This window comes from Dicentrarchus labrax, unplaced genomic scaffold (genome assembly GCF_905237075.1).
Source record: "Dicentrarchus labrax unplaced genomic scaffold, dlabrax2021, whole genome shotgun sequence".
Classification (NCBI taxonomy): Eukaryota; Metazoa; Chordata; class Actinopteri; family Moronidae; genus Dicentrarchus; species Dicentrarchus labrax.
Genome location: NW_026136713.1, coordinates 708,590 through 852,768, shown reverse-complemented (window position 1 = coordinate 852,768; position 144,179 = coordinate 708,590). Strand labels below are relative to the sequence as shown.

General features: G+C 39.7%; 1 protein-coding gene across 1 annotated transcript; it reads left to right on the top strand.

Moving 5' to 3' along the window:
* Positions 1–35,945: 35,945 nt before the first annotated feature.
* gfra3 (GDNF family receptor alpha 3) lies at positions 35,946–101,635 on the top strand. The gene is made up of 8 exons (XM_051421253.1): positions 35,946–36,874; positions 61,920–62,216; positions 70,442–70,513; positions 72,539–72,893; positions 74,699–74,808; positions 77,764–77,898; positions 79,432–79,568; positions 90,777–101,635. The coding sequence occupies exons 1-8, from the start codon at positions 36,835–36,837 to the stop codon at positions 90,987–90,989; spliced, it is 1,359 nt and encodes a 452-aa protein (XP_051277213.1). The 5' UTR covers positions 35,946–36,834; the 3' UTR covers positions 90,990–101,635.
* Positions 101,636–144,179: the final 42,544 nt, after the last annotated feature.

Here is a 144,179-nt window from a genome sequence, read left to right as displayed (position 1 = left end):
GGTGCATAAACTGTTGAGAGGTGGCTAAACTGCATTTATTTGCATTTAGCCTCCACGACAGCCCTCCGCTGTGTGTCATCAGAGTGATCCTCCGTCCACGCTGGAGTAGAAAGAGGGCCAAACTTTACCCCACCCCTTTCTGCCTTTTATTATCGTCTTTGTGTGTGTGACCGCATAAACTGTGTGCATAGGGCTACCACATAGCCTCGACTAAGTGACATTATATGGAAATTAACAACAACAACAACAACAAACATTTTTTTTTCTCAAACGGCACTGCACCCCTGCCGATGACCCAATGCCCTTCCAGTAGATCTGCTCTGGCGCCGTCTCTGCTCTCGGTTCCTGCACCCCTGCATTAGCAATTCCTGATTCCCTCAGGAGGCAAATTCTAACAGGTAATCTGTTTCTCACAAAGCAATCAATAAGATAATACATTCATATGAACAAATCCATATTGACATGCTTAAGGAAGTTAAATAGAGAAGAAATAGAGAAATAGATGGGGAAGGAAATAAACAAATTAATTAATTAATTAAATAAATAATGATAATGACGTTGATGGCAGTAATGATGATGATGATGATGATGATGATGATTGTGATGGTAATGGTAATGGTGATTGTAATGGCGATTAAGACAATAATTATAATGATTGTGGTGCTTATTATTATTATTAATATTATTATGTAATGTGGTTCTGATCTGCTTACAAAGATTTGCGGATTGTGGAGATTTTCCATAGTTTTGGAAGATAGTAATCCAGATTGTCAGAAACTCAGAGTCGCTTTTGGCGTCTTTAGAAACACTATATGTGAAGTTATGTGCAACGTAGAGAGGAGCTCAATACCTTGGCTGTAATATCAGTACTTGCTGTCCTATGGTGGCTCTCTATAAGTATCTTAAGTCCTTCTCTGCCAAAGTTGCAACGTACATTCAGAATTCAGTCAGAACTAGATTGGTATATAGTCGCCCTGCCTGTAATTGGCAGAAATTTTACAGGTTATAAAACGCTAGTCTGCTATCTCTGCAGCAAACTGCAGAGATGTCTCGATGCTGAGACAAGACCTCGTTGAGGGCCTGAGTATTAACAGCCTGGGTCTCCTGCTTATTCGTTCCGCTAAGGCATTTAAAACATATTCTTATTATGAAAGTATAAGGATTAACTAGCTGGCATCTAAGCTAGCTGATAGTTGGTTGCTGTTAACAACTTGACACGGTTACTTTTTACATTTTCCAGTTTTAGAGTGATGTTTGAGTAGTGATATTTCTCTTTTAGTGGACAAAAACATTAACACAAATATTTTCTGTCAGTTAACTAAAGTTAGTATTAGTGGCTAATACCCCATTCTCTCTAGGAGATTTTCTCTAACTTCGCTATGCACATTCTCCCTCAAGGTCGTCCATATCACGCTTGCTGGTTTTGGCTAAATCTGTTCAAATCTTAAGATACTGCCTCTTAGACTAAGGCTGTTGCTCAGATATGATGTTCTAGTCTTTGCTATGTGATGATGGACAGGCATTTCTTTTTAAAATGACTATGAGGAATCTACATGTAGGACCTTGTCCTCGTCTTCCTCTACAAGAGACGCTTTATCCGTCTCTTAATTCAACAATCATCATATTATTTTGATTATGAGTTTTCAAGGCCTCCTCTTTCCCTTTGACCTTTTTGACCCAGGAGGGGAGGTGAGACTGTGGCGCCGACAGTCTCCTGCACAGAGAGCCTGGTTCTTTTCAGATTCTCAGATGGGATCTCTAGGTGTCAATTTGTTTTATCCTCTTTAACAGAACACTGACTTCTCCACAGATCAGAACGACACCCTACACCTAAAGTGGATCGTGTGTGATAATTAAGTGCCTTTTTGATTGTAAATCAGGGTTAGATATCCCTGAAATGTGTTTACATCTCTTTTAGTCTGACAGGTCCACCTCCAGAGAGAAACTCCTCTGGAATCCACATCTGGCATTCTGACACCCCTTCCTCTGAAGTGTAAATTACGATGTTTTCTAGATAGTGGACATTCCAATCTAGGAAGCAGTAACAACAGTTGCACGGATATAGATTTAGTTCTGTTGGAGTATTATGGTAAAATTTCATCTTCTCCTAATTAACAGATTGCCATCCAGCATGAGAAGGACGCAAATGTAATGTTTGTCTGATGTTTCTGTCTTCAGATTGGACTAAGTTACAAAATCATGTGTAAAATGTCTGAATGTTTGATGGAGCCACAGTGCCACCTTTTGGTAAGGTTCTGGTATAGTTGTAAGAGGACTTTCAAAACGAACTTTGTTTTATAATTGTGTATTATTCCAAATAGTAAATGCCTGATACATAATTTTTGTAACAAGGATTAAGCTAGCACTATACGAAATATGTACAATCCCTCAGTGCTGCTTTATATACATATTTGATGATTGATGATTTAATGATTTTAATCAGTTCTACAGTTCTACTAAGTCATGGTGGGTTCTGTGAACGGTGAATTATGATCTCGAAACTTTAAAACACGATAGGAATACATTATAAAGTTACCAATATCAAAATATCGCTAAAGGAAGTGACGCGTGCGGTCAGCTCCTCTCGTCCAGTTCCGCCTCCAGAATAAAAGATATAAGAGACAGACTCCGGTCACTCCCTCTCGCACTTACTCTTCTGATCCTGTATTCCTTCTAAGAGTGTTGGATCCACTCGTTATTTATTCTTGCTCTTACTTTTAATTACCGTACTTTATTTTACTTTGTTTGCGACACGTGTTGAATTTTTCTTCAAGTTATAAATTACTGTGCTGAAGTACTTTCCTAAGTACTTTTATTTTGAAAGCTCAAGACACAAACAAATTTCTTCTTTTATATTTTTGTAGTCTTATCGTCAAGTATTGTCGCCTGATTCACAGAAAGTGAATTTAATCTAACTCTTGGACTTAGTTATGACGGAGAATTCGCAGGGCCAGCGTTTCATCCTCCAGTTATTTTCAAACAAGAAGCTGAATGAGTTTACAATCAAAGCTGAAGACCAACCACTCTAAGACATTCATCATCAGCCAGAAGGATGTCACAGTAGTTGACTGCTCAAGAAGACGTATAAACGTTTCCAGCCGGACAAAGACATTATTCTCCAGCCACCTTGCCCCCAATGCTCACTAGCGCACACGCCGTGCTGGGCCTTTTGGAGAGATTGGTACCATTATCCACTGGTACCAGGGACGAGACGCAACTCCCTTCGGCCTGTTGGATCAGTGACGCAAAGCCGCAGTTGAGTTAAAAGCCAAGGACCTGGAATCCTTCCAAGTTCCATCTACAAACAAAGTAGGCTGACTCTCCGGTACACGGTCGGATTCACACACATGAAAAAGAGCTGGTGTCTGTCTGTAAGCTTTGATTCCCATCTTTTAAGTTTAAGAGAATTTTGGATTAGGGCCTCTCAGTTCTAAAATTTACTCTCGTAATATTTTAAACTTACTGCCGCATCGCAAAATCCACCATCGCTCCTGAATCACCTAATAGTAATAATTCATATATTGTCCACATATTCTGTTACTTGTTGTTGTTGGTTTGCCTTATCATTTCATGCTATTTACTCTGCATTAGTTTAGTTAATAAACATATATTACCGTATGTCCTTGTCGGTGCCGGTTTGATTTGATGCGGGGAAATCGATGAATCGTGTAAAAGAAATCACTACTTCAGAAATATGAGATTAAATATAGATTTTGAAATTTAATAAATTGATTTGAAATTGATTTGATTAGATCTGTGGAATAATTTCCTCCGGATTACTCCAGTAGCTAAACAACGGAGGTGGTGCCCCATTTACGAGTGTATTATTAATCTTCAGTGATTAATTACCTTTCTAATTACATAGTAGTGTAACCCCTACATGCAGATTCCCCTTAGTTTTGACTGATGCGGCGCCTCTGTTGGTTTTGGGGGTTCTCATAATGAGTGGTTTGCAGAGACAGGAATTCAGTCCCTTAAAAACAGTTCTAAATTCACTGCTCTTTATGAACCCAACCGCTTTTGGGGCAGCAGATGGTCCCATAAACATTATGGTGTTTTGTGAGCTGCCATAGTGGAAATAATTTACAGTTGTGCATTGATTGTTTTTACTTGATCCTAACATCTTCAAATGCAAAGTATCAAAGCTATGCTAGCAGTGATTCAGTTTCACATTCAATGTAAAGATCCAGCATCCCAGAGTCTTCTGGGAAATCCTTCCATTCAGCTGCTCCTCAATGGCTTTAAAAGGCGCATCCTCAAGGCAACAATAAGACTCCTCACACAATTCACTGGTGCATTAATTGTTTTCACTTATATTGCTGTAATGTTGAAGAAGTTCTGTTAATGGCTTTTACGGGTTTCTCAGGTGTGAATATGCATGCAGATCTCATCTTAATCCTCAGCATGATCTTCCCTTCTCTGTTTTAACTTTAGAAGATCACATCACATGTACTCAATATTCTTGAAGCACTCACAATCTGATAGATCTCACGAGGCACTCAAATTGTATTGCTAAGACTAACACTACATTTTGTCCTTTCTCTTCTATGATGAAATCCCTGGTTGCAACCCATGAAGAGATCCCAGATTTGCTTAAGATATGTGATCTCTGCTGAGCTGCTGCCTAACGCGAACACTATTCCTTCACTACCTAAGATTAGCGCAGCTACAACCGCAGCTGTCCATCTGCCCGCATCAACCAATCTACCAAGGTTATGTCAGGCTCCGAAAGAAGGAATTTTGTTTGTGCAAAAACTCATGAGCTTCTGCTCCCCTTAATGCATTTAAAATATTTGTATCTGCTGTCTAATCATATAATTGAATATCAAGTGGTTGCTGGGTTTAGAGTATCTATATCTTTCCTATATGGGAAATGTTCCCGTACAAGGTTGCTAAGTAGTATATTGCCTCATGGCTTGATGTGCTCATAGGAAATAACCACACGGCAAAACCCACACATAGCAGTTCACTAGTCTATTCCACTGGAGCCAAGGTGCTCCAGGGGAATGGCCACACGGCAGCTGGTGCCAAGGTCCACACATAGAAGATTTTCACTATAGCGTCAGGCTCCATTCCGTGCTGTTTTGGGGGTTACAGTATTTGTGCGTCACTCCCCAATATCTCTATGTTAACATATCTGTGGGGAGTGATGAGGTCGGAGCCTCGATGCCAAAATCTAAATATGCTATACTGCTTTAATAAACATTTCAAACGTGAGTTGGCTGACTGAAATGATGTTGATACATTATTCAAGGTTTTTATACTGAGGATAATATACAATTATGGTATTCTGTAAATTATAAGGTTTGGTAATTAGACTGAATAATTTAAGTGATATATGAGCACACATACCAATCATAAGTCAAAATACAGCTTGTTAATGCATTAATGAATAAGCTGCATAAGTAACTGGTCAAGATGGAGAGACATTTAAAAAAGTTTGAGAGCTTGATTTCAAACCTTACTATATCCTGAAAACTATACTGAAATCCACACACACATACAAGTGAAATGCTATTACATACACAACTGAACGACACACAAACAAATACGCTGACTTACACAGTTAAAATGTTCTTGTATAGTACTGTAAAGACCTTACACAAACAATTGAAAAGGTTTTTACAATACTATATAAGGACTGAATTGGGTATTTTCACATTGTTGTACTGGCACTATTACTTAAATAAAACCTCTGAATACTTGCAGTGAATGAAATGTGTGCTAAGCAGCATTCCCAAACTGCTGTTAATTAGGGTGGGCTTTTTTCTTTTTGGAAGGACAGAATGAAAAACAAGCTGCGAGAGACCTGAGCCATTGACTGTACTCACATCCAAGAGCTTACTGCCAGCCATCAGCCGTGTGTGTGTGAGGACGTAGCATTGGCATTGCTCTGAAGGTTTACTGATCAACTGACCCCCTGTCTCTCCCTTTGACTGCATCAGGGGGGTACAGCTCGCTGAAGCAGCGGGTTCAGAAATGAAAAACAACAAAAACACTGATGACTTTTATGGATTTTTTTTTAGATAATGCCTTTGCTGCAGGATGTGGTCCGCTTGGTTCATTGTGCCAAAAAAACAAAAGAGAGAGTTGGAAAGTTGCAGATGAGATGGAAGAGGAGGAGGAGGAGGAGGAGGAGGAGGAGGGGAGAGAGAAAGTGAGGGAGTTCATCCATAAGACAGGGGAGAGTATTTTAGAAAGGCGACGGAGAGGAACTTAGATGGAAAGATAGACGAGAAGAAGAAGGGAAGGGAGAGAGAGGAAGAGAGGGAGGTATGCGGGGGGAGGATATTGAGTTGGGAATACGGTGTTTCCTCCTGCCATGCCTGTCTTGTTGTTGTTGTGTTCCCAGCAGAGGAGTTTATCTGAAGTATCTGGGATCTAAGTGAATTACTGTAGCAGCAGATAAGCAGCCTGGGCCGCTTTCGGACAATCAGATCTGCATCAAGGTCTCGGGGCATTTTCATTGACCATCTGAGAGTCCCCATGGAGTTAATGTAGAGGTTGGATTTATGTATGTGTGTGTGTGTGTGTGTGTGTGTGTGTGTGTGTGTGTGTGTGTGTGTGTGTGTGGGGCATTTAATTCCTGCTCTTTTCAGGTCGTTGCTAAGTTACTCTGAAACAGGTTCACATGGAGACTTTTTTATTGGCGCGAGCGAGCACGCACACACAGGGGTCCATTGTGTGTCGGCCTTGTAATTTCCCACAAGAGCTGGGTGAGTGTTGGATGTGTTGATGAGTGGATGTGGCATCCTTGTGTGTACGGGCCGGTGAATGTGCGTCTTTGGATCGCACTGTTTATGCTGGCCTTGGTGCCTCACAAAGCGTTAAGGGGTGAAAGTTATAGCTGCTCTGCAAAGCGATACAAATGGGTCTGACTACGTATTGTGAAAGTAATGATCTCTTCAGTGTGGTGTTAGACGCTCACTGCTCAGAGATCACATGGCACAGCTGTTCTGTATTTGGTTTTATTTCACTCACACATTCAGTTACCCACACAGAGGCTATTGTTAGTGTTACAGCTCTTTGAAGGCATGTCAAAAAACAGAAATCACCTCTAATGCAGAGTTCCGGTTTTATTGCATTTGCCTTTATCTCAGTTTAGTGGCATAACAAAATTGAATGATCTGTGCTGCTAAAAGTAAAAAAAAAATGACTCAGCAGCTGCACCTCTTTCTGGACACTGTAATGTTTTTCTACCAAAATAAGAGTCCCCATGAAAACTGGTCGCAGTGTGTGCTGTGGATTATCCAGAGTAACAGCAGATTTCAATGCCGAAAGAAATGTCTTTTCTTTTTAAATGTAATTTTTTCAATGCTTCAGTCACTACAAATAAAATTCCACTTACCTCCAGGAGACATAAATAAGGTAGATCACAAAACATTTATATGTATTCTTAAAATATCTCTTGTATTAAGTGAGAAACATGAATTAATAAATTACCAGCAGATACAAATGTGATGCACATGGGGTACACAAACTACTATATACTGTCCATTCTATACATGTTATTGCCACTCCCTCCCGCACACCAGCCCCCAGATCATCTATATCCTGAACAGAGATAATAAAATAGTTGCGTTGACCTGTTTCTGGAAAATCTGTACATTTAAAGACTAGCTTTCCAGTAAAAGAAACACCTGGATATTCTATGTTAACGTGTTAATTGTATGTGCAATATACACTTTCTTCTTCTTCTTTTTTTAATGAACTAATAGGTGACAAAATTTCTGTAAAATACAATAAATTCTTCTTAATTTGAACTCATGAGGCCTAAATAATGTATGTGATGAATGAAAAATGGGTTAAATGTATCAATACAAGGTCTACCGATAAGTACCCTGGCAACCTAACGTAACATTACATTTTAGTTAAGTTAAAAATGATTTACCGTTGACTTTTGGTTTCACAGAATGCCATCCATCCACCCTACCACCTCCATATGCTTTCTTGCTATTTATGCTACGTCACCCAACCAGACAGGCACATCCAGAAATGACGCTAGAGGGGTACCTACGGCGTCCTAGAAGCAAGGGCAGCTGACCAAGCTGCTGTATTTGAGGAGTTGGGAATGAGGACGGGCTGTACAATGGTTGGTTTGCTTTTGCTTTCACAACACAACTGACTGAGACAGATCTTTTTTAGCATTCTAGGTGTGGTTGTTTATTCTGCAAGACTTTGATTTGACAGGCCGAAAACAACCAAACTAAACGGGCAAATATATCGGAGTTGGTTAGAGCCAACCCGGTACGGTTGGAAAAGTCAAATAATGACACATTCAAAGACACAGGAAGCTCGTCTCATTAGTCACAATCGTACCGCCTGTGATGTTTAAATCAGCTGACTGAAGTAATGCTGCTGAACTGTGATAGAAGATGAGTGACAGGGCGGCCATGTCTGCAGGTGTTACCTCCTCTGCCAAAGGTTGTGCCATCCTGCATTTCTCACTATCCTTCTCTCTTTCTTTGTGTGTGTGTGTCAAGTTTGAGCTAGCTCATCATCATCATCATCATCATCATCATCATCATCATCATCCTCATTACTATCAGCACTGCAGTATATTTTCCACTGGCAGGATGTGAAAAGTTTCATGAGCGTCTCGTGTCGTCTTCCTCAGAGTCAAATTAGTTTGTGAAAATCTGTCAGTCTGTCGCTAAGAAGTGTCAGCTGCTTAGCGACAGCAGATCCTGAGCCGCGGGGCCTTGTCTGACACACACACACCCTTGTGCAAACACACACAGGCCAAAACTGTCAGAAACACACACGATCTGCCATGTAGGCACTTAAGATTGTGTGTGTGCATGCTTATACTGTACGCTCACTCTGTCTCTCTCTCTCTCTCTCTCTCTCTCTCTGCACCCCGCCACCTCCACCCCCTCCTCACACACACAGCTGTGCTCTCCGCCTCCCTCGCCTAAACATCAGCAGGGGTGATCTGTCTTCCCCAGTCTCACCTGAGGGCGAGCTGCGAGCGCCCGCAATCTGTCGGCTGTCACTCTCCATCACTTTTCAATCCTCATTCCCCTCCGATACACACGAGCCAGAGCCCGGCTGCGACAACTCTTTAAAGACTTTGAAATCAACTTGAGTCATCTGACTGCAGTTCAACAGCTGCTCGGTAATGACGGGACCTTGATGTTGGGAGGCCCAGCCTTGTGTGCTCTCCATCTTTTTTACCCCCTTCTTAATTTTTGTTATCATCTCTTCCCTTTTTGTTTACGTAAAAACTTCCATGCTGTGAGAAATTGTGGGTGTCTGAATGTTTAACTGAGTTTACTGACAGCGAAATGGCAGTCAGAGCATCTTTAGCTCGTGTAACGCCACATAGTTCTGTGTGAAGCAAGCTATCATTTCCAGAAGGATTTGATTAAATTGTTCAGGGTTTTGATTGGATGATTCACAAGTGGGTGTGACTTAACAAAGATGGAGTCTCTGGAGACAGTATGGATCTGCACAGTAGAACAGTGGTTCCCAACCTGGGGGTCAGGACCCCCAATAGGGGGTCGCAAAGCCATCTTAATTTTAAGGGGTGTAAGAAACCTAAAACTCTTTAACAGGCTTCAGTTTCGACAAATTAATTGTTTTTCTTCTCCCTGACTGAATGGATTACGCCAGGCTGAATTGCTGGCTTTGAAATTGTTTGAATGATGTGAAAAATTTGAAGATCTGTTGAACAGCTTTCGCCAGGCTGGACTGTTGGCTCTAAAAGTTAGAAAATATTAATAATGTGTAAAAGGTGGAAGATTTGAAGGAGTGTTGAAGAGCTGTCACTATATTGAACTGCTGGCTTTAATTTGTTGGAAGTAACTGAAGGAGTATTGTAGTTGGAAAACTAATTAATATGAATGGGACTAAAAAGTTGAATGTATCTCAAAAGGTTTAATATGGCTTCCAACTGAATGATTAGATATAAGATATATAAGTGTAGAATAGAAATAGTTAGACAAGTGAGAAAGAATCAAATTGCTTTAAAAAAATTGAAAAGTTGAATAAATGTCCTAATGTGGTAAAGATCTTGAATATTGAAGCCTGATAAACTGTGTTAATTAGCTCATCTCAATCAGCTGTGTGTTGCCATGGTGATTGTACCTGCTCTGTGGGTCTCCTGGCTTCGAGGCTTCATTAGATAGAGATTTTAGCTGAGGTGCACCTCTCATGTTTATGCTTCTACGGCCCAGACTGTAACTCCTATCACCAAAATGGGGATATCATCAGCGCAGACGAGAGCCTGCTGACCACATGTAGTGAGATTTGTGTGGGTACGGTCAAAAATGTGACCACACTAGCTGTTGGAAGAAGTGACTGCTTCTGAAATTTCTTCTCCTATTCATAATGTAAGTAAATAAGGCAGTTGGTCGGCGCTCCTGTCGCTTGAAAGCTCATAAAGACAAAACCGTAAGTCAGTTTGCGTCCACAGTCATATGTCTGCAACAACTACAAATGTTCCAAGTCAACTCAAAGTTTAAGACAAAATTTGATTTGGATTTCAAATTGTCTGTCCACTCCAAGTGTGAACCTGTCATTGGTTTGTGGAGAACCGTTTTAAAGCCTTGAGTTCAGCGTTTTGGCCGCCGCCATGACAGTAAAAAGGAGCCAGTGTGAACCAGCAGAGGTGACGTACTGCGAGTTGATCTGCTCTCATTGGCTGCACAGTTTTTACTCATCCGTGGCAGGAAACAATGGCGGCTCGCCTGGTCACACACAATCTCGTACAGTACACTGATATGTTTCTGAAGCGATTTCAAGTGAGAAATAGTTAACCTAGTAAAAGAATCTGGATTCATATTTGATCAGCACTGCCTAGTTTGACAGTTTGATCTGAGTTTCGTGTGCCGTGCTGTATGGAATCGCAGAGAGAGATCTGTCAATCAAAAGCACAAAGGCACACACAGTTTATCGTCTATTTTAAATTAAATTAGACCATAATTTACTCAATGAACATCATAATGTATTAAAGAAAATGTTAAACTAACAACTGAAACCCTAAACTCATCAGGAAACGGTTTACAGAGCTCATATAAAAAGTGTCAAGTCAGCTCATTCTCCATTAGAGTGAATGGGATCACTGTTATTGCAGCCAACGGTGCTGCCACCTGCTGGAATTTACATAGAATGCACGTTTACTCTCAAATATTTTTTGTGGTTCCAAACAGATTTTTATTTCCTTTTTGGGCAAAATGGCTCTTTTGATAAAGAAAATGAAATTAAAATGTAGTACTCCTGGACTCAATTTGATAGGTAATGGATAACGTTTTTTACAAAACAAATCGCTCCAAACTCTCTCCTCTCCTGTTCCTGCCTGAACCCGCCGTGTCTAGTCCTGGTCAGAGCTGCTGTAAGTCTTGTGGCCTCCCATGGTGTCGGAGGCTGTTTCTGTCCCGCCCGGGGTCAATACGAGGCCTGCTCACCCCACTCTGCCTATAGTGGACATTCCGGCCCCTCACCCCAGCAGCATCCAAAGCTCCAGTGCTAGTGGTGGAAACAAACCTCCCTGGTACTTTGAGCTCACAGTCTGGGTACCGTTAGCTAATAGGATTGCTAACTAGCGAGTGGCAGCAGCTAATACAGTTAGCTTGTGCAGCAGTTCTGTGCTACGTACAAGAGAAAAGGTCCTTGTACAACAATTCACTGACATTTATGTCCTGGTGACAAGGTGCAGTTCCCGAATGGAATTTGTCATTGTTTTTGTTTTTTGATAAATTAACTGGATCTTCCGCATCTGCATCCTCAGTATTGTGTGGCCAATAGACGAAGAGTACTTTCGTCCTCCGCTAACTTGAATGGGGGTAAAATGATTTAGTCGTGCAGTTTCCTCTATAGTTAATCGGACTGAATGGATCAAATTCTGATAGTGAAACGAGTCATATCCCCCCTTTTTTTATAGCTGCTTATTTCCCTATGTAAGCTTATGTGAAAAAGACTTTTGGGGCAGTGTAATGCCATTGCTGTATTACACGGTCTAACCACTATGTCAAATTGGCTTCAAAGCCCAGCACTCTTCCTAGCTGAAATGGACAATAGACTGTTGGAACAAGCAGATATAAACAGTATATATATATATACTGTGTGTGTGTATATATATATATATAACGTATGTACAGTATATGAAATATATATATATATATATTTTAACTTTAACAGTTTTTTAAGGAGGAATAATTTGATATGTGTGACTGTACTTTTGAATAATGATATTTAGGAGATGGTCACTGAAAATAGTTAAGTTACCAGGTAACCAAGAAGACAGGCTCATTCAGCTCACACAGCAGAGGTTACAGATGCTGCCCTCAGGGTTTTAGAATAACCGTTTAAAATTCTGCAGCTGTGCTTTGTACAGTAACACAGTACCGACTGAAACTATGGGTTTGGACCACGTTCTCAAATCCTGCTGGTTCAAAAACACAGCCCTCTTGTCTGTAAAGTGTAACATATAATCACCCTCAGCTTTAAATACACAAAACTGAGGCATTCCAATGAAACCCTGGTTTTCACTGATCTAATTAAGAACCCTCCAGTTAGTTTCAGGAAAAGGTAAATTGGCTTTTTGTTTTCTTTGTAATGTAATTAGCTAAATCTTTTAAAACACAATTACAGGCTACAGCAGCAGCAGTTATAACGGTGTGAACACTAACACAATCTGGGTGTTCCCCCTTTATTACTGATGTCAGAAAGTAGTGTCCAATACATAAATCAAAGTCTACTTTCTTCTGTTTCTCTGAAAAAACCCATAATAACACAAATATTCTCTTCTGTTTTACGTCATCTTACTAATCAGTATGGAGACATTAAGGGTATGTTTTAGCTTATGGTAACTAATATTTGTATATCTTTTAGGCTTATCTTCCTTTTCTTTTCTACTGACTTTAAGACTCTAAGTGTATGTGTTATACGTCACGATGTGCCTTCCAATTCCCACAGCACCATATTTGTATTTCTGCAGCTCCTTTGATTTCACAGATCTTTCTGCCTTCATTTAGCCACCCGCCCCACTTATTTGTTTGTCTCTCTGTATCGAGACACTCTGTCTGAAACTGCTCTGTTCAATTAGCAATGATAATAAGCTCAATAAATCCACTCAAGGGACTTGTTGTGCATATGCATACTAAGCCCATAGCACAGTGCGCATTTTGATATTGAGGGAGTTTATTTATTTATTTATTTTTTTATGTTGTTTAGCACCACGTGACATCCCAGCAAGTTTAAATCAAACCAAAGGAGCAACAACTTTTCTTTTAACTAAGGTAGCAGCTACGGTCTGCATTAGGGATGGACTGCATTAGATGTTTTTCAGTTCCTTTCAGGATTGTTGCGGACTAAGTGAGAAAGTGAAAACTGCAAAAACTAGTTGTGAAAGTCAAAGACAACTTGTTGTTGTCCCACACTGCACCGCTCCTCGACCCTCTGAGCTGGCTACCTGTGGCAGGCTAGGAGTCCCAGAAAGTGCTCTCCTAGTGTAAAAGTGTCTGATGTGATCTGTGCTGCACAATAATGATGTGCAAAGTGACAAAATAGTGTTTTTTTCTGATATCAGTCTGTAGCAGGTCTCTCTGAAGCTCTCCCTAGCCCACAACCAAGTACAGCAGATCAATTAACCAACACAAATGTATTATTTTTTCAGCCACACACACTGTCTAATAAAAATAGAAATACTAGCTATTTCCAAGGCTTCTTTAGCCCCTTTCCAAAATCCACAACAAATAACTCCAGCAGTCCTCTCTGGTGTGTGTGCAGCAACCCCCTCAGGTCCAGCACACTACTGCATTTAGAAAGGAGCGAGTGACTACTCAATCCGGACCAGCTGAGACCATCAACTCACTTGGCACTGCTCTCCAAGCCATCCCCATACCTATCTCCCTCCTGCAGCTTAGTGTAAACCACACCCACCTCCACACAGTCTAAATACTTGTAAACACTCTGTTCCTTACATTGCACCCTTATAAACACATACTGTCTGTCAGTATCATTTACTAAAAATTTAAGTCAGATATTACCTTGACTTACTGTAAAAAACAACAACTATAGGACTGACTCACTACAGTGACTTTCCTTGACTTTATCCTTACAGTAGTACATTAGACAGATAATCTGTGTAAAAATCAGGTTCAATTAAAATGACAAAGTTATTTTTTTAAAAGTTTCCTACTGCAGCTTTAAGCTATGTTCTTTTGCATTTCTTTAAATTCTTTTACATACTACATTCAACTTTTGAGAGGACTTATCATAGGATTAAACTGCATTTTGATATATTTTTGTATACATTTGTGTGACTATGTGAAAACTGAGTGGCGGGGGAGTGGAGAGCAATCATACCTATAAAAATGCCCTGCTTACACAAGTCCAAACAAACCAAAGGGATATATATCAATTTCCTAGCAAAATGTTGTTTCAATATTCATTTGACTTTAAGGTGTTTGGTTGCATTCATCCAATAATTTAAAAAAATTACAAACTCCTTTAAAAAACACTTAATTTACACTCAGGGTTGGGAGTGTTACTTTTGGATTCATTTTACATCAAATATGTAAATAAAGACAAGAGAAAAGAAACGTTGATTTAAAGTGTATTCTACAAGATTTTGGATACAAATAATTTAAAGAAAAACTACTTTTTAAAATTATTATCCTGCTAAATAATCACAATTTTTACTAAATGTAACTATAAACTGATTATGTCTTTCTTCTGTAATTGTAATGGATTACAGTCACTTTTTTTTGTATCCTGATTACATTACTTGGTTACATGTAATCCATTACTCCTCAAGCATGGAAACAATTAACACTTGTTTCAAATCAGTACTTTAAGTACTTCAAGTACTTCAAATCAACCAGAGTTTGGCAGTAACTCATTACTAGAAATAATATTACAGCAATGTATTACTTTCCCCAGTAACTGGTAGTGTAACTAAATATTAACACTTTTCAGTAATAATATTACCCCAAAATATCTCCCAAAATAATTAGTTACAACATTATTTTTGTTGTCACCTCCCACTGATTTGAAATCCAACAATCCAATCATATCCTTGGATTCATTTTTGTAATCCTGGAGGAATTAGTTTGGAAGATGGAAACACTGGAAATAGTCCATTACTTTGATTTGAACAAACACAACTGGATTTTAACTGTCTGAAGTCAGAATTTTGGGGAGAAAGGACACAATTACCAATTTTGTTTGTCTAACTAATTACTGTTGGCAGGGAGTAATAAGTAAAGTAATAATATTACTTTTGAATGTAATTTTGTGGGAAAAGGTAAATGATGAATTCATAGTTTTTATGGGATTCTTGTTTCATAAGTGACTAAAAAATAAAAAGGAAAGCAGCCCAGCAGTATTTCTTTGGTTAGCTACCATATGACATGCTAATCCCTTTTTCCAGGTCTTCTTATCTGTATGTGAGGTGGTGGAGGAGAAGAAACATCTAAAAAGGGAAATGGGTATCTTTTAAAACACAGATCCGAATATACTGCACAGCTGCAGCATGTATATAGGTGTTCACCCGCCCTCCCACTGTGTGGTGTGTTGGTGATCAGTCTGACAGACGGAGGCTAATTCATCCAGGTGATAAGGCTTGTCATTGGCTCTTTGTGCCCTGCGACCGTCGCTACTGTGCTTAATTTGACCTGCTGCACATCGCCGAGCGCACTGGTCAATATTAGCTCTACAGCCGCTGACTCAAAGGGACATGTTTGTTCACCCCACCCCCCACCCCAGTGACAGAAAACAAACACGCACTTCCAACACACACTCGCACACGGGCGCACAGACAGGGTGGTGATGGCTCTGATAGTAGCGTGGAACAGTCACTCAGCGAGGCCCAGAGCCAACAGCACAGCACAGTAACAGCAGATGTTTGATAAAGGAGACGTAGTCTGTGTTTGGAGCTGTAGCGTCACATGTTTTTATGGCTCACATGGGTGCTTGTGTTTTTTATTTCTCTGGATTTTTATATTATACTTTCCATCACCCAACATGTCATACCGTACCCAAATGAAGGCTGGAGACTGACTACTGCGTCATTTTTTAAATTAATAGTACAAGATACATATAGGTCCATGTAAAGCAATAATATTTGTTGTAAAAGAAGTTCACTTGTATAGCGCCTTTCTAGTCTACCACTCAGAGTGCTTTTACACTAAGCCAGATTCACAAATTCACATAAATTCATATAGTGATGACAAAGAGAAGAAAAAAGTCTGCTGTAGGCGCTGAAACCACACCCAAACACAGGAGGAATGACACTTCTCTCAAGTGTCAAATACTGTATCACAACAACATGACAAACCAACCTACCAGGGATTTACCCAGCCGTACATGTTTGAACCACCAAAACTGGAATCTGATTCACAGTCAGAGGGCGATGACTCAAATCAACAGCTGAACACAGGAAGACATTTTGACATGGTAAGGCAGGACACTAACTAATAACTGAATAAATAATTAAACATAAACAAAACAAAAGAATAGTAAATAAATAAATACAGACTACTAGAAGTAGAGATAAGGTTAAGTGATTAAGATTAAGACTTGAGGTTTCCCATTTAAATTGTTGAGGTTGAGGTAAAAGGGGGAAGAAAGAGGACAAAGGAAGGAAAAATAAGATACACATTTAATTTAATGAAGGGAGAGATGGGCGGGAGGCATGGGCGCTGGGTGCCTAAAATCTGGCATAAAGAAAACATTTCAAATTTATAATGACTTTCTCCTTTGTTAGTAGAATTTAAATGCATGTGTATTTATGGCAAGAAAAGGGTTTTGCCTCTTCTTTTGATCTATTTATCTCCAAAAATGTGTGTGAAATGTTAATAACAATTCAATAGGCTATAAATAATCCTGGCCATTCAAATCAATCCAAAAACCAGGAATGTCATACAGTTAGCATTTAGTATGACGTCATTGTTTGGACTGATTGACATAACATACCCAACTCTGACTGACTGTAGTTTGTTTTATCTATTTATTTCTCTATTTAGATTTTTTGTCTCCCCTTGCTGTCCTCGCTTTCTCCTGCTTTGGACGCCCCCAAACCCGTCATGAGACAACATTACATCTGTCGCACAAAAATAAACCCTAAGCATTAAATGGGACACATCCTCACAGAAACTGTTTTAACCCTTTAATGTTCTGCTCAGCTGTTTGTAGAGCACATTTTGACTCACTGAAAAATGTGTTGACTTAAAGTAGGTAACTTTCATAAAAATAACTGCAAATGCAGGAAAATGCCATTTTCACTCATGAACAGTCACTGTTGTTAATATCATATAATAATGAACAAAAACAGCATAGACAGAAGAAACAACAATAATAATAGTAAAACTAATAATATAACAAGGACAATTGATTTAAACATATTTTATTAAAAAGTGATAGTGATAACCAGGGCTAGTACTCCCTAGTTAGCCATCCACTGTTGCCTTCTACAAAAGTTAACAAAGTGGCAGAAAAGGGCAGTGCAGTATTTGAATGGGAAAAGTTTGATTTACGAATCAAGCCTTTGAACAGCCTTTGTGGGATTTATTCAAATCGATACAATATAGTTCCAACTTAGAACTCTTCAGAAAACCAAGTACAACAGTACAGAACAACCACAGAATCCCCAAAACCGTATCAAGGCTTTTGGTCTTATACCTCTCATTGACGTCAGCACTTGGTCATTTCTCATCAGCGACTAGTCATCAATTCTCCTTACAATGGTTGGCTAGTTGTCAATTTTCTTTATAATTCAATATGTTATCTAATTTCAACAGAAGCGGATGGGAGTTTTGGGAGTTTCCGGTTTCGGGTCAAGGTGTTTGCGATGTTCTTTTGGGTTTGTTCTTAGAGGACAAACTCAGCGTTTTCAGAACAGGAAACTGTTCTTAATGTTTCAAATATGCTCTAATGCACTAATATTTTCCACCACATAGTCCCCCCTTTAATGGTTTTTTACCATTTCAAATTCGAATCAGATGATATTAAGTAAAAAGGCTTATCAGGTCTTACTTGTGACTACGATTACATATATGACTCAAATGAATATGTGATTACAATATGTGACTTACATACTTAAATGACAAAACATGAATTACTAATGAATATATGTGTAATACCACCTCACGTTTGTGAGCTGTCACGCCCTCAGTGTGCAAACCGTGAAAATCCTGTCGGCTGATGTTTCATGATTCTGTTCAGGGAAAGTCAGTTTGCTGCCCCTCCCACCAGCGACCATTCACTGCAGTTGTGTCATCCCACAATCTGTTAACACTCAATTACAGTTACACACAATTATGTTTAATATGGGTATAGGATATTATGTTGTCTATATGTGTTACGCTGTGTTCTGTGTGGTGCTTAAAGTCCTTTAATAATCCTTCTTCTTTTCAATTCTTCACGCATCCCACGTCGTTCTTAACCTAAAAGTTCATCTGTTACTTTACTGAATGGTTCAACCGTCCTGTTTAGAGCCCATTGCTCTCTGCTTTGTCGTCCAGATTGTCCATGTAGTCTGGTATTGGAAACAAATCTGGAAACAGATCTGGATTAGTGGTTACCCCTAGTTGTCCTTGTGCCAGTTGCTTCAGTGTCAGCATACTCAACATGCGGGCTCCCTGCATGCCCATCATCATGTTTGCTTGTTTATCCATCATATTCTGGCACTGTCTCCTCAGCATGGGTACGATGCAACATGTCAGAATGAAAATCTGAATTAGAGCTAGTGCAGCACTGATGGCTGCTTTGGCCAAAACGGCTCCCCATTTTCCTAAATTTTTGGTCTAGCCAATCCAGTAACAGGCCCCCTCCCCTACCAGCATTCTCCTTTAACTCCCCCCTTAAACCGTCAAGGTTTTTCATAGCAAGAGTGAAAGTCCTATAGTCCTAAATTAATAGGTTGCGTGCTGGATTGGTTTGATTCAGTTTGGTTGGTGGGCTCAATACCTCTACAATGTCTGGTTGAAATGGGAGCAAATCTACTGGTATTTCTTCCACAGGCTCAGTTAGATTTTCCTTAATTATATCCTGGAGTTCAACAGAACGAGGATCAACTGCTGTCATGGTACTTAGGGGAAGTGCCCAAGGTAAAATTTTTCCTTGCCTGCCTTCCCTCTTTGGTTGTAGGTATTAATTCAAAAGCATATTCATTGTTGGCCTGGACGATCTGCGTATTGAGTTCAATCACCCAACCTTCATCATCCATTTCAACTGTTAGCCTGCATGTATCTCCCCATTTGGACTCCCCTGCAGCATGTGAACGTGTCCATCCACATAATACATTTTGTTCGGAATTCTCTGTTTCTAACACTCGGATGTCACGTTTATCTATCTTGCTCGAGACATCTTGTGATGGAATGTGGAGCCTTACTTGGTCACCAAATACTGTCTAACGGTGGGATATCTGGGATTTCCTGGTCTACACTCTCTTTCAAGCTTCAGCTCTACCTGACTCCTCTCATTCGTTTCTAGATTTCTTGGTCTGGCATACAGGACATACTCATAACTGGGATTAAAGTGGGTACTCATCCACACTTCAACTCCACATTTCATGTAATTGTCTTTTAACTCTTAATCTAATATGTCTTTGGCTACTCAATTTAAGTGTTTTGTCTGAGAATGTTAGTATGGGTTCTAGCACTGTCTGGGTTGGTGTAAGTGTTTTTGCATCGTACTCATCTGATTCATTGAGTTGGGCTCCTCCCCCGGTTGCCGGGGACCCACCTTTTGGATCTCCTGAGGCCTTGCTTGGGCTCCACGGCATCATCCTTGGCTGTCTCGATTCGCCTGGCATCACCCACAACAGAAAGCTCATGACTTTTAGCATGCACCACACAGTCATTTTGGTCAATATTGTCTATCAGTTTGATACTGCCCTTGTTTTTTATTTCTATGAGGCTTTGTACAGTGACTCAAATGATACCAGGTTGTACTTCCTTCCACCTGGACTGCAGTCAGATTTGCTCGCACCACTGTGTATGGCCCCTCATGTCGTGGCTGGTACCACTTTCGTCGAAAGATCTTTATGTAGACCCGGTCGTCTGGTTCCACCGGTCAGATTTCACCCTGATTTAGCACTTCGTCAACCATAGCTTGGACAGACGGTGACCAATAGCCTTGTTGTTTCAGTTTTCTGATAACCTCCTCCCTTCCACAGTGGTCTACATTGTGGGATTGTGATATCAGTATTGTTAGTAATGCAACTGGAGCCACTATGAGGCCCTAATCTCCATAACCCTAAGCAGGGTCTCAACCATTTGGATTATATTAAAAAACTGTGGAGTCTTTAAAAGAACCATTGATTGTTGTTATTATTGTCCCAAGGAAGTAAAATATGCTAATTGTTTTTTTTCCATTGCTTCTTTTTTCTTAGTGAAGACCGTTAAATTGTCATTGTTGCACGGGTTGACTGGTTTACGTCCTGTATTTTTCACTGTATCACTTTTGCCCTTGGGTCCGTATGTTTACTGTCTCGTGTACATGGATGGGTTGACAGTAGAGTTCTCCTGAGTCTCTGGTGACAGCATTAAATAGAAGTAAACAAACATTTCAAGTTCTTCAGAAGCATTATTAATTATATCATGAAATTTAAGTATCTCTCAGCGGAAACATTTAGGAGAATCATGTTAATCCCACAGGCCCTCCATGGTATTAACACCGCTTACCATCAATCCTCAGCGGAGTGTCGGTGCTATTAATTGTAAATTACGTTTAATAAAGGTTTGGTATTAATATTCAGGGATTACACCGCTGCCTTGAAATGAATCTTTTACAAATAAAAAAGAATAATATAAATAATATTTATCTCTGTATCACAGGAAGAAAAAAAGGATTTTGCTCCTAAACATATATCAAGGCTCATCATTTCAATCACCCTCCAAAATGTGACTCATATCTTTTATTCTGAAAGAATTCTAAATTGTAAATTGAAAAGTCCTTCCATATGTAAAATCTAAAAACTGAATCTGATATCTGATTTGATCTGATCTGATTTCAAATTATCCAGCGTCTTTTAAAGATGAACTGAAATTAGACTTAGAAGTAATAGAAAATTCTATAACAGGAAGGGGTGAGAACTTATAATATTGATTATATAGCAACTATCACAGGAATGGTGCATGGTGCATTATAAAGCCAGTTCTACTTATTAAATTCATGGTTGAAATCGAAGTAATATAAGAAAAAGTTGTTGGTGCCAAATGATTTTCTCAGACTTGACCAAGCACCTCAGGGCTACAGAAAACATGACTGAAGCAGTACTAACCGTTACTAGATAACTGATTTGACATGTAAAATAAGTAGATTGCTCCTTTAAAGAAAACATTTCTGACTTTTAAAGGCTCTGCACACTTAACCACAACTCTTGGCCAGTATTGTTTTTGACATCTTAGACTTAGACTTAGACTTCACTTTATTGATCCCTTTGGGATGACTCCCTCAAGGAAATTGAATTTCCAGCAGCTTACAAAGCACTAGTATACAAAATAAAAGAGGTATATAAAAAAATACAGTATGATATCTCTGTCACCCCTGACACACCCAACGATGGCTGAGTCATCGGTGTACTTCTGTATGTGACACAGCTCTGAGTTGTAACAAAAGTCCGAGGTGTACAGGGTGAAGAGAAGAGGGACCAGCACTGTGCCCTGGGGGGCTCCAGTGCTGCTGACCACAGTGTCAGACGTGGTCCTTGGCGTGTTGTATCTGGGGTCTGAGGAGGCTGAGGAAGAGCCGCTCCAACGTCTTCATCAGGTGTGAAGTGAGTGCCACCGGTCGGAAGTCATTCAGCTCGCTGGGCCTGTTCTTCTTCGGAACCGGAACGATGCAGGATATCTTCCAGATGGTGGGCACTCTCCCTAGCTGCAGGCTAAGGTTAAAGATCCGTTGTAGTGGTCCCCCCAGTTCTGCAGTGCAGGTCTTCAGTAGTCTTGGACACACTTTGTCCGGGCCTGCTGCTTTCCTGGGCCGGAGCTTCCTCAGCTGTCCTCTGACCTGGTCTGTGGTGATGTGAGGCGGAGATTGTGTTGAGGTGGGGGGAGGAGGGAGGGGGGTGTTGTGGTGTCTGGGGGGAGGAGTGTAGAGGGAAGAAGGAGAGATGGCTGCGGTGAGGGTGGGGGGACAAGGGCTGGTTGAACCTGTTGAAGAAGTCATTCAGCTTGTTCGCCCTCTCCATTGTCCCCCCTGTAGCTCTGGTCTTTGTGTTGTGACCTCTGATGGTCCTCACACCTTCCCAGACCTCCCTCATGTTGTTCTCCCTCAGCTTCTGCTCCACCTTTCTCCTGTTGCTGTCCTTATGCTGCTATCCATTTGTCTCATAAACCCGGAGCCCGAGTTGCTCTGCCGCAAGAACGTGACGTAATTGCCTGGCTTGTACCACTTGTAGCATTCCAGTTGTCTTTGGGCAGTACGAGTCGGAAAGAACATGGACGCCACCAGTGCAGCAGCTGTCTTGTTATTGCTTTCGGGTACTGTTTCAGGTCAATGTGAAATGATAAAATGTTTTTCTACAGAAACACTAACATTTCAAGTAATTCCGTTATTGCAAGTCTTAAATTTCAATAATAGTTTGTCATTTTCGCCTATTTCAATATCAACCTGTGCTGTGGCGTTTGTCTCGAGCCACCAGGAGCAGTGGCAGGCTAGTGTTATTGTTAGCTACCAGCTAGATAACAAAACTTTACATTGTATTACATGCACAGCAACACCGTGCAATGCATAAATTGGTGACCGGACTAAAGCAGCAATGTAAACAAGTGTGTAGGAGCATTTAAAATCGACATTAAAACGACCAACGTAGTACAAATACAAAGAAAATACATCTCAATAGGGGCGCAGCCATCTTTGTTTTGCGGGTCGTACGTTCATCCTTATTAAGCTTGGTGTACTGTGAGGAGCACCGAGCTTGACGGCTGAAATTACGACCAAAAGGGGGTGTGTCTCGGTGAAATGTCGCGAGATAGCTGTGAGATTTACACTTTCCAACTCGGGGTTTACGAGACAAATGGATAGCACCATTAGCTTGGTCTGATTAGGAGAGACGGCATCCATCCCACTTTGGATGGAGCGGCTCTCTTATCTAGAAATATGGCAAAGTTTATTTCTAAAACCTGACAGTCCAGAGTTGGGACCAGGAAGCAGACCTGCTGTCTTACACACTTCTCTGCTCTTCCATTAGAACAGTCACCCACCCAAAACCCCATAGAGACTGTGTCTGTCCCCCAACTACCTTGATTATTTAAAGAAATAAAAACAAGAGGACATAAAAACCTAATAAAAATTAAAACTATCTCCTCAGTAGCACAAAGTAAAATAATGAAATGTGGACTGTTAAATATCAGGTCTCTGTCCTCTAAAGCTGTTATAGTGAATTAATTAATATCAGACCGTACTCTGATTTTATATCTGAATTCTCAGAGTTTTTATCAAGTTTAGTCCTCAAATCAGATAGTTATTGTAGGTGATTTTAATATTCATGTGGATGTTAAAAATGACAGTCTTAGTAATGCATTTATATCATTAATAGACTCAATTGGCTTCTGTCAGAGTGTAAATAAACCAACTCATTGTTTTAATCACACTCTTGACCTTGTTCTATCATATGGTATTGATATTGAACATTTAATAGTCTTCCCACTAGATTATAAGCCATTAGGCAAAACTTCCTACAGCAGATGTCTATCTGACAGTGCTGTAGCTAAATTTAAGGAGGAGATTCCAACAGTGTTTAATTCAATGCCATGTCTGAATATAACAGAGACCTATGATAACTTTAGTCCCTCCGAAGTTGATAATCTTGTTGATAGTGCTGCAGGCTCACTACGATCAACATTAGACTTTATCGTTCCTATAAAAAGGAAATTATTAAAACATAGGAGATTAGCACCATGGTACAACCACCAAACCTGCCAACTGAAGAAAAAACAAGGAAATCGGAAAGGAAATGGCGCTCTTCCAAATTATTGGAATATCGCTCAATTTGGCAAGATAATCTTAAAACCCATAGAAAGGCCCTCCGTAATGCCAGAGGAGCCTATTATGCAGCACTAATAAAAGAAAATAAGAACTACCCTAGGTTCCTCTTCAGCACTGTAGCCAGGCTGACAGAGAGTCACAGCTCTATTGAGCCACATATCCCCATAAACTTAAGTAGCAATGACTTCTTTTATAATAAAATTATTACTATTAGAGAGAAAATTAGTCACCAAAGAACCTTAACAGGTATTACGTTATCAAGTTTAGGAACTTTAACTAATGTTAACTCAATATATGTTTAGAATGTTTTTCTGCTATCAATCTTGATCAGTTAATGTTATAAGGAGTTCGGTCTACACCTGCTCTATTTGGAAAGTGTCCTGAGATAACTTCTGTTATGAATTGGCGCTATACAAATAAAATTGAATTGAATTGAATTGAATTGAATCAGTTAACTTCAATAATTTCGTCATCGAAGCCATCAACCTGTCTATTAGACCCGATCCCAACTTGGCTGCTTAAAGAAGTCGTAGCCTTAATTGGCACTTCTTTACTAGATATAATTAATCTTTCTTTATTGTCAGGATATGTACCACAGTCCTTTAAAGTAGCTGTAATTAAACCCCTTCTTAAAAAGCCCACTCTTGACCCAGGGGTTTTAGCCAACTATAGACCGATTTCTAACCTCCCCTTTCTCTCTCAGATTCTGGAGAAAGTAGTCGCCAAAGAGTTGTGTGACTTTCTACATAACAATAGTTTATTTGAGGATTTTCAGTCAGGATTTAGAGTTCGTCACAGCACAGAGACAGTTCTGGTTAAAGTTAATAATGACCTTTTGATTGCTTCCGACAATGGACTGGTCCTGTACTTGTATTATTAGATCTTAGTGCTGCATTTGATACCATTGACCATAATATTCTTTTACAGAGACTTGAGCATCAAGTTGGCATTAAAGGAACCGCCCTAATCTGGTTTAAGTCATACTTATCAGATCGTTCTCAGTTTGTACACATTAACAATGAATCTTCAATAAATACTACAGTTAGTCATGGAGTTCCACAAGGTTCTGTACTTGGACCAATACTATTTACTGTATATATGCTCCCTTTAGGCAACATTATTAGGAATCACTCCATTAACTTTTATTGCTATGCAGATGATACGCAGTTATATCTATCGATTAAGCCCGATGAAATTAATCAATTATCTTAATCACAAACATGTCTTAAGGACATAAAATCCTGGATGAGCTGCAATTTTCTGATGTTAAACTCAGAACAACTGAATTGAATTAAGACTAATGAAAACATAGCTATGAATATTATATTTCATTTCTGCCATTAGATCCTTGTGAATGTTACACACTGGACCTTTAATGTTCTCTGTGTACTTTGTGACCTCTAGCAGTGCTATAGAGCTGAGTGGGCCCCAGTATTGTTTATCTCAGGCACAACTACAATGACGCATGCATTTTTACGCAATACACAGCCCTGTCAATGATCTCACATTACTCCACTAATCTACAGGTGGCGATAACATGGCAAGATATGCTGTAATGTGCCCACAGATGTAAAACAATGCAGGATTTAAAGATCCAGTGTGTAGGATTTAGTAGCACCTAGCCTCACCCTCCGATTCCAAGAAACTATGGTCGCTGTGAAACTCACGAAAAAACACCGAAGGCCCTATCTAGAGCCAGTGTTTCGTTTGTCCGTTCTGGGCTACTGCAAAAACATGGCAGTTCAACATGGCGGACTCTGACACTGACCTTAAATAAAACTTGTTTGGTTGCGCAGCTTTTATTTATGGATGGAAAGGCCTCTAAAACTGAATTTTGACCATAAAGGAACACTGAATGTTGGCATATTAATTAGAAAATATATTCATAAATACAAATTATATTCCTTGAATTATTTCAAAGACATTTCAGCAATCAAACTTGAAAATTAAAGGCAGTGTACGCTGCAGTCACTGATCTAACCCCTCTCACTACCTCTGCACACAGTGAATTCAAAGGTTAAAAATGACTTTGTGTTTGTCGTTACACAGCTCATGTGTGTGCTTAAGTGTCTAAATCCTATATGAGGATTTATGGTGGGCGGGTGGGGGCGGACTGTGTGAGTGTTTCAGCTCATATCCTGTTTGTTTAGACTCTGCAGCTCTATGAGGGCAGCAAGGTAGCGGCTCACTGGGTTTAGATTGTTTGTCATTTGGCATTTCAAGTGGAACTAACAAGCCTATAAAATGGTAACGAGAGGAAGACGGGAGGAGGCGGAGGGCAACCTGGAGAAGAGAGAGAGACGTTTGGAGCAGGTGGGAGGAAGGAGAGAGAGCGGGAGGGAAGGGAGGGAAGGGGTGAGGAGAGGAACAAGAGATGGATGGTTAGAGACAAAGGGTATGAGAGAAAATGAGAGGTGTAGGTACGAGAGATAGGAAGAGGTTGAGTGGGAGAAATTTCATGTGAAATTGTTTGTGAGATTTGGTAACAATATCTGGTTATTTCATGCTCGCGTGGGTCTGCACCCCCTCCTCTCACTCCTCTCTGATTATTTCTCCCTTACTTCACCCTATCCTCAGTGATAGGATGCAGTTGGTGTGTTGAAGCAAACGCTGATAGGGTCAGCAGAGTTCCACCGTCAAACAAACACCTATCAAGAGGCAAAAACCAGCAACTGCAAGAGACCACTTCCTGGTCTTCCTCCCCCTCTTCGTGATCTGGCAGATGTTAGGCATCTTTAAATTTGTTTATTTTTTACAGTCATAAATATGTGATATGTATTGTTTTGATTTAATTCACAAAAATCTAACATAACTCAAAAAAGACAATAAACACACACACACACACACACACACACACACTGAAAAAGATACGAAACCAACCAAAAATACAAAATCAAACCCATACAGCCAGAACATATCATCAGGTCAAACAGCTAAATCATCAACAAAACATCAAGATTATAAAAATCAAAAATAAGTATATTAATAAATAATACTAATATATTATAATTAATAATACTTAAATTGTTTTATGGAAAAACATTTGCGCCCTCTCAAGATGGATGTAAATGGACTGTACTTAGCACTTTCTTGTTTTCTGACCACTCAAAGCGCTTTGTCTACATGCCACATTCACAAACAGAAACTACTCATTCACACATCAATGCACAGCATGGGAAGCAATTTGGGGTTCAGTATCTTGCTCAATGACACCTGTGAGCCACATGTGAAATATTATGCCTGTTCTTTAAAAAAAAAAAAAGAAAAAAGGTCAAAAATAAATTGTAAAAATAAATCTATAAAAATACAGACACATGTATATTTACCTTAAAGGACCTGTGAGTTGGGTCTAGTGGTAAAGTTGCAGATTACACTAATTTCAATACAGCTGAATTTTTCAAGCGTGTAGGAGAAACTACGGTGGCTGTGCAACTTGTGAAAAAGGCAAAAGGCCCTATCTGAGAGCCAGTGTTTGGCTTTGTCCGATCTGGGCTACTGTAGGAACATGGCAGTTCTTATTTTAACATGATTATAAAAACATACCTATGAAAATTATATTCCATTTCTGCCAATAGGTCCTCCGAAATGTTAAACCTTTAAATATTGAAACCTCTAGTTTTCAATAGTATTCCTTACATTGTTTGCAGTGCTGTGGAGAAACAGCACAAATGGAAAACAAAGTGGAAACGTGACTTTGAAATGTTTTCTAGAGGTTGGCAAAAGGTGTGTCAACATTCAGTTGTAGGCAAGAACAAGACAGTTCAAGTAAGAGGTTGAAAATGTCAGAAAAGTGGTCTGTAGGCTGGAACTCAACAACTAGTTTGGATGCTATAATTTTACTGTTGTGACAGCATCTACAATCTCCATGTCCACAAGCTGAACAAATATGAGACAAAAAAAAACAAAAGGAAAAGATAAATAAGAAAATTGTCAAACTGTGCGAATGACTCAGATAAAGAACAAAGACAAAGCATAGCTGCAAGCAGCTGCCCCAGCAGCTTAGCAACGTGTCAAGCCGTGTACACTTCACACAGGTACAATTAGGACTTGTCTACCCACTGAGATATAGCACACTTCCTGTTTGTGTCTTTGCTGCCAGCTTCGTCAAAGACAAAATGCTCTGCAATAACTGACCTGAGCTGAGATAACTGCAGGAATGTTCAAAGCATTTCAAGCAAGCAGTCTTACACTTACATGTGTCAAGAGCAAGTCAATTATTGTAATTAATCCAATTAATTGTCATTATTTGCCTACTGTATGGCTTTCAACTGCAATCTGAGAGCTGTGTGTCCTGTAGTCCACACATCAATCCACAAAAGTGTTTGGTCTCTGCAGTGTGCAGCATTCAAACACACAAACAAGATTAAGTGGACTGTAAATTCCATCAACCATTTAAATTTTTTGTTTTAAACCAACTGTCATGAAGCTATGCAGGGCATAATATAGTGGCCTTTCCAAAAAAGCTGTTTTAGGCCAAAAAGCAGCTGTGGCCTGATAGTAACTAAAGAAAATGCACATAGACATATTGTGCATCTGTTAGGTGATATTGATCATGAATCAGTAAAACATGTTTTAAGGCCATGGGATAAAATAGAACACTTTGGGAAAATCTTGTGAGGTAACTGGACTTGCAAGATCACAAAATCACGAGGTCATGCGAGAATCTATCTTGCCAGGCTTCAAGCGATCATCCTCCAGTGAAGAACTACTGGTACACGGGTGTGGTTTAACACTATGTGTGAAGTGACTGTTTCCACGAAAACAACCTCAGCGAGGTTAGCGTAGATGCTGCTATCAGTTTTATGAGATCTAGAGAATTTCTTCATTGAAAGAAAAGCAAAGAACGGCACTGAAGGCTTTTCTCCATGGAAAAGATGCTTTCGCTCTTCTCCCGACAGGGTTCAGTAAGAGTTTGACTACATTATCTGATTGGTTCGCCTGTGATAGTCAAATATTTTTGCCAAGTATTTTGGAAAGTGCCAGTCCTTTTCCAAACAGTTAACAACAATGACTTCCCAGATGGATCTATGTAACAAACCTCCTGGCACAATCAGATTAGTCCTGCTGAACCCAAAGAGTTAAGTTCTTTGACTGAACTCCATCAAAAGTGCTAATTTTTATAAAACTTTCCCATTGTTTCCTGTGGCCTGTCAAAGACTCTAATTTCAGACAGAATACAGATAAATCTACAAAATGAATGTGAAAAAAGAAAAACAACACAGTGCATCAGATGTTAATAACCGTATCTGCACCAGAAGCACCATCCATTTGATCAGTGTCATCAAACAGAAGACTTGACAAGGAGCATAAAACAAGAAGCCATGAGGCAATGTCACAGCAGAGGAGGGAGATTCCTGTTGGGAATTTACATTTGTTTAGAAGTTTGCAGAGGGCGGCATGTTTTATAGATGAACCATATAAAATGACTTAATATTAGCACATTGCTTACGTAACTTGTCTTTCAGTGACCTAGCCAATGTTCCTCATAGATGTAGAAAATTTTCACTTTGAAGTCCCGTTCAGGCTTATTGAGTTGCATTCCCACCAACAGCAATCCATGGATTCACTCACCAAAACAAGCCTGGATCCAACCCAGTGAATCGCTGTTCTCCCGTCCAAGTTGCATTTGTTTGCTTATCAAGTGAAAATTGGATGAATTTAGTTGTACATGGAACATGGTTTCCATTCAGCAGGCAGTTTAAGCTGATCTGTAATTAGTCTGTATCCTGTGATGAGACCAATGTAACACACTGACATGAGAGATGACAGACAGGATATTCAGTCGCATTACCTTATTGTTAATGTGTGTATACACCTGAAGCAGGTAATGAATAACTGATTGAGGCTACAGTTGTGTAGTCAAACACATTTAAACAGTCAAACTACATTAACTTATTTTTAAAATGTACTTTTTTTAAGGTAATTTTTGCATTTATTCATATATAATAAGTACAGTGCTACAGCATTTTTATATTAAATACTTTTATTTCTCAGAAAGCCATACAGAATAACTGCATGAATCTCTGACATAAACTAATATTCATCAATTTTCACTTTTGTTTCATAGGTCTCAATCTTAATCATATCATCAACTAACATTTAATTGTAAGGTTACAGGTTATGTTAAAGGTCCAGTGTGTAACATTTGGGAGGATCCATTGTCAGAAATGGAATATAATATCCATAGGTATGTTTTCATTAGTGTATAATCATCGAAATATAGGAATCGTTGTGTTTTTGGTACCTTAGAATGAGCTGTTTTTATCTACAGACGCCGAACCATGCTCCTCTCTGGAAATGTAACTACACATTACGACGACACAAACCGCACTGTGATTGATCCGCTTGGTGTATGTGCATTGTCATTTTGGACCTGCCCCCCCCTCCTCCTCCCCCCCCTCCTCTCTGGTCAGCTGTGTGGATATGAGGTTTGAACTTCTCTCTCCAGCTCTCTTTTTTCTTGACGCAACTATTTCTGTCACTTTTTATGTGAACAATTACAGTGCAACACTATGACTGCCATAATAACAATAACTCAATAACTGCCATGATAAGGTTTGCTCAGTGGTGAATGGGAAGGGATTTGGCCCCTCAGAGCTTTCTGTGAAATGCAATTTCAGTCTTCTGCTATAATAATAAATAAGTACAGACATTTTTTAAAATAAATATAATAATAAAGTTTAATAAAGATTAGGGTAATTATTACCCATTTATGCATCAGCAGTAGTATTTGGAGCAGGTTTACAGGAGGACTTGACACAAGTTGAATTTAGTCTGCTCACCAACTTGACAGCTAAATATAACATTTGTTGAGGACAGCAACATCATCAGCATTTATAAATATGGACCAGTCCATTAAAATGATTGCAGATGATTGCATCCTTTGTGTTAGTGGTTACTTTGTGAGTATTGCCTAAGCAGCCTACATGCCAAGTGTACACTGGGTACACTGCACAAGCTAACCCTGCCACATTTACACTGTGTCAGAAAACTTAGAGGTCCATTGCTGTGTTTCTGTTAATAATAATAATAATAATAATACATTTTATTTATAAGCGCTTTTCTAAATACTCAAAGACACTTTACATAAAAAAAAAAAAATGAATGTGAAGTGTGAATGAGTCGCTATGTTATGGTAAATGGATGGTAAATGGACCTGTACCTGTACTTGCATAGCGCCTTTCTAGTCTTCTGACCACTCAAAGTACTTTTACACTACATGCCACATCGGCCCTTTCATACACATTCACACAGCAACGCACAGCATCAGGAGCAATTTGGGTTTCAGTATCTTGCTCAAGGATACTTCGACATATGGCAGGAGGAGGAGGCGGGGATCGAACCAACAACCTTGCGATTAGGGGACGACCCGTTCTTCCTGCCAAGTGCCATGTTTTTCAAGTGTCATGTTTTTTGCCACCGTAGTTTCTTACACACTTTACATCTACTCATATAATGTAATAATCAATTAATCAATCACTTAAGAAAACCTACCAATATATATTATATTTCTGCCAATAGAAAATTACACACTGGACCTTAAAAATGACCATGACCACCATGCACACATTCTTCTATATACTACTATTCTATACTGTATATAGACCCCACAGCCAGTGTGGCAGTAGACCTCCATGGTGGGGACAGATGTGGTCACAAAGAGATTTATGGCACCACTGCAAAGCCTCTTTTGTGATGTCACAGAGGTTATTTGTTATGATGTCACAGTGCTGCTCACCATATGTCCCTCCCTAGAGAGAGGAAGCTCTCCACTGATTAGCTGAACAGCTTGTTGCCCAACAGGCCATGAGGTTGAATGACCTCTGGGGGTGAACAGAGAGGCATGTAATTTGCTTGATGGGACAAGGTTGTAACATTTTTGCATGTGAGTGTGTGTGTATGTATGAATGTGCATCATTAAAACAGACTGATTGCAGTTTGTAAGTGAAGCTAAAAAAGCTGTTAATACATGAACAAAAGCATTGTGCCAGTTATTGTCTGTGTGCAGTCCTGGTTGCTGGGCTGTCTATAGAGCGGGCTGATCTCATGCTTATGATTCTGTGCAAAACAAAACCAGATAGTTTGGTTGAAATTCTAATTCTATTATCTCGTTGCTCCTGTTGTCACTGAGACTAATCGGTGACATTAAGCATTAGCATTTTGCAATGCTCACCCATAAAAAAACTGTGTGCCATCTCAGCTGCTTCCATCACCAATTATAGGAATTGCATGTGGGGAAATTTAAGCACACATGATGGAAGTCAGTGTGTGCTAGTGTTGTATATATATATATATATGTGTGTGTGTGTCTCTGTGATACTGCTATTTATGGTTGGCCAGCCATAAAAGTGTCTCCTCCAGCTCCTCTCTCCTCCATTTATACAATCATCCAGTCCAGCAGTGCACCTAACGGCCCAAACCACAGCTCTCCGCTCCACACCTGCTCTGCACCAAATCCACACACCATCTACACATCCAGTGCTGAAATCCACCAGAAAGTAATAACCACAATACAAAAGACATGCTGTGAGCAACAAAAGCCTCCACAAAGGAATTTTCCTTCATGATGAATGACATTTTGTTTGTTGCGTGTAACGGTGAGCTACCATCTTTGAGCAGGACATTGGTATGGCTTAGGTTCAATCTGCAGTATTATATTTATAAATTATGTTCATTTTGCTAATGGTCAGGGATGATCTAAAGCTTGAATACAAAAGCAAAGATAATGTGTTTTGTACAAACAATTCCTCTTTTTGAATTTGTTCAGTACAAAGTGCTACATGAATGAATCCTAAAACCTGGAACTGGTTTCGGTTTCCTTGTCTAGAATTCTTTTCTAGTCTTTCTTGCTTACAGGCAGCTATTGGTGCCATTCCTTTTTGTACAATGAACTTCCAGAGACTCAAGACATGCTTGTGCTGATGTCAGTAATGTATTGCAGTGAAAATTTGGTGTGCTTGACTCCAAAGAATTGCCTAATATGTTTTGGAGGAAAGATAATTGCTGTTTGGTTTATGTTCACCTGCAACTCTCCATCCAATCCATGAAGTGTTACATTCTTGTACCATACAGAAGCCATACCAAGGTGGTCCAGCAAAAAAAAACCTTTAGCGCCTCTATGAGACACCTTTTTAACATATGGTTAAAACTGTGAAGGCGTCAGTTACCTTATGTTACCTAACTTGAAATAAGTCATTGTTGACTTCTTGTTTCATGACTTCCCTCCTCCCTATGCTGACATTTGGCTTTATGCTAGTTTTACTAATACACCTGACTTCGTATAGGCTTTCTGGCAGCCCAACGCGTCTCATACAGATGCTAAAAGAGTCCCTTGTGCTTCTGTATGAGATGCTGAGAGGTGTGACAAAATGTTGGTATTTGATGATCTGGGATGCTGGGTGGTTGGAGTGGGAGTGCAGGACTTGCAGGGTTTGCATACTGCATCCTGTGTGCAGTTGGTACAAAAGATTGTGGTTTTAATTCAGTTCCAAACAAAAACATGCACGGACAGTGATCCATTTTTCGGATACCTTCAGATACATTTAGCAACTTTACAGATACGTTTCGTTATTATGCTGATTTAAGTGTAGTCTGGTATTACCCTTCTTTGGAAACACATTTGCTGTTACAATTCAGGGGAAACCGAGCCTGGCTCTGTCCAAAATTCAAAAGGAGACCAAACCAGAACCTGTGCTCATAGAACATATTGTATCTGGCCACCTGTGGTATAGCCTGGAAACTGTTTTTCAGGAAGGAGTTTGGACAGAGCCAGGCTAACTGTTTCTCTGTTCCCAGTCTTTATGCAGCTCAGAGATCTGGTATGCTGTCTGTCGCTGGTCCTCTCTAATGGTCATATGTTGTTTTGGGAGTCATTGGCAATTGATCTATTATGTTGAGATTGATATCATCTCACATGTAGAAAGAAAGCAAATAATCACACTTGTTGAACCAAATGTTGACCCATTCCATTTAAGTTATAGGTTGAGATTGGGGTCAGGGTTTCACTTCCTTTCAGACATTGTGCCAGAAATGATATATATATATATATATGTATATATATATATATATAATAAAAAAAATATTTCTCCCTTGGAACTGGAACTAACCCTTCAGGAGTGCAGGTAAAATAGAGGAGCACAAATAATTATCAAGAAGAGAACATATATTGCTTTTATTAAAATGACTTGAGTAGGTCCTACCCTTTCCAAAGTTGAGGAAAAGAGAAAAGGAAACGAACATGATGCTACAGTGGTTTAACAGGTGGAGCCCCTGCGGCCCTACAAATGACCCCACTTTGTAATCCACTGCTTTAGAGAGACAATATAACTCTGAGGGCTACATGTGGGAAAATATTATAATCCTATCAAATGTGCTTTTATAGTTTTCACCCCATTCTTGTCACCGGCGGCCATTAACATGACTACAATGGTCCTTATATTACTTCAGTAAGTAAGATTCAGTGTATATTTCTATGATATTCCTTTGGGGAATTATAATATGTCTCTGCATTCAGTGAAAAAATGGGAAAATGGATCTGTTATATATACTAACGTAAATCGCATCTGGTCAACACAATACATTTAAACATGATTAAAATGCACAGAGATAAAGTGAAGCTTAACATAACAGCCATGAAGACATTTGATTGTGTTGTAATTCAGAGTTTCAGCTGAATTACATTTTAACTGAAGGATGTGTGGCAGAGGAAAAAGAGAACAGAAGAAAGGTATTGTGGGAAGATGACTTGTTGCCTAAAGCTGCAACTCCTGAAGGTAGATATCCTAACGGACAAAAATCTGCATCCATCCTTCAAATGTGAAATAATACAAACGCTTGTGAATTAAATATATTCTGACATTTCTACAGAGTTAACAGCCAAGTGCTCGCTACATTTTTACCAAATGATGGCTATCACATTGCAGACTGTCCACAAACTTCCACTAGCTTTTATTTCCAGCTTATGTTTTAAGTTAGTGTGTTATGGTATCTATATTATTCAGTTTCACCATACTGTGGTAAGTTTGTTTTCGTTAGTTAATGTTAGTCTAATGTTAGAATTCATGTTTAATGTAATTTGCCTTGTTTTTTTATTGATAACTAGGCCTGTGACCTCTGCACATTAAAGCTGCAGAGGGAAGACGTGGAGGCGCAACATCCATCTCTTATGTGTCGATGGTTGAACTGCCATGTTTCTATAGTAGCCCAGAAAGGACAAATCAATCACTGGCTCCAGATAGGGGCAGTCATGTTTTTGTGCGTTTCGCAGCCACTGTAGTTTCTTCTTTTGCACTTGGAAGGGGAGTGTGAAGCGAGGGAGTTTCAATCTGCAACTTCACCACTAGATGCCACAAAAACTTTAAAAAACTGGACCTTTAATATATATTTAAAAATGATTATAGTTATAGCTTTAAAGTACACAATTATTTTTTTTAGGGTTCCCTCATTCATATAGCATACTGTATATTTTCCCCAGTTTTATTCCTCCTTTTTTATTGATGCAGGTTCATGATGAAGTTTCTCAGGTCTATTACAAATAGGTGGTCAGTGTTTGTGGGACACTCTGTGTTAGCTCATTTTCTGCTGTTCTCACCATATTTTGGTCATTTTAATCAATTTCCTAATTGGAAAACAAGTCTCTAAATACCCAGGTTTTCTGGGACGTGTGACCCTGATTCTGTTGGAGGAAAGCGATTAATACAAAATGTTTTATGAAATTACAATATATTATGATAATACTTTGTTCAAGCAATACCACTGTATGACTTGCTGCCTAAGCAACCAGTTTATGTGCAAAGAATGACCACAATTCAGTTGTGTAAAACCGACAGGCTTTCCCCTAGCATAGCGTCACAGCCATGCTGTTCTTTTTAGAAAATTATAGGATGTGATGAGTTTCATGCATTTTTTGTCATTCAGATGCATAATAGGAACTATGGTTCTCTTAACTGCGTCGTGTATCTTGTATGAGACTTTCAGACTTCACTGATTTTGTTGCAATGTGGAAGCATTCTATAGTGTGCAAATCATTAAACATGCTATTCCGATATACTGCTGGGGAGGCGGTCAAATGAGAAAAATCCATTTAATCTTTGGGTTAATGGTATTCACTTATTCAAAAAATAAAAGAAGAAAAAAAAAAGGAATTATTAGCAATACACTTTAGTGTTTTATAGATAAAAGTGAGAATACTTGGGCTCTTGGGTGCACATTTAAAAAGGTACTTGCAAATGCATTTAATGTCAGTCTTTTGGGATGAATCATTTCAACTTAAAAACATCTCAGTTATGATGACAGTAAAGATCTATTTCCATCCCTAGCTATACTATCCCTAAAGGTGATGATGATGATGATGATCTGAGGAGGAGGAGGGAGAGGAGGGGGAGGGATATCACCAGTTAATAACCCCAGCCTCCCGCTGTCAGCATCATGATCGCAGAACGTGCCGGGACCCCTTCACCAGCGGAGCCGCGTCGGGATGACTGTCCGCGGGCAGAGCTGCAGCCCGGTGACGCTTGACATTTCCTCCATCCAGTAGTTCTCCAGAGCAGCGGCTGGAACCTTGGCACAAACACACACACACACACACACACACACTCTCACTCACACACACTCTGAGCGAGGCTGCCTCTCCGGCGCGCACTTTGCTCCGACACATTCCTCCGAGGCTTCTCCTTCCTTCCTTGCTTCCATCTGGGGATTTGAAACTTGCGGGACTTTACCGTCGCAGGCAGAGAGCAAACAGGAGGCGGACGGACGGATAGAGTCGGTGAATGTAGCGGCAGGCTGGGTGGCTGTCTGCGGGGCGCACAGCGGTGCTGCTGGACCAGCCGAGGACGCACCAAGTCCCGTCCCACATCCCCGTTTTAACCCTCCTCCGGTGTCCCGAACACAGCAAAGATGATTCTCCTCGGGATTGGGCTTGCTCTGTTCTTCTCAGGTACGTTCTGTGATTTGATTCTTACAATAAAAAAGAGAAATCCTTCTGGTGAAGCACTTGAGCCAACACCAGTCTTTGTCTAGATGACTCGCAAGTTAGATGGAGGCGAGGATGGGAAGCGGGGAAGTCACACTTCATTTGCAGCCTCACATTTTGCTCCAAAGTGCAGAGAGATAGGCTGTTCCTGCCTCTTTGTGTTATCTGCTTCCATTAGGAGACTCCGAGGTGCAGTTTTTTCTTTTTTTTGGCCCCTTTGGTCAATTTCACGCTTGTGGAGCCACAGGGATGTAAATAAGTGCATCTTTTTCCTCCCAACTTTTCAGCAGAGTAAAAGATTTTTCATGCGGCTGTTTCTGACTGTTTACATTCTATATATAGCTAGTATCATTCTTTGTCTCAATCTGCTTTTTTTGTTTTTTGGATGTGGTCCTGTGCTCTCAGTTCAAGCAAGACAATAAATCTCTCCGCTATTTTTTAAACGCCACTAGGCTACGCCCTTCCAGCTCCCAGCACTGAAACTTTACACTGATGAGTGAACGCAGAAACATGGTGACTGATGGGTATCAAACCCTCAGTCAGACTAGAGCAGGGCTGCATTTCACTGCCAGCAGTACTACAAGAATTACATTTATTATGTTATAGACACTTAAAGAATCTTCTAATTTGTTCTAATAAAACAGAAAAAGAAATGGTTACATATGCAATGTTTTATAATGAGCTTATTTTTGCAATAATGTCGTTTTTAATAGATAGATAGATAGATAGATAGATAGATAGATAGATAGATAGATAGATACTTTATTCAACCCCAAGGGAAAATTCACATGGCATATTTTGCCATTTGCAGATGAAAAAAAAGTGCCAAAATAAAATAAGTAAAGCAGAAGCATAATCTTAATGATAAATATAAAATAAGCATTCAATATATACATCAATATATCATTAAATGTGTAATGTAGATTAAGAGGAAGGTGAATGGAATAAACAACTTTAAGTGTTTAAAAAAGACCCTTGGTCACTTTTAATGATTAACCGCTTTATTTCAGGGGGATTTAAGCAGCATACTAAGGAAAAGATTCAGGCATGAAATTCATTGATTTAGAGACCCATAGTGTGTGTATATAAACTGACTAAGTGACAATTAGGGCATTTTAAAGAGGGATATTCTTACCATTGTGCCAGTTTATATGCCCGTACAGACACTTATGGCTACAGAAATGCTTTTTCTTGTTAGAACATTTATAGATAATTTCTAACAAGTTTCTTTTGCATTAAAATTTCTGTATAGAACCACCAGACCTTGTTTTGGACCCACAGTTGACCTGTTTAAAATCTTTTCCCCATTGATTGTTTTCTTAATGAAGACCCCTGATCGAGTTGTGACTATTTTATGATGACCTGAAGACAATTCATCCCTGCTTTATACAAACAGCATTGATAAAGGGCACGGCTTTGGCTAAAAAGCATTTTTAAAGAACTCCACCTTGATGCCATGAATAGTTGCTTAGAATTTGCTTTCTCGGACACGCACACACACACTCGAAAACACTTTCCTCGAGTTCGCAAGTTCACAAGTGAAACAAAATGTAAAAGTGGACCTTTTTTATATTTGCGGGGGTGAATGTACGCTATCATATTGTCATTAATGCAGCTTTTTGATGAAATTGCTGCTGGGTGTGATGTTGTCTTGTTAATGTCATTCCCTTTTCTCTTTGTGTGTTTTATAAAGAGGTGATCTGTTCAGGAGTCTGTGTGTGGCCACTAAAAGCTTGTAAATGAAAAGAAAACCTAGAGAAATTAGGCTTCTTTACAGCACTTAAAGGGTTATTCAGTTGTGGACAAGCCTAAAACAACCATTTTCTGGTATTACACGACGACGTTGTGTGCTGAGGGTCACAGACAGGTGCGAGGCAGTACTAGCCAAAGAGCTAAAAAGGAGTTTTAGCATGAAAGAAAACAAAATGAGAGTGTCCATGGTTCTTATTCTATTAGAAAATGTATGGGTCAGTGTACAGGCAGATCTACCAAAGCTGGACTAACAAAAACAAAGAGTGTTCTCAGATTGAAAACAAACTGCAAAACACTTACTGACTGTGAGGGTCAAAAAATGTGGAGGATAGTCAGGTCAGTGGGCCAAAAACCTTTCTTATAAAGACAAAAAAGAGGCGTGAAGATAAGAGCTGTATATTTGTCAATGCTTTGAGGGTAAATATGGAAGGTCAATAGTGACAAAAACTGAATTTTAAATCAGTGTTGATTCTAAAATGTGGGCAGTGAGGAAATTTGAGTGCAAAATCTGACTTTTCTGTGCTTCGCCTCTCTCTTTCCTGGTTCTTTGGTCAGAGTCTGAGCGCCTGAGAGTGTGAGAGGGCCCTCACTGATGGTGCATGAACAGGACACGCCCATACGTATCAGGCTGTTGTTGGATGTGTTTCATAGTTTATGACTGACAAACAAGACAAGACTGACGGAGCACTCTGGGAAGTCACCCGATGTTCCTTAAAAGGTGGAGGATGACGAATCAGTTTTAGTTTCAGATGGCCTTTGCGTGCCAAAACTGACTTTGTTCACTCAGATGTGGACTTTAATTGCCTCTCAGATTTAATCAATGTTTTTGTTTTTCTATTAATGTATAACCATACATAATGTTAATTCAGTAAGGTAGGATATCTACAAATCATTTTCAGCTTTAATTACACTACATTGCTGGTTGGATATGTGGGGTTCTTTTTTTGTGTTGGAGTAGTTACACTTGTTGTATTAAGAAGATATCAGGGCTGCAACTAACAATTATTTTCATTGTCAATTAATCTGTCAATCATTTTCACCATTAATTAGTTGGGTGCTATAATAAAATGACTGATTGTACCTTCAAAACAATGAATTTGATCTCTTTTGAATCAATGATTGTATATATTCTATCTTCTACATTTACAATGCCATAACAATCCATAGCATACTATCACAGAAGACTAGAGAAACCAGAACATATGCACATTTAAGAAACTGAAATTAAAATAATTTGATATTTATTTTTCAAAACTGACTCAAAAGGATTAATTGTTTGTCAAGATAGTTGCTGATTAATTTAATGGTTGACAACTAATCGACATAATCGCTCAAACCTAAGCAGCCTTATTAGATGGTAGGACCCCGTCATCGTCATTGTTCATCACAATATCGCTACAATGGTTGTGGTTAATTTTGGGCAGTATGTTATTCCATACAGGACATATAGTTCCCAGAATTGTTGATTGTTGTTTATATATATATTTTTTTTTGTGTGGCCTTTTTTTTCAGTAATTTCGGTTTAGTCTGCATTTACACTTTTACCACGTGGAGCGGCAGAAATTGGAACCATATATCTATTACCTAAAGCTCCAGTAGGTAATATTTATATATTATATTTATATATATATTTAGGTAAATAACTTTTTGTCATATTTGCTGAAGCTTGCACTATATCCTGACAGTAGTACACAAGACAGATAATCTGTGAGGAAAAATCTATCTGGTTACTTTGGCTCCTCCTACTGCTTCTAATGGCACTAGGAGGCACGAGAAAGATAGCTAATTGCTGAGTCTCATTCCCAGGGCGTCAAATGCAGACGCTTTGGGACCCTGGGAATGAGACTCAATCAAAAATCAACTCAAGCCTTTAACCCAAAGCGTCTTTCTATCTTTCTTGGCTCTGATTGGTTGTTTTTGTCCAGGCCCGGTGGATTCTTCTAAATGCCATTAGGAGCACTAGGAGGAGCCAGAGGAACCTGATTTTTCATGTTCTAATGTCAGAACACAATGAAACTTTGAGTATAACTAAGTTATTTTTATAATAATTACCTACTGCAGCTTTAAGCTTTTTGTTGTCTTTTTCTAGCTACTTTTCATTCAATCTCAGTGGCAGGTGTTACAACTGACCCATCATATGCAGTCTTGTGACGATAAATACACTAAAGATCAGCCTCGCACCAATTTGAAAGCATATTTGTCATCTTATTTTTGTCCTAAACACACGTATGTGGGTATATCAAACCATCATTTCTGTTTTAGAATTAGCTGAGCTACTCCACATCCTGCCAGGTAGCCCCTGCTAACAACAGACGTAACCCCAGCCGTACAAGTACCCCTGGTTGGAAATCAGTGGATTATATCAGTGCTATAGCAGGACTAATGAAATTCCCCTGCAGTGGCTTTATGTGAGCATGGTCTGTGCTACAGCACAGCCCCGCTGTGTTCATTAGCCGTGTTAATGATTGTCCAGCTTGTAGTGACACTGTAATGTTGAGTGACAGCCTCATATATCTCCCTGTCTCTCGGCCTCAGGTTTATCCACCCTCTCCTCCCCTCCTCTCTCTCTCCCTCAAGGCTTTCAGGTCGTGTCTGATTTTCCTTTTTTTCAATCTCAATCTAAATTCCCCCTCGGATTCAGTGGCGCGTCAGAATAAATTGTTCAAGTCGTTCAATGAGGAAGTGCAGTCAACCGACGCCGGTGTGCAAACACATTTGGAGCGGCGGTGGTTGACGTCTTATCGGTTCGCAGGCAGGTGTGCATGTTTGTGTGTATTTTTAGGGGTGGGAGGGTGCATGACAGGGCTTGTTTTGCCTAGACAGCACTAGTGGGTTTTTGAAGACCTACACTGATACCGATACTTTGGGAGTGAAGCTGCCCACAGGGAATATCTTTTTAACCCCTTAACACTTTTCCTTTTCTGGTTCCCCTGAAAGGCCCTTAGATCTGTTGATGTGATGAGGTCCAACATAAATACACATTTTTCTACCAAAGTAAGAACAGGTTTGTTACTTAATTTGAGAGAAATTAGCTTTGTCTGTGTTCTTCTCATTGGTTTTAAGTGTGCAGGGCTCTGTTAGGTCACATACTCCCATGCAACAGTGAGAATTTAGCAACATTTGAATCGTCTGTGATCATTCACACACATCAGCACTTTGTTCAGTCAGTGTGTGGAGAATGTGTGGGAGACAGCGCGGAGAAAAACTGGACAGCACAGGAGAAAGCGAGACTGTCTATGAGAAAGGGAAAAGGTGGAGCTGAGAGGGAGCACATTGAAACTAGAAAGAGCTGCTAAAAGTTCTGTAAAATGACATTTGTATGAACAAAAGATGTGGTGTGTAAAAAAGAAAAACTCAACATGTCATCTTACAACTACCTTCCCTGAGTTGATCAGGATTATTTTCTTAATGCCTGGTGAGTGACCAGAGAGTTAATCCATGGCTCTTCACCAAATATTTAACTATGGAAACTCTGTGATGTACTGGCTGGGCTAACCAGCTGACCTAGCACTAATCAGTCACAACAGCTTTCTGAGCTTCAGTCTGTTTTTTCTCTTCTGTTCTGTTAACTCCACCATTGTAAACATTTTTGTCCTATAACAAGCTTATAGTCAGTCCACAGGTTCATTACCTTAGCTTGGTTGCCAATAAGTAATTATATATAAGTTTCATTTCATATTTGTACCATCTACTACTGTCTCATAGCTCTCAGAAATCTTTCTGGAGCAGTTTCTACCTCGACACAGGACGTTGATGAAAGTGAATGGTGCGACGCTATAAGCTTGCTATAATTGGTCACCCAAGTTGATGCAAAAAGAAGATATCATATAACTGTTTTCAGTGGTTGAGCATTCAATATAACCAGCAAAATAACCTTAATATGAAAATGAATGAAATTCCCTTAAAATAAAAGGAAAATATTAATTATATTGACTAACTTTAGACATTACCTCAGCTAAACACACAACCTCCACTAGCACATAGCACACACTCACAGACACAGGTGTCAGATGTTTCAAAGTGTAGGCTGTAGGCTATCTCACCGTGCTAACCACACCTAATGATTCCACAGCAGGGCGTGTGCTTTGAACAACAGGAGCCCTTCCAGTAGGTAGAGAGAGGGAGAGAGAGGAGGGAGAGAGAGAGAGAGAGAGAGAGAGAGAGAGAGAGGGAGAGAATGTCTTATCTGTATTGATCTCCAGTGACAGAAGATGATGTCTATGTAGAGCAATGAGGCCAGAGAAATGAGCATCATAAACCTACTTTGATGATAAGTGTAAAAAGCTGCTCAGAATAGGAGAGGCGATCGTCCCGGGTCAGAGGAGAGAGAGGGGGAGAGGGAGAGAGAGATGAAGAGGATTAAAAGTGTGTGAGGTGAATGAACTTGGTTAAAGAAGTGAGGAAATCCATCTTCCTTCTTCTGTCAAATTTAATGAAATATGAGCAACTTACCTGGCCTCCATCCACCTGGTTCCATCTGATCTGGGTGTGGATATTTGAGTGTGTGTGTGTGTGTGTGTGTGTGTGTGTGTGTGTGTGTGTGTGTGTGTGTGTTTTGTGATAGAGTTCTTCTCAAAGGGAATGGTGTATCCAAGGGGGTAGTTTGGAGGTCTTCTGTGTGTTTTGTTGATAACTGGGATTTGGAACTCAAACACAGGGGCGGCAGATGGTGTGTTGGCTTCTGCTTCCGTGGCTGTGTGTGTGTGCGTGTGTCAAGTGTGTAAACAGGCATTAGATTGAGTGGTGTGTGTGTGTGTGTGTGTGTGTGTGTGTGTGTGTGTGTGTGTGTGTGTGTGTGTGTGTGTCCCTACTCAAACTCGAGTCAGTGGTCCCTGAAGGTACCGCTGCTCTCTGCGGTCAGAGCCTGGGCTGATCCCAGGTCAGCCGCGGCCTGACCTCAGGCCCATCTGCTATCATGATGACAGATGTGTCAGAGACTGGCTTCAGATCTGTGGCTGGACCCACAATCCCCAGTTAGTCTTCCTGACAGACTGCCCTCCCTGTTGACAGGAAGGGACCTCTGCCAGACATTTAGTTTGGTTCTTCAAATCCTAAATATGTTTGGAAACACACTGAATCAAATGTGTTTTCTCCTCTCCATGCACAAAACCATATGATGTGACCCATGGAAGTAAATCTTCATTTTCCAAAACACATTTCAGCACAAAATCAGTGTTTAGTGATAAGTGTGTGCGTGCATGAAATAGGTTTCAAGAATAAAAACCTAATTGACAGAGTCAAGTACAAGTCAGTATTAGATTAAATAAAACAAAATATAAAATTAAATGCTATGTATGGAAAATGTAATTTTAACAAATATTGAAGCCCCCCTGTGGTCAAAAATCTGTTTCTCTTCTTGTTGTTTGACGTTGACTGCAGAAGGATGTATGTGCAGAGTTTGACACTACACAGCAAAAAGCCCTGTGTTGAATTAACTCCCACAGAGTTGATTCCAACACTTTTTTAGGGTTTATATAGCTACACACTCTCCAGAGTTAAATGAACACTTAAATAAAAAAAACTAAAATAGTTAAACATTTAACACTTTGCCAGAGTCCTGTCTTTAACTCGCAAAACAGGGTTAAATTAACACTGACATAACACTGCTCTGAGTTAGGGCTGCTCGATTATGGAAAAAATCAAAATCACGATTTTTTGGGTCAAAATTGAAATCACGATTATTCAAACGATTATTTTCTTAAACTTCAGAAACATGCTGCATTTATTGGACATTTGTCAAAAACACTTTGCAAGGAAGTCCTCAGTTTCACTTTCCTTTCCCCATAAACATTTGTAAGTCTCCGGGTTACCCACCGGAGGCAAGTATAAATAGTTACAGCGCTCCCGTGACTTCACCTTGTCGCGTGACAGGTCGGGAACGGCGAGTATACCGAGCGCATGATGTGCAGTGCTTGCGGCGGGGGAGGGACGGATATACGCATGCGCGAAATACGCAGACTGTGGCCTTGTCCCAATTCAGGGGCTCAGCTTTTGTTCTATACAACGTTGCACAACAGAAAATGAAAAAAAAATCGGTTCCCTCCGATTTTATTAGTTTTGAGATGGTTTGGCCCCAAAATCGTAATCATGATCAAATTTCGATTAATTGAGCAGCCTTACTCTGAGTTACATTTTTTACTATTTGGGTGAAGGTCATTTTAGTGTAAAATCTACACTGAATTTTTCTAATATTAATTAAAACAATAATTACAATACTCACAATAATTTTCAAATGTAACATTTATTTTTGCCTTTTCATGTGTAAACCAATGCACAATCATATAATATAGTATATATCATCATATATTATCATCATATGAATCATACAAATTAAAGGCAAAATGTGCTTTAAAATGTTCATACCTTGCCTGGCATGAAATGAGATGCTTATCCATGGTGATGTAGAAGCTGTCGATCTAGTCCTTCTGACTCCCAACAGCGAGGAGGTATGGTTGCTGACCCTGCTGGTTGCGGAGATGATCCTCCAAACTGCAGCATGACTAAGGTTGGAATAAAGAAACAGAGAGAGAAAACTACATTATTAAAGTGATTATTCAAACATCTCCCTGGCTAGTGTGACATAGGAATGCCTATGAAGACAATTCAATCCACTTTTTAACAACCCATCTTCTTTAACCCTGGTGAAAGAAGATGTATCAGCAACAACAGGGAGGCAGTTTCTTGTATGCTGTGGACAGAGTCACAAGGATAAACTGAAAATTCTTCAAATGTAATACTTTTAAAGTTTCAATGAGAACAAAGAGGCATTATGAGTTTTAAACAGTCATCCATCTATTGCTCATAATAATCCGATTAAATTTCAGAGTCACAGAATGAACTGAATTGTAATCTAATCTAATTCCTAATTTTAATAATAGTCATAAAAATAATGAATAAAGCAACAGTTACTGTTTCCCCATCAGAGAGGCTTGGCTTCAAGAACAAATAGAGTAATGTCTGGTTCCACCTTTGAGAAAGAATTACTACTATTAACTACTACTACAAGAAATACTTTCAAATTTCAAGTAATTTCGAAACATTTCATTACAAACATCAATCCAATCTTTTTGTATCCAGGAATCTTGGGAAGGTGGAGAAGATATTAATTCTTCTACCTGGGTCATTAAGAAGCTTCTGAAAGGTCTCTCACCTCTTCTGCAGAATTAAAAAAATTAAATTAAGGTCACACAGATAACCAGATACAACATGCTGCAAAACATTTTTGTGACTCCTGTGGCTTATTTCTGTTAAACTGTGGTGAAGACAAAAAAGGGGGTAGCAACTAGCTCTAACCTCAAACAACAGTTATACAGTAAAAATCAAAGATTTTATTTTTCATTGCTTTTAGCTTGCATGTGAATTGTTGTTGAACAATCATTGAAGTTGGAATGGTTTAAGTTAGTGACTAACAGTAAGCTACCTGCCACAGACTGCTAGCCAACTGTTGGATAATCACCTGGAAAAATTGCTGTTCAGTCCTGACAACAAACAAGGCTTTGTAAATAACATATTCTCTGTAGATGTTGTATTGTGCATACTGCATACATACTGAGAGCTTTAAGAACTAAAATAGAGCAACCTGGTGGACTTGGGTTTAGCATGATAAAGGCTTAAGTGTGTTTGAAGATCTATTTCTTATGATGTATACTCCAACCACATCTACAGCTTCAGTTACAGTTCAGACAGTTACAAAAATTGCTGGACGCAACCCAGCATCCCAGTTCTCAAGCTGGAACTGTGTTGATTCAGACTGCTTGTCTGAAACCTTCCTTACCCGACTTTCTATAAAGCCTTGATAATGTACAATCACCATTTTGTATGTTGCAACCTTTGTTCTGTGCCATTCACCAGCTATCTCTGATTTCTTGTATGCTCTATTCTGTTATTATGTAAAAAATGCAAAAAATATGGTGCCAAGACAGTGGCTTTAAATTTTGTCATAGAAAATGAAATTAAAAAAGAAACACTGGCATTGAAACACTCACTGAGAAAAATTGTATTGGCACTAAAAGAAGTATTAAAACACAGACATTAAATTATTTAATTATTTAATGTATTGTATTGTGATGTGTTTTTCCGACCTCCGATTAACAAATACCTTAAACCCCCCAGTTGGAGCCTACAGGTGGATGATGGGGTGGTGGTGGGGCTTCCAGAGCAGCAGGCAGCAATACGGATGCAGGACAGCAGCAGCAGCATTGACAGAGCAGAGGGAGAGCTGGGAAATTGTGCAGTTTAAATAAACAAGATTGGAAGGGTGTCCACAAAGCCTTATTGAGTGATGAAGGCCTTGGACGGTGCAAGCTTCAGAAAAAACAAGCAACACACACAGTGCATCACAGTTTGTTAATATGGGGCTGTAGAACATTCTGACCACCAGGGTGCACAGGTGCTCACAATGTTACGTCTGATCGGTGAAGATACTGTGTAGATTTTTTTACGTTTTCTTACACCCCTCAAAATCAAGAAGGCCTCGCTCTTGAGAAACCTTTGCATTAGAGAAAATGAATCACAGAAATAATTTGTCATACTCATACTTGTAAGTTGTATCACACATAATTAATGGAACCTGTAGACTGCAACGCAGCCTTCTTTGTAAAGCTTTTTCAGCCTTTCATTTTGTACATTTACGTAGGTAAAAAAAAAAGTGCAATTGCTTGGACAGCAGGTTTTTTGAGGTTCAGTTCATGTTGATTGCATCCCGTTGTGTCTCCAGTGTATGGCTTTGTATGTGTGAAAGGAGCGTTACTGGCTGTTATAAAGCCTGACATCATGACGCCCAAGCATTTACCCTGTAGACCTCAACAGGCTGACAGTCCCACTTTGCCAAAACATAAGGAACTGGTGGTAGCTCCTTTAATAAACAATGAGACTGCAGGAGTTCCTTTTCAAAATGTAGAGAAAAATGGGAGTCATTCATCATTGTCTGAGACCTTTGCAACCATTCAGACATTATCCATTATTTCTTCTTTGATCACAATTACACTAATTATGCTCCGCTATTACCTCAGTTTTTCATAAACAAGGAACAGAGGGAAATGAGAATGTAGAGGCTTAGTGATTTAGAGTCTCTGAGTGTCTGTGAAATGTGATTAGAAATTTGCAGGTGACACGCTGACTTCTGTGTGAATTATTGTGGTAAATGCAGGAGATGGAAGAGTGCTGGGTTGCTTGTGTAAAGTGGCAGACAGGGGAACCAAAGCTCAGCTCATATCGTTGATTTCCTGCAAACTGCTCCGAATGCTCGTGCTCCCACAATTTTTTTTTATTATTAGATTGGTTGACCTACCCTGGTGCTGCAGAACTAATTTTACCAATATGATGAAGTTTTTGCTCTGTTAAAAGGTCACTCAGACTCCAATTATTGGCTCTCAACATAAGCTTTTACTAAGGAAGCACAGAATAGGGAGCCAAAGTCCATGCAGCAACCCTTAGATGTCCTCTAATCACAGGCTGCAAACACGCAGTCTGTCTCTCCAGTATGAGCCCCTCAAACTTTAGCCATCAGCCAAACAGACCCTTCTACTGACGTCAGCGAGAGCTGCTCCACCACTGTGTGGCTTTGGTGTGGCATTAAGGTTGGAGTGTCTGAGATGGTGTTAAAGATTTGATGGTTGTCATGCTGTCAAACACATGTAATCTGATGAAGTAAGGTTGATATTGGTAAATGGACCTGTACTTGTATAGCACCTTTCTAGTCTTCAGACCACTCAAAGCGCTTTTACACTACGTGCCACATTCACCCTTTCACACACATTCACACAGTGATGGCAAAGCCCATCGAACAGAAACTAACGCATTCATACACATTCACACATCATCAGTAGCAATTAGGGGTTCAGTATCTTGCTCAAGTATACTTCGACATGTGGTGGGAGGAGCCGGGGATCGAACCAACAACCTTCCAATTACTGGACGACCCGCTCTTCCTCTGAACCACAGCCGTCCTTATTGGTTGTTCCCTGGTTTTCTAAGGACATCATACGACTTAAAGCCATCATTGTGATTGTGATTTTTAATAAAAAAATTAGCATATTAGGGCTGTTATTTCTTCAAGATAGTGGGTTGTCATGCACACCCAGTTTTTCCAAAAAAATGGTTTAAACAAAATAATTAATTAAAACGAAATAATTTGTTGATGAGACGAGTTTATTTTTGACCTTGGAAACTATGTTGTTTTTGTTTCAGGAAGCTCCAGGAAAAGCTATTAAGTAGACCTTAAGTTAAGACAATTATATTTTTTTCAGGAGTGCACTTATTGATTTCCAAAGGGCCATACCATACCAAATCTAGAAGGGCGTGATAAACATACATAACCTTTTTTAAACCATTACCTTACCCCCAACACAGAACATATTCTCCCCACATGTAAGAAAAAACTGAAAATAAATACACAAAGAAATTAAAATGAATAAGAAAACACCAACACCAAGACAGAATGTTCATGTAATTGCATGTTTGACACTGGGACCTACATGGAGATGTATCCCAAGACTTCAATCCATGCTAGTCTAGAGACCACTCCAAAGAGTGTGGGCTCCATGATCTCCAATATAGTCCAGAAAGGGGTCCCAAATATGAAAAAAATATTATTAATGTTGGGATCTGGCCATGTGCTTAAACAAAGAAATGGTCATTACTACAGTGAGGCCCTTATGTAAGCAATAAAGCCTGCTTGTAGTGACTGAAGACAAAGAAAAAGGGCCCGCCAGATCACAGACCCCTCAGCAGGGGGCCGAGAGTGCGGCCAAGGTGTGATATGAAAGCACACGACAAAGGATTATAGGACGGCACGAGAGCCTGCTTTTTCCTGCCATCCCTGGCCAGCGCACCGCTAACGGGAGTCAACATCTGTAGCTTTAACCAGAAAGTCTTCCAGCTGACTTAACGGGAGCAACACGATGTTAACGCTGAGTCGTTAACTCTGCAGAGCAACGAGCGAAACGCCTTTTCCTCTTGCTACTTGAGCCAGCGGACATCGCACAGCAGAGACAGTTTGGACTTCAGAACCACAACTCTGATCAGCCTGGCTTACAGGACTACCAGCTGATCCACGCAGCACCCGCGACTCTTCTTCATCTTCCTTTGGACCGTCAGTACTGGGCACAGACAGATAACTTAACAGAGTTAACGGCTAAACAAGGACTGTTTAATGACTGTTAATGTTACTGATGTGTTTTATTCAGGTTGTTGTGGTATTGTGGTGTTGATTTGATTCACTCAGGTTACTGTAGTAACTGTAGTCTTTCAGACAGTGCTAAGGTGATGTTAGTTTAATGTTATGCTTCACACAGACACCGTCTTTGCATGCAACTAACTCCCTTTTAACGGCACCGTTAATCTACGATCACACACACACATATTCGGCCTAAACCTCAGCACACACACGAGGAGAGGGATTCAAACCCTCCCGCTTCTACATGCTCTTTGTCTCTCACCAACACGTGTTTCATACATTGAAACATCTGGTTAGAGGACAAAGGACACACACCATACACACATACACACACACACACACACACACACACACACACACACACACACACACACACACACACACACACACACACACACACACACACACCTTTTCCCTCTAACTTAGTTCCTTTAAGTTAGATTGTATAAAGTGTCATTTCCTCTGTTTGCCTTTATTATTCCTTTAATAAATCTACATATGGTGGCCTATTTAATTTCGTACAAAAGTGAGTGATACCAACCTCTTCTATGTAGAACTCCAAAACTCCCACTTTAGCTAATGATTTTGGTTGTAGTTATTAATTTAATTATTAATCTGACTTCTGAATTAATAGTTTAGTGTATTTTTATGAGACTGATCAATTATTGGCTATTGTTTCCCTTATTTAAGGATGGTGCCCTGAGGATCTTTAATATTAATTAAAGTCTCATCTCATCTCTCATCTCATCTTCATCCGCTTCATCCGCGGGGGTAGCAAGTCCAGCAGAGGACCCCAAACTTCCCTTTCCCTGGCCATATCGCCCAACTCTGACTGGGGGATCCCGAGGCGTTCCCAGGCCAGTGTTGAGATATAATCTCTCCACCTGGTCCTCGGTCTATTATCTTTTGATAATTATACATTTTGACAACCATTAATTGATTAAACTAATACAGTTAGACCCGACGATGTGGAGCCCGACATTAATAATAATAATTTCAACTACCTTAAAATCGTTTGCATCTGTTTTTGAGGTCCTGGGAATGAGAATGGGCGGTGAAGTGTGTAGGAGGATCTACAGTGGCTGCAAAACTGGCAAAGAAAGGTGAAAGGCCCTCTCTACAGACAGTGTTTGGTTTGCCCGTTCTGGGCTACTGTAGAAATATGATGTTTCAACATTGCAGCTTCCATGGAAGGAGACCTGCAGCGTGTATAGACTCAATGCACATACATCAAGCGAACCAATCACAGTTTTTGCGGTTTGTGTCGTCATAATGTTTCCAGAGAGGAGCATGGTTCAACGTCTGTAGATAAAAACAGCTCATTCTAAAGTACCAAAAACACAACGATTCCTATATTCAGCTGATTATACACTAATGAAAACATACTATTATATTACATTTCTGACAACAGATCCTTCTAAATGTTACACACTGGACCTTTACATAAAAATATGGTTGAAAACCCCAGAAAAAGCTGGTAGGGGAGAGTGGGGTAAGATGAGCCATTTTTCATATTTAGGATCACTACATCAAGGCAGTCATAGTTTTGTCGCTAACTAATATATCTGCATATATTTAAGGATGTTGTGCGTCCCTTCAAACAAACAGAATAAGTGTAAACATAATAATATAGCATGTCCAAAAAAGTGGTCTCGTGGCTCAACTTACCATGTGTATGGGGTAAGTTGAGCCATTTTAACATGAGAATGCCTTAAAGTGTGCTTAAGAAGAGAACATTAACAGCTGTGTTTTTGGAATATACACAGAATATGTTTTTGGATACACTTATTGAGTGTATTTTGGCTGTAGCCACCGGCTCAACTTACCCCTGGCCAAATGGCTCAACTTACCCCAGAGCTACCATTTTGACTTTATTAGTCCCCACAGTTAAAATGGTGCACTTTTATGCTAGGTTTATGAGCTCATGTTGTAGCTCATAGATACCACAACTGATGTATAAAACAAATTTAAAATCATCTATTTTGATCTAAACACAATTCTCATGAAACTTATGATAGACTAAATTTTTTGGAAATAAATATCTAACCACTTTACCCATGTGGTTCTTACATTCACAGACTCCATGAAATGATGCCTTCCTCCTAAATATTTGGTCACATGATCAATGTTTTTTATCATTTCCTAGCAACAAGGGGTGGCTCAACTTACCCTTTGGCTCAACTTACCCCACTCTCCCCTAAGTGGACTTTGAATTCCAAAGTATTTCAAGCTGTGTAGATTTAAGCCAGCTCGAATGTGAAACACTATGAATGACTCCATCTCCTGATAAATTTGTGTGGTAAGGTTAAAAGCTAGAAGGTCGATCTGGAGTTAGTTTTGTTGAACATCAGATGGGCAGTTTATCGATAGGGCAACAAGCTGTGGGATAGGTCAGATTGACAGTGTGATTGTCCCCACAGAACTATAAGCTATGGCCTGCTGAGCTTAGACTTTGGAATTTCAATTTGATTAGATATTTAAATTTTTGTGTTCAAATAGCAGCAAATTTCAAATAAAAAAAGATGGCCATCGACCATACTTTGAATTGCATGTTTAGATACCAAAGCTCTACTTCAGCTTTACAGCACAGTAAAATGCTAATGAATAATTGAACTGGCTTTCTATACTGATTACCTCCAAAATGGTTCCTCCACACATCTTAAACTGACATGGCATTTAAGTGAGAATCTATGGGATTATGTCTATATTTTGCCTCTTTGATTCTGAAGCTCTGTTTTACAGCAAACATTGTGGTCACCACTGAGACCTCCTTTTCCCTGAGGTTTTTTTTTCTTGGATGTCCAATTTAAATTTAAAGATGTCTGATGGCTTTCTTTTCTTCTTCTGCTGATTCGTCTGAATTTGCCATCACTTTTCATTCTGACCAACCAGTTACTCTCTTTGTTCCAAACAAAACCCAAAATGTGAAACACATCACTTCCACTTCTCATCACAGTGCTGGGAATACTTTTCACCCAGAGAAACACTTAATTCTCCTGTTCGTTCACCACGGCTAGCTCTGAGTTTTTCTGTGCCAAATATAAGATATTTGTACAGAGCAGCTGATAACAGCCAGTATATTCCGACCAGGTAAGTCAGCGAGACAGTGCGGTTGTAATAATAGAAGTGGAATCACACTGTGGATTGCCTGCAGTTGTGCTGTAATCGAGTACAGCATGTGTCAGATGAACTCCAACTCGGTGGCACACGATGTAAAATACACTGTGAAGACCTGGAGGAGCTAGTGCTGTTTGTTTATGCTAATTATATTGCCACCTCAGAATTCATGTGGTAATGATTTATTGATGCTGAAGTGCATCATTAATAGATGATGAGCTGGTGTTTGAGCTGATACCTGTGATAGGTGAAGTAGCTGCAGGTGGTTGTTGTATTGACCTCTGTATCACACTTCATTGCCATAGGGCAGCTTGTGATTGATTTGTTTATATGTTTGTTTATATGTTGTTTATCTGACCCTCACACACAAAGTGCTAAGAGTATAATGATGACACTTGGGGATATTCTACATAATTTCCTATTCTCAGAATTACCCAAAAAGGGTGGTACAGTTACTGTATCGTAACCCCTGTATTGTTATACTATACGTAACACAATAGGGTTACAATTCAGTATATTGCATTATATTATGATACTGTCAGCAAAGTGATATATTACAATTTTTCTAATTTTAACTTCATAGTATAAAGAACACACGGCCATATGCATGAAATCTTTTTTTAGTTTACTTTTGTTATGCAACCAGAACAGTGGGATCTGTATTTGTCACACTCCCTGTAACATCCAACATCATATCCCTCAGTTTATGTTTAAAACATTGCTATCTAACGGTTGCGACTTTAAACAAAACACAAAATGAACCACTGCTTTGAGTCTTTATGTGTAAACTATCTATTCGATAGTGTTTTTGAGAATCAATACTTTACAACCCTAATATTGCTATATCATCAGCTATGTATTTTAGTGACAGAAACAGTTTTTGTGTCCATTTCTCCCCCATCTCACAGAGGAAATATGCTTCCATTTGATCAAATCTGTCAGTCCACACTGACTGCAAAACCTGCATGTTTTTTACACTCTATTGTCTATTTTGTCCCTCCGGCGTAATAAGGAATTATCTCTACAGACAGCTGTTTACATCACACAAATCTCCCACTCTTTATATGTGGTGTACTTATCAACGGTATTTGTAATGATTGGTTTCTTTGTGTAAAAAACAATATGGAATCTGTTTTGTGTTAACATATTCAAACACAGCTAATTAAATATCAAACAAAAATTTGAGAAAGAATAAAAATAACTGAAGAAAAAAAGTCATCTTCATAGTAAAAAGTATAACTTGCGAACAAATAATCGTGTAAACTATCAAGGGGTCGTCCCCATTGGCTTACAAGTTTTTGATTGACTGCTCGGGTCCCTGGACGTTTTTCAGTGCAGCAAGTTTCGGTTATGGTGAGAAAAACGTCAAGACAATGTACACACTTACAATTTATTGATCTCGTATGGATCCAGTAAAGTTAGCAAGTGGGTAATGAATGCTCAGTGCTGCTATTTAGGGTGTGTGTAAGTGGTACTTTTGAGATTACATGTTTTTGCTTTTTCTCTCTAAAATTCTTATTTTTGTTTGATATTTAAGAAGTTTAGTTTGATTTACACAAATATGCTTCCATATAAGTGTTCTCTCTCTAACCCCATCGGATCGAGGCAGACGACCACCCACCTAGAGCTGGGGTCTGTCCTAGGTTTCTGCCTCTTAAAAGGCAGTTTTTCCTTGCCGACGTCGCCAAGTGCTTGCTCATGGTGGTACTGTTGGGTCTCTGTAAATAATGTTATACGGAGTTCGGTCTAGACCTGCTCTATTTAAAAAGTGTCTTGCGATAACTTCTGTTATGAATTGGCGCTATACAAATAAAACTTAATTGAATTGAACTGAATATATATGCTCTAAGTTTGTATTTTTACATAATATTACAATCTTAGATCCAACAATAGACTTAAAGGTGCCACATATGAGTCTGGAAAAAGGAGTCTATTTTACTATGGTCCTTGGTCTTAAAACGACATGCAGTCTAGACTTAATCTTGCCCAATCAATTTCTGTGCTCATTCAACCCCTGTGGATGATGTGTGTGTTTTTTTTACCTGGTGAAATTTATGTTAAATAAAATAAATCAATGTACTATGTAAATAACTTGCGTTGCCATCCGGGAGTCTTCTCACCGTGAGGTTGTCAGGCACCCAGCCAAGAAACCACCTGGCACATAACCCCCCTAAAAATTAAGCAAATGGTGAAAATGATTGCGTGTTGATTAAATCCATTCGTGTCAATGTACTATCCACACAATAACACCAAAACTTTTTAGATATATTTTTAGGCCTTTATTTGATAGGACAGGTAAAAATAGACAGGAAAGGGGGGTGAGAGGGGGGGGGGTTAGAGGTGACATGCAGCAAAGGGCAGATGAGCAGATGAATGTGAAAACATCCTTCTAGTGTCAAACTCTCACAGACAGCATTCAAACATCACACTGTAGGGACAAGAAGAAACACTGATTTCTGACTGGAGGGGACTTTAAAGAGTGCATAGAACACTTGTTGTAAGCCTACCTGCCTCTGAAATCATTATCTGTATTCTGTAAAGTAATTCAACACTACTATAGCTGACCCCGTTGCTGTGGAGAGTAAATCTGTTTCGATGGGAGAGTGTGCTCCAACATGTATGGCTCTTGGGAGTGAGTCAGAGAAAATGAAGCAGCACATTCCGCTCAAAACCTGGAACGCTTGGCGAGAAACGTGACCTGCACTCGCTGGATTGAGCGAATGTTAAACAAACATGCTCAGTATGAATGATGGTCTTCCTCGAAGCAGCTCTCCAGACTCTTCTGTGTGTTCACACAGTGCTGGCGTGCAGCAGATGGCATACTGGATGTTCATTGTTTTCAATGGGAAAACAATGATGAACTCCACCAGCGCTGATGGAGAGTGCTGCGTGCTGCCTGCAGACATAGTGTGGCAACAAAAGTTTAATCTTCCCTTCTGCTGTCTACTGATGACAAACAGGTTTTGGAAATTCTACCAAAATGATGGCACGTACATTTATTTATCGACATGTACTCTTTTCCAGTGAAGATAAATAAGTGAAGAGCCTTCCTCCTCTGACTGAACATTTTGGAGTCTGGGAGGAAAATGGCTCACTGCTAGCTAAACAATTTCACTTCCATGCTTGGCCCTCTTTGTAGTCAGTCAGGCCCTTCTGGCTTGGCAACATACACACACTGTGGCTTGGACTTCCTGTGGGAACACCTCTTGAGAAACTCCTAAAGGGGGCTACCACTACAATAACAAGGCAACAAAAACACTGGCTACCTTATTCATTTCAGTGGGACTTTGGTTCAGTGGGGGGTCCTGTCACAGAGAGGCAGAGTAGTATGGAAGAAAAGGTTGGCTCTGGCTCTGTTACATTGTAAGTTGGCACTGTACAATGTATTTGCCACACAGCATTAATTTGCTTCTTCACCAGCATTTAGACTGAGACGAAAACCATAACGACAGATTCTGTTCCAACAGTAAGAGAACCTCATTTAAAACCCACCATGTTCTCACTCTCCACTCATCAAACACTGCAGCTTGGTCAGTGGCCACCAGCTTCAGAATATGGCGCTGTAGTGATCCATCTAGTGTCATTTCCGTACACGCAGGGCTCCGTGGTCAATAAATATGCAACGTCTGGTCAGACTTTCAAAATAAAGCTTTCGTGATTAAAGCTGTGTAACTGTTGCAATAAATGTGATGTAACTTAAAGGTCCAGTGTGTAACATTGAGGAGGATCTATTGTCAGAAATGGAATCTAATATTTATAGATATGTTTTCATTAGTGTATAATCAGCTGAATATAAGAATTGTTGTGTTTCTGTCACCTTAGAATGAGCTGTTTTATCTACAAACACCATGAGTCCGCCAGTAGCCCAGAATGGACAAACCAAACACTATGTAACTCATAAGAAGTCAATTTATACGAACAGCGGTCTCCAGGGTGAAAGTCTTGTGTTTCTTTTGGGCCATAATCGTTCCCTAACCATAACCAAGTGTTTATTGTAACCATAGCGACAAAGCTCCCCTAACCTTAGCAAAGTACATGTTTATGTTGTTTTTGTGCCTAAACCTAACCAAAGTTTAACCATAGCATTGTTTTCAGCACTGATTTGTTTTCTAAGGCACAGACAGATGATATCATTCTGCTGATGGAGCATTATAAAGAATATCACGGTCATGGTTAGAGACCAATATTTACTATTGGTAGGAAATGGGATGTAAATCCACTCTGACCTCTTCCCTACAGTGGCTTTTGACATTTGCATGTTATGGTGCATTTCCTGTATTTGCTCTGGATGAAAACATTTGTCACATGCTGTTATAACAAGTATCACATGGAAAAGCAGCAAAATCAAATGTGGGATCCTCATTATTAATGATTTTATTGACCACCTTTGGTGGTAAGCAGTCACTGCTTTGGTTTTCTGCAGTGAGGGTATCCGCTTACATTTCTTTTAGTTTTTCCTGTATATTCCAACGGAAAGCTCAGTAAAGGCCAGCAGACAGCGCAGTGTTTTTGATGTGGTATTAGACTGTCTGGAGCAGTGACACAGAGCCAGAGTGGTCTTCTTATGCTGGGTTCACTCGTCTGTGAGGCATGGAATAAAGCTGGTTTGATTAGTGTCACAGTATAGAAAAATTATAATGTAAAACATTAGCTATTAGTAATAATATACATGAATGACATAATGTTGGCTTTGCTTGTCTTCTTTTCCTCTGGGTTAGATTTCTCTGTAACCTACTTTAATATCTTATCATCTCTTCAAATTAATATTGATATATTGAATATTAAATTAAAAAAAATGGTTTCAGGAGTTTGACTGGTTAAATAATGAGATATAACGTAAATAATAAATGGACTGTACTTATATAGTGTCTTTCTAGTCTTTCGACCACTCAGTGCACTGTACACTACATGCCTCACTCACCCCATTCACACACATTCACACACTGATGGCAGTGGCTGCCATGCAAGGTGCCAACTGCTCACCAGAACGGAAACTAATCATTCATTGTGTTTACTACTTTATGCCAGGCTAGCTGTTTCCCCTGTTTCCAGTCTTTATGCTAAGCTAAGCTAACTGGCGTCTGGCTTTAGCTTTATATTTATTGTACAGGTATGAGCGTGGCATAAATCATCTCCTCTAACTCGTTTTGGGGGCAAGAAGTTTGAAAATAAATCCATTTGTGTGAAGTTAGGTAGAAGTGAGTTTACCAGACCTCTGTACCGGCTCCTTTAGTTAGCTGGTGTGATGATTAATACTGCAATTTCTTTTACCAAATTATAATTTAAAATACATTTTAGTCTAATAGCCAGAAGCATACTTTTTAAGTCTCATTTCAAAATTTTATCTAAACTCCTAAAATTAATCAGGATTTGCTTCTATAAATTTAAAATCGGGAAACATCTTATCTTAGATTCTTCCTATCTTAATGCCATATGTATATGCCATATTATTTTTATTTATTAATGACTTTTTGTTGTCAAAGGGTGAACGGTTTGTGATGTAACTTAAAATCGGAGACCTTCCTATACTTTCTTGGTTGCCTGTGGACTGATTTCTATGTGTTTCTATGTAGCCATGTGGGTCAGATTGTAGCTAGCTAACGTAGCAATATAGTGTTAGCTACCTTCATGCGGACTGGTCTGGCTGATTTGATGGAGTGATTTGTAAATGTCAAGCTAGTTAGTAGCATGGAGTCAATGGTCGAAATAAAATACAGGAACTTTGCAGATATTAATGTTATTCTAAATATGTCGCATTTGGCCGATGTCCAAGATGATGCATGCCTGCGCCTATAAGACTGAACCCCAAATTGCTCCTGATGCTGTGCATCGGTGTGTGAATCTGTATGAATGTGTTAGTTTCTGTTTGATGAATGTGTGTGAAAGGGTGAATGTGGCACGTAGTGTAAAAGCGCTTTGAGTGGTCGGAAGACTAGAAAGGTGCTATACAAGTACAGGTCCATTTACCATTTACATCGCACAGGCAACAGGACGCTGACTACACTGTTAACAACAGTTGTCTGAAAGGTTACATAAGATACAGAATTTAAGACTAAAGATACAACGCTTCTGTAATATGGCAATCTGTTTCTTTACATTTCTTTAGACCAAGAGACCCCAGGTGGACTTGCTGTTTTTCTGATATTGTGAAGCAGTGCATTGTTGTAATATGAATTGACTACCTGGATTACTGAGATTACCCTACACATAAACACAGGACTACATGCTGCTTTGAGTTTGGTTCAACCATATGAGGAAAACACCTCTGATAAAGTCCCTCTGCACTGTTATGGACATTGGGTTGAAACATAATGTTTCCTGTGCAGCGGAGATGGAAATGAATTTGTTCGCATACGTTTGATGATGTGACTCTGTCGGTGCTGGTGTGAGGCAGGACAGCCTCTGGTCAGCGCGGTGGTCAGGATCAAGCTGCTCGGGCTGGGTGGTTAGTCTGATGTGAGGACAAAGTGAGTTGTGGCGGAGTGTCGGGATGTGGCGCTCCACAAAGGCTGTTTGTTCAACCAACAATGTTTTATGTATGTGGTTAGTCTTTCATCAGCACACTCAGTATTCAATTTACATACTGTCTACTGATCCGGCACTGAATGTTAAGCTGTTTATGCTCTCTCAGCCACTTTATTCTGACACCGAGATGTGTGTGTGTAAGTCTGTATGTGTGTGTGTGTGTATGTCTTAGACAGATTGCTTTGCCCCCTCCGCCCCCTCCCCTGTGGTTGTGCAGTATTGTGTTCTGGTAGTAATGATGGGTTCTGTGCCTCCCAGTCTCCCTCCCAGCAGGACACACACATAAAAGGGTCCTTCTCAGGGCAGCCCTGCGCGTGTGTATATGTGTTGTTTTGTGTGATTGTTTGTGTGTGTGTGTGTGTGTGTGTGTGTGTGCATATGTGTCATCTTTGTGTGATTCTAAGAACATCATTTTCGGCGGTGCATGCTGATTGTGCCTCATACTGTGCGCGTGTCCAACCCATCAAGGTTCACATTGGTACGCTCGCTCTCTGTCTCTGTGCCTCTATCTCTCTCGCCCTCTCCTTTGCGCCCACCTCTCCCTTTTTCCATCTATCTTTCCGTTCCCCTATTTCTCCTCCCCGTATGACATTTCTGCTGTCCTCAGACAACTTCTCTGCACTTCTCTTGTGCGTATCAGCTATTGGATTTTACCAGGGGAGCCTCTCCTTCTTGCTATTGCAAATCGAAGCAGCAACACTTCAGAAAACAACAGTTCCTCTTGGAGAAACTTTGGGTTCTACACAAACCAAATGCTGTCTAAAATAAATGAGAACAAACATAGATTGTCGTCCACGCCTGCCAGCTGTGAATATCTTGAGAGCATATGCTTTAGTTTGTTATAAATGGAAACCGAAAGAGGTAGATGGTTGATAGGAGGGTGAATATGTGATGTTCCTCGTTGAAGGAAGTTAGATTGAAGGCAACCTGTGTGCTTTGTCCGTGCCTACTGGCATGAAGCCTGGTCCACAGTGTTGTCTGACCTGTCAGGCTTTCACACCTCAGAGCTGTTTAAACGGTTTAGTTTTACTCATTTGGTTAATTTAGGCGGGTTTAAAAGCTTTAAATCAAACCACTCAACCACACCGAGAATGCTTGAAAGGAAGGTTCTGCTTACATTCAAACTCTGTCACAGCATGAATTCATATCCAAACTAATATTAAATGAATGCAATCTGTTTATAAGTGTGGGAACTGTTGATTTATGTTAGGGACCTACTCTGCAAAATCATATTACAGAACATATATTATATATATATATATATATATATATTACAGATTCCTTCTTTACATTCTGAACAGAAGAGGCATCAGGTAGCAACAACGTGTTCATCCTAATTGAGAAAAGTGAAACCAAAACGTAAACGACATTTCTAATAAAGTCAAAAACTAAAAATCCAGCCTTGAACACAGCCTTTCTCAACAGTATGTTGTGTGGCTCACTTTATATGTCTAGATAAGAAAAGCAGTTTTTTTAAAACCATCTATAGTGATTTATTCAATATTTCAGTTTTTAGCATCATTTAACCATTCGAAAAGCTGTTGCAGTGGTTTGGTGGCACTTAGTTAGCCTACTCTGTATGATCACTGTTCATTTCTTTAAATTCTTAAAAGAAAAAGGAAAAGCACCCTTGCTTAATTGAATACACTTTCACACTTTACAATCTACAGCCATAGCTGTGCAGCTAATGTTAGCAAACCTGTTAGCGAGATACTGTAGATACAGCTAATGCTGAGCAGACACATTGTAGGTTTTGCATGAATTTAACAGCGGTCACAATCTTCGCCTCATTTTTTCCTCCTTGCGACAATAGACCTTTTTTACAGCAGCCATTTTGACATGAAATAGTAGGGTAAACACAGATGTTACGGGCAACTAATTAAGCCTACATGTACAAAAGCAGCATGCTGACTCTGTCTGACCTGAATGGAACTGGACCCTATTTAGTATCATTGGTAACACCTGTGTTTGCCCTACTATTTCATGTCAAAAAGTCTATTTGTGTTGCTCACATCATTCCAATGACTTTATGACAAACTTTCAGAGGAGAGTAAAATAACCCACAGAGAGAAAACAGAGAGTCTCCAGGAGATATTTTCACTGACTAGTGTGAATGTAACCAACTCATCAAGTCAGCATTTAGCTCATCAGCTACAGTAGTTCCAGTTCCAGAATAGCTAGCCTTGTGAATATAGTCACTACATTTCTACGTACCACTTTTTGGTGTAACCAGGCCTTTAATATGGTTGTTTCGACACGTTGCCTGTTTCATTAAGTGTTGGGTTCTTAATGGCATGAAGCTTTCTGCTTTGGTGCCTTAAACTTAACTACAACCAGTGTAGAAGAGTTCATACTACATTAATGTGATATATCTGACCTTTACACCTTCTTTCCCTATAATCATGTTTCCCTCCATGCATGACTTTTGTTCTCTTTTAGGTGTGTTACCATCCTCAGCGCCCATCTACCCCTACCCTCCCGCCCCCACTGACTGTGTTGAAGCTCATCGGGTGTGCTCTGCCGACCCCCGGTGTGAGGCGTTATACCGGGGCTTGGAGCTGTGTGCAGCCGATGCAGCGGTCTCTCCACTGGGGGAGCAGGTGGCCGCGGAGTGCCTGGAGAGACAGGACGCTCTGCTGGCCAAACACCCCGCTCTGTTGTCCTGCAAGTGCCAGCGCGGCCACCGCAAGGAGGAGCAGTGTCTGCGCATATACTGGAGGGTTCGCCTGCTGCCAGGTCAGTCAGGCTTCTGTTGATGCTGGGATGGGGGGGACATGCATGGAAGTCTGTATGTGGATGCATATGTAAAGCTGCTTCTCCCCCTATCCTCTATTTTATTGTCCTTCAGCTCGTCGTTTTGATTTAACGGCCCGCAACTTTACTGTTTTGATTAAATCCCACTGCTCTTATCAGCGTAGTTCTCAGCAGCAGCTGTTTTTTGTAAAAAAAGTGCTGATAAACCCACTGTACACTACCTACACAGCAGCCAACAGCAGACACAGTTAGAGACTAGCTGGTGAATGAGTTGATAGAGACCAAAAGCAGAGATTAAAGAGTGTATGTGCTGCGGAGCGTCCCAGAAGCAAATCTCTGCTCACGACCCACTCTCGTCAAGCAGGACAGAGCAGATCACACTGGCAGGAAGACAGTCAAAAAACTATACAACACCAAAACCAGGAATGTGTCACTCCATCTGTCAATACTTAGACTTAGAAAATATTCCTACCCTGTCTGAGGCTTTCAGCACCAGAATTGATACTTAAAATGGCCAGTAATTAAAACATTGCTCAAACAGGAGGAGAGAACTACTTTCAGTGGTGGATGAATCCACATTTGGTGCTCTAGTGATTATTCCTGGCAGCAGGATGGTGTGTGTGTGGGATTGAGACAAAATAAACTGCAGTATGTGTTTATGGTAATGAAGGAACATGTCACCCAGTGCAACAGTGTGGCTCACTGATGTGTTTTAGACAATAGAAAAACTCTTTGGGTGAGACGCAGGCCGAGATAAGATAAACTTTATTTAAAGAGGGAAATTGTTGTACGGTACTTCTAAGTAGGATAGATGTATTGTTAGTTTTGGTATTTGTTGACATACAAACCCCAAAAATAATTCCAGCCACCAACAGATGCCACAGGTGGTTGTCTAAATGGCAACAGGCAACCAGTGAAACACCCATGGGTAGACTTGAAAACCCAACTGTGGTCATTGTTACTGCGGCACATAATGGGCAGTGCAGTGCAATTCCTTAAACACATTCCCATTTACATGAGATAAAAGAAAACTATTGTACGTTTATTCTATAGCCCTCATCTTAACACTTTTACACAAATCTATGTCATCTATGTGACACACACACACATAGTAACAAAAGCATATCCGTGGTGCTGGTGTGATGTGTGTATCAGTAAGTGAGCTAACACTAGCCAGCGGACTCCTCCTCCCCTGTGGCCTATTAGTCAGCGGAGCATTAGTGTAATTACACACTCTTCAGTTCCTAACGCTGCTAGGCTGCTCTAGCGTGTCATTACCATAAATATATAGCCTAGAATAGGATTTACATACATAAACACTTTACATGCCATTACATTCTTGATTGAGTTTGTACTTTGGAGTGTGTTTAAATAATTTGCAGGAACAACGGCTCGTCCACTAGTCAGTCAAGGCTCTGCTAATGGCTCTCACAATTGGACAAAAGCTCTGGTCAATAACATGAGCTCATGGTGACTTTGGGTTTGCCCTCCTATCTTCCTCATCTTATCCTCATTTTGGCCATGTTGATGAGATTTAAATGATGGAGGGACTGTACTGTAGTATTGGCTTACATAGGTTGTTTGTATAATGTTGTGTTGCATGGATATAAAGCCCTCTTTAATGAGAATAACAAAAATGATATAGCATCAAGAAGGGTAATGCACTACATTAGATCAGCAAGACTTTTTTTATAGCTCATGTCTTTTATATAACTAGTTTTACATTTCTGGACTGTTTATTTGCTTTCTCTTGGACAGTGAGATGCCACTCACATGATTGTGCATATAGTACAGAGTTGGACCTGTTCTCAATCCCAACTTGACCCACTTGGTCAGTGGGCCCCCACTTCAAAATCTGGCGCTGTACATACCACAGTTCAGTTTAAGACATGCAGGGCTCCGGGGGCGGGTTAGTAAGACTAAATATACTATGTCCGCCGGTTAGACTTTCAAAATAAAGCTTGCGTGGTTAATGTGTCAAATGATTGCAGTTTGGTTAGGTTTAGCCACAAAAAGGATTTTGCAGGCTGTTTTTGGGATTGTTGTTTTATTGATGATAATGCCTGATTTCACAGCAGCTTTACTAAAACATTGTAATCCATGTTGTGGTGTCTTTAGGCATTTTTGCAATGAAATTATGGAGAAAAGTGAAAATTGCACACAAAAAGGGGATTTTTCAGCAGAAGGCACATTAACAGGCAAGCATCATTTTGTGATTTATACAGTATGTTACACTAACGTTACCACTAACTATGCATATTTAATCCAACTCACCTTCATGACTGTTATCCACCCTTTTCAGTCACCCTCATTCACAGAGATTGGTTCAATAATTTTTGAGATTGGGGGGCTGTTTAGGAAAGCTGTGAGTTACGTTACGTAACTTAAGTACGTTTGACGCTAGAGGGAAACCTACAGCGTCATATTTTGAAGAGACGGGCCACCGACCAAGAAGCAGTATTTGACGAGACTGGGTTGGCCATGGGTTTGATTAGCCTAGCTTAGCAAAATTAGTTACTCTACTTACTTCCATTTTTGTTTGTGTCTGTTTTAATCAAACAACTGATTTATAATGTGTTGATTGGTGAGGTATTAGTAGGTAATATTGAACTCACTTGCTGTTTCCCAGTATTTCCAGTCTTGTTAGCCAATGCCCTGACTTCAGATCCATACTAAACGCAGAGATTTGGGATTGATATCAATCTTCCCATTTCATTCCCAAAAGGAAAGTAAGTGAATTTCTGAAAATGCTGAATAGCTTTTTTAAATGAGAAATGAAACAAAATGAAGAACAATGACAGACTTTGTCATTTGTGTGGTGAAAATTCAGCGCCCCCTTGTACTGCAGTAATTATAACCCTTTACATTATCATTGTGTAGTGTTTAAATAAGTCACATTTAAATAATGAGCATAAAGTGTTATCCAAGACTAATAACATAGCCTAAACAACTAGAGTGTGGCTCTTATCAGATGAGATGCTGCAGGGTGACTGATCTCTGAACTTCTGGACTTGACATGAAGAATACTGGCTGATAGAGGACAACGTGATCTTCTGATCTACATCAGTTTTGTGCACCGCTTTCATATTTTGCCTTAATTTACCCAAACTTACACAGCTCTGTCTTGGAAATGTTAGAGACATTCACCAATGAATGTCAGCACTCCAGTGGAGCTGTTTTTAGCCACATTTATGGCAATTGTGGTTCAGACATTCATGAACCCCAGAAGATAAATCCTAATGACTTTAGTGATCCTCTGACTTTCATTACAAAATTCAATTCAATTCAATTCAATTTTATTTGTATAGTGCCAATTCATAACAGAAGTTATCTCAGGACACTTTTCAAATAGAGCAGGTCTAGACCGAACTCTTTATAACATTATGACAACAAAATGAAGTTGACATTTTTGGTTTTGGATAACATATCAACAAATGTTGGATGGACTGCCATGACATTTGGTGATCGTCAGCAGCATGTTCCCCACAGAAATGAATCCTAACTGCTACGTTGAGACCTTCACTTTTTATCTTGTACCACAAATACGTGAAAGTTTTCACTTATCCACTGAAATATGTGTTGACAACTATTGTTTGGCAATAAATATGATAAAGACATTAATGGTTCCCTGACAGTGTATCCTAATGACTACGGCAATGTTTGCCTTATTATCTAGAGCACCACCAGCAGGTCATTTCTTTTTGTCCAGGTTTATGACCAAATACCTGCAAAGCTAATGACATTCCCAATGGTCTCAGCTTTACTTTGCATTTGGTGATAATTTGCAAATCATACTAAGTTAACATTCAAAGCAACAAAGGTAAACATGGCAAATATTATATCTGCTTAATATCGGCCTGTTATGTCATTCTGAGTATGTTAGCATGCTGACATTAGCATTTAGCAAAAAGCCCCGCTGTGCTTAGGTACAGCCTCACAGATCTGCTAGCATGGCAGTAGACTGTTAAAGAGTTTTATACGACTTTCAGAGTAGATGTTGCACTAGAGCACCAGCATAGACCAAACCAATTGACTCAGCTCTATGGCCCACCAGACTCCATTGACAAAAAGACTCATCATAAAGCACACTTCAACAACATTCAAAACTTAGCAGACACAAAATAAAACTCATCAAAATGACAATAGATCCTCCTAAATGTTACACACTGGACTTTAAGTCATCATGTTAGATGAGAAGATAGCTGCAAAACTGGCTGCTATGGCTGCATTGTAATGTTATTTAATCCTTGAGGACAAATGCGCTGGTCTGGCCACTAAAAGTGCTTGTTTTTGCCACTGACAGGCTCAGATTGTTATTCTAAGTGTCTGACAACATTATGGAAAGGATCCATACAGAAAAATACCTTTTTGTTATAGAGTAAGATTATTTTTGTTTAACCAGAAACTGCCTTTATATTGCTATCTCTCACCACCAGAATCCATAGACAAAAACTGTAATTTAACCTTCCAGATAATCATAAGAGACACTTTATTCAAACTCGCCAGAAACACAATCAAACTTATCAAAGCTGTCTCTTTTAGTCTTTCCACTGCTCCAACAACAATCTCAAACTCTCACTTAGATGAAATAAATACTTAAGTCACTGAGGTAGATGAGAAAAAAACAGCAATTTCAGTCTTCTCCTCGAAGCCAACACGTCATTCCCTGCTCAGGAAGCCATTACTCAAATATATATTTACATAGCAAATAGTTTGCTGCTATATTGATCCTCTAAATCTCGTATATATATTTATAGTCCATGCATCTAGGTGATGTCGCTACACATAGAACATATATGCCTCCTTAATAATGTAACTTCTCAACTACTCTACTAAGACTATCGGGATACCACATGGAGACTTGTCTTTTCTGTTGCAAGTTTCTGATGCCAATGGGAATTGTTGATAGTGAAGACAATATCAAGAAGTTAAAGTAAGGCTCACTAATCTATAAATCTACTGCCACTGTAGTTCATGCGCGCTGGGATCACTGTTCTCTATCACAGTGAATGACAGAAGGTAAATATGGCGAGTATACGGCAGAATTCTCCTATTCAGCAATGAGAAAAAAGTTAACATTTCCAGGCTCTCTTTGTATCACAAAATAAATGTAATTCAATTCAATTCAATTCAATTCAATTTTATTTGTATAGCGCCAGTTCATAACAGAAGTTATCTCAGGACACTTTTCAAATAGAGCAGGTCTAGACCGAACTCTTTAAAACATTAATTACAGAGACCCAACAGTACCACCATGAGCAAGCACTTGGCGACAAGGGCAAGGAAAAACTGCCTGTTAAAAGGCAGAAACCTAGGACTGATCCTCCGGCTCTAGGTGGGTGGTCGTCTGTCTCGACCAGTTGGGGTGAGAGAGAGAGAGAGAGAGAGAGAGAGAGAGAGAGAGAGGCAGAGAGAGAGAGAGCGAGAGGGAGAGGCAGAGAGAGCGAGAGACAGACAGACAGACAGGTGCACAGCAACAACAGTATTGGCAATGGCAGTCAAGCAGGACCATGGCAGGAGGCTCCACCAGGATCCATGAGAACCTGCGAGACGAGAAAGCACAAGAACTCCGGGGAAGAAGTGGAGTTAGTAACATGCATTAATGGGACATGAATGAGTGCATAAAGAGAGAGGAAGGGAGGAGCTCAGTGCACCATGGGAAATCCCCCGATAGTCTAGGCCTATAGCAGCATAACTAAGGGATGGTTCAGGACTCACCTGATGTAAGAAGATAAACACGTGGCGTGAGAAATATAATTAAAGCGTGATATGGCTTGATCATGTTGAAATCCAGTGCTGAACTATAAATCAAAACCTGCATAGTGGAGATAGGTAGATAGTAGAGGTCACTAGACAGTGGGGGAGGCTGTGCACTCTCCACTAAAGTAAGAAAAGAGACTCATAGAGGGAAGTAAAGAAGCCAACATTTTTAGATGTGAGAATGGCTGGTTTTACTTCAGGGACCTCTCTCCACTGCAGGGGATGCAAGGGGAGGCCTCTGTTCTTCTAATTAGCTTTTGTAAAGTAAATGTTAATTTGATAGAAAGAATTGTCAGAAAATGCACTGCACAACTTAATTCAGAGATAGAATAGAATTGTGTTACTTTGCACAAAGAGCAACATGATGATGATTGATCTGTTATGAAAGATTAGTTGTTTGAACATACTGTACAAATGCATGTTGTAGATGACTCATGTTTACACCCATGATCTTCTCATCATTGGAGGATTTTCCACCACTGTCTTATCTATTTCCTGTATCATACACTTGTATTTACTCTCCTGTGGGTCATTGCTTACTGGTACCTCTGTAGAGTCTTATCTTGACTCTATGAATCAGAATCACCTTGTTATATTAAATGTTGCGATTTACAAACTGCGATCAAACTTTACAGTCTCAAACAGTAATATAGATACACCGATCCACATTTTTTCACATCCGATCCGATCCCGATACCTGAATTTTGATATTGGCCGATACCGATACTATTCCGATACCAGAGCTCTGTTTGCTTTAATATTATCATTATCATTATTGTTGATTTTATATGAGGCTGAAATAAACTCCTCTCAACAGGCAAGTATGATATGTACGTATGTATGCATGTATGTCCCAAAAGGCAACTTGAGGTAAGTATAAGGTCAGAAAAGTAAGTCAGAAAAACAGGAAATCCTGTTAACAGGAAAAATCCCATCCTGAAAACAAATATGCAACTGTAAGGGTTTCAAATTTATTGTCATGTCAATATTTATGAAATTCCCAAAATGTCAAATAATTGAAATATAAGAAAAGTGCAATAAGTGTAAACATCTTACACACACACACACACACACACACACACACACACACACACACACACACACTAATCCCTTTAGCTTTCCCGTTGTCTGCCTGGAGTTTACCTTGTTTTTGGAATGACTCCAGAAGTGATTCCTGACAGCTCCTTTTGTCTTTCTGCCCCTGCTCTTCTTCTTCTTCATATGGATTTCCGGCAGTTTAGACGCTTCTAGGCGTATTACTGCCCTCCTCAGGAAGTCACTCTAAGGATAATGTTACTGCTTCAAATGTTCATATATAGCCTTGTATCATGTAAGAACTGTAATACTACTTTAATAATCAAGTGGTGGTTCTCATTTTGACCCAGTAATCCTCGTGCTCATTCGTGTGGTGCTTTTTAAAATGTTTGATTGCGTTCGTAGTGTTGTACGACGCGAGGGAGCTTCCATCTCTCTGAATCACGGCTTTGCTAGCTGGCTGCAAACTGCGGAATGGATTTCCTGAGCGGGGCGTGTCTCATAACTCTGTCTCATTGAGCCGCGCCTCCGTTCTGGAAATCCATTCCACAGTTTGCAGCCAGCTAGCAGACTGGCCGGCAGGAATCACTTGTGGAGTCATTTCAGCAGACAACGTTAAAGGGCAGACATGGCTCATGGATATCGGATATCTCCGCAGGTTGGATCGGGAACATCCGATACCTGAATTACGCTGGTATCGGTCCCAATACCGATACTGGAACGGATCGGCCCCATCCCTAATCCTGAGCTTTTTATTTAGAGAAGAACTAGTAGCCTTTCCCGTTCTAATGTGGCTGATGCTGATTTATGAAACAGTTTCTATCAGATTTCCTTAGTGCTGATTCTTCTAAAACATTGTTGATGTCAAACACATGAATCAATTCGTAACTTCATGTTTTTGAAAAAATATACTTGAGGACCTGGTTTATCTTTGGCTTTTGTGTCTTCAATTCTGTATTCCAAAAGTTTTTTTTCCAGAACTAGTACGGAAAAACTTTGAGTTTGAAATCATATCAGATCAGTCTTTTATTTTTTATATAAAAAATGCCTTCGAGTTGGTATTTTGGACACAATTCACACATTTTCATGTTATCTGCATTTTCAGATTTGCCAGCCCAGGAATGGGCATGGCCTTACTAAGTATGACCAATGTAAGACCATTTCATTCAACTCAAAAACATAAGAATGATTTTATTCTTTTCAGATCATCTCATGGCCGCATTGCAGATTACATCTTTTACCTTCTGGTTTGAGGGAGGGAGGTCACCTTGAGTTTCATTGGTGTTAGTCAATCACCGTTTGCTTTCTGTACCTCAGTGTTTGTCTTAGATGTCCTTCCAACCTTCCATGGGCCACATTGTGAATGACCACTCAATTGTTTGCCAATGTTTGTGTGTTCCTTTTTCCTCCAGGGGAAGATGAACTGGAAATATCTCCCTATGATGACACGCTAATGGATACTCGCATGGCCTCCTTAGTGGCAGGTAAAACACACACACACACACACACACACACACACACACACACACACACACACACACACACACACACACACACACCGTCACTCATGCAGTGTTTGTTATGATTAGGTAGTTTGAGTCAGTGTCCATCACTGTCACACATGGACTGACAGATGACTCTACAGCTCTGTCTTGCCAATCATACAAGTCAGTGAAGCAGCTCAATGAATCACTAAGCCTCAGACATCTTAATCAATATGTATCAGTCAATAAAGATATATATATATATATATACAGATATAACTAGAGACCATCTCTTTTCATTTGCCTCCTCTTCTTTCTGTCTTAGCACTTATTTACACCCTCAGACCTCCAACATGGTATTTCATTTTGTTCGGAAATTGTTGATTTCTTAGCTAACTTGTTTTTTGACTAGTTGGGCCAGAGAAGATTACTATAAGCTTCTCAAGGAGAATGATATATGCCATGGGCAAGATTTGAATCAGGACAGTACTGCTACAAAGTGTAGTAATCGTAGACCACTAAGCTACCAAGTCAGTCATCACATTATTTTCTAGGATCCAAGGAAGCTAAAATTGGGTTCAGAGCAAATATACACCACTGCTGACCAGATTACCACACAATTTTATGGACATTCACAGACTCCAGAGGAAGTTAGCTATTCATTTTTATGACCTGATCTTTCCTCAACCATTTATAGTCTTCATAGGATGAATGGTGTAGCAATCTCCTTTAAATACGACCAAAGTGTGTTTGACCAAATGGTGGTCGAATGGTCGAAATTTGGCCATTTGGCCCTTTCTTTCCCTTTTCAATGTGGGCAGCCATAAAGTCCACTGAGCATATTCATGCACCCCAGAGAATGAACCCATTTCAATTTTGGTGACGACATGAATTCTCTTTTACCACCACCGTTAGAACAATATAAATGACTGGTAAGGTTCTCAGATTAGCGCAGCGATAAGGGTGGGCCATGTACTGTTTGGGGTGGTGTTGGTACACCGCTGGAGGTCTCTGCAGGTGTCTGGGGATGGAAATAGGTCTTATATAATTTTGTCACCAAAACTACTACTTCAGTTTACTTAAGAGGCTCTCCTTCAGGGATTCCTACTGTTACCCAGTTTTACCTACCTAGGAAATCATCATTTGAAAGTGTTTGAAAAAGGGCAGGCACTTTCAGAAAATACTTCACATACAAATGATTGGATGAACCATCTGTCTGTCATCGTCTATCAACCAATCACACCAACGAACCATATAATGTACTCAATTTCATACTGAAGTCATTCAGGAGAAGAACAAAAACATCCGTTTCATCGAAAAAAGCCTTCAGTTTCATTCTTTGCGCTTCCTTCAGTGAAGAAATACTGTAAGTTCTGATACTGAACTGACACTAGCAGCATCTATGCTAACCTCTTTTACACATATTGTGACACATATTGTGACACACCTAGCCTTGAACCACGCTCAAGCCGTTACTGCCAGTAGTTGCTTATAGGATGCTGACTGGGTTCAGTGTCATTTATGGGAAGGCTTGGAAGGAAGGATGATCATGAATGAAGTGAGACACTATAGTTTTTAAGACAAGAAAAACAGTTGAAACATCTGTCAGTCCTACAAATGTTACTCTTCACACTAAGTAGGCAACAACATAGTTTTAAAAAACTTTGACTATCCGTCAAAATATAAAAATTGTACCAATAGGAATCATATTTTTGGAGTTTGACTTTATGAGACTGCATTTTCAAACTGCCACTGAAATTGATGGTTATGGTTGATGGTACTGGTACACTTTCCCTTTTTTGCATTTTTTTTGTTTCTCCCTTAAACATTATAAAATACATCACGGAAAATATATCATCATAGTTCTCTACTCCTGCTGCAACTCACAGATTAATACAGTACTGGTAGCTATAAGATGTAGTTTTTGAGCAATTATTGTATGACACTTGGCACTTACATTTCCCTCTTTCCAACTTTCTGCACACATAGGTGTTTTGCTAATTCAATATTTCTTCACCTCCTCAGCCTCGTCTTTCATGCAGCTGGATGGTGAGAACCATTGCCTGAAGGCAGCACAGGACTGCGGCTTGTACGAGAAGTGTGGTTCTCTGCGATCAGAGTACGTCCTGGCCTGCACCAAACGGGTGACTGGGACTAACCGATGCAACCAGCACAAGTGCCACCGGGCCCTGCGACGTTTCCTGGAACGCGTGCCCGAGGAGTACAGCCTGGGTGTGCTGTTCTGCCCCTGCACCAACACCCTGTGTGGTGAGAGAAGGAGGAAAACCATCGTACCCTCCTGCTCCTACCAGGAGATGGAGGGCCTGCAGCCACACTGCCTCCACCAGCAGAGCTTCTGCCGCCGAGATGACCTCTGCAGGTTAGACGTAAAGCCCAGACAAATGTATGGTTAGGTTTATGTGTGTGAATAAATATTGTGTCATTATAGTAGTGTCTCCAAATCCATCAGTTTCCTACCTTTGTATTGTATTTGGGTCTCATTGTCTTTTAATTGTCGGGGTAGCCAAAAATTATATTGTCAGGGGCTAATTGACCACCCATGGTGCTGCCTAATAGTTATAGTAGGCTAATGAACACTTTGGCAGCAAAATAAGGTCACTGTTATTGGGTAAAATATATGAAGATATTTGATCTTGTCAACATCATCCAAAAAAAAAAAAAAAAAAAAAAAAAAAAATAAAAAAAAAAAAAATATTATTTTATTTTTTTTTTATTTTAATTTTTTTTTTCCAAAAAAAAAAAAAAAAAAAAAAAATTTTTTTTTTTTTTTTTAAAATAGGGGGGGTGGTAAATTTTTTTTTGTTGTGGTTGGTGGTGGGGTGGGGGGGGGGGGGGGTTTAGGGGGGGGGGGAGGGGTTTTTAAAAAAAAAAAAAAAAAAAAAAATATTATTATTTTAAAGTTTATATTGGATTTTAAAAAAAAAAAAAAACCCTCTTTTTGTGACAGGCCTTTAATTCTTCTTGCTCAGCAACGATGGAAAATAATATCAGATTGTTTATCTAAATTAGTATGAATACTGTATTAAAGTTGGATGATGGAACTACAAATATGTATATAACCGATGTGTAACATGTTCATATTGACAAAAATATAAACATTTACAGAATATTTGTGTGTGCGATCTAAGCATCTTAGAACTTGCTCAAGCAGGCGACCCAGTGGACTTCAAGAGGTTTTGTACAGCCAAAGAACTTTCATAAAATCCAGACCAGGCCTCTAATTGAGACCTACCTTTATTTGTCATAACATGTTCAATGTAGCTGAACTTTGGCTGCAAAACCTGGCAGAAAATCTTGAGCAGCTGCCTGAGAAAGCTCAGCCACTCTCTTCATTGGAAATAATGACCTTACTCTGCAATGTCTGACTTGTGCATTTGGTGTGAAAGCCCTGTAAGCCCTGAAAGCTAGCTCACAGTTAGCGAGTGAACTGAACAGGTTCACACAGTTTATAGAAGAGACGTATTTCTACCATCAGCTCCTGTCCCATGACTAACAGCAGACCATTTGTGGAGCAGATTATACTTAAACAGAGTAGGGTTAAATTGGATGGCGCAACATAGCTAATATGATCGACTCTTTTGTTTAGGTCTCTGCGCCTTCCCGTTCCCTCAGAGCTCAGTACTGTAAGGGTGGTCCATGGCACCAATTTATCAGTGTTCACCAAAGTTCCTCAACATTTCTTGTGGATTTACTTTTTTTCTGTGAATGGATATATAAATTGTGGATATTGCATTGCCTGGGCATTTATGATAGGGATGATGATAATGATTGATTATTGATTGAATATTTTGATGGTTTAATTGCTGCTTTAAAGGCTTTTCACCCTGCAGTGTTTAATGTGTGGGGGAAAATACATGACACCAATGTAAGGATATCAAAAACTGGCACAACATACAAAGGTGGTGATAGCCCTCAAAATGCATATAAATCCGATATGAGTCCTATATATAGTCCTGTATATTAGGAAAAGGCTGAAGTGGGTCCAAAGCAAACGTATCAAGAAGAAAGTGAAGGACAGAGAAAAGCCTAAATGTACAAGTACTAAAATGTGTCAATACTTTCTTAAAAAACATTGCTATTGGACTCAAAACCTCAACATACACTTCCAGATTTCCTTCCCACTTCTTGTGTTTGATGTTGAGTTGTTGTTTGTGTTGTTGCCAGGTCCAGACTGGCTGATTTCCTTAATAACTGCCAGCCATCTCCTGTGACGGCCAGCGGCTGTCTAAAAGACTCAGCAGGCCTGTGCCTCCGAGCCTACGCTGGACTTATCGGTAAGGGGTACAGGCGGAGGGGGGAGGGAAATGGGGAAGGAGGAAAGATGAGTAGTTGAATTACATAAAACGAAGGCTTAATTTTACCTCCACAAGGATATAACTTCCAGGAGAGATCTGTGTACAATTCCTACTACAGATTTCCCTGAAATTTGAGACAGAGAGGCCCTGGGCTTTTGAACTGTTACAAATCAGTGATTTTGATTTCTAATCACATCTGAAAACTAGCCACCATGAAATATTTTACCTACCAATTAGTTCCAACGTTGTTTAAATTGTAAAGAAAAGGGTATTGTAAAATGTATGGTATAAAGCGTATGCATGGAAATTTGATTAAGTTGAAAACTACAGAGCAAGCACAAAGAAAAAAGAATGGTAGCTTAAGTAAAAGTCAAGATTTCAGGACACACAAGGACATATTTAAAGCTCAATCAAAGAGCAAGAGAGGACAATTCTGTCCTCTCGACACAGCTTCCTTTACAACCTGTCATCATCAACATTTCAACATCTCAGATCCAACCTGAGAGCAGAGCACTATTGCATCTTAACCCAGAAGCAAAGCAAGATCCTGTTAGACCCCATACTAAGTTACAGAAACCAAAGATGCTGCAGGCCACCAGAGTTAAAGCTTTTTGTCCTATTTCAATCCCTTTCTTCATGCTGTCATCTACCAATCAATAAACAGATATATGAAAGTTAGGGCCTACCTTTCATGCATCATAAAATACTCAAACTAGTAAGTCTAGACTAGTAATTCTATCTCTTATGCTATTTAGCTGCTAAGGTACTTTGGTATTTCGACAACACATCTTCAGCAACTGCAGTAATGTAAGGTTAATATAAGTAATATTGACTGAGTTAATTACAATAGCACATATTGTATATAATAGTAATCGCTGTGCATATGAGATATTTAAAGATATAATTTCTTCTGAAATAAAAACATAGGCAATACTCATGTATTAAACTCCAAATGATCTTGCTGTGTAAAATAATGAGTCATGACATTAATGAGCTTTGAGGGATCTAATAATAGAACACTTTACTTTATAAAAAGTTAAAGCAGTAAATTTGGAGGTTTTACTCGATTATGAAATAAAGAGATGGACTGAAATGTAGCAAAGCAAACAATTTGTCAAAAAATTGTCAGGTTGACTGCCAGCTACATGGTAGACCCAACAGCAAAAAGAAACGTGGACTATATTGTTCGGACACTCTAAAACAGAGCTAATAACGCACAAATGTGAAAATAAAAGTACACAGGCTCCAGTGAGTGGATGGATAGATGGCTGGAACGGGAGAGTAATGGGTGGAGGCAGAAAGTGTGTGAATGAGGTGATCAGACGGAGCAAAAGTGGAGAGGAAGAAGCAGCAAGATAGAAAGTGAGGACGCATGACAGCTGACTAGAGATGTGGATAGAGAAGTGTTGAGTGGCTTTCTGCTCACTCTGACAATGATGGATGACTTTTTTAGAAGGCTTATAGCTTTCTTAAAGGCACAACCCGTGTAATCCATATTATTACAAAAGGGTAGCCCGCCAGAGACCAAACAACGTGAATGCAGTGCAGTGCCAAATAGCATTTGATCACAGGAGAATGTGACCTCACTTCTATCACTGAGTGAATGTGAGTGTTGCCTACTCACTTGATAATTGTGTATTGTATCTTAAAGGTTATGACACTGATCAGCCATAACATTATGAGCACTAACAGGTATCTGGTTATCATGGCTCCTGTCAGTGAGTGGGATATATCAGGCAGAAAGTGAACATTTTGTCCTCCGGTTGATGTGTTAGAAGCAGGAAAAATGGGCAGCATGAGGATCTGAGCGACTTTGACAAGGGCCACATTGTGATGGTTAGACGACTGGGTCAGAGCATCTCCAAACCTGCAACTCGAAATAAATCCTTAATTCATCGACCAATACGAGGAAAACAGCAGTTTTAGAAACAACCTATGGTATGCTTTGGCAAGTGGTCAGCGGTAATTAAAGGTAAACGTAGATTGTAGAAAATGTGTAAAAATAAGCTTTTCATACAAGAGTTGGATGACAGCATCAATATCAATCCCATGTCTTTGAGCTCAGTATAAAACTGGAGTCAGGATGTAATTAGCCCAACTTAGCATAAAGACTGGAAGCAGGTGGAAATAGCTAGCCTGACCTCTGACCCAAGTTCAAAAATTTGCCAACTGACACCTCTAAAGTTGACTGATTAACACATTAGAGCTACTGTATCTAAACCAAACACTAACAAAAGTGTGGAAAAATAAGGGGCGCCTTGGCAGCAGCTTCATGCCATGGGGGACACAAATCAAGTGGGGGAGTCATTTTTACATTTCTACTTCCAGTCTTTATGCTAAGTTAGGTTAATAAACTACTAGCTCCAGCTAATTGCACAGATATGAGAGTGGTATTGATTGTCTCATCTCCCTCTTGGAAAAAAAGCAAATCAGTGTATTTCCCAAAATGTTGATGTGTTTCTTTAAGACATAAAAGTGGTATATTTTGGGAGTGTGTGTCACACTCAGCTATGGTGTTTGCTGCCTCAGCTTATTGTCAAAATTTGGGCTTTCTGGCTCTTAAAATTGCCAAGATGGCATTGAGCAGAAAAACACCAACTCCAGGCTTCAAAACGTCCCTTCAGCTCCCTCAGGAAAAGTCCCAGAGTCTACATCATGTTTTTCTACAGGCTATGTTTCAGCTTTGTTTGAACTAAAACAACAGTCTCCTCTTTCTTTTTTCTGCCATGAACCAATTCAGCTGATTTCCTCCCAAATTGCACAAAGCAAAACTCAGTGTAGAAGCCAGAAGAGGCTTCCAATCTTTTGGGCTATGGTGTAATTTGTCTCTACTGATTGCGTCTACATCTCTGAATTACTGTGATAAATATTCATGTGGGTCCTTTGACTTGTCCAGAGCTAACATTTGCCAATTCTGACCCCTCTGACTTGTAGGTACCATCATGACGCCCAACTACATCAGCAACAGCTCTGCAGACGTGTCGCTGTGGTGCAACTGTGAAGGCAGTGGCAACCAGTGGCAGGACTGTCTGAGACTGCAGCGCATGTTCACCAACAACAACTGCCTGCGTGAGTCTACACTTGTCATGATTTATTTGTTGACTACTGGCCCTCAAACTGAATTGATTCAGTGATGGAATTTTGATTTGATGATATAGTTAAGACCTTTATTATTCAGTTTTCATGTTTAACATTAATATTTACATTTAATAATCAAATTAACACAAAATAATGTATACATATCAAACCTGGGGCCAGTATTCCAGGAGGGTGGGAACTGTGTCTGAGATTCTATATGCAAAATATAATTATTATGTGTACTGATGGATGTGTGTACACTAAGGAAGAATGGGGGTCCAATAAGGGCCCCTCAGCTCTTTTACCTAGGGACCCCTAGCAGGATAATCGAGCCCTGGTTATAGTTGTTTTTACAGTGATCACAGTGGACTGAGTTACGGTTAACAGTGTATAATCTTTATGCTAAGCTAAGATAGATGTACCTAACACACAGATGAGATTTGTATCGATCTTCTCATGTCACTCTTAAACAGAAAGAGAAGGAGCATGTTTCCCTAGATGTCGAACTATACTTTTTCCCTCATTTTTGCTGTTATTTGTGTAAATTGGGGTGTAAGTATTCCTTTGCGCCTCACTGCATGTTCAGATCTTATTTATTTCAAGACATTTCCTAAGGATATAGCTTAAGCGAATTTCGTGCAACCAATCCAAAATATCCTAAAAGTATATCAGGAAATTATTTCTTGTGGTTTTATGGCATGTGTTACCATCCTATAATGCTCTTTTTGCAGCTTCAGACACTTTTACCCTTTTTTACCCACTTGAGTATGTAGAATTCCAGGGGTTGTTTGGAATATAGAGACAAGACTATAATAATTTTAAGAATAATTTTATAAGGAGTTCAGTCTAGACCTGCTCTATTTTGAAAAGTGTCATGAGATAACTTCTGTTATGATTTGGCGCTATACAAATCAAATTGAATTGAATTGAATTGACTAACCAAAAATATTGTTTTTATAAACTAATGTATCTGAGGAGCCAAATTATGAAAACAGAAGTCACCATCAGAGATACTCTGTGGAGCAACTCAATGGGAATAAATGAAAAAAAAATTCTTGCAACGCAATGTCTCCTGAATCAGTCTGGGTGGCTGGCCCCTGCAGCGACATTCACAGCATGAAGTGAACACTACCTCTTTATATATCAGCTACATGCTACAGCCGCAGCATTCAGAAGAGCCTGTACTTGCTGCATTAGGCCTCTGCACGGCTCAAGAGGTGTGAGGAGAGGAGCCGGAGGGTAAAGCCCTCCAGGTGTCACTCAATCACGGCAGCTGTCAATAAGGCCGTCGATACACACTGAGCCTGTATGTCCAAACACTAAAGCCTGGGTCGATGCGTCAATGCACTTCCCATAAAGCTTGCTGATTTATCAAGCTGTCGACAGCTCAAACAATAAAGCTGCCAAATGGATATGTAGGTTTACGCCCATTCAGAAGCAGCCAAGCGCGCACACATGCACATTATGCATACACGCACATTATGCATACACACACAGGCAGTGATGGGCTGTGTCTCCATGTAGGTAACTCTATCAGTTGGATGGGGAGCCCCGGCTCCATGCCCGCAGACATCACCCGCCCTCCTCCTCCAAGACCCTCCCCGCTAGTACAGGAGGATGAGCTGCTGAGCAACAACCACCTGCCTGAACACAACATCATTGTGAGTACACTTCAGCTCATCATCGCCTTCACATTTTAAATTACCTTTCAGATTCTTATCCCAAGGCCTTTTCTATTATCTTTGGTTTGAGCTCATCTTGTCACTGTCACACAGTGTGTTGTTTATTTATTGCATTTGTTTTTATCTCCATTGCTAGGGCTTTTTTTTTTTATCGGTTTTATTATTTTTTACTGTTTTCCCTGCTCAAAACTTCATATTCCCCTCGCTCCTTTTAGATTGTGAGGAGCTGGAGTTTGTGTTTGCAGGAATATTTGCCAAATCTTTCAATTTAGCCCTACCACGTTATACCAGAGGACAAATTTTGAAAACCAGTTAAAAAATAAGGTTCCTATAAAAGGTCTAAAGATTATATCTATTGGCGTTTTGGTCAAATTTTAACTAACCATAATAGAGTTTTACAATTTAACTTTCTGACTTTTTTGGGTGGCTTCTGCTTAGATTTTGGTGTAAGTTGCAAAGCTCTTGCAGGCACATCGGACCTTTAAATTTCAAAACATAGACCTTTGTATACTGTAGCACTACCACTAGGAGAATTTTTCCAATTAGGAAGTGGCTGCAATCACTAATTATTATCTCAAAGAAATAAAGAAATTTAAAAAAATAGCGAAATGACTCGGTGTGCATCAGAATAACCCTATAGTTTTCTATGTATAACCCCTACACCTGCGGCAAATACATGATTGTGGCCCTTCAACGTGCCACCTCTCATCGCTTCACACCACTTCCAGTGTCTCTGAGCCTGAAAGGATCAATTATAATGGCAAAAAATACATTACCTGGCGAGTCATAGCTCTCGACATTGGCTCTTCAGGTGAGTTTAAATAGTGCTGTCATGATTTTCAACTAAAGTATGATCAGTTTTATCATGAAATAAGTAAACAGTTGGCCTTTATATTTGAAAAGGCACAATGAGACAACTATGCCTAATAGCAAAGGATTATTTGTCGTCAATGCAGATCTGCTGTTATCACAAGCCTGAGAGATTGACACGCTGCAGAACTGTGAGGCTGTGCTTATGCTGTGCTTTGAGTTAAATGCAAATGACAGCATGCTAACATGCTCAAGATAGTCATGTTCAGCCATAACATTATGAGCACTGACAGGTAAGGTGAATAACACTGATTATCTGGTTATCATGGCTCCTGTCAGTGGGTGGGATATATCAGTGCAAGTGTTAGAAACAGGAAAAATGGGCAGCATGAGGATCTGAGTGACTTTGACAAGGGCCACATTGTGATGGCTGGATGACCTGCAGCTCTTGTGGGGTGTTCCCTGTCTGCAGTGGTCAGAACCTATCAAAAGTGCTCCAAGGAAGGAAAAGCGGTGAACCAGAGCCAGGGCATGGTTCAGACCACACGGACCAGCAATCTGTCCCCACGTACATCAGTTAGCCTTGGCCGCCTAACAGACGAGCTACTGTAGCTCAAACTGCTGAAACAGTTAATGCTGGTTCTGATACAAAGGTGTTAGTACACACAGTGCATCACAGTTTGTTGGTATGGGGCTGCAGAACATTATGACCACCAGGGTGCCCAGGTGGTCACAATGTTATGACTGATCAGTGTATATTCAAATGGGAAAATGAGAAAGTGCTATAAGGGAAGTAGTAAGTCTGAAAGAGTGAAATGTCTTTATTTTGAGTGATGCATTTAGTTTTTTGATCAGATAGGTTATCATTGACAGTAGTCATCCTCTCGAGAAGGTCAAACCTCTCATCAGTGGTGGTAGAAGACAATAGTTAGTCAGCATTTGATTTGAAGATTAAAGGAGTAGCTTTGGGGCAATAATCAAAATCAAAGCATTCTGGCAAGCCATCAAAAGATTCTACAGAGTGTTTACGGTCCAACAGGAGCAGTGATTTTAGGACTGCTGACATCCAGATGATGGGAGAGACCTCAGGGATGCAGTTTGGGTTATTTAGAACCAGAAACAGGTGTAAGATATCCACCTGAAAACTGGGGAAAGCCTGATTTAGATATATAAAAATGATTTGCCATGTTAGATTTATGGGCTGATTTTTGTGTCAGTAGAAACTGAATTTGAATCATTTAGAACTGAATCTGAATTGCTCAACTTGAATAATTGCTTTGAATTGCATAATTTGAATTTGGATTTATTAGTTTGAAACTGAATTCCAATAAACTTGAAACTGAATATAATATTATGAATCTGAATTCACTTGCAACTGAAACTGTATTTGAGTATTATTTCAGTTCTCTCAATTCAAATTCAGTTCTCTCAATTTAATTTCCATCCACAAAATTTTTAAGGTCAGGGGGAATAATATGTGTCCTTTAAGCATGTTTTTGCTAGCCAATGTCTACAGGTCTAGGAAATGTTCAAAACAAACGTGCTGCTTAGCCAAAAAGGAGCTCTGTACATCTGCACTCGATTGCTCTTACTGAACACCTTGACCCGTCTGTGACCTTAAAACTGTAATCTAGTGGTTTGAAATTAAATTGAGAGAACTGAATTTGAATTGAGAGAACTGAGTTTGAATTTAGAGAACTGAAATTGAAAGTACATAAAAAGTTGAGTTTTTAGTGAGGCTCACATACAGTTTCAGTTGCAAGTGAATTCAGACTCATAATATTATATTCAGTTTTAACTTTATTGGAATTCAGTTTTTTCAATACAGTTATTCAAGTTAAACAATACAAATTCAAATTATACAATTCAAATTCAGTTTTTTAATGCAATTATTCAAGTTGAGCAATTCAGATTCAGTTCTAAATGATTCAAATTCAGTTTCTACTGACACAAAAATCAGTCCATATAGATTACATCAGAATCGTGCAGGAACCTTTGGCCGTGATTTGAAGCTAAGAGCCAACAGCTTCCTTTAGTCATCCAAAGAGACTGAATATCACTGGAGTTGTATTGATTTAATAATAGTAAGAGAAATGGACAGCGACTGAATCAGAAAGCAAACTATTCTAAGTGTTCATAACAATAGCTGCCCCAGACTGGAACAAAAGTGGTCCAACTTGATCTGATCAGTTGTCAGACATATCATAATTGATCCCCACCATAGGCACAGCAACAGGGCTGTGGTCTTTTTTGAATGGATTTATAGACATTTGCAATAGACATAGGAGATAACTATCCTAAAGAATTCACACTGAATGATATATGTTTTTAATGTCTGTTTGTTCAGATTTGACTGAGTTGTGACTCACAGAAGGAGGATTCTTGACTCATATTCACCTCACGCAGTATCTTTGCCTCCCCCCTGGGGAGACTTCTGACTATATCTTTTTGCATTGAGCTGCTGAATGTCCATGTCTACAGACCATATCCTATAATTTCACCATGGTTAAAATGCCGCCCGGAACGATGAGTTAAATTACAGAGAAGCACAGTGAAGATTCTCTACCTCTCCTTGTGATGCTAATCCCATCTGAATGGAATGGGGCATGCATGTATAGTTCTAGAAGGCATAGACAACGATGTATTTGGTAGCTTAATTTGGGGGACTCCCAGTGCTTACCAGATGCTGACTGTGACGTGTACTTTTATTGCTTGATGACTAAAAAAGAAAAAAAACAAAACAGATTTAGCTATAAAAATCTGCACATTATGTCTGTGTTCAGATTGACTGAGTTATGACTCGGAGAGGGAATATAAATCTTTTGACGCAAATTGTGGCTGATGCCTCTCCCTCTGCTCCCCTCTAAAACTCTCCTGTGCCCCCCAAGCAAGGTGCCCCTCGCAGAATCTAGCTTCGTATCTGATCAGCACTGCCTAGTTTGACAGTTTGATCTTAGTTTTGTGTGCTGCGCTGGACAGACTCACTGACAGTGACCTGTCAATCAAAAGGTAGCCCCGCCCAAAAGCACAGGTGACTTTATCGTCTATTTTACTCTAAATTGGACCACCAAACAAATGTTTTAAATGTCTTGACTGTGTCCTTTTAATTTGTCTCTCCCAACCCATCAGGCTTCACACAGTCTGTGGCACACAGACAAGTCTTGGCCCTGTGTGTTTTGATTTCAGTCCTGTTGGATCATGGCTGAGTCTGCCAGCTCTGTAATGTGCAGACAGTAACAGACACACAGGCATGCTGAAATGTGCTGTGAACACATATGTTTTGAGAGTTCTTCCTCTCACAGCTCCTGGCTGCCCTTGTCCAGCACTGACCATTAAATGTGGTCCAATTCAATCGCGGTCCTGGCTACTGTAACCTTGGCCAGACCACAATCTGCCGTGGCTGTGGCTCCCTGGCTCTCAGCATGCCTCACTGCCAGAGATAATCTGGGCCGCCAGACAAGAGGGGATTCCAACTCTCTCTCTTCCTCGGTTGCCCTCCTCCGCTCGCTCTCTCTCCCTCTCTGTGTCCGTCTGTGTCTCTCTCCCAGTGAGCGGATTAGATGAGGTGTTGGTTGGAAGCAGTGCATCAGTCAGGCTTCATTAGTATGAATTTATTCATGCCCATATGTCTCCCCCCTCTTTCTCTTCCTTCCCCAAATCCCCATCTTCCCTCCTTTCCTTCCTTCTGTCCTTTCCATCCGTCTTTTTCTTCATTTACTCATTCAGTCTTTTCTTTGGTCCCATTTACACCTGGCACTAACATGTGTCAGGGTGATCCGATCACAAGTGGAAAGCTCTAAGTACAGGTGTGAATGCACCTAAGATGCATTGAGGACAGATTGACATTCTTTTAGCAGTGTGAATGGGTCCTAGGCCACATTGAAGGTCTCAACTGATATCTTCTCCGTAAACGGAAGTATGGTTGGGTACCAAACTCTGTACTTTTAATGGTGCTGACTGAATTATGTTGATACTACAGAGTACCAGTTCACATTAAATCAATAAGTGCTGAATTTTGGTACCTGGGATTGCGTATGTGTGTGTGTGAAAGTGCCTGCAGCTTGTTCAAGTCACAGTGAGTCGGGGCACACAGACTGTGTAATGCAAAATGCAAAGCTGACCAGGGCAATACGTCCAACCTGAGGAAACACCTGGTCAAATCCTTAAGTGAAGTCCCCCTCAGCAGCCGCAGCTAAAGTTAGCAGGTACGCAGTCAGCGCTGAAGTTGAATCCTCCATGTACGACGGAACTTTAAGTCAGCCATCAACAACTTCGACCTCTCAGGTAATTAATTAGCTTGATGGATAACATGTTGCTGGAGATAACTGGGCTTTTCTCACTCTCATTTGCTGATGTTAGCTTGCAATTTTCCTAGCATTAGCCACAGCACTGTCAAGTAACACAGAAAAAAGGTTCCGTTGGGTACTTGTACCGAATTCCAGATACCAGTATCGGTTCAAATGTGAACGGTACCCAACTCTAGGAGTAACTATTCATTTGCGCACCAACATCATAACAACATATTAAAGTGTTAAAGAACAAGAAGGAGCCACAGCAACGGGCAAAATTGAGTCTTGTATTTGGACTACACAAAATCTGATATCCTGATATCCTCCCACTGCTCTGCCTCAACTCTTTGTGTCTCGAGGCCTGCTTGATTTTAAGGTGTTTAAAAGAAATCTGCAGAGTAGGCCTATATGTCTCAGCATTTGGTTTACTTTTGTGAAGAAAAGCAAATGTAATGTAATCTGTCTAATAGCAGATAGTCAAGCGATGGCAACTACAAAATACAGAATTTGTCAAACAAGAAGCCTAGGAAATATGTAGGCCTATGATTGTTAAACCATTAAAAATAAATACATCATAAAAATAAAATACTTGTAAAGAAAAAAGGTTCCATAAACAGGAAATAATCAGCTCAAAATGTATCCAAATCACTCCTTTTACACAAACAAGCAGTTACTGAGTTCACTGTTTTGGTTCATTGTACAATTTTAATATAATAGGAAATATCGTTCTCTATGTCGTTATGTGTAATTACCTGTGTTGTGTTTAGATGTCCGTGCTGTGTTTAAATGTCCATCCTGTAGTAATGTTGTGTGTATATGTGTATGTACAGACTGTGGCAACACATTTCCTGCAAAAGGACAATAAAGAATCTATCTATCCATAAAATATGTCACTTAGTCAGGGTTTGTGAGCTTACTAAACTATATAAAAAAGGGTCCCTTAAGGGAAAGGGTTGGGAACCACTGAGCTAAAGGATATCAGAGGGAAAACCTGAAAATATTTTGCCTATACAATATAATCCAGTTTCACCAAAATCAGTGAATAAAGTGATAATTTTGGTTTTGTACAGTAATCAGAGAGGCCCGCCCCCAAGAGCCACTCTGCGCTGGTGTTGTCTATCATTTTGCCAACCTAATTCTTGTCTCATCTGTAGTCTGATGAACAGTAAATTCAGCAAATTTAGGTTAAAAACAACAAGGCATTAGGTCTTTGCAAACAGAAATGATGTACGCGTTTATTCACACATTCACAATCAGGCCAGTCTTGCATCCTCCAGCCGTCATTGTACCCCTCCCCCCTTTCATCTATACCTGCTCCAAATCTCCTCATCCATCCGTCACTCAGCTGCTTGTCTTGTCTTTCTGGGGAGCTTTAGCGTGTTTTTCTAAAGTGCTTTTCCCAGAATTTGAAAGGTTTCACTTCAAAAAGCTGAGTATCCGCTCCAGCATTGGAAAAAAAATGTCAGCCTTAGAAACACAGATTACTGCTCTTTGTTTTAAATGTTACATTTCCACAAGGAATGCAATCAAATATGTAGGGAGGTAGGATTTTAATGTGATTTTGAATACCAGTAGCCTGTTGATGTTCTCATAGGGACAATCATTTTTGTTTTACTGACACTGTGCTATCCAGCCAATCAGAGGTCATTGTCATTGACTCAATATGCTAAATAGGGACACTAATTCATTGTGGAATGCGTATTGACCATGATGTGTCCATGAACAGACCATATTAGATATACTTTCTTCATCAATGTCAATTCAATTCAATTTAATTCAATTTTATTTGTATAGCGCCAATTCATAACAGAAGTTATCTCAGAAAAGGTTATATCATAAAAAATAGTAATATGATATGTCCAGAGATCAATCACCTGTACACTTTGTAAGAAATCCATCATCCCATTTGTGTGTGAATGGGGTGAGTGTGGCATGTAGTGTACAGTGCATTGGGTGGTCGAAAGACTTGAAAGGCGCTATATAAGTACTGGCGTCTCTGGCGTGTGATGGCTGTGTCCCCCATGCATGCAACATTTACACCAACAGCGTGTCAGCTGTGTGGCTGCTGCCGAGCTGCTGCTGCCGGCCCTATGTTTCCATATACACTTTTCCCTGTATAATGTCCATAAAAAATCATTTAATTTACAATGCAATATAGTTTAAACGTAAGTTAGAGTGGTAACCACAAAGCTGTCACGTATAGTTTGAGAGAGAGAGCGAGAGAGAGAGCAGCACTGTACAGTCCAGAGATACTGCCCTTCAGCTGGCTAACTTCCAGAAATTCTTTCACAAGTGAAATTGTGTTCCTTGAGACCTACCTGAAACCACATATCGCAGGTTTTTCCTTGGAACCAAAGTGGGCATATCATATTCTACAGGTTATTGTGCATTGTGCAGCACCCTCTGTTCACAACGCATTCGATTGCTATGGTTCCACTCAAAACTGATGCAAACGCAGGCTGGTTTGCTAGCACTATGGTTCCAAGAAATTTGAACGGAACTGGTTCAAGAACCAGATCTAATTTGGTGAAAAAACTAAAAAAAAACTACTAGTTATGTACTAAGTAGGGCTGTGTATTGGCAAGAACCTGGCAATATGATACGTATCATGATACAGGGGTTAGAAGTCGGTAAATTGTGATAAATTGTGATACTCTAAGCAAGGCAATATATATATATTTTTTTATTTAAATGTAAACTTAGGAAAATTGTTTAAAGAACACACCACTATATGCATACAATCTGAGTAAAAAAGGTTTTTTGTGCAACCAGAACAGTGAGATTGTGTTTATCATAGTTGCTGTAACATCCAACATCATAGCCCTCAGTTTTCAACACTGCTATCTAGGTTGGGGATTTAAACTCGATTCAATATCACAAAACAAAATATTGCAATACAATATTTTTTTCATATTTGCTTACACCCCTAATACTTAGTATGTTTTTAAGAAGCTAAAGGTGTCAGTAGGCCTCTAATTAAGTGCTTGCACAGGGTCGCCCAACGTAGGGTCCAAAAGCCAAAGTTACAATACAATGCAATACTATAACTATAATTATTCTCATTACAGAAGCTGAGCCCTCACAGCAAACAGCAATACTAAACAAACTGTAACAACGCTGTATAAATATATGTGTAAGTTCCCTACATATGTGCTGCTCCTAAAAAGAACCCAAGTCTTTCTTCTTCCCTCCAATTATCTTCAAAGAAATATTAACAGTGTTCTTCAGGCTTTTTCTGTCCCCACCATGCGTTATAAAAGCAGCAGATCAAAGGAAAGGTCACAAGACTCTCAATAAAAGATAGTGACTAAGAATATCTGTGCAGACTGGAGAAAAGTGGAAGCTTAGAAAAAAGGTGTTCTCTCTGCTGGTCAGGCTTAATATTTTCAACATTTTCACTACTAATGAACAAAATTATTTTCACATCATTTTACAAAAGGGAGAAGAACCAAAGAACCTAATCGTGATCAATTTCTGTACCCTCAAGGAGAGCAAGATGGTTCTGCAGCTGTCAGGCTAGATGATGAAAAGTTAAAAATGAGTCAAAAAATGCCAGTCAGAAAATCAAAACACCATGACACGGGCAGGTATCATAGGCAGTATTTCAATGAAACTACAGAGTGGCTTATTATTATCAGTAGAAGAACAATCTGCACACAATAACCTAGCGTCAGCCTTGGGCTCCTCCAGATGTTGCTGCATATCATTGATGATGAACAGCTGGGCTTCCTCAACACTCAACACCCATAAAACTGCGGTGAATCTTATTCATCAACAGCTTTCAACTTTTAAATAAAGACTTCATGATCAAAGTCTTCACACATGAACACATGATACATTTAACATATGTTTAATAGCAAAACAAACATTCTGATTTCATCTGTGAACCAAGAGGGATTCACGTGTCATCTAAAAGTATGATTACACACTTACCTGTAACGAAATGGGTAAAATGAAGTCTAGTTTATTTATTCATACATGCAAAATATATATGCAGTATGAAGGCAATAGAACTTAAAAGAAATTGAACAATGTGCAGGAGAGGTTTGAAGCAAAAATGGCTAATGAAGATACCTCCCCTTTATAAATCTAGCCATACTTTAAAAAGAGAAAAACAGATAAAAGGTTCAAGCAGCTGAAATACAATATTGATAGAAATGTACAGTTATTTTACCAGAATAATGTTTACCAGATGAAATACATCATATTGAGATACATGAAATGTTATGAGTCTTTGCTAATTAGAGACCCTTTCTGATGTTTTTTGAATAAAGAGAATGTAGATATTGATCGTAGTGATGGAAGTAGAGATGGTCCTCTGTATTTCAGAGAATATTGATTAAGCGAAGTCCGACAATGCGGAGGATGAAAGTCCTTAGGGTGTTTTGTAGAATATGAAACATAATGATACGACAGAAATTCTGTGCAGTCATGAGTTAGGTGCACATATTTATACATGAACTCACAAGTGTGACATACGTTCACATTAAAAATAGAAGTTTATTTTCTGAAGAGAGGAGGAGATGACTCGCAACTTTTAGCATAGCTAATCATATCATAATCTCAAAAATGTCTTTTGGATTAGCAAAATCTTATATGATGGTGAAGTGGGACATGTGGCAGCCCAAACAGTATTACAATACATAATATGAGGATAAACTAAGCTGTGATAAAAACCTAAAATACAGTAATGATTTAACGAAAAGATTTCTATTGGCAGATCTTAGTACAAGCAGAACCTTATCATTTTTCTGTGCCTTCCACAACTGTGAATATCACCATTAAAGGTACAGTTCAACCGAAAAACAACTTATTTTTCCTCTTACCTGTAGTGTTGTTTATCCATCTGGATTGTTTTGGTGTGAGTTGCTGAGTTTTGGAGATATCAACCGTAGAGATGTCTGCCTTCTCTCCAATATAATGGAACCAGATGGCACAAGCCAAAAAAATCCATTTGAAAAACTCAACAGCAGTGTCTCTTTCCAGGAATCATGACCTGGTTACTCAAGATAATCCTCAGGCCTTGTTATGAGCATGTAGGCACTACTTTCTTTCTACGTATCACTACGCAGAAAGAAGCATGCATCTATTCATGGATGAGGGGCTCGTGCTCGTGACGCCGCAAGATGTAAACAGTGATGGCGTTCTCCTCGGCTAAGCTGTAACGTTAGCTAGCTCATCTAGCACTACTGAGATAACGTTCAGCTACGGTGTAGTAGCTGAACGTTAGTGTAGTTCAGTGGAGACAAAATAGCTGCCAAAATGTTGCTTGGATTTGGAGCATTATTTAGCTGCCTTCCAGACAGACTAGCATCACATGGTTGGTAGCAATGAATGCGTTAAGTTTTAGTTTAATATAATCTTAACTCCAACTTTAAAGAAAGACACCATGGAGTTGAAGAAGTTACACCTGAAAGTGGGAGGACAAAAAGTTTCGTTGTTCCACCCTGTTCCAGTGGCAGTGCCCTAATGTTTTAAACTCCGGGTATTGTTGCTTTAACTAAATCTAATAAAAAGAATATGTGTTTGTTGAGGGGGGACTTAGCTCTCTCCGCAGAGATCTGTATTTGCTCATATTCTTCGACGGCTTCCTCAGAGCCCTTTCCCCCAAATCTGCTATAAACTGCCAATTCCTTGATGCGAGTGGCTATGACTGAACGTCGGCATGTAAATCATGCCCCCGAACAAACAAAGTAATTTGTATTAATTTAAGCTTTTCTTTCATAATGCACTTTCCATGCAAATTACATGCAAAGAAATTACAAATGACATGCAAAAAAGTGCACTGATTGCTTGTTTTTGTCATGATAATTTATTCTGTTCCTTGCAGTGATTTCAACATTGGGGTGAGGGTATGTTGGAGGGCAAATCAATTCTGTTTAGGGGCCCGAAAATATTGTGACCAGCAATAGAAAATTGCTTCACACCATGCACCACACATCACTTTTCATGTCGTATTACAAATTCAGGATGAATTGGTTGAATCTATGCTTTGTTCTTTTTGAAATTCAGATTATGGAATATAAATAAATTCTGGTTGATTCAATTAATTTCCTTTTTTTTACTTACATTGTCTCCCCTCTGTCAGGTGGTGGAGAGCGAGGAAGACGAGGAACTGACACAGACGGAGGGGGAGAGCAATGAAGGTGGCCAGTTTGACGTCATCCCGCTGTACTCAGAGAGGGCCACCGTCTCCAACCTGGGCTCCACCGATACAGGGGGGGCTGCCTTTATCACTGTCCCTCCCAAACCCATACTACTGCTCCTTCTGCTTCTGTCCACCTTCCTCAGCTGGGCCTAGAACAGAGGATGTAGAGAAGACACACACACACACACACACACACACACACACACGTACATGCATATGCACACACTCAGATATTGGACTTGCCAACAATCCTGGACTGATGGCTGTAATATTATAGGAAGCATTGTGAAGAAATGGACTTCACATTTGGTCAGTAGCATCCCCTTGATTCCTCACGTCTGTCCTTGCCTCCTTACTTTCCTCCTTTGAAAATGGCACTTTGTTCAACATGGTCTGACTGCAGCTGCAGTGGTGTACTAATGTCCCAGGAGCACAGGAGACATGGTTGTGGTAGGGTGTTCACATGGCGCCATCAACCAATGAGCATAATGTAGCTGTTCCTGTCGTAAGGTCCAGAAAGACTCAGTTAGTTTGAGGAGCTTGCTGGGTTGTAATCACACAAACATTAGCAGGCCAAGGTGTGTTAGCAGGACAAAATATTGGCTTTGTGGACATGTTGCATTCTTGCCATATCCAGACAGTAACTGCAAGCAGCTGAGTTGAAAAAATGTTCATGTCTGCCTCCTAATTTTGAATCAGCAGTGGTAGATGAGTTTCTAACAGCTATGATATCTCTCAGTTGGCGAAAAGAAATAACCAAATGTCCACAAACTGGTGCCAAAATGGCAGCAAAGCCACCATTGCTGGCAGTTTAACAAATACAACACATAACATTATGATTAAACTCAATGCAACTATTTAAAAAGAAGCTGCAGTGCTTACACAGTTAATGTCTGGTTTAACTTATTAGCAAGATGCTACATGTACCAAAATAAAAGTAGCCTAGCTAACTAGCTATTTCCGTTTATCTGGTGTGCCTATAAGGATAGCAGAGGAAGTAACCGTCTTAAAATAAGGTGTGAACTCTCACAAGTCCTAACAATAGGGCGCTCTCCTGTTTTTACAGTTCTGCGTAGCATACAATGCACTTATCACTTTACCGTAGCATACTGTACCACGCTAACAAACGGTTGTGCTAACAAACAAAACAAATGATAGCATTTTAGGCAGACGGCACACAAAAGCAACAACTATGATGTTGCATACTGTTGTAAGCTTTTATGTCAATTTGAATTTAATTTATTTATCAATTGTGCAATAGCTAATTTCTGTGTAAAAGGGGTTGAGTTGAAATAATGAGCAGTCCCAAGCTGACTAGTGAGCTAGCTACCTGTATCAGCTTTGCTAGAACATATTTAAAATGCTGGCTATACAGAAACATGCTCCAAACTGAACTTTTAAAACATAGAAAATAAAAATCTGAAAACATTGGTACACATAATGTTGCAAGCAAGCGTTTTAGCATGCTAATAAACTTAGCTAGTTAAAGGATACAGTGTAACTTTTAAATGTTTTTTTATTTATTGCTACTTCAGAATCAACCACTGGCTCCAGATAATTCTCAACACACATTTTTAATTTTAAAAAGAGAGAAGAAAACACATTTCATAGCATGTCTCTGGAGTCAGAGCAGATGATGGGCCAGGGAACACAATAAATAAAGGATGTGAGTGGTGTAGCAAACTGGGTGCTTGGATGTGAACACCCCACACATACAGAAATTCCCCGCGGCTACAGTCGGACCTTGTTGTTATTTTGTTTTTGTGTTGTTTTTTTAACTTACTGATGGATGATGATTTGTCTCACTGGCTGCGACTTACCTGTCTATGGGTCATCTTAACAGTGACTGAAGGGGGAAGGGGCGTTGATGTACGAGGCATCAGTCAACTTTATCACGGTGATAAATGGAGCGATCCTCTTCTCCCTGCCGCCGTCACTATGCTACAGCCACGGTGAATGACAAATTACACACTTGTCTCTCATTGTTTAATGAACGTCAAGTGCCAAGTGCGTGATGTGTGTGTTTGTGCACGCGCATGAAGGGATCAGGCAGAGAGATTGCAAAGAAAATTGGGTAAAGCTTTTTGTTATAATTTGAGTCTTGCACTTCGTCGTTCCCACCCACGTCAGCACAGCCACACATACTGTACAGACACACACACACACGCACACATTTGCACACATACTGCCTGCCATGTTTTGAGCCGATGCAGCTCTTTCTTGCTTTATTGCTCTATCCCCATCCCTATCTCCCTCCCCGGTGACTCGGGACTGGGACCCGAGCTGCCACAGGCACCGATATGAATAAAGCCGTCATAATAAAAACAACACACCAGAAACAATATGAGCTCTAAAACGGCAGAACAAATCAAATAGCTCCCCAGCAGGCGAAAAACACACGCTACTTCTGACACCGACACAGAGACAAAATGAAAAGAGTTTGAGAACGAGTGGGAGAGAGAGATGTATGGAGGAGAAATTAAGAAAAAAAATAAGGCCAAGTCCCTGTGTGGTCTTTGTGCGTTTGATGTTTTACTTGTTTTTAGTTGGGAGGCTGATAATCAGTCCCTGACAACATCTCTTTATCATCTGACAGGCTCCTGGGGGGGAGGAGTGTGTGTGTGTGAATGTGTGTGTGTTGGTGGGGGGGTGTAGTGATAGAAATAGAGTGCTATAGCGAGAACAGAAAGGACCCTGGAGCACAAACATAGCAGAGAGAATCGCCGGCTCTTGATTTTCTATGTCTTATAAATCTTTTGCTGACACTAATTTTTTTTCCCTTTCCTATTTCTTGGGAGTGTGTAAAATTAACTTCCATCTGCAGGGGCGCCAGTGATGGTGGAGGGCAAAGAGACAGAGGAGGGAGAGAGGGAAGGAAGGAAGGAAGAAGGAAGGGGAGAGCGGGGAGGGAGAAGATGAGAAAGAAGGGGAAGACATGGAAAAGAGGGAGCATGAGGGGAAACAAAGAAAAGGAAAGCAAGGAGAGGATAGGAGAAAAAAGAGGAAACAAATAGGAGGGAGAGGACGAAAAAAGAGGGAGCATGAAGAAAAGATATAAGTAATAAAGAAGAGGAAGGAAATGAGGGATGGAAGGAAGAAGGAAGAAAAGGAACAATTGAGACAAAGAGAAAAGACAGAAGAGAAGCAGAAACAAAAGAGGGGGTGAGCAGACCTGGAAACAGAAGAGAAAAAGAAATAGGAGAATAGAGGAAGTAAATAGAGGTGAGGAGAAACAAGGGAAATATGAGATAGGGAGGAGTGGAAGAAATGCGAGGAGAGGAGGAAAAAGAAGGAAATGCACACTGAAGGAAAAGAGGGCTTAAGAAGAGGAAGGATGAGGAAAGGAAGTTAGGAGGAAAGAGAATGCAAAAAAGAGAGGGCAGGAAGAAAGGAAAGATCTAGAAAGATGCACAGTGAGATGAAGAGATGGAGATAAGAGATTAGGCGGACAGAAAGAAGAAAAGAAGAGTAACAATTAAAAAAGGAAGGGAGAGAATAAGGTAAGCAAAAAAGGAGGGAGAATGAGAGTTGAGAAGAACAAAAGGAGAAAAGAATAAGAGAGTGGTGGAAACAAGGAGTGGAGGAAAAAGTTGAGAGAGCTGAATGAGAATAGAAAAGAGATGGGGGTGGGCAGAAAGGAGAAGGAAGGGTAAAAGAGGAAGAGGAGGCTTGCTTTGTGAGGCCACCAAGGAAACAAACTACAAAGGGAATAAAAGGATGGGGAGAGAGATAGAGAGAGAGGTGACAGGTCTGCAGTGTACTTTAACCTCTCTTTCTCTTTCCTCTGCCACTGCTGTTGTATACACACACACACACACACACACACCATCTTAAAGGCCTTTCTATGTGAACACACCCCTCAGACAAAGCGTCTGTCAGTCAGCGAGCTGCGATAAGAGAGAGTAAAGCTCTGTTGGCTCACCTCAGACACTTCTTTAAACATTTAGCAGGCTGAGCAGTAAATACTGATGTTCTGTGAGGAGTTTGCCAAAGTATTAACGAAGAGTCATAAACAGCAATCAGGCGCCGTAATCTGACAGAAGATCCTGATTACAATGAAACATTCATTCATTGTAATGACTGCAAGTGTCAGTGAGGTGTTTTCATTGCACTTTACAGGGAATCAACAGACAGCTTTGTAAAGGTTAAAGAAATGCCTTACAACATCCGACTTAAGTATAATTAGTGGTCAAATTCAAGGTTAAATTCTATATTTTTCTTACTGTCAGTAAATCCCATCAACAGACCCAAACCAACGATGTATGTATCTACTAACAAGTACTGCTATATTCTCTTCCTCTGTGCCATAGAGATCCATTGTTGTCCTAAAACTATTAAGTAGATATAGAAGTTTCTGTGCTAGTCTAAAGGCAGCGGTCTGTGCTGATGTAAGATGAACGTACAGTTTTGCCTTCAGCCTGCTGTAGCAGTGGTTGATTTGAGGTATCTGGTTAGGGATGACTCAGCGGGGAAAAGTTGTTAGAAATGGTTTGCAGAGAGTTCAACTAGTGCAGCCTGTTGGAGGTCATACATGGCCTGTGGGTAAGCTCCGTCTGAGAAATTTATTTGATGTGGGCTCACACAGTGAGTCTAAATAGGGTTATTTTAACTGAGAAAGGGCAGTGATTGGTAGGCCTGTCATTTGAAAATTCTCCTGGTTTAACCATTTTTTGTGAACATATTGAATTGATCGGAGAAAACTGCAAGGTCTTACTGCTGTTACATGTAATGTGGGAAATGGTTGAAGTGTAATGAATTCCTTCTATTTGGAAGATCACAAAGGGGACATCTTGAAACAAGTCAGAGTAAGTCCCACTGGTGCTGAAAATCGCAACATTTCAATTCATTTCAACCCATTTTTCCATATATACTCTCAAGCCCCCAGGAAGAGCGGTAGGGTTTGAAGCCATTTGATATAGTGGCCAAACCATGTAATTACAGCAATGGCATTGATTGTGTAATGCACACTGGCCCAAAAAGGTTACATTGTGAGAGAAGCAGCAGTAAAACTAATTAGAATTTGATCCATCCAATCCGCTAAAATTTGAAAAGTCAAAGTCTCTTAGCAGAATTTGTTAATCTAAGCCTGAAATTGATATGGGTTGATCGGAAGTTTCTATATTTATTAGAAAACTATTTACAGAAGAGCTTCAGAGTTAAGGGCAACATACATTATCTGTACTGGATCTAGCTGAGTACTCGCACAACCCTAGTAGTCGACTTAAGTCGCTGCTACACTCACTTGGCTACTGTTCTCGCCTGCTGCTGTGCATACAGCATTTCAAAAGATACGCCTTCATCCCGACATCCACCTGTAGGCTCTGTGGGAACTAAAGCTGTGTTCGCACTGGGTTAGTGTCACTCCCTGCTGTGCCAAGCTTAATGTTTCGAGGTCAGAGTGTAGACAAATATCAATGCTGTGCATATACCGCGGTCACATAATAATGCAGTGCCTTGCTCAAGTGCAGCAACAGTGTGATGACACTGGGGTTTGTCTGCTGTCTGCTGAGCTCTGTCCGTAACAACAAGGCAATTCTCTTCTAAATTTGAGAATAGTGAGAATACATTGTACAATAAATTACCTCAAAAGGTGTTGAGCAGCTTCCTCTGACCTCCGAATCACTCCCTCCCTCCATCCTCCCCTGCATTACATAGAATTATATGCCAGGTCAGAACCCCCCCCAACAACACACCCACCTCCTGCACCCCCAATAGCGGGGGTTAATTGAGGTCGGCAGGGGGAGGGCGGACGTCTGATTGACGTGGCCGGCGGGGGCCAGAGTGACGGCCTTTTACCAGGCCCCGTTGTTCATTTTAATTGTTGTCTCGGCTGTTTGTCGTCAGGGGCCGACACTCGATGGTAGGACACGAGAGGGATGGACGGAGGGAGGAAGGGAGACAGTGGAGGCAGAGAGAGAGAGGAGGGAGTGGACACCGGTGATTTACATTAATATGTACTGAAATAAACAAGCGGAGAAGCCATGCGTTAAATCAACTCAGAGAGAGAGAGAGATAGAGAAAGAAAGCCTCCAGGGTGAGAGAGGAATAGAGGAGGATGTGTGTGTGCTTGGAAAGAAGCGTTCTTTTTATTGTTCTATTACCGTGCAGTAGATTTACACGCACAAATACGCACGCACACACACACACATACACACCATGTCAGATTTGAGGGCCTAGTGTGTCTGCTTTCTCTCTCCAGTATTTTAGTATTCTAATCCATCATTGGCCTGACATGGGGATGCTGTCTCTCTCCTTCCTCTCTCCGTCTATGTCTCTCTCTCCATGCTACCGCACATACACGGCATCCAAACGGAAGATAAAGGCAGAGCAGGGGGAAAAACAAACTCCACAGCAGGGAGAGCTTTATCCAAAGAGATAAAGAGGCGGAATAAAGCGGCGACGGAGAGATACAGAGGAAGTTGAAGAGAGGGGGGAAAAAGAAGCAGGAGAAGAAAAATAGGAGGAAGGGGATGGAAATGGAAGTGGGAAAAGCGGGGAAGGAGAGGAAAATGAAGGCAGGGAGAAGAAGAGGGTGAAGGGTTGGTGGGATGGGCGAGAGAGCAAGAAATAGATACAGAGAGCGAGAGAGAGATGTGTGTGTGTTGCAGTGTGTCGCGGCTGAAGCCTGAACCTCCCTGCTCCATTTCACACTCTGTAGGTCCTGACGCATCAGCGCTCAAAGACACACACACACACACACACACGCACACACACATACACACATCCACACAGGCTCTGTGCTTCTTTTTCGATTTGTAATTCACAAACACACACACGTTCGCCGCCATTTCTCAGTCATGCACGCAGATAAACAAAGATGCACAAACACACAGTCACAGTCGCTAAACTGAAATTCCTGCAGCTCTTGCCCTTGACTCTCTCTGCTTCTTGGATCCTTGCTTTCAATCTATTATACTGGGTTCACAAAATATTAAAGGAAAAGTCACCTCTAAAACATTGTAATGCTTTTTTGATATTAACTTTGATGCTTTTTCCCCCGCTATTTTGCACCAATGACCAACTTTGATAAAGTGGGAAATGTGTCAGAGTAGCACAGAGGTGAGTCAAAGAAGACCTGATACAACTAAAAGGTTAATTACAAGAGTGTACTGATTTCCCTTATGCTTAAATTACAAAAGTGGTATCTCTCCATACGGATGGTTTTGGCTTTATTTTGAAATAGTAGGCTCTGAGATTCTTGCATTCACATTAATATACTGGAGAGGAACAGAAGTTTGATTGTGACATTGAAAATTTTAATTAAAAGTAAAACAGCAATGCAACTATCCAGAGAAAAAAAATCCTGATTATTTTGGATAATCTTACAGCATAATAAAAACAGTTTTTTCATAATAATAGGATTCTTATTATATTGTTCTTCAAATGTCATTTATGTTTTGCTAACAGTGGCCCTGATTCCCCATAAAGGTATAAGTGGTCATTTGAGTGAACTGAACCACTGAAAGATTAATATTGCTGTTTCAGATTAGAAGTCATTATTGTATCATATAATATGTGAAAGAGCTACTTGATGTTTTCACTTACACCTTTTTGAATGACGAGATATTCATTTTAAGTTTGTGCGGCCTTTAAGATGTTTAACCTAGCTAAGTAAAACAGACTGGAAGCAGGGGGAAAATGCTGGCTTAACTTTATTAAAACTTGAAAAAACAGAACTCTCAAATAACTATTAAATAACTACATAAGTGACCTTAAGGGCCCCTAGAAAGTTAAGTTTTTGGACCTCTGTATTTCTAAAACCCTGCGTACAGCACTTATGGTGAGGTACTCCAAAGCAACTCTCTTGTGTAAACACATAGCTAGCTAAATGCTAAGAAAACAGTACTGAAAAACCACCAAAAGGGTTAGGGTTGTGCTAAATTAGGATACTGGCACCATTTTGGTCCAATTCAGGCACTGGCTTTCAGAATATGTGCCTCACTTGGGGTTTTTACTGTAGTTGCGGTTTACGTAAACAAACCAAGTAGCCAACAGTTTGTAAGGCTGGATTAGAGATTCACGCACAAAATAAAAACCCACATTTCTGTCCGGAAGCACAAACACACCTACGTTAACATTATAAAAGACTTGGATATCAACAGGTTTTTGTGACATGCGCAAATACCAGAATTTTTTGTGCATATTCAATGTGGTTTTTACGAGCCGTTAGCATTGGAGCTACCTCTTTACCATCAAAAGCTGAGAAAAGTGACTGCGTGCACCATCTCAAAAGAACTATCTTCATAGCGGGGTTACCGGATCCAGATGGTTGGATAAAAACATAATGGCTCACATCTGTAATGTTTGTTGCATTTTATTGAATCCAGTTTATTGTTCTAAAAATAAGTGCTTCATTGCTAGCTCTACTGACCTGTTCTCGACAAGCATTATCACACCATCTGCAGCACAGATACTGGTCTGTTTAACAAGCAGTCATTTGCCAAGACTCACATGAACAAAGTACATCACTTTAAAAATATGTTTTCAGATTTTGCTTGAGGTTAGTTATTTTCCCCAGCTTCTAGTCTTTGTGCTAAATTAGGCTAAACACACAGATTGAACTGAACTCCATCTTCTCATCTGACGTAAGAGGGGGTCGTAAATGTTTGGCATTCCTTTAATATGTATCGGAATATTAACACCATCTACGATCTGCTGAAAGATATGCTATTCAGATTCCTTGAAGTGGGACTATATGACTTTGGCTGAACTGTGGCCACTTAGGCCACAAGTAACATTTAAGGAATAGGTTAATGGTGTATGCTAAAACATAGTATAACAGTAGCACAAGTAAAGAGAAACTGACTCAGTAATATCTATCTAAATTTTGCTAATGTTAGTTAACATTAGCCACTGTAAGCTTCGCTTATATCAGATCAAGTAAGTGTGTCGCAAGTTTGTGGGGGAATGTGTTAAAGGTTCTGTAAGTGAAATCAGCATTTTGACTAACTTCCGGTCCGTTCTTGCAGTTCTCTCTCCTCAGTGGATAAAGGGGGAACCGGATAGCAGAAAATGTATTCTGTTTACTGCAGAAAGGAGGGACATCGATGGCTGTCAGAATGTAGAGCCATTTAACATTAATTATACCAAACTATCACTTACAGCACCTTTAAATTCCCATTCAAAATAGATATAGTCTCACTTTAAGTGGGTTATCAGCTCCTTAGGGAGGAGGTAGACCACACTTCCCGGCCGGTATCCACTAGATGTATCATTTAATCCAAATACAGGTCAAAACTCTGAAACCCAACAAGCACAAAACCTCATTTCTTTTCAAACTCTGTAGTGTTCAGTGTGAAGCAGCAGTGTCTATAAACAAGCCTTGCACCTTTCATTTGTTAAACTGTGTCATATTGTGTGTAATAAGGGAATTGTGTGCAATGTCTTCTCATTTGACAGTTCATTAGCATTGTTTTGTATAATTTCACCAAATTCCAAGGCCCATATGAGAATATTCATGCTGATTTGGTATTCAGTTGTATAATTGTCTCATTCTTGTACACTCTGACTGGCTTTCTGTACAATTAAATATCTAGTGGTTGAATTGTTTGGGACTTCCTGGAGCTTCCTCTAGGACCCCCCAGGTATCCCCTCATGGACTCCTGGGACTTCCTAGACTCTTTTGAGAGCCACTTTACCGTACTGCACATGAAAGGAGGTTTCAGATGTGTTTCTGTTTTTGTCGTTAGCTGAATGTTTTTTTCCGAGCCAACGCAGATGCACAAGCTCGTCACCATCGGCATGTGTTGCCATGGCTACCCCGGTCTCACCTAGGTTGCTGCACCCCGGGTGATCCTGAAAGGTAAATGGAGCTGAATGATCTTCGGAAGTCGGATTCTTTTCAATACAGCAACACCTGGCGAGGGCACGGCGGCCATTTTTTCCCTGCTTGACTGACTGACTGACTGAACCCCCCTCCTCTTCCTCCCGCCTCCCCCACCTCTTATCCCGGCAGGTGCCTGGCTGAATGGGACATCATCGCCGTGGAGATTGAGGCGATGACACTTGCACACAAACACACACGCACACACAGTCACAGACTTGGAAATGAGACTGGCTTTCATGAGCGAGCGGCACAGTCTGACTCGATGAAAAGTTGTCTCTCCGAAGGGAAGACAGCCGCGCGGATTGAGCTGTCACTTGAAGGGAACTCTGCTCCGCTCTTTTCATCCCTCTGTGTGAAAATGGACGGATCTCTCTTTCTCTTTCATTCTGTCAAATGTAAACCTTTCCTTTGGGTAATTCCAAACTAAAGCCTGGACTCGGGAGAGACAAGCAGGTGGAGATAAATGTACTCCATTTAAAGAACATTGACCGAGGCTGAAAACACTCCCCAACCCCCCGCTTCCTGTCTAAAGCATGTCAGTGTACAGTGCCAGAGTGAGGGAGGCAAATCACCACAGGGCTTTCCCCACTCTCCCCCATTTTAGTGTGTGATCCATCTTAACGCTCCTTTGGTCCTGTGCTGCCTGTTGGACTGTTGGTGAAACTTTGACCGTTTCTTAGACACATGAACTCCAACCGGTCTCTCCTGCACACACACAAAAAAAAACTAGAAGTAAACATTGACTCCAGTCAATAGAGATTGGTGGTTGATTGGTTTTAAACTGTGTTGGTGAAAACCTATGTATCTCTGGGGGGCATATATGCAGCCTCGCATGAAATATTTCTATTTCTGACTCATTCGTTGACATTTTGCCCTGCTGAATGTGCCCCCGAGGGGATAACACTCCATGCCTCTGCTGTGTTCACCTGTGAATAATAAAATAAATGTACAAGCTGACATTTCCTTACCTTGACCTCCAGATTGTCTGTTCCTTTCTCATGACGACTTACACTGTAGATTGTGTGGTGCAGATTTACATATCTTTCTGTTGTTGTTTTGGCTCTGGACTGTTAGGTTAAAGTGTCACTTTTAGTTTTATTTGAAGCTCTTCACACCCACATCAGATGAGCAGCGTAGGAATCATAGCGTTTCTTTATTCACAAAGGAGCTTAGCCAGTGGTGTAGAGTTGATGCTGTAAAAAGCATTTTTTTTGGGGGGGGGGCTTTTATTGCCTTTATGATAGTGACAGCTGAAGCCAGACAGGAAAGGGGGGGCAGAGAGAGGGGATGACATGCAGCAAAGGGCCGCAGGAACCCTGGGCTACTGCAGCAAGGACTCAGCCTCAGTACATGGGCCACCAGCTGCTAATTATACTAACATGAATGAACAGGAAAACATACTTTAATGTCTCAAATCTGAAGTTTTGAGGAGTGAGGTGCAGCCCCCAGAAAGACTCTACTCCGTGCCAATAAGTCTAAGCTCTGTGTCACTTAAGGTTGAAGATTGATTGATGGGTTATAATGTTATTGCTTAAAAAAGGTTGGTTCGACCTTACGTAGGCACACATCTTATGTTTTACATAAAGAAAAACTTGATTTCCATATAAGAAAACTGTGTTGTTTTAGTCATCCATCCATCCCACCAAGAGCGAGAAAAACCACATATGGAGGTGTTTCTGGCTCTTTGTATTAAGTCACCTGACTTTGATGGTGGGAGCATCCAGAAATGACGCTAAAGGGATACCTACAGTATTATAAGCAGAGGACTACTGACCAAGTTGCAGTATTTGACAAGTTATGGACCTTGAGGGTTGTTGAACCACATGGTTTTACATTGCACCTTTAGGGTTTCTCAGCTGTGTAGGCCAAAAGTTTTCTTTCCTAATTGATCAATTTACTTTTTCATTCTGGAAAGAATAAATTGACGAAACAATCCCCAGTGAAGCACATCGTCAGACTCATGAAAGACAACTTAAGTTTAAATCTATACAGTAGAACCAGAGCTATCGTCTTTTTTATTCCAAACATTCTTTATCCTTGTCAAAACCCAGTGCCCAAATTACCCACAATGTAACTCAATCACCATCACATGGCTTGGAGATTTTCAAACTTGTAGTCCTCAGCCCCACCCAACGCTGACTCAAGTGACATAATTTGAGGACATTTATCATACTTGACACAGCTCTCTCTGGAGATAATAAAGACTTTATACAATTGTTTTTCCATATGCTGTTACAGTCTGTCAGTGGTTATTGGATTTCTGTGTACAGGACCTTTGCTAGTAAAAGGAACTGATTATCTCACTGAACTCTTGTGTCGTGAGTCGTGCATTTTGTGAGTCCTGTTTCTTGGTACAGTTATATGCAGTAATACAAAATCCTCTGAGAGCAGTAATGATGGCTGCAGTGCCAGTCAGAGAGAGAGAGGAACCTGCTGATGTCTGTGGATCAGAAACTTCATTTCATTTTACACAAAGTAATATGATGACATTTATATTATTAAGTTTATCTTAGTTGGGCCAATTATGTAATGTCTGCTAATATTGAGGGATTTTCTATAAAAACGTCCTACATAAAATTCCTACACTGTTCACATAATTTGATTAACACCCTCAACCAGGGTCAGCACATTAACTTCACTGTTTCCTTTCGGATCCAATGTGTTAGAGCCAATACAGATACTGTGTAACTGTTCAAACATTTATTGATTGCACTTTGAGTTTGCAAAAATACTACTTTTGATTTAGTTTGATTTCGGTTTAGTTTTACTCGTATACGTACACATGGTCCCTTTCTTCTACTCTGGGTCTATACACCCAACAGTGGAACAGCTTCACATTAATTCAGACAATAGCTGTAACAAACACACTGGTTGAACTGTGATCCAATGGGAAGATACACCGTTCCAATTGTGCAAGTTTGGTCAAGGCTGACGTGACAGAACTGACTGAGCGACTGAGGGCCAGATGTTATAAAAGTTTTGTTGACCAAATTGAATCAGGCTGCTGAACCTTCGTGTTGATGTCTGGGAGAATCTGTTGATGGCCTGACCAGAACTCTGACCTCAACTCTTTAATGTCTGATGTTCACTACAGTGGAGAATTTCTGTCTTACATCTATGAATATTATCTTTCTATATTGTTTTAATGATTGAAATTGAAATTAACGAGAGCAGGAATATGAGTTAATCACTTTCTTCCAAACAAAGCTTAAGAAAAATATATTTTTTCTTTATTTTTTGGAGGATTTTATGCCTTGACACCCAGAGATAAAAAGGAAAAGGAGTAGAGAGAGGAAATGAGACATGCAGCAAAGGGCCGCAGGCTGGAATCAAACCCAGAGCACTGCAATAAAGACTAAGCCTTACAGCCTTACTTACTTGTTCTGAATGGGTCTCGAAATGTGTGGTAAAAAAAAATATTTGAAATACATAGCTCTCTGACTTTTATTTTGACAGAAAAACTTCTGTTAAGTGAAAACAGCCTGGTTTGGTGTGTAAACACAGTTATGTAGTTATGATGTTAATTTTATTCATATTCATAAGAATCAGCAGCATGCAGTTGTCATGTTCATACTCAGTTTATTATTAGACTAATGTGCTCTGATTGCAGGGATGAAAATGTGTGTAAATCTTTTTTTTTTTAAATTTAAAAAAAAAAGAGTGTTATGTGTGTTTACTAGCCGTGTGACTGCTCCCAGCGTGTGCAGAATGACAATGTTGTTAGTGTGTGTTTATTTGGGGTAGAAGTATATGCAACAGTACCCTCACTGAGTGCAGGGATGAAAATATGTTTATATTCTATGTACAAAAAGGTCCCAATGACACTGTTTACTAGCCTATTTGAAAAGTTTGCTTGGTTTTAATTCTATATAATTGGGTCACTACTTAATGACCATGGGAAAATGTAGGTCCCCAGGTGAGACCAGTTGAGAACCACTGTCTTAAAGGACCAGTGTGTAGGATTTAGTGATATCGAGTGGTGAAGTTGACTATTAAATAGCACTCGCAAAGGGCCCTAGCTGTAGCCAGTGTTTAGTTTGTCTGTTCTGGGCTACTGTAAAGACATGGTGATTCAACATGACGGACTCTCTAGAAGGTGACCCGCTCCCTCTGTAGATAAAAACAGCTCATTCTATGGTAACAAAAACACAATAATTCTTATATTTAGGTTATTATACACTAATGAAAATATAATATAATATTCATATATAATATATATGAATATTACATTGGATTTCTGACAATAGAGCCTCCAAAATTTTACACACTGGATCTTTACTTTACAAGATGATAATATGTCATGTTTGTATTGTGTGCACAAGGAAATAATTAAAGGCGCTGTAAGTTATTTTTTTTTTTGTTAGAATAAGTGTTAAATAGCTGTACATTCCGACCGCAATCACTGATATAGAGAGTTCAGTCAGTAACATGGCTCTCCCAGTCCATCCTTTCTGCAGTAAACAGAGAATACACTCTCTAGTATTCCACTTTATCCAATCAGGAGAGAGAACTCTAAAAAGAGGTGGTCCTCAAGGGCAATTCAATTCAATTCAGTTCAATCTTATTTATATAGTGCCAAGTCATAACAGAAGTTATCTCAGGACAGTTAAAAAAAGAGCAGGTCTAGACCGTACTCCTTACGGCAGGCAGCAGAATTTCAGTGATGGGACTGCTAACTGCAACAGCAGTCAGGAAGTTAGCCAAAATGCTGATTTCACTTACAGCACCTTTAATGCAGGTTTAACAAAATAAGAGGTAATGAATATTTTTATCTTTTTTTTTTTGCATTTGTTTCTGACTAATAATCTAAACAGTCTCTTAGAATGCAACAGAATATCTTGGCTAGCAACATGTATTGAAAATGCAGAATCTATACACTGGACACAGCACCTCCCTCATGTGCTGCTGTGTCAAATTAGATTTTTCCTACAGGGGACCAATAAAGGAACATCTTATCTTCATATTAAAAATAAAATGTCTAACTTTTACGTTAAACTCTGCTCATTTTGAATTCAGTGTGTTTTCACAAAAAATTATTCACAAAAAAATGATTTCACTTTGCTATAGTTGTGAAGGTTGCGACATTTGGCTCAATGTTTTGTACAGGGACTGCTATGATTGGTGTAACTTGCAGGAAACTACAAAGATTGGCCAAATTTGTGAAATCTTTTTTTGCAAGGTTGGGCACGAATTCACAGAGATTTGTTTAATTTGCATTGATTGTTGCAATTGCAATATTGCAACCTCCTAGAGGAACTGATAAAGTACTGTACGAATGCATTCATGTGAACAATTGTGGTGATTTTAGTGTTTGAGCTGAAGAGAAAGATGGCTTCTTACTGTTTAGAAAACGGTTTTGAACTCTCATATGTCAAAACATAATTAAAAGCTTTTTTTTTTTTCTTGCCCACAGTTTGGAGGTACAAGGACTTCAGTGATATATTAACACTCCACAATAATGAGATTGACAGCCACACTAACTGTTGCATTGAACATGTTAGGCTGCACGTGGTACAGATGGGTGACGAGGAGTAAACATTTCTATGCATCTGCAAAAGTCTGCATTAATCAAGTCTGCAGACGGCAGAGTGATATTCGCACTCACTGGGGAGGGCATTCGCTCGAACATATGGCCACAGTAATAGGCATGCACATACATAATGATGCACACGTACTACATGCAGGGATCGCTATAATTTGAATCGACTTTACAGGCAGATTGATTTTCCTTCAGGCAGTAGTTTTAAGTACAGGACAGATTGCAGCCCACACAAATGGCCTGATACAGCAGGATCCAAGCCTCAGTAACAATACCTTGATTCCCGCATTCAACCCACTATAAAGTCTGCTTCTGAGAAACTAAGGAAAACACTAGCAAGCTCTTCTTGCAGGTTCAGTCTAATTCTGTTGGTTATTTGTCCTGTAGCTTTTATTTCAGTGGCTGGGAACCTGCATGTTAATATTGGTCTGATGTAGTAAATAAATCAAGTTCAATAAAAATACATTAAAATTGGATATGTGTTAACTCCTGTCTGCTCTCCATCTCGTCATCCTGCTTGCCATGGGAATTACTCCTGTCAAACTGTGATGAGAATGAGTCCAAGGGTGTTTTTAATAGAGCCTGTCAGTGTGGGACTGATGAAAACACACTGATATCTAAAAACTCATTTGATGTTGGCACAAAGGAAAACAAGCGCGCGCACACACACACACACACACACACACACACACACACACGCAAACACTGGCAGAAATAGGGTTATATGCTATACTTGCAAGGTCCTAAACTACCTTCAGTCTTCTTTTGAGAGAAGAAATAACACAGTCCTCCTCCTATGAATGTTGAATCCATAATCAATAAAGCACAGCCTTGCTCAGTTTACACTCAGGGGTTTGTGGCTACAGTGGTGTGGTATTCACACTTTTTATTGTGATACTATGTCCTAACATGAACCGTTATCCAGTGATTGTCACTTGTGGATATAATGGCCGATGATCACTTAAAATTACAGGCACAGTTGCAAGAAAAAAGTTCTAATTTATTGATTTACATAAACCTAAAGTTACAAACATTATTTAGATGAGTTGTGTTGAAATAAATAATGTGGAAAGAAAAGGTACTTTTTATGAGTAATCAAGGCAAATACTTGGTTTTATGCTACTGATTATCAGGTAAGTAAGTAAAACACCTTTGATTGTAGAGGACAAGCTAATTCCTCTAACTCAATGTAGTACCTTTGTTGAACATAATTTCATTAGGAATTGCTATAACTCAAAAAGATTGATTTTGTTTTTTAGAGTGTATTAAATTAATTTACCAATTAGTCACCCTCAGATATATCTGCACCTTTGATTTTATACTATATAGCCTCTCAGTTTGTTACCTTTATTTTTTATTTATTTATTTTGTTTTTTGTTTTTTGCACAGATTAGAATTACATTAAAAACAACAAAGATAACAAATAGTGTAAAGTGCAGGGAGAGGCAGAAAACCCAGATGGGCTTATTTAAAGCCTCCACCTAAAATTTCATTTTCATAGTAATAACAAACAGATAGAGAATAGAGAAAAAGAATATATAACATCAACAACAAATTCTAAAGACAACAAAATAACAATATAAAAAAAAATATGAACATGATATAAAAGTGTGTTTGTGTGTGAATTAGAATTTTAAGACAGCAGTTAAATGGGCTTTTAGACATCTTTTGAAACATTTTATAGAGATGGAATTTTTTGCCAGATGGGAAAAGGAATTCCATAATTTGGTACCCCTAAATTTGATAGTAAATTGACCTCTGCACGTAAAAAATCTTGGGAGATGAAGATCTAAAGATTGTCGCGTTGGATAAGAGTGAACCTGTGAATTAAATTTAAAATAAGTCTTAAAGTGCTCTGGAAAGTTTTCATGATCTGAATATACCTTATAAATAAAAACACATATTTGAGAGATATTGATGTCATGAACAGTAAGTATCTGGAGTTTCTGAAAAAGAGGTAGAGATGAGACATGTGACTCAGATCGGGTTGCCATCCTAACAAAACGTTTCTGAAGAACCAAAATTCTATGAAGTGAAGTAGGAAAGGTGCTTGCCCAAACTATATTACAATATGAAAGACATGGATAAATTAAACTGTAATAAAGTGTAAGGAGACGGTTTGTGGTAACAAGATTACTAATCCTCCTAATTATACCGATAGATTTATTTATTTTTTTGCTAACCCAGTGTATTTGTGCTTTCGATTTCAAACTCTCATCAACAAAGATTCCCAGGAATCTCGTTGTTGAGACTTGAGGCAACTCAACAGACTGAATTATAACTTTACAAAAATCCTTAGAGTATTATTTGTTGCCACAAAATATTATATAGTTAGATTTTTTTATATTCAGGAATAACTTATTTAAACTGAACCATGTAGCATATCTAGTTAAACCAACATTAAAATTTTTTAATCAGAGAATTGAAATTTGATTGAGAATAAACTAGAGTTGTATCATCTGCAAACATTATTGGAGAAAGAATATTTGAGACATTTGATAAATCATTAATATAAATGAGAAATAATAATGGTCCAAGAATGGATCCCTGTGGGACCCCACAAAGTAGTATAGCTTTGTTGGAATAGCATCCATTAATACAAACAAACTGTCTTCTATTTGAGACACATTTTTAACCATTCAAACGTAACATCATGAAAACCATATTTAGGCAGTTTTTTCAGTAAAATATGATGGTTAACTGTATCAAAAGCTTTTGAGAAATCGATGAATATACTACAAATAAATTCATTATTTTCTAATGTAGAGGTAACTTTGTCAATCAAATGAAGCAAAGGCATATAAGTGGAGTGATTTTTCTGAAAACCATACTGATGTTTGTAGAGAATTGAATTAGAATCTACTACTAGAATCTAATCCTTATCTTTGTATATGATTTTTTCTAATATTTTTGAAAAACATGGCAAAATAGATATGGGTCTATAATTATTAAAACAACACGAATCATCCATTTTAAATAGAGGAATAACTTTGGCAACATTTAAATCCTCTGGTACAACGCCTGTTGCCATAGACAGAGAAATAATGTAACCTAGTGGCTGCAAAATTGACTGCTTGACCTATTTAACTAGGGATGCAGAAATGTCATCATGGCCAGATGAAGATGTTTTTGGTCATCAATAATGTCACTTATTTCTTGGACATCAGGAGGCTTAAAAGAAGAGATAGAAGGATAATTTCATGTAATGAAATCCAGTGGATTACCACAACTAGGAGGAACTTTACTAGCTAATTCATAACCAATGTTAACAAAAAAATCATTGAATTTTTGAGCTATATCAAATAAACTGTTAAAAGAATTGTCACCATCTAAAAAGATTGAAGGTAACTCTGGGTGAGTCTTTTTTTCTCTATGCAGCAACTGATTTATAACTTTCCATGTGGTTTTAGTATCATTTGAACACCTCTTAAATTTTTCACAGAAATCGTTTTGCAGATCTAATGGAATGAGTATATTTATTTCTATAAGATTTATTAACAACATGGGTAAGGGGTGTAGGATTTGAGACATATTTTCTGTACAATTTATTCTTTTTCCTCAGCAGCTTCAGCAAATCAACTGTAAACCAAGGCCTACTTAAGTCCTGATTGCATTTCCTAGTAGAACTGCCTATTGGAAAACATTCATTGAAACTATAGCTAATGACTTTCATAAAATGTTTATATGCAGAATGAGCATTATTTTCTTTATATAGATCATTCCATGAGATACTGGCAAGCATATCTTTGAATTTAGAAATGTTTGACTTGCTCATAATTATTTTGTACATCTTTTTCTTATTTTGTTCAGTTTTATTAGGCTTGATTAACGAGTACTGGAATATAGGAAAATGATCTGACAAATCTAAATACAAAACCCCAGATTTCATTCCTTCACTCAAGCTGTTTGTTAAGATGTTATCAATCAAAGTTGCTGAATTTTCCTTTACTCTTGTAGATTTATGAATAAGTGGGGAAAGGTAACTAGAATAAAGAATATTAAGAAAATCTGTAGTTAATGTATCTAAATTATTTTTAAAGAGGCTTATATTAAAGTCTCCTAAAATATAACAAAGTTTATCCTCCTTTTTTATCAAATCAAGAGAACTGGACAGACTTTCATTAAAATCTTGGGCAGTAGAGTCAGGTGCGCGATAAATAACACCAACTATAACATTTTTTCCACCAAAGACACCACAGAGCTCCACAAACACAGATTCCACCTCAGCCCTAGCTGACTTCAGGGAAAGATCAAAACAGAGATACTCCACCTCCAGATCTATTCTCTCTTATGTAGTGGACTGAATTATAATTTGGTAATTTAAATATTTCTCTAGAATCTTCTGTAAGCCATGTTTCAGATAAGGCAATAACAGAGAAATTATGTTTGAGTGAAGATAAATAATCAATAAATTTGTCATAGTTGCAAGGAAGACTTCTTATATTCAGGTGGAAAGTTGAAAATATATTAGAAGGCATAGAAACACTTAAGTCATTAAACTGAGTTTCATCATAAAATCTGCAGAGGTTAGTGGCATCAAATGATGAAAAAAATGTAGATCTGGGTCAACATCAACATTGTAAGAATCAATTGCAGAGGAATCAAAAGGCTTAAAAATATGGCCATCAGAATCAGATGTGTTGCAGTAGTAAACGGTGTAGGAGTAAATATAATGTACTGTGGATATGTCATAAAAAAAAATCAGAGTACTGTAAAAATGAATCATGGTGGGCACTGCTGAGTGTTTGCCCTCCTTTGTTGTGGAGGGTTTTGAGTAGGTGGATGGACAATAAGTTTGTCGTATCTCAGATATGCAATGTCACTTCTCTCTCAAGCTGCCTTCATTGCAGGGAGTAGATCTTTCCTTCTTTGTCAGACGGTTTCAGGAAAATCCTCATTGATGAAGATGCCTGAGCCCCTAAGGTTTTTAGCTTTATCCAGAACAGCAAGTTTGTCCTTCAGCCGCAGAAATCTGACCTCAATGGGTCTAGGCTTTTCTGATAGTGTCACCGGTTTCCCAGTTCTATGAGCCCAGTCCAGCTCTATTTTCAAGTGATCCAGTTGCAATTTTTCACTGAATAGTTTTCTCACTTTTTCTTCAGATTCAGACACCTTTTCTTTCACAGACTCTTTGATGCCATCCACTACAATATTATGCCGTCTTGTCTGTCCCTCAATATATTCAGTCTTGTCTGAGACTGAGATCAAACTTTTACAAATCGTGTCCAAATCTGTCCTGGTTTCACTACAAGTCTTGGACAATGTGCCACAAGAGATTTTAAAATCATCAAATTCTTTTTGGGTCATTTCCAGACTCACCTTGAAATGCTTCTTACTTGCTTTGACAGATCATCTATCCTCTTATTAGAAGAATCAACTATGATCTGTACGCAGGATTTGAAGCTTTTTTCTTGTTGTTCAAGCAAAGTTGAGCACTTGAGCCATGGTAACATATTCCTCGGTGGTGTGGTTGGAAGCTTTAGGTGGCATTGTTTGATGCTCTCCGTTAACCGGTTAGAGGAGCTGTTAGCGGGTTAGCTTGCGGTTCGAGCGCTGGAGCTAACAGCTAGCAGCTAGCAGCTAACAGAAGATGGAGGAGTTTCTGTCGAGTTGCCGCCGTTGCTAACACTCTGTGAGCCGTCCTGTCAACCTCCGACTGAGGTCACCGTCCGTTACTGTCCGTTACCGTCTGTTACCGACCATTACTGTCCGTAATGGTCCGTTGTCGACTGTTTACCGATGGAGCTGCCCCTCCGCTGTTTGTGTGGCATAACAGCAGCTTTGGTTTGTTTTGGTTCTTTTTTAATTTTGGCTTTGAAGCAAATGTGAGCAAATTTTACTTAAAAATGACACTAGCACATTCAGAAAAACAAAGTAGGTCCCACTTCAAGTTAGTAACATGGAAACTTTAATTTAAAACAGACATGTGTAACTCTTAGAGTTAAGCAGATCACTTAAAGAAATGACTAGACAAATGTTAAATTTAAGTTGACTTTACTTACAAATGTATTTTTTACATTCAAAAAATTAAGTTGCTTATACAAAGACAAGTCTTGCTTCATCTACATAATAATCTGATGCAAGAAGTTGCCTTGATTTCTTTAAGTAGATCATGCAGGAATTTGTATCAGTGTATATGTGTTTATATTTACCGTAAAACTTCCAATAAAAGCAGGGTCCCAAATAGACGCAGGTCCCCTGTACTAGCCTGGTGTGGCTACACGTTTTGACAAATTAAGGCAGGTCTCCAATAGAGGCCTGGTCTGGATTTGATAGAAATTATCTCGATGTATAAAACCTCTTCAAACCAACCAGGTTGCCCACTCAATCAATTATTAAGCTTCTTAGATCACCTACACAAATATAAATGTTAAAACCTCTGTCAATATGGGTGCTGCATGTCGTTAGATCAGTTAGATTCTCCACAATTCAATCCTTCATTTCATTTTACGGAAACTATTAACACCAAAGCATAACATTAATTAATTCAGACTTACCGGCTCTGTCCGTAAGAGTCCACCCATCAAAAGAATCAAAGGGTCTCATTAAAGGGATTGAAGCAAATAAACACCTGGGCTATTATTAGAAGTTTACGGTATGTATATGATGTGAGATTGTGTATGTGTATAATCCTGATTACATGTTATGTAAATTTATTAAAATTAAGTATCAACCCAGGTTATGTTTGAAAAACTGTAATCAAATATGACAATTTTCAAAATGATGATGCTCTATAGATCTTGATAGGGGGATGGGGTCAATCTTGTGTAATTACAATGTACAATGTGTTTGAGATTGTCAGAACTGCCACATGCCCACACAGCTCCTGATTGGTTGACTTGTCAGGAACATAGCCTCTGAATGGTTGACAGACTCAACCGAAGGTATCATGTGATTGCCAGTGGACAGCTAACAACCATGCTAACAACAACAACAATGATTTTCAACACAGACAATTGTATAAATCATAGAAAACCTTCCTGTGTTATTTAATCTGAAACAACTCTAAATGCTAAAAATCCAAAGAGACAAAAGAATATTTGTGAAACTCAGATGTTTTTTTTTTAAAGTGCAATTACATTTTGAAGTCATCCAAAAGTATTCAGATTAGATTACATTTTTTTAATCCAGTGTATTAGATTACAAATACAAAAATGTATATTCAGTAACTGACTTTTCACAGTGATATGACCTAACATTGATTGTATATAGTGTGCATATAGATAAACATATATTTAATCTGTGATTAACTTTTCTTATTTTAAGTTGTAAATTGAACCTTGGGACAAATCAAATCAGGATGTGAACTGTAAAAAAAATAAGTCAAAGTGATTTTTAAATTTATTATGAATATCTTTTTAATTACTGAAATAAAATAGGGCCTTTCAAGATATAAAGAACAAAAATGCTTCTTAAGCCTTCAACTTTGAAGCCAGACAGACAATGTTTTGTTAGCAGAGGTGTTGAAGAATAGGGACCATGCCATTTAGAATCTTAACTAACCAATCTTGGCATCAGGTGCTGCTAAGATCAAAATGCTACAGCTGCCTAGCTAACTAGCTATCTAGCTTAAGAAAGCGGTATTAGCAGAGTAGTTTTCCACAGTGGTTGTTTGTTCGGCAGCATGTTTAGCAAGCTATGGTGTAACACATACGCATACTTGTAGATAAGAAGGGAACATTAGCTGGGTTGGGATTCAGGTGTCTTTGGCTCTTTTGACAGTGTGTCTCAGGTTATTGTCTTAGTGTCACTGGAACAGCACACTGATCTTGCTGTTCATGGAAATACAGTTTAAAATTAAACAACTTGATTGGCGTTTCCATGTACACACAGAGAACTGAGAACTGGATGGTTAAAACTCAGACACATGGTAGCAAAAAATATGAAATATTAATTTCTCCTTTCTGGGTTTAGAGTGAACGCAGGGCTGTGTAATTGACAGCAAAATGTATGCTGTATCAGGAAAATAATATTTTATTTCACTTTAAGGCTCCTACGAGGAACTTTTGTGTTGATTCTGGCGGCCCCTGTGGGCAAAAGCGGTAGTGTTTCTATTGCCTCACTTCTTTGATTTCAATGGGCAGGCATTTAGAATAACTATACACAAATGGCCAATCTTTTCGCGGATTTGGTTTCTTTTGTTTATGTAGATCATATAGAGCAGTGGTTGTTAGTTATTAATGTACCCCTGACCAGCACAAAACATTTCTGGAAGAAAATAAAAAGCCTACAATTATATCTTATAACTGAAAAACAACAATGCTACATTTCAAATGTTTAGAATCCATCACAAAACACTAAGACGGCATTGAAGTTGCATTGAACTGCGTCTTTTGCACAGAAATTTAGGACTGTGCTTCATTGAGGATCTTCTGTCATTCTCTGTGGCAGGCAGGCAACTCTAAAGTTATCGATTGCGTTAAAAATAGGAATATTGAATATGTGGTTTGTATAACATTTGTATAACATTTCAATTTTTTTATTGAAATTATCATAATATAATTATTTTTGGAATAATTATGGATGATATTTTTTAAATTACCATTTTAAAAAGAAATCTCACGTACCCCCTGCAGTACTCCAAAGTACCCTTAGGGGTACATGTCTCGTCATCTGAGAAACACTGACATAGAGGCATCAGTATTAAATTGAGACCAGATAAAAAAGTCACCCCTACGTCCCCGGCAAGTTATGTGTCTGTAGTTTGATTTATTCTCATCTACAGAGGACTGTCACTGTGTGCCGCAGTGCATGTAACCCAGAGATAGTGACCTCATCCTTCGCTACATTTAGCAGACTAGAGCAACACAGTGACTAAATGTTCTGTCTCATCAAAAGATAATTAATTTAAAGCGCTGTGGCGATTCTTCTGCACAAGGACACCGGTGTCCAACTTTTGTCAGATGGCTCCACTCCGCTCTGACAGAGTTCTGCTTTTACTGGGAGGGAAAGGGACGATATGATTGGTCATCGCCGCACCAGCTGTTAATGTATTCTGACTAATCTCATGCTGTTTGCAACTCCACTGCAGTTACGCTGTGCACCTCAGGCCACAGAAATTACCACAAATCACTCGCCACACCCTGCGCTCTTGTGCTGTGCACCATTGATTCACAATGATAGAGCCCCAGGTGTTCAAATGAGCAAGTATAAAAGCTTTCATAAAGTGAGTTTGGGCTGAATCATTGTGTTGTAGTGATTAGTGATGCAGTGAGTGAGTGTTTATTTGTATGTAATGGGTTGCTCACTTATCTTTAAAGTCCTAATGCAAAGCAAGCTTTTGAACGTGAGGCTAATAAGTTGTCATTGTATGAGTCCTCACAAAGCTAGAAGTACCTGAACTCACTCACTCACCCGTGCACATACACACAGATCTCCCTATGAGGTCCATTCTGAGGCCTATTAAATAATCAGACGGGTTTCTTCCCCACTGGCAAAAATCAGAACCAATCGGCTGCTCCTGAGCAAACTGCTGCGTGTGTGTCTGACAGGAAGAGAGGGAGCCCGTGCATCAACTAAGGCAGAGTCTTTATATGTCACTGTGTAGGTGTGCACGCACAAATACAGGCATCTGTGTTGTTTGTCTGTGTGTGCTGTGTCTCCTCCAGTGCTGCCATTCCGTCTCCGAGGAGCAGCTCCAGAATTAGCCCTGAGTATTTTCAGCCTCCATGGCTCATCTCTCACCAATGACCCTGTTTGAATTCAGGCCTTAGCTTCTCTTTACCTCCAAATCCACCTCCATTCCTTTGATCTCATACTACCCCCCACTCACACTCACACACACACACACACACACACACACACACACACACACTTGCTCGTTCTTACTGTACTGTACTCGCTCTATTCTGTTTTCCCTCACTCCTCTTCTCCCCTTACTGTACACAGTTTGACTGATGAAGGCTGACATTGTCACCTCAACACTGAAACTGACTGAATAGATTTTAGTTATTAATGTAAAATACAATGTAAAAATCACCAGGAGCAGAAAGAGCAATGTTGGATACCATCCTGGTCCTGGAACAGTTGACCACCTTTTCAACTTTGCAAAGCTACCGTAGGGGTCATGGGAATAAGCCCATCCTTCTACATTGTTATGTGGACTTGGGATAAGGCATAATTACCGTGTCCCTCAGGGGGTCTTGTGGGAGTGCTGCAGGAATATACGGTGTAATTTAGAGTCATTTTAGTCCAACCGCTAGAGCAAGAGCACTGATGTTGGATAATCCAACAAAACTCCAGAATTTAAATTTCTTATTTTTACGTCCAATGCCGAAGTTTATAAAATTCTCGCCTTGTACAATCCAGCACCCCTGCACGCAACTCCATCGCCAAGTGCTTGCTCATGGTGGTACTGTTGGGTCTCTGTAAATAATGTTATAAGGAGTTCGGTCTAGACCTGCTCTATTTGAAAAGTGTCCTGAGATAACTTTTGTTATGAATTGCCGCTATACAAATAAAATTTAATTGAATTGGATTGAACTACTGGAGAGTTAAGATTAGAGAAAGATTGTGGTTATGGCAAAAAAAAAAAAAAAGAAGAAAAGTACGGTTAAGGTGTGTTTAGGGTTAGGCAACCAAAACAAAATGTTCTTGGAAGCCGAAATGAAACTTGCCTGAAGGTCTAGGGTGGATACAAAAAAGTATAATCCTATGAAACAGCATTTAGACTGAGACACCCACCTTCATCACTGAAAACCTGGATCTTTAAAAAATCTTTACTACCAACACTGTTATGAACAATACTAGCAATAAAGTCAAATGATATCTTTAGAATCAGTTAACAGCTTCCAAATCCTACAGTTACACTGCATCATACCAGTTTTATCAGGCGTGCATAAATGGATCCAGATCTGACCTTCAATAAAAATGACTTCATCAGACTCATACTGTATGCAAACCTATTTAAGTTTTTTTCTTTTACACTCATGTCTCTATTTTGTCCTTCCTCTTCTTCCCCTGCCCTGTCTAATCCTTTCTTCATTTCCATCATCTACCTAAACAAAAAATGATTCTCTAGAGCCCCTGCAGACAAATGCAGAGAGAGGGGGATGATGGTGAGCGAGGGGAGGATGAGTAGTAGGCGGAGGAAACAAAGTAAAGCTTTTAATCTGTAAATGGAGAAGGGTAATGGTCATTTAAGCATTAAGATATCCCCTCTGTCCGTCTGCTCTGTTTGCGTCTCCTTAATGCTCCTTAAACATTTATGAAGGCTGATAACAAAGAAAGACCGTAGCTACGCAGAGTAATCAAATCACTGCTGGTTATAGGGCTCTACTCGGAAGAGCCAGGGAGGGGGAGAAAGAGCGAGAGAGGCAGGGGGGCTGGGAATTAAGGGGGGAATGCAGAGTGACAGTGTGAAAAATAGAGACAGAAAGGGAAGAAGACAAAGAAAAATATATTAGCTCTTAAAATAGTCATCTTGCAACGTTCAAATAAAGTGCAGCGTGTTGCTGTCAAGGAGAATATACCACAATGTATATTACACTTTCCCTAAACACATCTCTCTGTCTCTCTCATGGCCTCCCTCCCAAAACACCATATATCCATTTTACAGAGTGTGTTCACTCAAATTCATGACGCTACCTTATCTGCTGAAAATAGTAGGATTTTACAAGCTAGGGTTTTGAGATGGATATTAAGTTAGATAATACCCTGTGGTAAGTTTTATACGGTTATACCTCTTGGTAAGTTTTCAATATGACAGTGTCAGAGCAGTGCTGTTCAATCATGTTTCATGAAGGACAAAAAGTGTGAAGGTTTCCATTTTTACCTGAACACTAGTCAACTTTTCTGACTGAAATACCATTAATGTTTTTCAATCTGTAGAATTATGACCTTTTCTTTCTTTAATATCTTTACATTTTACATGTATTTTGCGGATTAGGAACTCTATAAACTTCTTTATAATTGTAGTTTTATTAAAGGACCAGTGTATAGGATTTAGTGGCATCTCGCTATGAAGTTGCAGATTGCAACCAATCGTGTAGGAGAAACTAAAGTGGTCACGAAACTCGTGAATGGCTCTATCTAGGCCCTGTGTTTGGTTTGTCCTTTCTGGGCTACTGTAGAAACAACAATTGTGCTATTCTTAGATTGCAAGAATCCACCTGGCCTTACCTCCCAGGGCATTACATACAGACACTGGGAATGAGAATCAACAATCAATTGTTCAAGCTGTTTGGTGTTCAAGCCACCAACGCAAAGTGTTTTTCTGTATTTCTCAGCTCTGATTGGGTTTTTGTTCAGGCGGGGTGGATTTCCTAACCTTAAGGCCTTTACATAGGAGAGTTTTTTCAGGCAGTTAATTCACCCTTTATATTTTTAGAACTGTTGTTTTTGTTATAAGTACTTTCACACAGAAAGCAAATATTATGCAGCGTAAAAGGGTTCTCGAGTTTTCGCACTGCAAATGAGAGCAGCAACCAATCACATTGTGAGGAACAGATGTAACACCACGACTCATCGCGGACCTGTTGACTGTTCATGTTTCTCATCACCCTGTATTATATGACAAAGGGCACAAAAATGATAAAGACAATGTGACAAAAGTCCCAACTCATGGGATGGTGATTGCTGCCACTGCACGGACTGCTATGTGGGATTAATTCATCTATGCTCTCTTTAAACCCCACAAAAACAGTTTACCTCGCAGAAGATGTGACTTTGGTGTTTTAATATACTGATACATTTTAACGGACTGGACCTGACCAGAGCAGCTGAGATGAACCAGGTGAATATCCATAAAAATGTAATATTTTTGCTGAGGGTGGATTTGGGACTGAAAGAAATAGGAAAATCCATGTTTGGTGTGTGGCATGAGTTAGAGCAGTGAAGACGATAAAACATTTGTCTTACTCATTCATTCATGTATTTGTGGTGGTTTACCTAGCTAACAGGCCGTGTGTGAGATTTAGTGGCATCTTGTGGTGAGATTACAGATTGCAGCCAACTGAAACTACAGTGGCCCCAAAACTCTCAAGCCAGTGTTTGGTTTGTTTGTTCTGAGATACTCAGTAGCTAGTTTGCAATGGTGTTGCAGTGGTCAGTTGTGTCATGAGATTTATATCAAGACTTGCCTGCAATTAAGTGGAAGTGATAAACATGATCATTTAAAAACAATTTGAGCATGGAGATTCATTTTTGACCTCGGGAACATCTATCTGTGATTGAATTTTATGAACTAAAGGTTTGCTTTGTCGTATTTTTCTGGCTCCTTTAAGAGTATTTAATAGGCTTCTATAGCAAATTGAATTTTCACATGACACTGGCCGTCACTTGTCAATTACCCCCTTTCCACCAAGTCAGTTTGAGGGCCTGTTCGGAGCCAGTGCCTAATCTCGAACAAGGTCTTTGGTTTTGACACCCAAAAAACGTCTCTAGACCAGGAAAACTGGTTCTGGGGCTGAGGCTGGGGGCGTCTGTAAGTATTAGCTGTTTAGCAAGCTACTAATTTCTCACATCTATGTCACAAATGTTACATTGAGCTAGCTGACTAACATCACTCAAGCAAGAACAAATTTTTCATATCAATGCTTTATTCAAAAACACAAAAGCAAATCAGTTCTTAAAAAGTTTGCAGGTTGAACCAACCCCCAACTGGCACTAGCCAGTCCCTCCAGGATCTTGTGGGCTTTTTTGGAGATTATTGTGGCCTAAAATGTAAAATTTTTCAGCAGCTTTTCTAAAAAATTGTAATACATACTGTGATGTTTGTAAGCATTTTTTGCAATGTAATTGTGGGACAAAGTGAAAAAAATGTGTAAAATTAATTAAAAATCGAAGGCAACTTTTCCCAGTGAGAATAAAATCGCTCGTGTTTTTGTGACGTCTGGCTCAATGGGAATGCTACAATTGGTCAAATTTGCGAAACAGTTGCGGTGATGGGACAAAGTTGCAAGGTCGTACAGAATTCACGATGATTGGATGATTTTGATTTAATTATTGCAAATGTAACTTTCTGAAGGCCCTGACTAGCACCAGCCCAGAACTAACAATAGCTCTGCATTGATGGAAAGGAGGCCAATGAGTGGTGTTAAAAAAAAGGTTGAGGAAAACTAGGCATGAGGGCCCCATAGAAAAATTACTTCTAATGTTTTTTCCAGCAAGTAGAACTGTATCTGAATCCTATCGTGACATGGTTCCAATTTGTTTTTCTGCCCTCTGGCTGTGCACACATCCTCGATGGATTGTAAAAAGGAAGCCCTTTCTTTTTGGGACCGGTTAAAATTTACTTATGAATGATCAGTTTAGCATGACTAATGTTTAATCACCCACATTCCCCGGAATATTAATCCCCTATGAATACGACAGCTGACAGTGTAGGATACTCTACATTTAGTGGGAGAAAAAAATCCACTTTATCAGACTATTATTTATTTGCTCATGGCACTGGTGAATGGATCTGCAGCCACGCCACAACAATGTCTCTCCAGTATCTCCCATGTAAAATTGGATTTTACATGTTTATAATATCGGATGTGGGTGTTGGAAGATATGTGGCACAAGTGAATCAGAATAGATGTTACTTTGTCCACATGTGATCATCTCAGTTTGGAATCATTTCTTAAGTTCTCTCTCTCTCTTCTGGTCCTTCCCGTTCTCTCGCTTCACTTTCTTCACTTCTCTCCTCTTATCCAAATCTCCTTCCGAGTGACCAGTGATGGGTTCTGGTTTGTGCTGATTCACAGTAGATGTGGCTGAGACAGCATGGCCAGGTAACAGTGACTGGGTCAGGACAGATAAAGATGAATTTCCTTCCGAAAGCAGGCAGAGATAGCAGCAAAAAGTACACTCTCATATACGATCTGTACGGCCCATAGGTTGGCAGCAGCTCAGCCAGTCATCCAGCTGGCTGGCGAAGAGGTAGGGAGGCGATCGGGGGGGATTGGGGGGTTACTCAGGGTTAAATGGAGCCAATCACAGACAGAAAAACAGCATTACACACCACATTAGGCATCATCTCACCGCTCTCTCTCCTCCTTTCTCCTCTTTCTCTCTCTCCCCTCCTCTTTCTCTCTCTCCAGGTGTGCAGCCAGCTGATAGTGTCGGCTCTATTTGCACATTCACTTGAAATTCCCCAGAACTAATAGATTCTACCAGATTCGACTAACTCAATACTGCTGATCTGCAGCTTATTACAGCCAACCAGCCAACTAGCCAATCATTCAACCAACCAGCCAACCACAGAGCTGAGCTGCAGATATAATATGAATATGAGGTCTGCATCTGGAGTGTAATCTATAAAGTCAATCCTTTATTATTGTTTTACGATAAACTGAGGCAATTCAGAATGCTTAATAACATCTCCTGGATGACTGCCTGCGCACAGCAAACACACTCCATCTCAACAAAATGTATTAATCTTGTATATTGCTGTGGTCAGATAAACATACACCTCACCTGCACAGTGCAGACGGAAAAAATATGCTTTAGGTGAGACAGCATGCACGCCGTGTACCTTGAAATAATATGGTAGATTAAAGTATTCATGACTCAGCACATAAATGAAGCCACGCATTAATATCCATGTGTGATTTTTAACTGAACAGTGTGCTTTAGTGCACATGTGATTCTTGGAAATGTTTCAGTGCCTAACAAAGTTGAGCTATTCTTAGATCCTAAGCATTTCAATAAGAAAGTGGATAAACCCAAGCTGAAAAATAAAACTTGCTTAAAAGCAATATTAACAGTCAGGGGTTAATTATATATAATAGGATCTTGCAAACCTGCAACAGGATCAACAACTACTGTACTATAATTAGTTAAAACTACAAAAAAATAAACCCAACATCAGTAGATTATAATTGATGCATTACGGTTCAAATACTGTTGAGTCCCCATCTGGTCTGAGTTATCTGTCTGGCCCTTGAAATCAGTATTAGTCATTACTTGACTACTTGTTTTTACTTTCCACAAGACCTCTGTTAAAGCACTGGCTCTCAACCTGGGGGTCCTGACCCCCACTAGGGGTCACCAAAGCTTCACAGGGGTCGCAAGGCCTTCTTTATTTTAAATGGTGTAAGAAAACATTTTGACAGATATATAAATATAAAGATAAAGTATATCTCAGCATTGTATTCATTTCTGGGAAGAAAACTAAATGAAATTGTTATTTTTAAAGTTTGGATTATTATTTAAAGTACCAGTATGTAGGATTTAGTGGTCTGTATTTGACGACCTTGGAATGTGAATGGGCTGTGAAGTGTGTAGGAGAAACTATGGTCACACTAAAGGCCCTATCTAGAGCCAGTGTTTGATTTGTCCGTTATGGAATATCCATAATATATTTCACTTAGTCAGGGTACTCAGTTTATTCAATGATAGAAAAGGGCTCCCTTGACGTAAAAGGCTGGGAACCATACTATTAGAGCCTTAACAGTTGTGAGTCAGAGAAGATGATAATTTTGGCCTGATGCGATCACCATCAGGCACTGAAGGTCAAGTTATGACCAAAATCAGTAGGAATCCCCCTCTGGTGGTCATAAATATCAAAGCAACTTTCACGATAATCCAGCCAGGAGCATATGAGATATAGTGTCTAGTCATGGACGAATATTTGGTCAGTGGGAATTTTCAGCCTGATGATGGCATTACAGGAAAAGTCAAGTGTTCACCTTCTGGAACAATGAATATCAGGATATGATGGCAATTTGTAAAACCTGGCAAGATATCCTGTTTGTGTGTACGGTGGTTTTACATTTCAGAAACAAAGAAAAGTAAATTGTAATTTTAAGAAAAAACTTCACTGAGAGACACAAGTGTAATGATAGAGATGGACAGAAGTAGAAAGCAGCTAAAAAGGTAAAAATGGTTGGAGGACTTGACAGACCAGAGTGAGAGAAGGAATAATTGGAGAGGATTTGAAACGGCAGGAACAACTGTAGTAAAAAGAATGGAAGCTGAAATTTGATCTGCGTTTTAAAGAAATCTAGCTCCACCAATAGTATTATAGCTTTCAAATCTCAACAGTGTTTAGCTCTCGTTTGTCCTAAAACTCACGTCTTTCATGTATGAATGAAACTCTTTTTCCCTAAAGTTGCGTCAAGACGAGTCCAACAGATATTTGCAATTTCAGCCAAGACATTCAGCTGTCATTCTGAATTTTGCCAAGAACAAATGGTTTGAATCTTCTCCTACATATTTGATCCAATCTTCACCATATGTGAAAGAAAGCATATTTGAATGCCTAAACTGTTCAGCTGTGGCATTTGGAAACAGAGGAAGTGGGCTGTATTGCTGAATTGTTCTGCCTGATCAAGATCATAATTGTCAGCAGAAACAGAAGTCCCTTAATGTACCTGTATGCAGACTTCAACAGTGCCTTAAAAGCTGAGGTCGCCTTTGGCCCAAAACTTTTGATTCTTTTTTAATGTATCAAAAAAAAGATTCAGAGCCAGGTAAAAATATTGTGGTTCAGTCAACGCATTCCATTGTCTTAACGGTAGAGTCTTAATTGTAGCTACCCAAATGGACTTTCAGCCCCAACTGACAAGAACAAAGCAGGTTCAGAAGTGAAAGCTTTTTCACCGACTATTTCAAGATGTTGACTGAACGTTTCCATGTATAGGGCTTTTCCATTAGCACTTTTGGCTGTGCTGAGTTAAACCATTCCGCTTTCCATTGCCACTTTTAATATGCCGAGTCGTGACCTCTCTAGATAATCGCTGCTCTCTCTGCCTGTAAAGATACACCTTCAAGCGATTAGACCTGCCAGCACGTATGGAAAAAACGCCATTTCACGAGGATTTGCAACAGTCAGATTTTTTATCTTCTACAATATGCACTATGTGCTATGACAATATGCACTATGATTGCCACTTAGCCTAAAATCACTTCCACATTTCTCAGTTGAAAGCCAGTATAAATATTACTAAGTACTCACAGACCAGAAGGCACATATATCTTTCAAACAGAATCTAACTCATTCATACACATTCACACACCGATGATGCAGCATCAGGAGCAATTTGGGGATCAGGATCTTGCTCAAGGATACTTTGACATGCAGCGGGAGGAGCCGGGGATTGAACCAACAACCTTCTGCTTAGTGGACAACACGCTCTACCTCTGATCCATAGCTCAGCAATAAGCACAATTTATTATTTTACATTATGAACATCATTTCTCCCATTACGATGTCCTGAAGGTTTCTTGTTGGCAGCATACAGCCTATATAGTTCAATATTTATATATTTTATATGAAACTCCATGTTCTACAAGTGCAATATCAAATATCATCACACTTATCAATATTGTCTTTCTGTCAACCTGCAACTGAACAAATTATCATGATTAAATGACGATGATTAAACAAATTTGTGTTTTGTGACTGCATTTTAGCTGGTTCAAACAAGGCTTTTGATACTCAGTTTTGATGTTACAAGATGAAGTTGACGTCAGTTTGATGATATTGATCCATACTTTGGTCTATAGGATAAAAGATGCAACCAATCCACAGTGATTCTCTGTGGGAGTTAAATTGGCGTAATATACATTTGGGTTTGTCCTCTTCATCTCATTTAACAAACACATTGGAACATTCCAAACATGTATGTTTTGAGGTGTGAAACAAAGACAACATTAGTTGTTATCTGTATTCCAGAACCCTAGGTGAGCAGGAAATGTTCAGTGGAAAGCATGTACTAATTAAAACTGCATGCATTAATACAAGAGGGTTGAATAGCATTTTGAGTTTGTGACTGAATAAACGCTTTGAACATTCCTGCAGCATTTCGTCTGTGACAAAGTTGTCAGTCAAGACACAAACAGGAAGTGTGCTACACGTCAAAATGGCTAATTGTACCTGAGTGAAGTGTACACGGCTTGGCGCGCTTTCGGTTGGCACCTTGCGGCTATATTTGTCAGGTAAAGACGGACAGATGCAGGTGCACTGCCATGGTACTCCTTGCAACTAGTAAACAGCACTTAAGCATTCCAGCTGATGTCCACAAAATGACTTTCGTCCTCACATGCAGCTGGTATTAAACTAACATGAGCGTAACCTGAGAACAAATGACTATATACTTTGTGATCTGTCTGGAGGACGGTGCATTCACTGCTGTGAGTGTAATTGCCCAAACTAGACATGTCGTCACTCACCTCACAGAAACCACAGACGAGGTCTCCTCACTTGTTAATGCTCCACATGATTCATCTGAGCATTTCTTAATATATAAATGAAGGCATAGACCTGGAGATGATTGGATCATGTCAGCTAGGCTTTGTTAAAAAATCCTAGCAAGGTTGCTCTGGAAAATCAAACAGAACTGACTGTTAAACAGTAAAAAAGAAAATAACTGTACATATACACAATATAATACTTAGGGCATCATTTTGTCTTGCACAGGTGGTTATTCTATGTGTTCTATTGTCTTTTTTTAAATAACTTTAAAGAAGGGAAGAACACAAATTACAGTATTGTACACAGTACACAGTAGATTTACTAATACTGTAAAGGGTAGAGTGTACATTTAGAGTACATTAATAATTTACTTAAAACTATTAATGTACAGAGCAAATTAATGATTTGCAAAGAGTTTTAGGCAATAGAGACCCAGATGTATGGGTTTCTAGCCTGCCAGTGGCATAGGGGTTAGTCCATCACAAATCAAGACTAACTTCTGGATGACCATGAAACCAGAGGATGAATCCTACAGATGTCAGTTTTCCCTTATACAGTGAAATACCTTAGTATAGATGGACCAAGGACAAAGCCAGATGTTGTTTAGGGCTTAACCCAAACTTACAGCTGTCCAGGGGCATGTATCCCCAGGGAGATTTCTTTCCCATTTATGACAGCTATATGCACAGCTTTTCAAACCATTTCAGATAATAGAATGTCTTTTAATTTGGGAAAAAAATGATAGTTGCCCAGGGAAAAAAATCAGCCTACATCCTATTTTGTATCTAATTGTTCATCCTCATTCTGAAACCAGAAACAAATGTTGAGGATGATACATTTTCACTTCTGACACCTAAAAAGAGGCAAAAATAGTTGAGGTTGACTCCTCATGAAAAACTTCGACATGTTCATAAGACAGTTAGCTTGCTCACTGAATCAAACATGACACACACAAGACAACAGCCACTTTTGACAATGTTAGTGTGGGCAATATTTCCCTAGTAATATTATTTTTGTTCCACTACTTTTGTCCAGTCAGAGAGTCTGAGGCGAAATGTAGAACATTTTTAGATATTTTAAAAACCTAAAACATTCTGGGCTGGACCCCCAAAGCCACCCCCTGTCCCTTGGTTCTTTTAGGACTGCTAGTAGGAGCCAGAGGAACCTGATTGTTTCACAGATTATCTGTCTCATGTACTGCTGTCAGGATATAGTGAAAGTTACGCAAATATGACAAATTACCTACTGCAGCTTTAATTGCCGAGATCTGGGAACATTACAAGATCCCTAAAAAGAAGTCTAATGGGGTGAGAATCATGAGCACTTACAGTGTTTCTGTGCAATGAGGGATTGTTAGTGACATTTCAGGTGTGCTCACTTCTGCTTTGATCTCCAAATAAAGATATTTTACATGATCTAGTTAACTGGCTTGTTTACAACCTGTCTGATCTGCTTCTTGCCCTGTTGTGACTTTATTACAGTGATGTAGTGCAATGTTATCATAACTGATTTCCTTTAATTTCATGATTCATGTTTTCCATGTGGATTACTAGACATTGGCTGTCACTTTTCTTAGACTTGTCCAATGAGATCACCTATGCTGATGATGAGACACTGTAGCCATTGAAATGTTAATGTGTTGTTGTAATAAAGGCTTGTACATGAATCAATGTGTGCTCCAGTCAATTATTCCTTTCAAAGATACATGAGGTAAACTGAACGACCTCCAGATAAATGGTGTCTACAGCTTTGCACACTGAAGTTGTCATTTGTGGGTATTGTGTTGGCAAAGAGCGATGGTGATGAATATTGTCGATGAAGTAAAAGTTGCTCCCAGAGTTGACTGAGTTAGCACTAATGTTTCAGACAAGATGGTATTGTGACATTGGAACGGAGCAAGAATGAAGGGAAGGAGAGGAGGGAGGAGAAAAGAAAGAGAGGAGGTAGATGGGAAAGGAAGGAAAGAGGGCACGGAGAAGGTGGCCGGGAGAGTAGAATGAAGAGAAAGCATGAACGGAAGGAAGGAAGATGACACGGGAAAAAAAGGCAAGGGAGGGAAAGAAGAAAGAGGGAGGTGCAGGTACAAGAGAGCAGGGAAGAGGAAGAAGAAGTAGAAGAAGAGAGTGAAGGCATAGAGGTAATGAGGGGGACAGCGGAGAGAAGAACGACTACAACGCTCATTAAAGAAGAGAAGAGCTCCATTAAACAGCAAACCGTCCGTGTGTGTGTGTGTGTCTGTGTGTGTGTGTGTGTGTGTGTGTGTGTGTGTGTGTGTGCACGTGTATGTGCATCTAATATGTGTGTGTTTGCGCACTCCAGTGGCTGCAGGGCTGTTGTCTGTACCTCATAAGTATAATGATGGCACATAAAGGAACTTCATGGCATTACACACACACGCACACACACACACGCACACAGGCGGTCCAGACTGCAGTGGCTCCTAGCTTCTAATTACATATTGATACAGCAAACAACACAAAGCTAGTATCATAAATGAACAGAACTAAAGCTGTACACTGAAAGAAAACGGGACAGCCTGACACACACACACACACACACACGCGCGCACACACCAGCAGCAACTATTATAATGCCTAAAAATTAATGAGCTGAATTGTAACTGTAATATGGATATGGCTTTGCATCCTGACGAGAATCCATAAAGCAGATCCTTTATTATGGTTTTATGAAGAACTGAAGCATTGCAGAAAACTTAATAACACTGTTTGGCTGACTGACTGGCTACGTGCCTGACATCTTAGCTACACTGCAAAAAAAAGAAAAAAAGGAAATTCTGATTGAACTACTTGTATTCAATCTCAAAATCTTTTTTCATTTCCCCCCTAAAACAAGTGAAGCAAATTCAGAGTGAAAATGCAGCTGTGACACAACTTTAATTTCTGTTGTGCCGATGGATGGAGGCTTAAAACAGCCCAAGCCTTTCATCTCTTCATGGGAAATAATAATGTGATTGCTCATCATGGATCAAATGTTGGTGAATAGACCCCACTATGGGCAGTTAGGAGGCAGTCGATAGTTATTGGTTGGTGTCACAGCTGGATTTGTTTCATATTATTTTGCCTCAAGAATATTTTTAGCTTCTTTTGTACTTTACTATGCATGCCTTGCATTCAATCAGGTTCAGAGACTTTTAATTAGTTCCATTCTCTCCTTTACTGTGTCTCCGCATCCACGCTTGCTGCTGAATCTGCCTTAAAGGAGCAGTCCAACATTATGGGAACAAATCTTGGCGGGAGTTCAGACCAAAAACTGTGTTAAAATAGCACACAGGGTTGCATTGGTGGGTCGTGTTGTTTAAAAGAATACTATGTAGGACTTCACCATCTGGTAAAAACATCATAGTGCGATATTGATATGACTCATGAATGTAATTGTGACTGAATAAACAATTAAAATCATGATTATGTACAATTTTCTGGGGTCCGTACCAAAGAAACATGTCTCTGCAGCTCTACAGTACTCCATTCTAATGCTGTCACACATTTTACCTAAAAATTGCAGCTTCTGTGATTTCCATATTGCAGTTGAACATATGCAGGATCTCTCCGTTGCTGTCTGTAAATACGCCTTAAAAATTAGGCCCCTCCTTCCTTAATTTGAGAGCAACTGTGGTCGATCAATCTAGAGAGTGAATGATGATAGGGAGAAGCGTTAGACAGAACAAACTTAGATGAAAGAATATTTTCTGATTGCGGCCGTTACGTTCTAAAGCAAAAATGAACACAGCCTCACTTCTGCACAACCCTGCGGGAGGGTGCCACATGAATGAATCTGAAGCGTGTGTGCGTCCTGGATAGTATGCTTTTAAAGTACCTGTGATCCAAGAGGTTTAATTGGAGTAACGGATTTGTGCGTTTAAAGGCTAATCAGATGCCAAAACACAGCACAATGGTTTATAATACTGGAGACATACTGGACTACTTTTACAACTTTGGAAAGGCTAAAAGAGATACTAACAAGAAATCAAAGCATAAAAAATTTTAACTTTCATTGCGACAATCGCTATTAGTAAAACTTTTTGGCCAGATGACCCAGCATTTTTATTTTGCTAAAACCCCCTGCGCTGGCACGCCTGCTATGCAAGGACTGGCTCCATTCACATGAATGAGAGGGCTGCATTTTTTCACGCAGGACTAGTCAGTTCGCACGCTGCTTTACCCATAGCTGCCAACTTTTCCAAAAACCTTGGAGTGAGATTTTGTCGGGGGTGACCTAAATGATGCCGCGCACGCAGCCACACAAGTTGGTGGCTCAGATATCAGAGAATTGGAATTCATTTGATGTTGTACCCATGTTGTACCCTGCATTCTGGTGGTTTGTGGGGAGGCCCAAAGCCGCTGATAGGGGCAGCCTACTGGAGATGGACAATATTGGTTACATTCTGAGAAGCAGACAAAGCTGAAGGTCCACCCCCAGGACATTTTGGATTAAGTAGATGTGATTTCCTGCATTCTAGTGGATTTTTGGGTGGTCTGCTAAAGATGTGCAATACCTGAGCTTATTCTGATTCATGTTCGGCATCATGACTTGTAGGGCCTTCTAGACTTGAGCTGAACATTCAACCAGAAAACTATTGTTGTGCCTAAATGACTGCCTGTATCACAATAAAGCCTTATTCATAGACCAGTGTTTAAGATTGGACCTAGGTACCTGTAGGTTGATTGATATTTTGATTAGAATGGTATTAAACTGTGAGTAAATAAACAATGCAATGAGCTGATATTTTGAGCATGCAGTATACCACAAGGTTAACAAGGTGCTCTCCTGCTTCTTGTTATGACAGCTTTCACCACACTAAATCATGTTCACACGCACAAACAAATAATTTATATCAAGATTTAAAGTTTAAGAGAGTGAGTACTCAATTGGACGACATTTCATTGTTACATACCTAGTCTCAGCTCAGATCAAGGACAATATCTTTATTTCAGAGGTGGAGGGGACACAAGTATATATATATACAAGTTATTTTTTTGGCCTTTTGATGGCTGTATTTATAGAGACAGCTGTAGGGAGACAGGGTGGTGGATGGAGAGAGAGGGGATGACATGCAGCAAGGGGCGGCAGGTCGGATTCGATCCCGCACCGCTGCAGCAACTCCATATATGGGTCGCCAGCTCTACCAACTAGGCTAACCGGCGGGCGCACCCAATACACAATAGTAGTTCTTCTAGTTTTCTATTGCTACTTTTACGTTTACTGTTCCCTTTTTTGGTTTGACTGGTTGTAAAGAATGTAAATGTAAATATAGAATGAACATTCTGGACACACACACGCACACACATACGCACATACGCACATGGACACCGATTCAAACGTTAATGTAAATGAAACCTCTGATATAACCTGGTCCAGCAAACCGGTGTGCAAGCAAGATGGAGTGACAGCGGGACGGCCAATCACACAAGAAACGGCAGAGCCAATCGAGGAGCTTGTGGGCGGTCTAAACTAAGGGTAACAGCAGAGAATGTCTAATAAGGAGAGAAGTTCCACTCTCTGTAAACTTCCGGGTTCTGAACTGTTGCAGTTCCACTCTGGTTCCATATGAGGGCGCTCACAGGATGAGTGCAGAATATATGGAACTCTATGGAGCTATACCCCTCAAAATCCACTTTTCTCAGGATATCATTTTTTGTCTAGTAATTTGAATGTTGCATTCGAAAGGGGATGCAAAGAAATGACACATTGCTGGGTGTTAGATTTTTTAGAGTCACTTATTTGCTTTAAAAAGTCTTTTAAAATGTCAATGACGTCATACACATCGTACGGCCAGAGATACCGCTTTACTGCAAGCCTCGAGTCACTTTGTGCTTCAGCGCTCGGCACTTCCTTTTCTCTCGAGGCATCGACAACACAGACATAACGATAGGCAGATAAAAGTACCAGCAACCCAAAAAAAGTTGCTGTGTTAAAAAAAAAATCCGCCTTAACATTCTGGTCCCACTTCGGATGCCATGATGCCATCAAGTGGGATCTCTGGTCGTAATCAGTCCTTCACTGACCAATCAGCGTTCCTTAGCAGAATGCTAGCGTGTTATGGGCAACAACAACTCAACCTGTAAGAAATCGAAAGGACATAAGTACTCGTTCATTCAACTTTCGACCTATAACCCATGTTGAACTTGCAAAAACTACAATCAAATCTGAGACAATCAGGTGAAAGAGACAAATTTAGCCGTCTAGCTCCATCTGCTCCCATGGGCGATCGCCCCCAGTGGAACTCTGGTGGAACTGCAACCAAAATTCGGTACAATGGGACTTAATAGAGAGTGGCTAGGCTCTCCGTAGATGGGCTCTAGTAACAGGCTTCAGCTTGAGCGGCCGTTTTCCACTTGGTCCTAGTGCTTGACCCGTCTCTGTTTACTATAGCGTAACATTGTTTTTGGATGGTAAAAACTGCAGGGGACCAAAATGGCCCAAAATCGTTTTTTTTTGCGTGAGAAATTGGATGTGTGGCGTGAGTGCGTGTGAAAACAGGCAAATGCGTGTGTCACACAGCGAAAGCGTGAGTGTTGCCAGCTCTGCTTTACCGCATCTTCAAATCCCGCCAAGAGCATTTCATATGCGGGCCGTCTTCAGGGCATGTTGCCTTCAAATCTCCTCTGACTGATTGACTTCTGGCCTGGTGCCACAATGTTGATGCAGCATGAAATTAGGTCCAGAGTCTGCAAGTGGTATTTTATTTTGAAAAAAATTGACTGGATTCCCTATGCCATTTCTGTGTCTGACTTCCTGCCAGTGTGAACTGTTCGGTGCTGCTTTAGTGGGTCACGGTTTCCGTCGAAAATAGACCAGCCACGTATTCTACACAGAGCACAGCGGAGAGATACTGCTGAGACATGCCACTGTGCTTCTGGTGGAATTTCAAGCATTGTTTAGAATGGACGCAATCAGCTCCAGCAGTCGTCTGGTGGAATTTGGGGGTTAGGCTCAGTGACACTTTAAGATGAATGCTAATGTTTCCCTGTTAACATGCTAACAATGACATTGTTAACAGTTCGACATTCAGTTGATAATTTTGACAGCCTGCTGGTAGCGCTAGAGGAAAAGTCACCCCTGATTGGCATTAGGGTTCATCCTCAGGTAACTATAGTATGAACAAGATTAATGTGAATCCATCCAATAGTTAAATGCACTGCATTTCTATAATGCTTTTCTATCTTCACAGACAAAGTCCTTCACCCATTTACACACACACGGCGGCCGGTGACAGCCCATCGCTTTAGTGTTTTGCTCAAGGACACTTTGACATAAGGACAGGAGATCGAACCACCAACCTCTTGAGCCACAGTCGCAGTCGCGTTTCAGTGGCATCCCTAAAGCCCCACTGCCAGTATGTTGTGTATGCTGTGTTGCTACAGGTAACAGGGAATGAATACAAACCAGGAAACTCAGTTTGAGTAATACCTTCCTGAGTCTATCAGATGCCAAAAGAGTGCACAGTGGGTTATTTATCCATTTGACCATAGGGACTGTCAGCTGATCTTCTTCTTCTCCATAACTGTGAGATAAACAGTACAATTATGCCGATCACACTAATATACCAGGAACGTGCACTTTCAAGTATTTTATTAGCGGTAGTGGAGAAAGTTTTTATATCTTTTACTTGCGTAAAAGTAGCAATATCACTTGATATAATAATGTTACAAGTAAAAGACTGGCATTCAGAATGTTGCTGTAATAAAGGTACCTTAGTATTGTCAACGAAATATAGTCCAGTGTGTAACATTTAGGAGGATCTATTGTCAGAAATGGAATATGATATTCATGTATCATTCAGGTATGTTTTCATTAGTGTATAATCACCTGAATATAAGAATCCCTGTTATCATTACCTTAGAGGGAGTGGTCCTCTAACATGGAGTCTGCCATTTTTAATCACCATGTTTCTACAGTAGCCTAGAACAGACAAACCAAACACTGGCTCTGCTAGGGCACTTCACATCTTTCACAAGTTTTGCAGCCACGGTAGTTTCTCCTACACACTTGGAGAGCGGTATTCAGTTGGTTGCAATCTGCATCTTTACTCCTAGATGCCCTGTTTTCAGAGTGTTATATTACATATATCATCTGATTAGAATATTATTACTGATGCATTGACATTTTTGAGAATTTGGGGGTGGCGCTTACTTTAAGAAGGAGAATTACTTTTGTTTGTCCACTTGGGGAAATTACATTTTTTCACACTTTTATTATTTTTCATTTACACACACATGCCTGAAATACACTTACATATACACACACAAGCTCTATTGAGTAGTGTACTTTCATTATCCAAAATCCCAACTGAAATCTGTCATTTTATTCAGGTAATACTGTGTTTCACCGGTCGTCTGTCTATGGCGTCATATCCCCTTTGTGCCTGCGTCAGCGTTGTGGTTGTCTGCCAGAAGCTGTCATACACTGACTGTTTATCCAGTCTGAAGCCACATTGTTACCATCCACTGTTTAGATCTTGGTGCTTTTTAACTCTAGATTTGAACCAGATGAAGGATTTTAGTCATTGGACGTCTGGATCTTAAATTATCAGAGAAACAAGCTGAGCTAACGTTAGCAGCAGCTCGGCTCACAGCCCCTCCGGGAAGTGTAGTGGAGTAGAAGTGCTAATTAGTATAGAATATAAATACTCAAGTAAGTACAAGTACGTAAATTGCACTTAAAAAGTATAGTACAGATGAGTCAATGCACTTAACATTCCACCACTACTGATTGCCAAATTATGTTACATTGTGTTGCAACATAAGGCAGAACTGTTGTCAGCTGTTTTGTTGCATGACCCTGCTTATCTTGGCAAGAGCTGTCTATCTGGGGAATCTGTAACACATGGATTTACTGACCCAGAGTCAGATGAGAAGATCAATATCAGTTTGATCTCAGTGTACCCACTACAAAGATAGATGCAGGCCATGACTAGCCTAGCTTAGCACAGAGACTAGTAGGAGAGGGCCTAGCTAAGATAAAAGGGTAATAATATGCCTTCCAACATATCCAAAGCTGTCTAAAAAACCTCTACAACAAGCTGTGCTTTTACAAGCTCTGCCAAGTGTTAGGAGTGCTGAGCTCTATTAGCCCTGGAGTAACACAAAAGAAATGGTTACTGTAATCTTCATGCTGGGTTGTCTTTTCATCTCAGATAGAACTGGGATCCCCACATCTTGCAGCTGCATGAACCCTCGTTTGGCCCTCTTACATTTCCTGCTTTGTCGAAGAAGAAATGAAAAGAGCTTTTACTCAAGTGCACTGATGTAATGACAGCAGATTAGGACCCATTAGAAACAGACTGACTTTTGTTACACTATAATTATCAGGCAAGGATTTGAAAATTGCATTTAATTTGGTATCACATTGTTAACTATACTGGTGTCCCATTATGCATTGTGATTATAATCCTTATCTGGCACTCAGGATGTACTTATGATGCATTATAATGCTTTATTTGTGCCACTTCCAAAAAATGGTAAACCATAAAAAGGAAAAATGAAAGAAAGAGGTAAAAAACTGAAGGTAAGGATAAAGATAGGACATTGAGGTGACTAAGAATATGAGACTGTTTAAAAAGAAACGCAGGTTACTGTATCCGCATATAACATGACTGACATTCAGATTTAGACTAAACAACTGTTTCCTATGGGCACAGTACAAAAGAAAAAGCTGGCCCCATTTACACTTGTCAGTTCAAGTGACAGATAATCTGTGAAAAAATCAGGTTCCTCTGGCTCCTAATGGTATTTGCAAGAATCCACCGGGCCTGAACGAAAACCACCAATCAGAGCAGAGAAAGCCATTAGCACTAGAACGAGCCGGAGGAACCTGATTTTTTCACAGATTATCTGTCTCATGTACTACTGTCAGGATACAGTGAAAGTTTCAGCAAATATGACAAAAAAATTCTTTTATAAAAGTTACCTACTGCAGCTTTAAGTCTTTTTTTTCCAAAAGGCAAAAAACACCTCAAGCGAGGTAACAAACTTTTTTTGCAAGTGATGTTTTGTTGAATTTTGCTGCTTCCATTAACCATTTCTTAAACCATTTCTTTACTTCAGAATGAGACTTATGGCTGCCGTTGAGGAACAGCATTTGAGCTTGTTGTGGCAAAGGCAGAGGGTGGCTGAACAAGGCTGGTTAAACTGCATTTGTCTATAACTGGTGAACAAAGTCTGGCACCTCTGGCTGTTCAAACTTATTTACAAAGTTAGCAGGCACACATTGTCTGAAGGCTGTGCACTCAAATACCAACTCAATGGCCAAAGAATAATTTGTTGCTTGGAAACAAAAAATAATTAACAGGACTAATTAAGCATATCAAGAACCAAGGCCAAGACAGTCAGTGTAAAAAAAAAAATAGGTTCATCGCTCCAGCTTCCATTAACATTATGAACAGCATACTGCACATGGACACTCTTGCCGCATTATACTATTTTATCCAGTGTTTCTGTCTCTATTTGTTATTCTTTTGGTAAGATGTGTGTACAATGTCTCATATCAAACACTAACAACACACACATTGTGATGGACAAAAAATGTATATGAATCTAAATTCTTCATCTGAATAACTACCATACTGAGGATATTTAAAGTTACATGCAGAATGCATTATTTAATCCAAACTTAACTGATTCCTTTGATGCCATTCCTTTCTCAGAGTTTTCCCCCACAGGAGAGCATCTGGTGTGTTATCTCGCAGTCTTAAATCATGAGGCAGTGTGAAGGGATCATTGTGGCAGGGGGCTTAGAGCAGACATACTCTGGCACTTTATTATCTTTGTTTGCTTTCTGGGATGCAAGTCATCCATTTTATAGAAGCACTTGCTGCTTTTGTAATAGCTCAAATTGCACCCCCAAATTGCAAAATTTCTCATTTACCATAATTTTTTTAACTAAACTGTGAACCATATTGGGTTTCAACACATTTTCAGCAGTTAGTTTGGAGGAAATGTGGATTTGTGGGCATTATAGTTGTTTAATACGTGTACAAACTATTTTTTATCCTCAAATCGAAGCTTAGACTAAACTGAAGACAGTCAGAATCAGCACTGATGGTTGCGGGCAGAAACAGGACTTCAAACTTATGCAATAGTTGCTCTATGTTTGCTCAATGTGTAAATAGGAAATTATTTGCTAATATTAGCTATAGCAACCTTATATGTCAGTAATGTTGTTACAGCTTGTTCTGCTGCCCAAAAGTGGGCAAAATAAATTATTTGATGAAACTTTATAGATACCATGATTTGGAAGCAGACCATGATGTCCTTTCAAGTCAGTCTGTAGTAATTACATACATAGTGGCCAAACTGTGTTATTACAGAAATTGCATCCATGACATAATGCCCACTGGCCCAAAAATACCTTTTCCCATAATCTGAAAGAAGCGGATGTAAAACGCTGGGGAAATTTTTTTGAGCGTAACAAGCCCCTGCAAAACGAATTATTTCACCATTGTAATTGGATCTTTTCAGTCCATTCACATTTGGAAAGTCTAGAAGAGCCACACAATTTAATACATTTATCCCCATTTAAGTTAGCAGATGGCTAAACCAGAAGTTAGCTGGAAGTCACAGTATGCATTCATCCAGATCATTTATTTTCAGCTGGAAGTCGTTTTTTGGCTTCATGCACCACTTAGCAAGTGAAACTTTAGGAAATTGGCTACTTCCGGGAAAACAGCGCATCTTCAGTGGTGACCTCAAAAATTCAAACCAATAACATCATCAATATCATTCTATCAATTCAAACCTTTGATAATCCCCTGCTGTCAAAGGCTCATGGATCCTGGTGGAGCCTCCTGCCATGGTCCTGCTTGACTGCCATTGCTAATATCACTGATATTATTGTTATTATTATTATTATTATTATTATTACTACTACTACAGTTACTATTATTACTATAATCACTGCTCATTGTCCCCCATTGTTTTTGTTGTCGTCGTCATCATCTTCAACATGTTCATCAGTATTATCATCATCAGTCATTACTATTAGTGTAGTTGTTGCTACTGTTGTTGCTGTGCACCTTTGTCTCTGTCTCTGTCCTTCTGTCGTTACCTCTGTTCTCTCTCTCTCTCTCTCTCTCTCTCTCTCTCTCTCTCTCTCTCTCTCAGCCCAACTGGTCAAGGCAGACGACCACCCACCTAGAGCCAAATGATCTGTCCTAGGTTTCTGCCTCTTAAAAGGAAGTTTTTCCTTGCCCCCGTTGACAAGTGCTTGCTCATGGTGGTACTGTTGGGTCTCTGTAAATAATGTTACAAAGAGTTCGGTCTAGACCTGCTCTATTTGAAAAATGTCCTGAGATAACTTCTGTTATGATTTGGCACTATACAAATACAATTTAATTTAATTGAACTGAATTGAATTGAAAGGTCTTACCTAACATCTTTTTTTAAACAGAAATACATCATCATTACATCTTGTGAAATGTACCATTATGGCTTGTTTGATGAGCTGATAATTACTGTATGTCAAAGTCAGTTATATTTCTGTTTTTTATGTTTACCAAATTATTGGACAAAGTAAATTTAAATGTACTATGTATACCTATATATGTTTATATACCTATTTATGTGTATATATATATATATATGTATATAGTGGTGGACTGACTGAAACTGCCAATCCTTAAGCAACTAGCTTTGCTAAAAAGTAAACAAACAGGCCAAAATGCTGTTGTCCTGTAATTACCAATATGACCAACAGAACAATCCATCAATAGAAAGATCATAATAAATGAAGAGAAAAAAGAAGCAAGGAAGGTAACAGAGGGAATGAAGAAAGACAGGAGGAAGAGAAGAGATTAGTGGAAAAAATCTAGGACAAACAGATGGATGAAAGATGAGTAAGAGATGAAGTGGAGACGCACATAAATTATTGGGGAAGGCATAAAGAGACCATAAAAAGATGAAAGCGATGGTATATACGTAGACCTACTGGACAGGCAGAGTGTGTGTGTAAAGGGGTGTGGGTCAAACAGAGTGGAATATGGGATGAGTAAATAATGAGATGGAGAGGAGTGGAAGCAGGTCCTTAGCTAAGTCAGCTGGCATATACTGTAAATCCCTCCAACCTGTAAATAATTCATAAACACTTCTTTCCATGCTGATGATCGCTTTTATTTTATCACTCACGTCCACTACAGACTTGTAGTGTCTACTTGACTCCTGAACTTAGTGTAGCACAAATACACTTTTGTTCATCAAACATCCTCCTCCTCCTCCTCCTCCTCCTCCACACCACGACCCTGTCCTCCTCACATATGTCTAGTGCTATATGTCACCTAAACGCCAGTATCTGGCCCAACAATGACGAAAGTAATTTTGTAGGTATTTGCGAGTTTGGTTAATGGTGTTGTAAAGTAATTTTGCTTTTATACTAACTTTTGGGTCTGATAACTGAGGCCAATACGGACATGTCTTAAACCTGCATTCTTTTAGATAGTAAGAAGATATTAAGATTGGGATATTCTATTAAGTATTCTATCTATCTATAAGTATTGAATCTTATAGAAAAATGACCCTACTTCTAACTTGATGAGTTTATGGTCTCAATCTTTAGTTTCAGTCTTCTTCCATACAGCATGATGTTCATTTAGTAAATGATGGTCCCATTTAGAGTAAAATAGACCATAAAGCAGGGTATGCTTCAGGGCGGGGCTACCTTGTGATTGACAGGTCATTCTCAGTGCCAATACACCAAACTCAGACCAAACTGTCAGACTAGGCAGTGCTGATCAGATATGAATCAAGATTATGTTACTGCGTTGACTATGTCTCTCCTAAAATTTTAGTGTACTGTTTATCTGGAATACGAGATCCTGTGTGACCAGGTGAGCTGCCATTGTTTCCTGACACAGACGAGTCGAAACTGTGCAGCTAATGAGAGCAGATCAACTCGCAGTACGTCACCTCCACTGGCTGCAAAAAACAGTATGTTGACAGCTATAATGCCAAAAGGAACGTCCACAAACCAATGGGTGCCGTCAAAATAGGTTCACACTTGATTGACATACCTCTCAGACCCGTCCTTAAAACCACAGTTCACTCTTTTGACTTACTGGTATTTGTGTTTGGATGCTGTTTTCTGTGGAAGGAGAACAAGTTCCAAATGTGACCCACGCAGATACCACACAAACAACTGTCCAAACACAAAAGGCTAATCTTTTTTTCAGCAGATGACCCATCTGGAAGGAAGATGAAGAGGCGGTAAAGAGCAAGTGAAACTAAAGTGGTGGAGGAGGAGGAGTGCGAGAGGAGTTGAGACGGAGCCAGTGAATGAGTGTTGTGGAGAGAGACTGCGAGGAATGATTTGAGGCCTGCAGGTGTTTTCATATCCTAAAAGAGATCGATATTTGCGTTCATTCTGACGCTGACTGTACTGCGCGGCTCCAAATAAATAACCATAATCACAAAACGCCCCGAGATTGACTCCCAATAGAATTATCATTCTTTTCTCTTTGGCAGATTTGGATATTGCTCCTTCAGGGTTCTCAAATGACTTTGTTGTCGAGTGTGTTGTGAGTGTGTGCGTGCGTGCTTGTTTATCTGCGTGTTGAGGGCATTCAGATTGCACTGAGTCAATGAACTATGGGCATTATATGAAGTGTGTGTGGGCAATCTTGTGACAGTGTATAGATCCGCACTTTTGTGTGAGTGTGTGCGCCTGATTGCGTGTGTGTGTGTGTAGCCATGGGCTGTGAACAACAACAGGCCACAGTAATTGAATCTTCATCTGAGCCCTTAAGTCTAACCATTAGACAACGATAACACAACACACACACACACATACACACACACTGCTCGTTCAGTCTCATTACAGTATCAGAACAATATAGCAGTAGCTGAAGTGCACAGCAGTAGGTTTTGTCTTTCATCATTAAGAGCTGATGGCCTGCTGTGTTTGAGCCCTGAGAGATACAAAGAAAGAAAAGTGATATGTGGAGGAAAGTGAGAAAAAGTTGCTAGGTTATGTTTTTAACCTGCTGTTAATATGTACTCTATGTAAGGGCATATATCATCCGGAAGAGAAAAAGCACATTAATGCGAGCTTTTAAGGCACAGCGCACGTACTGCGATGGAATCTGCCAGAGTCAGTCAGGTGGAAACGCAATTCTCACAGTGTGTTTCCTTTCCATCCTGGGCAGAGGTGTCGTCACTGCAGGTACAATCTCCCTCACCGCAGCTGAGACTAGTCATCATCATCAGGGCTGGAAAAATGCCACCGCCACAGGTAGAGGTGGTGTGATTGCCAGTAACAACTACAGCGGTGTTTTTGGCACGGAGACGGAGCGTGTTGTCACGTGTACTGGAGCGTAGTACAAAGAGACCCTGGCCCTGTCCTCGGTGCTGAGTGGTGTGCTGCTGACTAATAATTCTTGGTCAGAGCTGTCTCCTCTCTGCTCTGTAGTCACCACTACTTTAACTGTTGTCTTAATGGAGCTGTACACCCCCATCAGCTTCACTCATCCCCCTGCCTTCCCCGTCTATCTCTCCCCAATTCTAATTCAACCCCACTCTGCAAAAAGCAATGAAATGGAATTGACTGATACCCACAAAATGCATTACAGTTCATAATAGGATATCAATAATAATAAATAAACAAGACCAAAAGTTTAAAGCCTAGCTAGTGGCCCCTAGAGGACGTAAACCTAATTACACCCTGTAATATGAAAGGGTTAGAAAAAGGAACAAGATGATTATTTATGGTTTTCTAAGAGACGTACTAGTAGTGCTGCAACAAACACGATGTTAATATAACAGTCGCCAGTCAACAGTCATCAGAAAAGGAAGCATGGGGTTTGGATTAAAGCGCAGCAGACCTTGAGATGATCCACCCAACCAGATCAGTGGGACCAGCTCCACCTCAGCGGGTACTGTCGCCCCAAGAGGAGAGGAAGAGAGCCAGATAGGAGTGATGCTGGCCCAGCTTTGACTTGGCTGCAGTCAAAGTGGGTGGACACTGTAATTATGTAGCATGAACGTACACCTTTTCTTGATGCCTTGAAATCTCTTTGATTTCCATACATTTGTTCCACCAAGATGATAACTTATTACATGTAATTTATTTAAGATTGAAGTTTGAGTTTCTTTCTCTTGTTGGTGATACACTCACCACTCCAATACCTGCTCTAAGTTCTGAAATGGGCCAGTAATTAACTAACAATTTCTCTCAATTTAAATGGTGAAGGTTTTTGTTATGTGCTTGTGGTTGAGATCTGTGCTGCACCTGTCTGCATACAGAGGGAACCTGATTTTTTAAGTAGAATGATGTCTTGGGGATTGCTTTTGATGGTTTCATGTATGCACAGACGATGGCATTCTGTCAGCAATGGATTGCGAGCAGTCTTTTTCTGTCCCACAGCTTCTCATTAAGTGTTTCTAACAGTTCACTGCAATAGGACAGTCAGTCTGACACCTCTTCATCTCAAGTCTGCAGGACTAATTCTGAAGTTGGAAGCTCGAGTCAGTCAATATCTACCAGTTTTTTAAAAGAGCCACTGGGACTGATGCTTAGGAAAATTTCAATATTTTTTCATACTTTATGTCTAAATTATCGTAGAAAATCTCAAATTTTCTAAATCTTTACGTCTTCATTCTTTTCCATCCACTATCTTCTGTTCTTCACTTCCCCCACTCTCTCTCTCTCTCTCTCTCTCTCTCTCTGTCTCTCTCTCTCTCTCTCCCTCTCTCCTGCTCTTTGATGAGTTTTATTGTTGTTTTAATGGCATTGTGGGATCTGCAGTGCAGCTAGACTGGACTGGATGGATTAAACTTGAAAACAGGTAATGAGTTTCTGGCCGGCCGAGCCAACACAAATTAACAATATCACCAGGAAAGCACTTGTCTCCATCTTAGAGCTGCGTTATGCAGGTATTCATTTGAAAATGTTCCTGTCCTTTCAGTCTGAATCACCAAGTGGAGCTGCAACAGCAAATAGAGACACCCTTTAATTGAGACGCTGTTGACAGAATCTATATCCAAAACAGGAAGGCAAATAAACATCTGGAAAAGCATGTTTTAAGAGCACCTTTGCCTCTTTCATCCTTTTGGATAAAGCCATGAAACGTCAGACAGGTCATGAGCATGCCATCCACAGTGCAACATCATTTTCCGGAATTTCTGGGGATCCCAACAAACACTCTACCCACTCTGTTTGTTGAATAATTATCTGATGTGGAGAGGTTTAAGAGGAGAATCCAGCTCTAGAGATGCATTACAGATGTTGATGTCTGTTCATTTTTTTTTTTTACAAGCTGCCAGCTCAATGCGATATCTGCACAGAATCTGTACCCTGAGAATCAATATCATTACCGGTAAGTGACCTGTACCACTGTGTCACAAAATTGCTACAATCCTGTTAAAGATACAGTATGATGACAGATTTAATGATTATTTTCATTACCAAGTAAGCTCTTGATTGTTTTTAGAGAAAATGATTAATCATGTAGTTTATACAATGTCAGAATATCATGATTAATTATCAATGTTAAAGGACCAGTGTGTGGTGAAGTTGCAGATTGCAACTAACTAACCACTGCTCGCGTCTGTATGTCACGACCTGGGAATGAGACCAGGCTGTGAAGTGTAAGTGTGTAGGAGAAAAAACGGTGACTGTAAAACTCACCCAAAAAAAAAGCCCTATCTAGGTGTGTTTGTTCTGAGCTACTGTAGAAAAATGGTGGACTTCGTGGACGGTGACCCACAGCATCTATACATAAAAAACGGCAAATGTTAAACTTTCTGTTCTTCTTATTTTTGTGCACTGCGCACATAATAAAATAGATTTTTGCTTGGCTTGTATGTGCTTGGATTTGACACATAGCTATTAGTTGAGTTAGCATTAGCAAGCCTGATGATCAGCGGCAGAAAAAGAAAAAGAATGCAGTAACGCTATATCCAGACATAATTCCCGTGCCAAGTTGTTAACTTAAGGAGCAATAGAAAGCATCCTGACTGGACACATCACAAACTGGCATCATGAAATGTGCACGGTCCAGGACAGGAGGACTCTGCAGCAGATGATTAAAACCACCCAGAAGATCACTTGTACCCAGCATTCGTGATATTGGTGAGGTGAGGTGCCCGCAGAGCCCAAATTATATTAAAAGACAGCACTCACCCAGCCACAGCCTGTCCACCCTGCTGCTGTCTGACAACAGATACAGAAGTATCTGCTGCCGTACAACCAGACTACAGAGCAGCATTTGCCCTCAGCAATTCATCCTCAGCACTCCACCATAAATAACAGTTTTTGTTGTACAACCCTGTGCTGTAGAACGATAAATAAATTAACCTTAAATGACATGTATTCCTCTTCAGTGGCAGTAAACACAACACATGGGCCCGTGGATAACTGTGCTATATTCAGAGCTTAACAAGATATTTAGGGCTGATGAACAGTAACATTATGACAAACAGCAGAGCTACAAGTATGTACTGACACTCCCCCACAGACACTCACTGGGAGAGCCTCTCATGGTGGAGACACTGTGTTGGTACACAGCGACTCTCTAAAAGCGGCATACATTTTTGAAGTTGAAATATTTCAAGGGCTAAAATAAAATGATGGAACAACAAAACAGTTACCAAAGTTGTTGATTAACTGTCTAATCATCTGAATTGACTGAGTTTATTGCTAACCATTTTAGCAATAAATCCTACAGACGTGAGTATTTGAACATTTGATAAAAACAAAGCAGCATTTAGGAATTAGGTGTAAGACATGTCAGAAATGATAAATACAAATAGATAACATGGCCTTTTACTGGCATTTGGTAATTGTTGTTGGGTTGTTCTGTCTTTTTTACACTGTAGCTTAGAAACTGTGGTGACTGATGGTGAACATTTT

What these genes read in the sequence shown, in the direction of transcription:
- gfra3 (XM_051421253.1), top strand. Translation starts at nt 36,835, where the DNA reads ATGATTCTCCTCGGGATTGGGCTTGCTCTGTTCTTCTCAG. An exon ending in GCTTGCTCTGTTCTTCTCAG is followed by an intron (nt 36,875 to 61,919) that starts GTACGTTCTGTG and finishes GTTCTCTTTTAG; the next exon opens with GTGTGTTACCATCCTCAGCG. An exon ending in GAGGGTTCGCCTGCTGCCAG is followed by an intron (nt 62,217 to 70,441) that starts GTCAGTCAGGCT and finishes TTTTTCCTCCAG; the next exon opens with GGGAAGATGAACTGGAAATA.